Source organism: Salmo salar, chromosome 02, assembly GCF_965601325.2.
Source record: "Salmo salar chromosome 02, fSalSal1, whole genome shotgun sequence".
NCBI classification, from domain to species: domain Eukaryota; kingdom Metazoa; phylum Chordata; class Actinopteri; order Salmoniformes; family Salmonidae; genus Salmo; species Salmo salar.
This window is the reverse complement of record NC_138292.1, coordinates 683,357-807,500: the sequence shown is the minus strand read 5'-3', so window position 1 is coordinate 807,500 and position 124,144 is coordinate 683,357. Positions and strand designations below refer to the sequence as shown.

General features: G+C 44.7%; 2 protein-coding genes across 7 annotated transcripts; both read left to right on the top strand.

Moving 5' to 3' along the window:
* Positions 1-4,283: 4,283 nt before the first annotated feature.
* washc5 (WASH complex subunit 5) lies at positions 4,284-52,320 on the top strand. 2 transcript variants are annotated; one of them, XM_082958936.1, is made up of 29 exons: positions 4,284-4,384; positions 4,802-5,043; positions 5,306-5,451; positions 6,441-6,525; positions 8,577-8,677; positions 9,165-9,357; positions 10,492-10,644; positions 10,791-10,904; positions 11,110-11,281; positions 12,285-12,412; positions 12,553-12,682; positions 15,326-15,438; positions 16,796-16,962; positions 18,002-18,077; positions 18,200-18,310; positions 23,880-24,020; positions 30,608-30,688; positions 35,989-36,090; positions 36,548-36,727; positions 39,162-39,286; positions 39,696-39,858; positions 40,251-40,353; positions 41,461-41,540; positions 43,486-43,589; positions 44,168-44,297; positions 44,952-45,048; positions 50,304-50,457; positions 51,308-51,395; positions 51,711-52,320. In XM_082958936.1, exons 2-29 carry the CDS (start codon positions 4,858-4,860, stop codon positions 51,765-51,767), a joined length of 3,480 nt encoding a protein of 1,159 aa, XP_082815062.1. In that variant the 5' UTR covers positions 4,284-4,384; positions 4,802-4,857; the 3' UTR covers positions 51,768-52,320. The 2 variants fall into 2 exon arrangements, with proteins under 2 accessions (XP_082815062.1, XP_082815055.1); XM_082958929.1 differs by lacking the exon at positions 4,284-4,384 and adding an exon at positions 4,491-4,549.
* Positions 52,321-56,021: 3,701 nt separating this feature from the next.
* Positions 56,022-68,030, top strand: nse2 (E3 SUMO-protein ligase NSE2). Of its 5 annotated transcripts, XM_082958502.1 has the most exons (8): positions 56,050-56,324; positions 57,958-58,073; positions 58,159-58,298; positions 59,889-60,006; positions 63,022-63,170; positions 63,297-63,391; positions 66,447-66,553; positions 67,682-68,030. In XM_082958502.1, exons 2-8 carry the CDS (start codon positions 58,051-58,053, stop codon positions 67,770-67,772), a joined length of 723 nt encoding a protein of 240 aa, XP_082814628.1. In that variant the 5' UTR covers positions 56,050-56,324; positions 57,958-58,050; the 3' UTR covers positions 67,773-68,030.
* The last annotated feature ends 56,114 nt before the right edge of the window (positions 68,031-124,144 follow it).

Below are 124,144 nucleotides of genomic sequence, written 5' to 3'. Positions count from 1 at the left end.
ACGGACAGCCCAAGGGTGAGTGATTTGACTGGGAGCTCCCCCCCACTGAGTAGGCCTGAAGTAAGGTTGGATTTCTTGCGTTTGTTGCCATGATGATCCACTGTACTGCGCTGATGGAGCAGAAACCATAGAAGATGGATGAGGGAGTTGCAGCAGCAGAGAAATATTTGTGTGTGAGAGATTTTAGTGTCGAAGATCTGCAAGAAGTTTAGAGAAGAGAGTTTACATCCTCCCAGGCTGATGTTCAGGGCCAAAGAAGTGGGAGTGTATAGGTACAGGGTTAGATAGTAGATAGGTACAGGGTTAGATAGTAGATAGTGTATAGGTACAGGGTTAGATAGTAGATAGTGTATAGGTACAGGGTTAGATAGTGTATAGGTACAGGGTTAGATAGTAGATAGTGTATAGGTACAGGGTTAGATAGTAGATAGTGATAGGTACAGGGTTAGATAGTAGATAGTGTATAGGTACAGGGTTAGATAGTAGATAGTGTATAGGTACAGGGTTAGATAGTAGATAGTGTATAGGTACAGGGTTAGATAGTGTATAGGTACAGGGTTAGATGGTAGATAGTGTATAGGTACAGGGTTAGATAGTAGATAGTGTATAGGTACAGGGTTAGATAGTAGATAGTGTATAGGTACAGGGTTAGAAGTGTAGGGGGTAGATAGTGTATAGGTACAGGGTTAGATAGTATATAGGTACAGGGTTAGAGTGGGTTAGGATAGTGTATAGGTACAGGGTTAGATAGTAGATAGTGTATAGGTACAGGGTTAGATAGTAGATAGTGTATAGGTACAGGGTTAGATAGTGTATAGGTACAGGGTTAGATGGTAGACAGTGTATAGGTACAGGGTTAGATAGTAGATAGTGTATAGGTACAGGGTTAGATAGTAGATAGTGTATAGGTACAGGGTTAGATAGTAGATAGTGTATAGGTACAGGGTTAGATAGGCTAGATAGTGTATAGGTACAGGGTTAGATAGTAGATAGTGTATAGGTACAGGGTTAGATAGTAGATAGTGTATAGGTACAGGGTTAGATAGTAGATAGTGTGTAGGTACAGGGTTAGATAGTAGATAGTGTATAGGTACAGGGTTAGATAGTAGATAGTGTATAGGTACAGGGTTAGATAGTAGATAGTGTATAGGTACAGGGTTAGATAGTAGATAGTGTATAGGTACAGGGTTAGATAGTAGATAGTGTATAGGTACAGGGTTAGATAGTAGATAGTGTATAGGTACAGGGTTAGATAGTAGATAGTGTATAGGTACAGGGTTAGATAGTAGATAGTGTATAGGTACAGGGTTAGATAGTAGATAGTGTATAGGTACAGGGTTAGATAGTAGATAGTGTATAGGTACAGGGTTAGATAGTAGATAGTGTATAGGTACAGGGTTAGATGGTAGATAGTGTATAGGTACAGGGTTAGATAGTAGATAGTGTATAGGTACAGGGTTAGATAGTAGATAGTGTATAGGTACAGGGTTAGATAGTGTATAGGTACAGGGTTAGATGGTAGATAGTGTATAGGTACAGGGTTAGATAGTAGATAGTGTATAGGTACAGGGTTAGATAGCAGATAGTGTATAGGTACAGGGTTAGATAGTAGATAGTGTATAGGTACAGGGTTAGATAGTAGATAGTGTATAGGTACAGGGTTAGATAGTAGATAGTGTGTAGGTACAGGGTTAGATAGTAGATAGTGTAAAGGTACAGGGTTAGATAGTAGATAGTGTATAGGTACAGGGTTAGATAGTAGATAGTGTATAGGTACAGGGTTAGATAGTAGATAGTGTGTAGGTACAGGGTTAGATAGTAGATAGTGTATAGGTACAGGGTTAGATAGTGTATAGGTACAGGGTTAGATAGTAGATAGTGTATAGGTACAGGGTTAGATAGTAGATAGTGTATAGGTACAGGGTTAGATAGTAGATAGTGTATAGGTACAGGGTTAGATAGTGTATAGGTACAGGGTTAGATAGTAGATAGTGTATAGGTACAGGGTTAGATAGTGTATAGGTACAGGGTTAGATAGTAGATAGTGTATAGGTACAGGGTTAGATAGTAGATAGTGTATAGGTACAGGGTTAGATAGTGTATAGGTACAGGGTTAGATAGTGTATAGGTACAGGGTTAGATAGTAGATAGTGTATAGGTACAGGGTTAGATAGTAGATAGTGTATAGGTACAGGGTTAGATAGTGTATAGGTACAGGGTTAGATAGTGTATAGGTACAGGGTTAGATAGTAGATAGTGTATAGGTACAGGGTTAGATAGTGTATAGGTACAGGGTTAGATAGTGTATAGGTACAGGGTTAGATAGTAGATAGTGTATAGGTACAGGGTTAGATAGTGTATAGGTACAGGGTTCGATAGTGGTGCTGTTCAAGATTTTGTCCTTCCCCATTTCCCTTTATTTTGTTACCGAAATTTGCAAGTCCGCGTTCTGACCTGCTAAAGGTAGCAAACCATACTGACACCGTGCCTAGATGGGAGATTCTAGATGTCTGTAGGGGGGAGATTCTAGATGTCTGTAGGAGGGAGATTCTAGATGTCTGTAGGGGGGAGATTCTAGATGTCTGTAGGGGGGAGATTCTAGATGTCTGTAGGGGGGAGATTCTAGATGTCTGTAGGGGGGAGATTCTAGATGTCTGTAGGGGGGAGATTCTAGATGTCTGTAGGAGGGAGATTCTAGATGTCTGTAGGGGGAGATTCTAGATGTCTGTAGGGGGGAGATTCTAGATGTCTGTAGGGGGGAGATTCTAGATGTCTGTAGGAGGGAGATTCTAGATGTCTGTAGGAGGGAGATTCTAGATGTCTGTAGGGGGGAGATTCTAGATGTCTGTAGGGGGGAGATTCTAGATGTCTGTAGGGGGGAGATTCTAGATGTCTGTAGGGGGGAGATTCTAGATGTCTGTAGGGGGGAGATTCTAGATGTCTGTAGGAGGGAGATTCTAGATGTCTGTAGGAGGGAGATTCTAGATGTCTGTAGGGGGGAGATTCTAGATGTCTGTAGGGGGGAGATTCTAGATGTCTGTAGGAGGGAGATTCTAGATGTCTGTAGGGGGGAGATTCTAGATGTCTGTAGGGGGGAGATTCTAGATGTCTGTAGGGGGGAGATTCTAGATGTCTGTAGGAGGGAGATTCTAGATGTCTGTAGGGGGGAGATTCTAGATGTCTGTAGGAGGGAGATTCTAGATGTCTGTAGGGGGGAGATTCTAGATGTCTGTAGGAGGGTGATTCTAGATGTCTGTAGGTGGGAGATTCTAGATGTCTGTAGGAGGGAGATTCTAGATGTCTGTAGGGGGGAGATTCTAGATGTCTGTAGGAGGGTGATTCTAGATGTCTGTAGGAGGGAGATTCCTAGATGAGTTAGAGTTAGTTAGTATAGTGGTGATGTTTTAATGGGTGCAGGGTTAGTTGGTATAGTGGTGAGATTTTAATGGGTGCAGGGTTAGTTGGTATAGTGGTGAGGTTTTAATGGGTGTAGGGTTAGTTAGTATAGTGGTGAGGTTTTAATGGGTGCAGGGTTAGTTGCTATAGTGGTGAGGTTTTAATGGGTGTAGGGTTAGTTGGTATAGTGGTGAGGTTTTAATGGGTGCAGGGTTAGTTGGTATAGTGGTGAGGTTTTAATGGGTGTAGGGTTAGTTGGTATAGTGGTGAGGTTTTAATGGGTGCAGGGTTAGTTGGTATAGTGGTGAGGTTTTAATGGGTGCAGGGTTAGTTGGTATAGTGGTGAGGTTTTAATGGGTGCAGGGTTAGTTGGTATAGTGGTGAGGTTTTAATGGGTGTAGGGTTAGTTGGTATAGTGGTGAGGTTTTAATGGGTGCAGGGTTAGTTGGTATAGTGGTGAGGTTTTAATGGGTGTAGGGTTAGTTGGTATAGTGGTGAGGTTTTAATGGGTGCAGGGTTAGTTGGTATAGTGGTGAGGTTTTAATGGGTGCAGGGTTAGTTGGTATAGTGGTGAGGTTTTAATGGGTGCAGGGTTAGTTGGTATAGTGGTGAGGTTTTAATGGGTGCAGGGTTAGTTGGTATAGTGGTGAGGTTTTAATGGGTGTAGGGTTAGTTAGTATAGTGGTGAGGTTTTAATGGGTGCAGGGTTAGTTAGTTAGTAGGCCAATTTTTTTCACAAAGTAATGAATTCATACCACAGAATCGTAGGCTGATACATAGCCAATACAGTAGGTGGCGGCATGCACCTATAATATTTGTTTGCGGGCGGCCATAATAGCAACGAAGAAGAAGAAGCGTCTCCCAGCCGGCAGAACATTCACACGAAGAAGAAGCCCCCTGCTCTTAGTCTTGACTTCGTCGCCATCTTGTGGTCCACTAACACTCTGCCGGGAGGCAGCGGGGGAATCATGTGGTTTGTCATGTGACGGTAAACAGGAATTGAATTGAAAAACCTGAAACGGTCAACATTTAGCTAGCAACTACACTATACTATAGGTGTATACCTTATAAACGGTCAACATTTAGCTAGCAGCATAAACGGTCAACATTTAGCTAGCAGCTACACTATACTATAGGTGTATACCTTAATAATGTGAGTTACTGTTGTGAAATGATGCATGTAAAATATATAGAAACTCGCTCGGCTCGGTAGAATAAACCGCTTGTTGCAAAATATCTTACCGGCCACTAGCTTCAACTAGCCTGCCGGTGATAACTAACGTTAAATGTACAATTGTTTCACGTAGTTAGCTGAACTCGTTAACGTTATACAAATGAATACTATTTAGAGATGCAGTTTTAGTCCCTGGTTTAACCTGTGGCAGCTGTGTCTCTCTTTGTGTAGAAGTGGGGGGCCAGAGCCCGATTTGCAGCGGTGCCTTGTAGACCCAGACCGCCGCCATGGTGGATTTCCTGGCGGAGAACAACCTGTGTGGTCAGGCGGTGCTGAGGATCGTGTCCCGGGGTAACGCTATCATAGCCGAGCTCCTCCGCCTCTCGGACTTCATCCCTGCTGTCTTCAGGCTCAAAGACAAGAGCGACCAGCAGAAATATGGAGACATCATCTGTGATTTCAGCTACTTCAAGGTGAGATGGGGGGGGGGGGATTGTCTTGTTAAATAGGTATGAGATGAGATCACAGTGAAAGGACATCATTTGCGGTGCACCTCCTTAGATAATGGACAGACACCGCCAGGGTCATGGTTAGGTCTTTCAAGTTATTTGATTTCCATCCGTCATCCATGAACTCAATTATTTACAATGTGTTATGGCATGATGATGATGAAGAAGTACAGGGATAACGTTATGTCCATAAGTAACCTTTTTATATTCTCCCGCTGCCTTCCAGGGTCCAGAGTACTACGACAGTAAGCTAGAAGCCAAACCAGATCTGCAGGATTTGGACGATGAGTTCCGGGAGAACAACATAGAGATACTTTCACGATTCTACCTGGCGTTTGAAAGTGTCCACAAGTACATCGTTGATCTGATCAGGTGATCTAGAATTACTTCCTTCCGATATCAACCAGGGTGTCTGTTTTGGATTGAGATATTTTGGTTTGTTCACTCATTGAGCCTGAAGCCTTAATGTGTGGTGTGTCAAGTAGTCTGTCTGTCTCACCATTTCATTGAGCCTGAAGCCTTAATGTGTGGTGTGTCAAGTAGTCTGTCTGTCTCACCATTTCATTGAGCCTGAAGCCTTAATGTGTGGTGTGTCAAGTAGTCTGTCTGTCTCACCATTTCATTGAGCCTGAAGCCTTAATGTGTGGTGTGTCAAGTAGTCTGTCTGTCTCACCATTTCATTGAGCCTGAAGCCTTAATGTGTGGTGTGTCAAGTAGTCTGTCTGTCTCACCATTTCATTGAGCCTGAAGCCTTAATGTGTGGTGTGTCAAGTAGTCTGTCTGTCTCACCATTTCATTGAGCCTGAAGCCTTAATGTGTGGTGTGTCAAGTAGTCTGTCTGTCTCACCATTTCATTGAGCCTGAAGCCTTAATGTGTGGTGTGTCAAGTAGTCTGTCTGTCTCACCATTTCATTGAGCCTGAAGCCTTAATGTGTGGTGTGTCAAGTAGTCTGTCTGTCTCACCATTTCATTGAGCCTGAAGCCTTAATGTGTGGTGTGTCAAGTAGTCTGTCTGTCTCACCATTTCATTGAGCCTGAAGCCTTAATGTGTGGTGTGTCAAGTAGTCTGTCTGTCTCACCATTTCATTGAGCCTGAAGCCTTAATGTGTGGTGTGTCAAGTAGTCTGTCTGTCTCACCATTTCATTGAGCCTGAAGCCTTAATGTGTGGTGTGTCAAGTAGTCTGTCTGTCTCACCATTTCATTGAGCCTGAAGCCTTAATGTGTGGTGTGGTCAAGTAGTCTGTCTGTCTCACCATTTCATTGAGCCTGAAGCCTTAATGTGTGGGCCTGTGTCAAGTAGTCTGTCTGTCCATAACATTTCCTCACCATGCTTTATTTAATCAGCCGTTCTTCTCTCCAGGTACCTGGATGACCTGTATGAAGGAGTTTACATTCAACAGACCCTGGAGACTGTGCTGCTGAATGAGGATGGAAAACAACTCCTGGTAAAAAAAAATATTTATTTAATTTTTATTTTACTAGGCAAGTCAGTTAAGAACAAATTCTTATTTTCAATGACGGTTAACCTCTTGGGGCTAGGTGGGACGCTAGCGTGCCACCTGTGGTGCACTCCATCAACAGCAGGTGCATTTCAAGAGCGGCAAATTTGAATCCAAATAAATGTCAAAATTCAAATTTTTCAAAAATACAACTATGTTACACCATTTGAAAGATAAACATCTCCTTAATCTAACCACGTTTTACGATTTCAAAAAGGTTTTACGGCGAAAGCATAAATTTAGAGTATGTTAGGACAGTACATTTACAAGAGTTGTGTGTAATGTTTTGTCAAGTCAAAGACAGGGTCACCAAAACCATAAAACCAGCTAAAATGATACACTAACCTTTTACAATCTCCATCAGATGACACTCCTAGGACATTATGTTAGACAATGCATGCATTTTTAGTTCTATCAAGTTCATATTTATATACAAAAACAGCGTTTTACTATGGCATTGATGTTGAGGAAATCGTTTCCCTCCAATAACCGGCAGTCAAGTCAGCGTCACAAATTAAATAATTAAAATTAGAAAAACATTGGTAAAATATTATATTGTCATTTAAAGAATTATAGATTTACATCTTTTGAACGCAATCAACTTGCCAGATTTAAAAATAACCTTACTGGGAAATCACACTTTGCAATAATCTGAGCACTGTGCCCAGAAAAATACGCGTTGCGATACAGACTAGACGTCATGTTGGGGAGATCTAAAATCGAAAATACTATGTAAATAATCCATTACCTTTGATTCTCTTCATCAGATGTCACTTCCAGGTATCACAGGTCCATAACGAATGTAGTTTTGTTCAAAAAAGCTCATCATTTATGTCCAAAAATCTCCGTCTCGTTAGCACATGATGTAAGCCAGCCGGACTTCTCGTCATGAACGAGGGGAAAAAATATATTTCCGTTCGTTCAAACATGTCAAACGTTGTATAGCATAAATCATTAGGGCCTTTTTTAACCAGAACATGAATAATATTCAAGGTGGACGAATGCATAGCCTTTTATAACGTATTGGAACGAGGGTACCCAACATGAAGTAGCGCGCCAGGTGTCTAATGGGACATCACCGTTCCATGGCTCTTGTTCGGTCAGATCTCCCTCCAGAAGACTCAAAACACTTTGTAAAGGCTGGTGACATCTAGTGGAAGCAATAGGAAGTGCCAAAATATTCCTAAACCCCTGTGTTTTTCAATGGGATAGGTTTAAAATCAATACAACACATCAGGTATCCACTTCCTGTCAGAAAATGTCTCAGGGTTTTGCCTGCCAAATGAGTTCTGTTATACTCACAGACACCATTCAAACAGTTTTGGAAACTTTAGAGTGTTTTCTATCCATATATAATAAGTATATGCATATTCTAGTTACTGGGTAGGATTAGTAACCAGATTAAATCGGGTACATTTTTTTTATCCAGACGTGCAAATGCTGCCCCCTAGACCCAACAGGTTAACTGCCTTTTTCATGGGGGCAGAGCGACAGATTTTCTTACCTTGTCAGCTCGGGGGGGATTCGATCTAGCAACCTTTCGGGTTACTAGTCCAACGCTCTAACCACTAGGCTACCCTGCCGCCCCAATCTCTTGTAATGACTTATATTTTGTAGAGGGGCCCTGGGGGTCGGGTTCCCTGGAAGCTTTGTAGCTCTAAGATCAACTTTTATACATTTCATGAAAATCGTCCCTGTATGTTTGGCGATGTCCAGAAGGTATGTAACAGTCCTATGATGTGGTGTTTGTCCTTGTTAACCAGTGTGATGCCCTGTATGTTTGGTGATGTCCAGAAGGTATGTAACAGTCCTATGATGTGGTGTTTGTCCTTGTTAACCAGTGTGATGCCCTGTATGTTTGGTGATGTCCAGAAGGTATGTAACAGTCCTATGATGTGGTGTTTGTCCTTGTTAACCAGTGTGATGCCCTGTATGTTTGGTGATGTCCAGAAGGTATGTAACAGTCCTATGATGTGGTGTTTCTCCTTGTTAACCAGTGTGAAGCGCTGTATCTCTATGGAGTCATGCTGTTGGTTATTGACCAGAAGATGGAGGGAGAGGTCAGAGAGAGGATGCTGGTGTCCTACTATAGATACAGGTCAGACTTTTGCTGCTCTTTTTGGGGGGAAATGGCTTCTACATCCTTTATACAGTTCAACCCTTTTAAGAATCAATCTTCTTTGTTATTTTGTCAGGGACTGTTTAATGCTGTCAATAATATCTATAATACTATAATAATATCTATAATATTATAATACTATAATATCTATAATACTATAATAATGTCTATAATACCATAATACTATCTATAGTACTAGGACAGTAAGATAGCGCTGACAGACATGGAAGCTCTGCTTTTAGCTCCTAAGCAATTTTGCACAAGCATTTCACTTCACACACACAATAACATCTGCTAAATATATGTATGTGACCAATAACATTTTGATTTGAAAACATTTCACAGGCTGAAATCTAATGCGTAGTACAAGAGAGAGCTAAAAAGTTATTTTAATGAAAGAAAACAAAACATCTTGAGTTAAAATGGACCGTGTTCCTAACAATACATGTCCTGTTTGTCTATCCAGTGCTGCCCGCTCCTCAGCAGACTCTAACCTGGATGACATCTGTAAGCTGCTGCGTAGTACAGGCTACTCCAGCCAGTCAGGGGCCAAACGGCCAGCTAACTACCCTGAGAGCTACTTCCAGAGAGTGCCTATCAGTTCTACCTTCATCAGCATGGTGATCGGCAGGCTGCGTTCTGATGACATCTATAACCAGGTAAGACTCAAACGGATCATTTCCTGCATTTTTTTAAATTGTTTTTTATAACCATTTTGTTTTCTTACCTTTTTTTTTAAAAGGAGTTTGTCGTGTCACTGTTTTTCCTAGTTGGTAACGTAAACACTCCATTGGTTCCCTTTAGGTGGTTAGTATCCTAGAGCTGAATGACAGTTCTTACACCCCGACTAATGCTACAATATTACGTTGTCTTGAATGTTTTATTATTATCTATTTGTATGTTATTTATCATGTAATCGTCTGATTCTCAGATCCATGTTTAGTCCTGTCTCTAAAGATGTCCTCTGTCTCCCACCCAGGTGTCTGAGCATCGCAGCACAGCGTTAGCATAACCAGTCTCAGATCCATGTTTAGTCCTGTCTCTAAAGATGTCCTCTGTCTCCCCCCAGGTGTCTGAGCATCGCAGCACAGCGTTAGCATAACCAGTCTCAGATCCATGTTTAGTCCTGTCTCTAAAGATGTCCTCTGTCTCCCCCCAGGTGTCTGAGCATCGCAGCACAGCGTTAGCATAACCAGTCTCAGATCCATGTTTAGTCCTGTCTCTAAAGATGTCCTCTGTCTCCCACCCAGGTGTCTGAGCATCGCAGCACAGCGTTAGCATAACCAGTCTCAGATCCATGTTTAGTCCTGTCTCTAAAGATGTCCTCTGTCTCCCACCCAGGTGTCTGAGCATCGCAGCACAGCGTTAGCATAACCAGTCTCAGATCCATGTTTAGTCCTGTCTCTAAAGATGTCCTCTGTCTCCCCCCAGGTGTCTGAGCATCGCAGCACAGCGTTAGCATAACCAGTCTCAGATCCATGTTTAGTCCTGTCTCTAAAGATGTCCTCTGTCTCCCCCCCAGGTGTCTGAGCATCGCAGCACAGCGTTAGCATAACCAGTCTCAGATCCATGTTTAGTCCTGTCTCTAAAGATGTCCTCTGTCTCCCACCCAGGTGTCTGAGCATCGCAGCACAGCGTTAGCATAACCAGTCTCAGATCCATGTTTAGTCCTGTCTCTAAAGATGTCCTCTGTCTCCCCCCAGGTGTCTGAGCATCGCAGCACAGCGTTAGCATAACCAGTCTCAGATCCATGTTTAGTCCTGTCTCTAAAGATGTCCTCTGTCTCCCCCCAGGTGTCTGCGTACCCTCTGCCTGAGCATCGCAGCACAGCCTTAGCTAACCAGGCTGCCATGCTGTATGTCTGTCTCTACTTCATTCCCTCCATACTTCAGACTCAACAGGCCAAGATGAGGGAGATAGTGGACAAGTACTTCCCTGATAACTGGGTGAGAGACACCATCTAAACTGTACTTCCCTGAATACTAGGGGGAAAAAAAACATTTAGTGTACTTGTTTATCTTGATGCAGTATATTTCCCTCGGCCACCAGCCATTACGCTGGTTTAAAGTATTTACAATTTCTCCTGCTGCAGGTCATCAGTGTCTACATGGGAATCACTGTGAATCTGGTGGAGGCTTGGGAACCGTATAAAGCTGCCAAGATCGCACTCAACTACACCCTGGACTCGGCCAATATCAGAGAGCAGGTATAGAGGCTAACAGGCTTACTGACAAAACGTCTACTAACATGAAATGGTTTTCACTTGTTATAGACGTGAGTCTCCCATCATATCCTTCACAAGTTGTTGTGAAAATGTGGAAGGTTAGAGGACTGCTTATGACCCCCCCCCCCCCCCCCCCACTGCCATGTTATAACACCCTGTAACTAACCATACATTAACCCTCCTCTAGGCCAGTCGTTATTCAGTCAGTATGGAGGGCCTGAGGCCACAGATTCAGCAGCTGCTGAAGGAAGGGTTTCTGAGGGAGGAGATCGTCCTGGATAACATCCCCAAGCTGCTCAACTGTCTACGGGACTGTAACGTTTCTATACGCTGGCTGATGCTACACACTGCAGACTCAGGTAGGTCTTTCTATAGACCTCTAGGTCCATGCATGAAATGGGCTTACAACTGATTTATGAAGCATCCATAAAGGGTTCATGAAGCGTCCATAAAGGCCTTATAAAGGGTTCATGAAGCATCCATAAAGGCCTTATAAAGGGTTCATGAAGCATCCATAAAGGCCTTATAAAGGGTTCATGAAGCATCCATAAAGGCCTTATAAAGGGTTCATGAAGCATCCATAAAGGCCTTATAAAGGGTTCATGAAGCATCCATAAAGGCCTTATAAAGGGTTCATGAAGCGTCCATAAAGGCCTTATAAAGGGTTCATGAATCATCCATAAAGGCCTTATAAAGGATTCATGAAGCATCCATAAAGGCCTTATAAAGGGTTCATGAAGCATTTTGTATTGATTTATTTTTAAGGTCCCGTGTGGCTCAGTTGGTAGAGCATGGTGTTTGCAACGCCAGGGTTGTGGGTTCAATTCCCACGGGGGACCAGTACGGAGAAAAAAAGGGAAAAAAATGTATGAAATGTATGCATTCACTACTGTAAGTCGCTCTGGATAAGAGCGTCTGCTAAATGACTAAAATGTAAAATGATTAAAGTGGGAATGAGAACTAGTATCAAAACCAGGTAGAGCAGAACCTCAGGTATAGTCATATCAGACAGAACCTCGGGTGTAATCGTGCTGGGCTGCACTGTGTCGTGCCAGGTTAACTATGTCATGCCAGGTGGCACTATGTCATGCTATGCCAGGTGATACTATGTCATGCCATGCCAGGTGACACTGTGTCGTGATACTATGTCATGCCAGGTCATACTGTCATGTCATGCGATACTATGTCATGCCATGCCAGGTGTAATGCCAGGTGATACTATGCCATGCCAGGTGATACTGTGTCATGCCATGCCAGGTGATACTATGTCATGCCATGCCAGGTGATACTCTGTGTCATGTCAGGTGATACTGTGTCATGCCAGGTGATACTATATTCCTAAACTGTGTTGTCTTCTTGCAGCCTATGATCCCAACAACAAGCGTCTGCGCCAGATCAAAGATCAGGTGATCAACGACTCCAAGTACAACCCCAAGATCCTCTTCCAGTTACTCCTCGACACCGCCCAGTTCGAGTTCACTCTCAAAGAGGTCAGTCTCAACAATATCATATATGATTTGATGCCAAGTTGTAATTACACAATTAAAAAAAAACGTGTCGGGTCTCTGAATATAAATGGTGAATTCACCATCTGTGTTCCCCCTGGGTTTTTTTTCTCTTCCTCTCTCAGATGTTCAAGCAGATGCTGTCAGAGAAGCAGCTGAAATGGGAGAGTTATAGAACAGAGGGATCAGAGAGGATGACCGAGCTGGCTGAGGTCTTCTCTGGGGTCAAGCCTCTAACCAGAGTGGAGAAGAATGGTGAGATGGATAACAGAACTAGCTACAACATAAAAACACACATCATTACCACAACTGGTAGTTCACAATCTGGACTCCCTACTCTTATTGTAGTTCACAATCTGGACTCCCTGCTCTTATTGTAGTTCACAATCTGGACACTCTTATTGTAGTTCACAATCTGGACTCCCTGCTCTTATTGTAGTTCACAATCTGGACTCCCTGCTCTTATTGTAGTTCACAATCTGGACTCCCTGCTCTTATTGTAGTTCACAATCTGGACTCCCTGCTCTTATTGTAGTTGTTCACAATCTGGACTCCCTGCTCTTATTGTAGTTCACAATCTGGACTCCCTGCTCTTATTGTAGTTCACAATCTGGACTCCCTGCTCTTATTGTGACTGCTTGTAAAATCCTTTTAGTTGGAGTCAATCACTGAAACTGTTTGAATGGCACAAAAATACACAATCCATGTCTCAAGGCTTTAAAAAAAATCCTTCTTTAACCTGTCTCTTCCCCTTCGTCTTCACTGATTGAAGTGGATTTAACAAGTGACATCAATAAGGGATCATATCCTTCACCTGGATTCACCTGGTCAGTCTCTGTCATGGAAAGAGCAGGTGTCCAGTCAGTGTATACCCCACACATATATAGAGGGTGAAATGGACAAGGGGGTGAAATGGACAAGGGGGTGAAATGGACAAGGGGGTAAAATGGACAAGGGGGTGAAATGGACAAGGGGGTGAATGGACAAGACAGAAGATGTAAGTATCTTTGAACAGGATATGGTAGTAGGTTCCAGACAGAAGATGTAAGTATCTTTGAACAGGATATGGTAGTAGGTTCCAGACAGAAGATGTAAGTATCTTTGAACAGGATATGGTAGTAGGTTCCAGGCTCACCGCTTTCTGTCACACTCAAAAGTCCCCCTTCTGTATGAAGAATGGTCCCCCACCCAGCCAACACCCAGCCAACACCCAGCCAACACCCAGCCAACACCCAGCCAACACCCAGCCAACACCCAGCCAACTTAACACACCTGTGGGAAGCATTGGAGTGCTTTGGACACCTTGTAGAGTCCATGTCCCAACAACCTGAGGCAGTTCAGGGGGCAGAATACCTTCCTCAATATTAGGAAGGCATTCCTAATGTTTTTCTGTTAAAAGCATGTGGCTCACTGTACCATACCTATTCCTGTTGCAGGCTCACTGTACCATACCTATTCCTGTTGCGGGCTCACTGTGCCATACTTATTCCTGTTGCGGGCTCACTGTACCATACTTATTCCTGTTGCGGGCTCACTGTGCCATACTTATTCCTGTTGCAGGCTCACTGTACCATACCTATTCCTGTTGCAGGCTCACTGTACCATACCTATTCCTGTTGCAGGCTCACTACCATACCTATTCCTGTTGCAGGCTCACTGTACCATACTTATTCCTGTTGCGGGCTCACTGTACCATACCTACTCCTGTTGCAGTCTCACTGTACCATACCTATTCCTGTTGCGGGCTCACTGTACCATACCTATTCCTGTTGCGGGCTCACTGTACCATACTTATTCCTGTTGCGGGCTCACTGTACCATACCTATTCCTGTTGCCGGCTCACTGTACCATACCTATTCCTGTTGGGGGCTCATTGTACCATACCTATTCCTGTTGCGGGCTCACTGTACCATACTTATTCCTGTTGCCGGCTCACTGTACCATACTTATTCCTGTTGCGGGCTCACTGTACCATACTTATTCCTGTTGCAGGCTCACTGTACCATACTTATTCCTGTTGCCGGCTCACTGTACCATACTTATTCCTGTTGCCGGCTCACTGTACCATACCTATTCCTGTTGCGGGCTCACTGTACCATACCTATTCCTGTTGGGGGCTCACTGTACCATACTTATTCCTGTTGCGGGCTCACTGTACCATACTTATTCCTGTTGCGGGCTCACTGTACCATACTTATTCCTGTTGCAGGCTCACTGTACCATACCTATTCCTGTTGCAGGCTCACTGTACCATACCTATTCCTGTTGCAGGCTCACTGTACCATACCTATTCCTGTTGCAGGCTCACTGTACCATACCTATTCCTGTTGCGGGCTCACTGTACCATACTTATTCCTGTTGCGGGCTCACTGTACCATACTTATTCCTGTTGCGGGCTCACTGTACCATACCTACTCCTGTTGCAGGCTCACTGTACCATACCTATTCCTGTTGCGGGCTCACTGTACCATACTTATTCCTGTTGCAGGCTCACTGTACCATACTTATTCCTGTTGCGGGCTCACTGTACCATACCTATTCCTGTTGCGGGCTCACTAGTGCCATACTTAGTCCTGTTGCAGGCTCACTGTACCATACTTATTCCTGTTGCAGGCTCACTGTACCATACTTATTCCTGTTGCGGGCTCACTGCACCATACCTATTCCTGTGGTGGACTCACTGTACCATACCTATTCCTGTTGCGGGCTCACTGTACCATACCTATTCCTGTTGGGGGCTCACTGTACCATACTTATTCCTGTGGCAATAAGCTGATCTCACTGTACCATACTTATTCCTGTGGCAATAAGCTGATCTCACTGTGCCATACTTCCTCCCATTCTAAACGTGTTAGATGTTGATGTGTTGTTGACATGGTTGTTGTTGTTGTTGGACAGAGAACCTGCAGGCATGGTTCAGGGAGATCTCTAAGCAGATAGAGTCTCTGAACTACGAGGACTCCACCGCTGCAGGCAGGAAGACCGTTCAGCTGATACAGGCCCTCGTAGAGGTGAGGCTTGGAAATTCACCACAAACGACAACGACTAGAAAGTGAACAAGAGTACATTCACTTAGTGACCGTTACATGATCATTTTATTACACGGTAACACACTTAGTGACCGTTACATGATCATTATATTACATGGTAACACACTTAGTGACCGTTACATGATCATTATATTACATGGTAACACACTTAGTGACCGTTACATGATCATTATATTACATGGTAACACACTTAGTGACCGTTACATGATCATTATATTACATGGTGACACACTTAGTGACCGTTACATGATCATTATATTACATGGTAACACACTTAGTGACCGTTACATGATCATTATATTACATGGTAACACACTTAGTGACCGTTACATGATCATTATATTACATGGTAACACACTTAGTGACCGTTACATGATCATTATATTACATGGTAACACACTTAGTGACCGTTACATGATCATTATATTACATGGTAACACACTTAGTGACCGTTACATGATCATTATATTACATGGTAACACACTTAGTGACCGTTACATGATCATTATATTACATGGTAACACACTTAGTGACCGTTACATGATCATTATATTACACGGTTACACACTTAGTGACCGTTACATGATCATTATATTACACGGTGAGTACATGGTAACACACTTAGTGACCGTTACATGATCATTATATTACATGGTGGTTACATTTGTATTCCTTCGATTTAATATACAATGGTGTTGCTTTGTCCAAAAATATGTTGTAACTTTTCAGTGAAAAGCTCAACTTTTCTCATGTTCATTCTAACAGCCAATTGGATAAGAGACTTGGAAGTGTGGAAACAGGAGACTATATAACCCTGTCTTCCTGTCCTCTCCTTACCAATAAACCCTGATTTTCTTGTCCTCTCCTTACCTATATAGCCTGACTTCCTCACCTTACCTGTAAACCCCGACTTCCTGTCCCCTCCTTACTAATAAACCCTGACTTCCTCTCCTTACCAATAAACCACGACTTCCTGTCCTCTCCTTACCAATAAAACCTGACTTCCTGTCCTCTCCTTACCAATAAACCCTGACTTCCTGTCCTCTCCTTACGTATAAACCCTGACTTGCTGTCCTCTCCTTACCTATAAACCCTGACTTGCTGTCCTCTCCTTACCTATAAACCCTGACTTCCTGTCCTCTCCTTACCTATAAACCCTGACTTCCTGTCCTCTCCTTACCTATAAACCCTGACTTCCTGTCCTCTCCTTACCTATAAACCCTGACTTCCTGTCCTCTCCTTACCTATAAACCCTGACTTCCTGTCCTCTCCTTACCTATAAACCCTGACTTCCTGTCCTCTCCTTACCTGTGCTCAGGTTCAAGAGTTCCACCAGTTGGAGTCCAACCTGCAGGTGTGTCAGTTCCTGGCTGACACCAGGAAGTTCCTTCACCAGATGATCAGGACGATCAACATCAAGGAGGAGGTCCTGATCACCATGCAGATAGTAGGAGACCTGTCCTACGCTTGGCAGATCATAGACAGGTAGGGGTTATAAATGTCTTATGAATGGGTGGGTTATGTATGGGTTATGAATGGTCCTGATCACCATGCAGATAGTAGGAGACCTGTCCTACGCTTGGCAGATCATAGACAGGTAGGGGTTATAAATGTCTTATGAATGGGTGGGTTATGTATGGGTTATGAATGGTCCTGATCACCATGCAGATAGTAGGAGACCTCTCCTACGCTTGGCAGATCATAGACAGGTAGGGGTTATAAATGTCTTATGAATGGGTGGGTTATGTATGGGTTATGAATGGTCCTGATCACCATGCAGATAGTAGGAGACCTCTCCTACGCTTGGCAGATCATAGACAGGTAGGGGTTATAAATGTCTTATGAATGGGTTATTTATGGGTTAATAATGGGTTATGAATGGTCCTGATCACCATGCAGATAGTAGTAGACCTGTCCTATGCATGGCAGATCATAGACAGGTACACACTGACCAACTACATATTACCAGTTTCATGATGACATAGTCAGGTCTCTCTTGCAAATAAGATCCCAGTGAGACTAACCTGGTCAACCCAGTGAGACTAACCTGGTCAACCCAGTGAGACTAACCTGGTCAACCCAGTGAGACTAACCTGGTCAACCCAGTGAGACTAACCTGGTCAACCCAGTGAGACTAACCTGGTCAACCCAGTGAGACTAACCTGGTCAACCCAGTGAGACTAACCTGGTCAACCCAGTGAGACTAACCTGGTCAAATAAGATCTCAGTGAGACTAACCTGGTCAACCCAGTGAGACTAACCTGGTCAACCCAGTGAGACTAACCTGGTCAACCCAGTGAGACTAACCTGGTCAAATAAGATCTCAGTGAGACTAACCTGGTCAACCCAGTGAGACTAACCTGGTCAACCCAGTGAGACTAACCTGGTCAACCCAGTGAGACTAACCTGGTCAAATAAGATCTCAGTGAGACTAACCTGGTCAACCCAGTGAGACTAACCTGGTCAAATAAAAAAAAAAATCTAAATTTGCCATTTTGAATGTTTTTCTCTGGTTGTTTCCCAGCTTCACGTCCATCATGCAGGAGAGTATCAGAGTGAATCCATCCATGGTGACCAAACTACGAGCAACCTTCCTAAAGGTCAACCGTTCACCTCTCAGAAAAACACTTCATTTAGTAGAGGACACAGGTTCAAAAGGTCTTTTACTGTTTTGAAAACATGCAGTCTGTAACGCGTGTTTTTTATTGATGTATGTTTCCAGTTGGCGTCTGCGTTGGATCTGCCTCTGCTGCGAATCAACCAGGCTAACAGTCCAGATCTGCTTAGTGTTTCTCAGTTCTACTCCGGGGAACTGGTGACCTACGTCAGGAAGGTACGGTCCCGGGGGACGAGGAATGCTGAATCTCAAATCAACCCCCGGTCCCCACTCCCTACGCCTAGTCTCTACTCTCTACCCCCAGCCCCTAGTCTCTACTCTCTACCCCCAGCCCCTAGTCTCTACTCTCTACCCCCAGCCCCTAGTCTCTACTCTCTACCCCCAGACCCTAGTCTCTACTCCCTACCCCCAGCCCCTAGTCTCTACTCTCTACCCCCAGTCCCTAGTCTCTACTCTCTACCCCCAGCCCCTAGTCTCTACTCTCTACCCTTAGCCTCTACTCTCTACCCCTAGCCTCTACTCTCTACCCTCAGCCCCTAGCCTCTACTCTCTACCCCTAGACTCTACTCTCTACTCCCAGCCCCTAGTCTCTACTCCCTACCCCCAGCCCCTAGTCTCTACTCCCTACCCCCAGCCCCTAGTGTCTACTCTCTACCCCCAGACCCTAGTCTCTACTCCCTACCCCCAGCCCCTAGTCTCTACTCTCTACCCCCAGCCCCTAGTCTCTACTCTCTACCCCCAGCCCCTAGTCTCTACTCTCTACCCTCAGCCTCTACTCTCTACCCCCAGCCCCTAGCCTCTACTCTCTACCCTCAGCCCCTAGCCTCTACTCTCTACCCCTAGCCTCTACTCTCTACCCCCAGCCCCTAGCCTCTACTCTCTACCCCCAGCCCCTAGCCTCTACTCCCTACCCCCAGCCCCTAGTCTCTACTCTCTACCCCCAGCCCCTAGTCTCTACTCTCTACCCCCAGCCCCTAGTCTCTACTGTCTACCCCCAGCCCCTAGTCTCTACTCTCTACCCCCAGCCCCTAGTCTCTACCCCCAGCCCCTAGTCTCTACTCTCTACCCCCAGCCCCTAGTCTCTACTCTCTACCCCCAGCCCCTAGTCTCTACTCTCTACCCCCAGCCCCTAGTCTCTACTCCCTACCCCTAGTCTCTACCCCCTGCCCCTAGTCTCTACTCTCTACCCCCAGCCCCTAGTCTCTACTCTCTACCCCCAGCCCCTAGTCTCTACTCTCTACCCCCAGCCCCTAGTCTCTACCCCCAGTCCCTAGTCTCTACTCTCTACCCCCAGCCCCTAGTATCTACTCTCTACCCCCAGCCCCTAGTATCTACTCTCTACCCCCAGCCCCTAGTCTCTAGTCTCTACTCTCTACCCTCAGCCCCTAGTCTCTACTCTCTACCCCCAGCCCCTAGTCTCTACCGCCAGCCCCTAGTCTCTATTCTCTACCCCAAGCCCCTAGTCTCTACTCTCTACCCCCAGCCCCTAGTCTCTACCCCCAGCCCCTAGCCTCTACCCCCAGCCCCTAGCCTCTACCCCCAGCCCCTAGTCTCTACCCCCAGCCCCTAGTCTCTACTCTCTACCCCCAGCCCCTAGTCTCTACTCTCTACCCCCAGCCCCTAGTCTCTACTCTCTACCCCCAGCCCCTAGCCTCTACTCTCTACCCCCAGCCCCTAGTCTCTACTCTCTACCCCCAGCCCCTAGTCTCTACTCTCTACCCCTAGTCTCTACTCTCTACCCCCAGCCCCTAGTCTCTACTCTCTACCCCTAGTCTCTACTCTCTTCCCCCAGCCCCTAGCCTCTACTCTCTGCCCCTAGCCTCTCCCCTCTACCCCCAGCCCCTAGTCTCTACTCTCTACCCCCAGCCCCTAGTCTCTACTCTCTACCCCCAGCCCCTAGTCTCTACTCCCTACCCCCAGCCCCTAGTCTCTACTCTCTACCCCCAGCCCCTAGTCTCTACTCCCAGCCCCTAGCCTCTACTCTCTGCCCCTAGCCTCTCCCCTCTACCCCAAGCCCCTAGTCTCTACTCTCTACCCCTAGTCTCTACTCTCTACCCCCAGCCCCTAGTCTCTACTCTCTACCCTAGTCTCTATTCTCTACCCCCAGCCCCTAGTCTCTACCCCCAGCCCCTAGTCTCTACTCTCTACCCCCAGCCCCTAGTCTCTACTCTCTACCCTAGTCTCTATTCTCTACCCCCAGCCCCTAGTCTCTACCCCCAGCCCCTAGTCTCTACTCTCTGCCCCTAGCCTCTACTCTCTGCCCCTAGCCTCTCCCCTCTACCCCCAGCCCCTAGTCTCTACTCTCTACCCCTAGTCTCTACTCTCTACCCCCAGCCCCTAGTCTCTACTCTCTACCCTAGTCTCTATTCTCTACCCCCAGCCCCTAGTCTCTACCCCCAGCCCCTAGTCTCTACTCTCTACCCCTAGCCTCTACTCTCTACCCCCAGCCCCTAGGCTCTACTCTCTACCCCCAGCCCCTAGTCTCTACTCTCTACCCCTAGCCTCTACTCTCTACCCCTAGTCTCTACTCTCTACCCCAGCCCCTAGTCTCTACTCTCTACCCCCAGCCCCTAGTCTCTGCTCTCTACCCCCAGCCCCTAGTCTCTGGTCTCTACCCCCAGCCCCTAGTCTCTACTCTCTACCCCCAGCCCCTAGTCTCTACTCTCTGCCCCTAGTCTCTACCCCCAGCCCCTAGTCTCTACTCTCTACCCCCAGCCCCTAGTCTCTACTCCCTACCCCCAGCCCCTAGTCTCTACTCCCAGCCCCTAGTCTCTACTCTCTACCCCCAGCCCCTAGTCTCTACTCTCTACCCCCAGCCCCTAGTCTCTACTCTCTACCCCCAGCCCCTAGCCTCTACTCTCTACCCCCAGCCCCTAGTCTCTACTCTCTACCCCCAGCCCCTATTCTCTACTCTCTACCCCCAGCCCCTAGTCTCTACCCCCAGCCCCTAGTCTCTACCCCCAGCCCCTAGTCTCTACCCCAGCCCCTAGCCTCTACTCTCTACCTCCAGCCCCTAGTCTCTACTCCCTATCCCCAGCCCCTAGTCTCTACTCCCTACCCCCAGCCCCTAGTCTCTACCCCCAGCCCCTAGTCTCTACTCTCTACCCCCAGCCCCTAGTCTCTACTCCCTACCCCAACAGATCATCGTCCCTGAGAGCATGTTTCCTCTACTCTCCACTAGGTGTTACAGATCATACCTGAGAGCATGTTTCCTCTACTCTCCACTAGGTGTTACAGATCATCCCTGAGAGCATGTTTCCTATACTCTCCACTAGGTGTTACAGATCATCATCCCTGAGAGCATGTTTCCTCTACTCTCCACTAGGTGTTACAGATCATCGTCCCTGAGAGCATGTTTCCTCTACTCTCCACTAGGTGTTACAGATCATCCCTGAGAGCATGTTTCCTCTACTCTCCACTAGGTGTTACAGATCATCCCTGAGAGCATGTTTCCTCTACTCTCCACTAGGTGTTACAGTTCATCCCTGAGAGCATGTTTCCTCTACTCTCCACTAGGTGTTACAGATCATCATCCCTGAGAGCATGTTTCCTCTACTCTCCACTAGGTGTTACAGATCATCTCCTGAGAGCATGTTTCCTCTACTCTCCACTAGGTGTTACAGATCATCCCTGAGAGCATGTTTCCTCTACTCTCCACTAGGTGTTACAGATCATCCCTGAGAGCATGTTTCCTCTACTCTCCACTAGGTGTTACAGATCATCATCCCTGAGAGCATGTTTCCTCTACTCTCCACTAGGTGTTACAGATCATCCCTGAGAGCATGTTTCCTCTACTCTCCACTAGGTGTTACAGATCATCCCTGAGAGCATGTTTCCTCTACTCTCCACTAGGTGTTACAGATCATCCCTGAGAGCATGTTTCCTCTACTCTCCACTAGGTGTTACAGATCATCCCTGAGAGCATGTTTCCTCTACTCTCCACTAGGTGTTACAGATCATCCCTGAGAGCATGTTTCCTCTACTCTCCACTAGGTGTTACAGATCATCCCTGAGAGCATGTTTCCTCTACTCTCCACTAGGTGTTACAGATCATCCCTGAGAGCATGTTTCCTCTACTCTCCACTAGGTGTTACAGATCATCCCTGAGAGCATGTTTCCTCTACTCTCCACTAGGTGTTACAGATCATCATCCCTGAGAGCATGTTTCCTCTACTCTCCACTAGGTGTTACAGATCATCATCCCTGAGAGCATGTTTCCTCTCCTCTCCACTAGGTGTTACAGATCATCCCTGAGAGCATGTTTCCTCTACTCTCCACTAGGTGTTACAGATCATCCCTGAGAGCATGTTTCCTCTACTCTCCACTAGGTGTTACAGATCATCCCTGAGAGCATGTTTCCTCTACTCTCCACTAGGTGTTAGAGATCATCCCTGAGAGCATGTTTCCTCTACTCTCCACTAGGTGTTACAGATCATCATCCCTGAGAGCATGTTTCCTCTACTCTCCACTAGGTGTTACAGATCATCCCTGAGAGCATGTTTCCTCTACTCTCCACTAGGTGTTACAGATCATCCCTGAGAGCATGTTTCCTCTACTCTCCACTAGGTGTTACAGATCATCCCTGAGAGCATGTTTCCTCTACTCTCCACTAGGTGTTACAGATCATCCCTGAGAGCATGTTTCCTCTACTCTCCACTAGGTGTTACAGATCATCATCCCTGAGAGCATGTTTCCTCTACTCTCCACTAGGTGTTACAGATCATCCCTGAGAGCATGTTTCCTCTACTCTCCACTAGGTGTTACAGATCATCCCTGAGAGCATGTTTCCTCTACTCTCCACTAGGTGTTACAGATCATCCCTGAGAGCATGTTTCCTCTACTCTCCACTAGGTGTTACAGATCATCCCTGAGAGCATGTTTCCTCTACTCTCCACATCCCTGAGAGCATGTTTCCTCTACTCTCCACTAGGTGTTACAGATCATCCCTGAGAGCATGTTTCCTCTACTCTCCACTAGGTGTTACAGATCATCCCTGAGAGCATGTTTCCTCTACTCTCCACTAGGTGTTACAGATCATCCCTGAGAGCATGTTTCCTCTACTCTCCACTAGGTGTTACAGATCATACCTGAGAGCATGTTTCCTCTACTCTCCACTAGGTGTTACAGATCATCCCTGAGAGCATGTTTCCTCTACTCTCCACTAGGTGTTACAGATCATCCCTGAGAGCATGTTTCCTCTACTCTCCACTAGGTGTTACAGATCATCCCTGAGAGCATGTTTCCTCTACTCTCCACTAGGTGTTAGAGATCATCCCTGAGAGCATGTTTCCTCTACTCTCCACTAGGTGTTACAGATCATCATCCCTGAGAGCATGTTTCCTCTACTCTCCACTAGGTGTTACAGATCATCCCTGAGAGCATGTTTCCTCTACTCTCCACTAGGTGTTACAGATCATCCCTGAGAGCATGTTTCCTCTACTCTCCACTAGGTGTTACAGATCATCCCTGAGAGCATGTTTCCTCTACTCTCCACTAGGTGTTACAGATCATCATCCCTGAGAGCATGTTTCCTCTACTCTCCACTAGGTGTTACAGATCATCCCTGAGAGCATGTTTCCTCTACTCTCCACTAGGTGTTACAGATCATCCCTGAGAGCATGTTTCCTCTACTCTCCACTAGGTGTTACAGATCATCCCTGAGAGCATGTTTCCTCTACTCTCCACTAGGTGTTACAGATCATCATCCCTGAGAGCATGTTTCCTCTACTCTCCACTAGGTGTTACAGATCATCCCTGAGAGCATGTTTCCTCTCCTCTCCACTAGGTGTTACAGATCATCCCTGAGAGCATGTTCACCTCCCTGGCTAAGATCATCAAGCTGCAGATCCATGCCATCATGGAGGTTCCCACCAGACTGGACAAGGACAAGCTGAAGGACTACGCCCAGCTGGGGGCTCGCTACGAGGTCAGAGGTCGTTTTAGAAACAGCTTTATGGTCCTGTGTGAATCAGTCGGATGAGCATGGGCGCTTGCGATGACAAAAGGTTGTGGGTTCGATTCCCGCTGGGGCCACCCATATGAAAAATATAATCACACATGACTGTTAGTGTCTTTGTTAAAAAGTGTCTCCGAAATGGCAGATATAGAGGTCAGTACTACACCAGACACACACTGCTAGTGTTAGACTGGTGCAGGGAACAAGATGGGGGGTCTCTCAGAGGACCTATACTATAACTAGGACCTATAGTAGTGACTATAACTAGGACCTATAGTAGTGACTATAACTAGGACCTATACTATAACTAGGACCTATAGTAGTGTCTATAACGAGGACCTATAGTAGTGACTATAACTAGGACCTATACTATAACTAGGACCTATAGTAGTGACTATAACTAGGACCTATAGTAGTGACTATAACTAGGACCTATAGTAGTGACTATAACTAGGACCTATACTATAACTAGGACCTATAGTAGTGACTATAACTAGGACCTATAGTAGTGACTATAACTAGGACCTATAGTAGTGACTATAACTAGGACCTATAGTAGTGACTATAACTAGGACCTATAGTAGTGACTATAACTAGGACCTATAGTAGTGACTATAACTAGGACCTATAGTAGTGACTATAACTAGGACCTATAGTAGTGACTATAACTAGGACCTATAGTAGTGACTATAACTAGGACCTATAGTAGTGACTATAACTAGGACCTATAGTAGTGACTATAACTAGGACCTATACTATAACTAGGACCTATAGTAGTGACTATAACTAGGACCTATAGTAGTGACTATAACTAGGACCTATAGTAGTGACTATAACTAGGACCTATAGTAGTGACTATAACTAGGACCTATAGTAGTGACTATAACTAGGACCTATAGTAGTGACTATAACTAGGACCTATAGTAGTGACTATAACTAGGACCTATACTATAACTAGGACCTATAGTAGTGACTATAACTAGGACCTATAGTAGTGACTATAACTAGGACCTATACTATAACTAGGACCTATAGTAGTGACTATAACTAGGACCTATAGTAGTGTCTATAACTAGGACCTATAGTAGTGACTATAACTAGGACCTATAGTAGTGACTATAACTAGGACCTATAGTAGTGACTATAACTAGGACCTATACTATAACTAGGACCTATAGTAGTGACTATAACTAGGACCTATAGTAGTGACTATAACTAGGACCTATACTATAACTAGGACCTATAGTAGTGACTATAACTAGGACCTATAGTAGTGACTATAACTAGGACCTATAGTAGTGTCTATAACTAGGACCTATAGTAGTGACTATAACTAGGACCTATACTATAACTAGGACCTATAGTAGTGACTATAACTAGGACCTATAGTAGTGACTATAACTAGGACCTATACTATAACTAGGACCTATAGTAGTGACTATAACTAGGACCTATAGTAGTGACTATAACTAGGACCTATAGTAGTGTCTATAACTAGGACCTATAGTAGTGACTATAACTAGGACCTATAGTAGTGACTATAACTAGGACCTATACTATAACTAGGACCTATAGTAGTGACTATAACTAGGACCTATAGTAGTGACTATAACTAGGACCTATAGTAGTGACTATAACTAGGACCTATAGTAGTGACTATAACTAGGACCTATAGTAGTGACTATAACTAGGACCTATAGTAGTGACTATAACTAGGACCTATAGTAGTGACTATAACTAGGACCTATAGTAGTGACTATAACTAGGACCTATAGTAGTGACTATAACTAGGACCTATAGTAGTGTCTATAACTAGGACCTATAGTAGTGACTATAACTAGGACCTATAGTAGTGACTATAACTAGGACCTATACTATAACTAGGACCTATAGTAGTGGCTATAACTAGGACCTATACTATAACTAGGACCTATAGTAGTGACTATAACTAGGACCTATAGTAGTGACTATAACTAGGACCTATACTATAACTAGGACCTATAGTAGTGACTATAACTAGGACCTATACTATAACTAGGACCTATAGTAGTGACTATAACTAGGACCTATACTATAACTAGGACCTATAGTAGTGACTATAACTAGGACCTATACTATAACTAGGACCTATAGTAGTGACTATAACTAGGACCTATACTATAACTAGGACCTATAGTAGTGACTATAACTAGGACCTATACTATAACTAGGACCTATAGTAGTGACTATAACTAGGACCTATAGTAGTGACTATAACTAGGACCTATAGTAGTGACTATAACTAGGACCTATAGTAGTGACTATAACTAGGACCTATAGGGCTATAAGCTAGGACCTATAGTAGTGTCTATAACTAGGACCTATAGTAGTGACTATAACTAGGACCTATACTATAACTAGGACCTATAGTAGTGACTATAACTAGGACCTATAGTAGTGTCTATAACTAGGACCTATAGTAGTGACTATAACTAGGACCTATACTATAACTAGGACCTATAGTAGTGACTATAACTAGGACCTATACTATAACTAGGACCTATAGTAGTGACTATAACTAGGACCTATACTATAACTAGGACCTATAGTAGTGACTATAACTAGGACCTATAGTAGTGACTATAACTAGGACCTATATTATAACTAGGACCTATAGTAGTGTCTATAACTAGGACCTATAGTAGTGACTATAACTAGGACCTATACTATAACTAGGACCTATAGTAGTGACTATAACTAGGACCTATACTATAACTAGGACCTATAGTAGTGACTATAACTAGGACCTATAGTAGTGACTATAACTAGGACCTATAGTAGTGACTATAACTAGGACCTATAGTAGTGACTATAACTAGGACCTATAGTAGTGACTATAACTAGGACCTATAGTAGTGACTATAACTAGGACCTATACTATAACTAGGACCTATAGTAGTGTCTATAGCGAGGACCTATAGTAGTGACTATAACTAGGACCTATAGTAGTGACTATAAGCTAGGACCTATAGTAGTGACTATAACTAGGACCTATAGTAGTGACTATAACTAGGACCATAGTAGTGCTATAACTAGGACCTATAGTAGTGACTATAACTAGGACCTATAGTAGTGACTATAACTAGGACCTATAGTAGTGACTATAACTAGGACCTATAGTAGTGACTATAACTAGGACCTATAGTAGTGACTATAACTAGGACCTATAGTAGTGCTATAACTAGGACCTATAGTAGTGTCTATAACTAGGACCTATAGTAGTGACTATAACTAGGACCTATAGTAGTGACTATAACTAGGACCTATAGTAGTGACTATAACTAGGACCTATAGTAGTGACTATAACTAGGACCTATAGTAGTGACTATAACTAGGACCTATACTATAACTAGGACCTATAGTAGTGTCTATAGCGAGGACCTATAGTAGTGACTATAACTAGGACCTATACTATAACTAGGACCTATAGTAGTGTCTATAACTAGGACCTATAGTAGTGACTATAACTAGGACCTATACTAGTGCAAGCTAGGACCTATAGTAGTGACTATAACTAGGACCTATAGTAGTGACTATAACTAGGACCAATAGTAGTGTCTATAGCGAGGACCTATAGTAGTGACTATAACTAGGACCTATAGTAGTGACTATAACTAGGACCTATAGTAGTGACTATAACTAGGACCTATAGTAGTGACTATAACTAGGACCTATAGTAGTGACTATAACTAGGACCTATAGTAGTGTCTATAACTAGGACCTATAGTAGTGACTATAACTAGGACCTATACTATAACTAGGACCTATAGTAGTGACTATAACTAGGACCTATAGTAGTGACTATAACTAGGACCTATAGTAGTGACTATAACTAGGACCTATAGTAGTGACTATAACTAGGACCTATAGTAGTGACTATAACTAGGACCTATAGTAGTGACTATAACTAGGACCTATAGTAGTGACTATAACTAGGACCTATAGTAGTGTCTATAACTAGGACCTATAGTAGTGACTATAACTAGGACCTATAGTAGTGACTATAACTAGGACCTATAGTAGTGACTATAACTAGGACCTATAGTAGTGTCTATAACTAGGACCTATAGTAGTGACTATAACTAGGACCTATACTATAACTAGGACCTATAGTAGTGACTATAACTAGGACCTATAGTAGTGACTATAACTAGGACCTATAGTAGTGACTATAACTAGGACCTATAGTAGTGACTATAACTAGGACCTATAGTAGTGACTATAACTAGGACCTATAGTAGTGACTATAACTAGGACCTATAGTAGTGACTATAACTAGGACCTATAGTAGTGACTATAACTAGGACCTATAGTAGTGCTATAACTAGGACCTATAGTAGTGTCTATAACTAGGACCTATAGTAGTGACTATAACTAGGACCTATAGTAGTGACTATAACTAGGACCTATAGTAGTGACTATAACTAGGACCTATAGTAGTGACTATAACTAGGACCTATAGTAGTGACTATAACTAGGACCTATACTATAACTAGGACCTATAGTAGTGACTATAACTAGGACCTATAGTAGTGACTATAACTAGGACCTATAGTAGTGACTATAACTAGGACCTATAGTAGTGACTATAACTAGGACCTATAGTAGTGACTATAACTAGGACCTATAGTAGTGACTATAACTAGGACCTATAGTAGTGACTATAACTAGGACCTATAGTAGTGTCTATAACTAGGACCTATAGTAGTGACTATAACTAGGACCTATACTATAACTAGGACCTATAGTAGTGACTATAACTAGGACCTATAGTAGTGACTATAACTAGGACCTATAGTAGTGACTATAACTAGGACCTATAGTAGTGACTATAACTAGGACCTATACTATAACTAGGACCTATAGTAGTGACTATAACTAGGACCTATAGTAGTGACTATAACTAGGACCTATAGTAGTGACTATAACTAGGACCTATAGTAGTGACTATAACTAGGACCTATAGTAGTGACTATAACTAGGACCTATAGTAGTGACTATAACTAGGACCTATAGTAGTGTCTATAACTAGGACCTATAGTAGTGACTATAACTAGGACCTATACTATAACTAGGACCTATAGTAGTGACTATAACTAGGACCTATAGTAGTGACTATAACTAGGACCTATAGTAGTGACTATAACTAGGACCTATAGTAGTGACTATAACTAGGACCTATACTATAACTAGGACCTATAGTAGTGACTATAACTAGGACCTATAGTAGTGACTATAACTAGGACCTATAGTAGTGACTATAACTAGGACCTATAGTAGTGACTATAACTAGGACCTATAGTAGTGACTATAACTAGGACCTATAGTAGTGACTATAACTAGGACCTATAGTAGTGTCTATAACTAGGACCTATAGTAGTGACTATAACTAGGACCTATACTATAACTAGGACCTATAGTAGTGACTATAACTAGGACCTATAGTAGTGACTATAACTAGGACCTATAGTAGTGACTATAACTAGGACCTATAGTAGTGACTATAACTAGGACCTATAGTAGTGACTATAACTAGGACCTATACTATAACTAGGACCTATAGTAGTGACTATAACTAGGACCTATACTATAACTAGGACCTATAGTAGTGACTATAACTAGGACCTATAGTAGTGACTATAACTAGGACCTATAGTAGTGACTATAACTAGGACCTATAGTAGTGACTATAACTAGGACCTATAGTAGCTATAACTAGGACCTAAGTAGTGCTATAACTAGGACCTATAGTAGTGACTATAACTAGGACCTATACTATAACTAGGACCTATAGTAGTGACTATAACTAGGACCTATAGTAGTGACTATAACTAGGACCTATACTATAACTAGGACCTATAGTAGTGACTATAACTAGGACCTATACTATAACTAGGACCTATAGTAGTGTCTATAACTAGGACCTATAGTAGTGACTATAACTAGGACCTATAGTAGTGACTATAACTAGGACCTATAGTAGTGACTATAACGAGGACCTATAGTAGTGACTATAACGAGGACCTATTAGTAGTGTCTATAACTAGGACCTATAGTAGTGACTATAACTAGGACCTATAGTAGTGACTATAACTAGGACCTATAGTAGTGACTATAACTAGGACCTATACTATAACTAGGACCTATAGTAGTGTCTATAGCGAGGACCTATAGTAGTGACTATAACTAGGACCTATAGTAGTGACTATAACTAGGACCTATAGTAGTGACTATAACTAGGACCTATAGTAGTGACTATAACTAGAACCTATAGTAGTGACTATAACTAGGACCTATAGTAGTGACTATAACTAGGACCTATAGTAGTGACTATAACTAGGAGCCAGAGTGTCCCTGACTAGGTTCCTGGCCCCTAACTGTGCAGAGGGAACAGATGCTCACTGAGTCTCCCCAAACCGTTCCTCTCTGGCTGAATGGAGCAGTGTTGGTGAGAGGCAGTGGGTTTTCTACAGCTGAACATCCTCGACTTGTTATTTCGTTCTTGATTTTTCTCCCAGGTTGCCAAACTCACCCACGCCATCTCCATCTTTACTGAAGGGATTCTGATGATGAAGACTACGCTGGTTGGAATCATCAAGGTCAGTTTTTAAATTAAAACGGCTTTAGATATGATGACTGCAGGTAGCCTAGTGGTTAGAGGGGAGGGACGGCAGGTAGTCTAGTGGTTAGAGTGGAGGGACGGCAGGTAGCCTAGTGGTTAGAGGGGAGGGACGGCAGGTAGCCTAGTGGTTAGAGTGGAGGGACGGCAGGTAGACTAGTGGTTAGAGTGGAGGGTCGGCAGGTAGCCTAGTGGTTAGAGTGGAGGGACGGCAGGTAGCCTAGTGGTTAGAGTGGAGGGTCGGCAGGTAGCCTAGTGGTTAGAGTGGAGGGACGGCAGGTAGCCTAGTGGTTAGAGTGGAGGGACGGCAGGTAGCCTAGTGGTTAGAGTGGAGGGAGGCAGGTAGCCTAGTGGTTAGAGTGGAGGGACGGCAGGTAGTCTAGTGGTTAGAGTGGAGGGGCGGCAGGTAGCCTAGTGGTTAGAGGGGAGGGACGGCAGGTAGCCTAGTGGTTAGAGGGGAGGGACGGCAGGTAGCCTAGTGGTTAGAGGGGAGGGACGGCAGGTAGTCTAGTGGTTAGAGTGGAGGGACGGCAGGTAGCCTAGTGGTTAGAGTGGAGGGGCGGCAGGTAGCCTAGTGGTTAGAGTGGAGGGACGGCAGGTAGCCTAGTGGTTAGAGGGGAGGGACGGCAGGTAGCCTAGTGGTTAGAGGGGAGGGACGGCAGGTAGTCTAGTGGTTAGAGTGGAGGGACGGCAGGTAGCCTAGTGGTTAGAGTGGAGGGACGGCAGGTAGACTAGTGGTTAGAGTGGAGGGGCGGCAGGTAGTCTAGTGGTTAGAGTGGAGGGGCGGCAGGTAGCCTAGTGGTTAGAGTGGAGGGGCGGCAGGTAGCCTAGTGGTTAGAGTGGAGGGACGGCAGGTAGCCTAGTGGTTAGAGTGGAGGGACGGCAGGTAGCCTAGTGGTTAGAGTGGAGGGACGGCAGGTAGCCTAGTGGTTAGAGTGGAGGGACGGCAGGTAGCCTAGTGGTTAGAGTGGAGGGACGGCAGGTAGCCTAGTGGTTAGAGTGGAGGGACGGCAGGTAGCCTAGTGGTTAGAGTGGAGGGACGGCAGGTAGCCTAGTGGTTAGAGTGGAGGGACGGCAGGTAGCCTAGTGGTTAGAGTGGAGGGACGGCAGGTAGCCTAGTGGTTAGAGTGGAGGGACGGCAGGTAGCCTAGTGGTTAGAGTGGAGGGGCGGCAGGTAGCCTAGTGGTTAGAGTGGAGGGACGGCAGGTAGCCTAGTGGTTAGAGTGGAGGGGCGGCAGGTAGCCTAGTGGTTAGAGTGGAGGGACGGCAGGTAGCCTAGTGGTTAGAGTGGAGGGACGGCAGGTAGTCTAGTGGTTAGAGTGGAGGGGCGGCAGGTAGCCTAGTGGTTAGAGAGGGGGGAGGCAGGTAGCCTAGTGGTTAGAGTGGAGGGGCGGCAGGTAGGCTAGTGGTTAGAGTGGAGGGACGGCAGGTAGCCTAGTGGTTAGAGAGGGGGGAGGCAGGTAGCCTAGTGGTTAGAGTGGAGGGACGGCAGGTAGTCTAGTGGTTAGAGTGGAGGGGCGGCAGGTAGCCTAGTGGTTAGAGGGGAGGGACGGCAGGTAGCCTAGTGGTTAGAGTGGAGGGACGGCAGGTAGCCTAGTGGTTAGAGTGGAGGGGCGGCAGGGTAGCCTAGTGGTTAGAGGGTTGGGCCAGTAACCCAAAGGTTGCTAGATGGAATCCCCCGAGCTGACAAGGTATAACAATCTGTCGTTCTGTCCCTGAACAAGGTAAAACAATCTGTCGTTCTGCCCCTGAACAAGGTATAACAATCTGTCGTTCTGCCCCTGAACAAGGTAAAACAATCTGTCGTTCTGCCCCTGAACAAGGTAAAACAATCTGTCGTTCTGCCCCTGAACAAGGTAAAACAATCTGTCGTTCTGCCCCTGAACAAGGTAAAACAATCTGTCGTTCTGCCCCTGAACAAGGTATAACAATCTGTCGTTCTGCCCCTGAACAAGGTATAACAATCAGTTGTTCTGCCCCTGAACAAGGTATAACAATCTGTCGTTCTGCCCCTGAACAAGGTAAAACAATCTGTCGTTCTGCCCCTGAACAAGGTAAAACAATCTGTCGTTCTGCCCCTGAACAAGGTATAACAATCTGTCGTTCTGCCCCTGAACAAGGTATAACAATCTGTCGTTCTGCCCCTGAACAAGGTAAAACAATCTGTCGTTCTGCCCCTGAACAAGGTATAACAATCTGTCGTTCTGCCCCTGAACAAGGTAAAACAATCTGTCGTTCTGCCCCTGAACAAGGTAAAACAATCTGTCGTTCTGCCCCTGAACAAGGTATAACAATCAGTCGTTCTGCCCCTGAACAAGGTAAAACAATCTGTCGTTCTGCCCCTGAACAAGGTAAAACAATCTGTCGTTCTGCCCCTGAACAAGGTAAAACAATCTGTCGTTCTGCCCCTGAACAAGGTAAAACAATCTGTCGTTCTGCCCCTGAACAAGGTAAAACAATCTGTCGTTCTGCCCCTGAACAAGGTAAAACAATCTGTCGTTCTGCCCCTGAACAAGGTAAAACAATCTGTCGTTCTGCCCCTGAACAAGGTAAAACAATCTGTCGTTCTGCCCCTGAACAAGGTATAACAATCTGTCGTTCTGCCCCTGAACAAGGTATAACAATCTGTCGTTCTGCCCCTGAACAAGGTAAAACAATCTGTCGTTCTGCCCCTGAACAAGGTATAACAATCTGTCGTTCTGCCCCTGAACAAGGTAAAACAATCTGTCGTTCTGCCCCTGAACAAGGTATAACAATCTGTCGTTCTGCCCCTGAACAAGGTAAAACAATCTGTCGTTCTGCCCCTGAACAAGGTAAAACAATCTGTCGTTCTGCCCCTGAACAAGGTAAAACAATCTGTCGTTCTGCCCCTGAACAAGGTAAAACAATCTGTCGTTCTGCCCCTGAACAAGGTATAACAATCTGTCGTTCTGCCCCTGAACAAGGTATAACAATCTGTCGTTCTGCCCCTGAACAAGGTAAAACAATCTGTCGTTCTGCCCCTGAACAAGGTATAACAATCTGTCGTTCTGCCCCTGAACAAGGTAAAACAATCTGTCGTTCTGCCCCTGAACAAGGTAAAACAATCTGTCGTTCTGCCCCTGAACAAGGTATAACAATCTGTCGTTCTGCCCCTGAACAAGGTAAAACAATCTGTCGTTCTGCCCCTGAACAAGATAAAACAATCTGTCGTTCTGCCCCTGAACAAGATAAAACAATCTGTCGTTCTGCCCCTGAACAAGGTAAAACAATCTGTCGTTCTGCCCCTGAACAAGGTATAACAATCTGTCGTTCTGCCCCTGAACAAGGTATAACAATCTGTCGTTCTGCCCCTGAACAAGGTATAACAATCTGTCGTTCTGCCCCTGAACAAGGTATAACAATCTGTCGTTCTGCCCCTGAACAAGGTAAAACAATCTGTCGTTCTGCCCCTGAACAAGGTAAAACAATCTGTCGTTCTGCCCCTGAACAAGGTAAAACAATCTGTCGTTCTGCCCCTGAACAAGGTATAACAATCTGTCGTTCTGCCCCTGAACAAGGTAAAACAATCTGTCGTTCTGCCCCTGAACAAGGTAAAACAATCTGTCGTTCTGCCCCTGAACAAGGTAAAACAATCTGTCGTTCTGCCCCTGAACAAGATAAAACAATCTGTCGTTCTGCCCCTGAACAAGGTATAACAATCTGTCGTTCTGCCCCTGAACAAGGTAAAACAATCTGTCGTTCTGCCCCTGAACAAGGTAAAACAATCTGTCGTTCTGCCCCTGAACAAGGTAAAACAATCTGTCGTTCTGCCCCTGAACAAGGTAAAACAATCTGTCGTTCTGCCCCTGAACAAGGTATAACAATCAGTCGTTCTGCCCCTGAACAAGGTAAAACAATCTGTCGTTCTGCCCCTGAACAAGGTAAACAATCTGTCGTTCTGCCCCTGAACAAGGTAAAACAATCTGTCGTTCTGCCCCTGAACAAGGTAAAACAATCTGTCGTTCTGCCCCTGAACAAGGTAAAACAATCTGTCGTTCTGCCCCTGAACAAGGTAAAACAATCTGTCGTTCTGCCCCTGAACAAGGTATAACAATCTGTCGTTCTGCCCCTGAACAAGGTATAACAATCTGTCGTTCTGCCCCTGAACAAGGCATAAACAATCAGTCGTTCTGCCCCTGAACAAGGTAAAACAATCTGTCGTTCTGCCCCTGAACAAGGTAAAACAATCTGTCGTTCTGCCCCTGAACAAGGTATAACAATCTGTCGTTCTGCCCCTGAACAAGGTAAAACAATCTGTCGTTCTGCCCCTGAACAAGGTAAAACAATCTGTCGTTCTGCCCCTGAACAAGGTAAAACAATCTGTCGTTCTGCCCCTGAACAAGGTAAAACAATCTGTCGTTCTGCCCCTGAACAAGATAAAACAATCTGTCGTTCTGCCCCTGAACAAGGTATAACAATCTGTCGTTCTGCCCCTGAACAAGGTAAAACAATCTGTCGTTCTGCCCCTGAACAAGGTAAAACAATCTGTCGTTCTGCCCCTAAACAAGGTATAACAATCTGTCGTTCTGCCCCTGAACAAGGTATAACAATCTGTCGTTCTGCCCCTGAACAAGTGTCAGGAGAATGTTCAATCCCAGTGACGATAACTAAACAGTAATTTAAGCTTTGACCAATCCCCCGAGGTTTATAAGACCCTGGGATTTAATAATAATTAGGCTAAGTCTCAGATTCTCCAAATGGTTCATTGTTCTTTATTCACGAGAGCTCTGAAGTCAAAAAATGCAAACACAGTCATTTTATAACTCCCACCTACACACACACACACACACACACAGTTTATCACTTTTGTACCAGCCTGGCAGTTTCTAGCCGTTTCTCTCCTCCCTAGATTAGAGGGGCCTTGGAAAGGCCCTCCTTCCTGTTGTCAGTTTTCAGAGTTACAACCAGGTCATGTGTAGTTCAGTTGTCCTTTGTTTTCTCAACCATACCTTTCTCACCCTTAACTTGTCTCACACACATTATTGGATTATAGTCTTATAATTCTAATACATTTCACACCGTTAAATACGTTTCAGGGTGGAATTCTTTAGTCATTACTTTAAACATATAAATTCCTTTATCAACAAGGCAGTTAACCCACTGTTCGTCATGGTGGTCGTCATTGTAAAATAAGAATTTGTTCTTAACTGACTTGCCTCGTTTTAAATAAAAGTTAAATAAAATAAAAATATATATTTTTATAATTGAGAAAATGTGTCTAAATGCATAAGTCTTACCTTTTTCATGGCGTCTCTTCAGGTGGATCCCAAGCAGCTCCTGGAAGATGGTATCAGGAAGGAGTTGGTGAGAAGAGTAGCCTACGCTCTACACAAAGGACTTATCTTTAACCCCAAGGCTAAGGTGAGATATCTGACCATGACACAGCACAATATCAACCGTTCCGTGGGGCTCCCGAGTGGCGCAGCGGTCTAAGGCACTGCATCTCAGTGCTAGAGGAGTCACTACAGTCCCTGGTTCGATTCCAGGCTGTATCACATCCCGGCCGTGATTGGGAGTCCCATAGGGTGGCGCACAATTGACCCAGCGTCGTCCGGGTTTGGCCGGGGGTAGGCCGTCCATTGTAAATAAGAATTGTTTCTTAACTGACTTGCCTAGTTAAATAAGTTACATTTATAAATATATCCTCAGTACCATTCAGCACAATGTTAACCGTCACTTTCAAAACTTTCTAAGTTTGTTCAGGTTTTATTCATGACAGAATACAAAACAAACTTGTCTGCTAACTTGAAAATGTAAAAAAGAAATGAAGTGTTACAGAATATGAATCGTGGTAAATTTCAATCTCACACCTGGTCAGACCAGTGAGTTGATGCTGAAGCTGAAGGAGATGGCAGCCACCATGGATGGCTTCTACCGGTCCTTTGAGTACATCCAGGATTACGTCTCCATCTACGGCCTGAAGATCTGGCAGGAGGAAGTCTCTCGTATCATCAACTACAACGTGGAGCAGGAATGCAACAGTTTCCTGCGCACCAAGGTTGGACCTTTTATTTATATATATATATATAGTCACATGGCTCTTTCTCAGTTGGTCTGGTTGATTCCTTTAAACATTAAAACATCATCCAAAACGAACGAGGAAACATTACATTCCTCGCCTCGTTCTCAATCGTATTGGAGGAGAAGGTCCAAGCCTCCCGTCTACTAATTAAATCAAAGTTTATTTGTCACGTGCGCCGAATACAGTGAAATGTTTACTTACAGGCTCTAACCAACAGTGCAAAAAAGGTATTAGGTGAACAATAGGTAGGTAAAGAAATAAAACAACAGTAAAAAGACAGGATATACACAGTAGAGAGGATATATACAGTAGAGGTTATATACAGTAGAGAGGCTATACACAGTAGAGAGGCTATATACAGTAGAGAGGATATATACAGTAGAGGTTATATACAGTAGAGAGGCTATACACAGTAGAGAGGATATATACAGTAGAGAGGTTATATACAGTAGAGAGGTTATATACAGTAGAGAGGTTATATACAGTAGAGAGGTTATATACAGTAGAGAGGCTATATACAGTAGAGAGGATATATACAGTAGAGGTTATATACAGTAGAGAGGCTATACACAGTAGAGAGGATATATACAGTAGAGGTTATATACAGTAGAGAGGCTATATACAGTAGAGAGGCTATATACAGTAGAGAGGTTATATACAGTAGAGAGGCTATACACAGTAGAGAGGATATATACAGTAGAGGTTATATACAGTAGAGAGGCTATATACAGTAGAGAGGCTATATACAGTAGAGAGGCTATATACAGTAGAGAGGCTATATACAGTAGAGGGGCTATATACAGTAGAGGGGTTATATACAGTAGAGAGGCTATATACAGTAGAGAGGCTATATGCAGTAGAGAGGCTATATACAGTAGAGAGGCTATATACAGTAGAGGGGCTATATACAGTAGAGAGGATATATACAGTAGAGAGGCTTTACACAGTAGAGAGGTTATATACAGTAGAGGCTATATACAGTAGAGAGGCTATATACAGTAGAGAGGTTATATACAGTAGAGAGGTTATATACAGTAGAGAGGTTATATACAGTAGAGAGGCTATATACAGTAGAGGGGCTATATACAGTAGAGAGGTTATATACAGTAGAGAGGTTATATACAGTAGAGAGGCTATATACAGTAGAGGTTATATACAGTAGAGAGGTTATATACAGTAGAGAGGCTATATACAGTAGAGAGGCTATATACAGTAGAGAGGCTATATACAGTAGAGGCTATATACAGTAGAGAGGCTATATACAGTAGAGAGGCTATATACAGTAGCGAGGCTATATACAGTAGAGAGGCTATAAACAGTAGAGAGGCTATATACAGTAGAGAGGCTATATGCAGTAGAGAGGCTATACGCAGTAGAGAGGCTACACGCAGTAGAGAGGCTACACGCAGTAGAGAGGCTATGGACAGTAGAGAGGCTATATACAGTAGAGAGGCTATATACAGTAGAGAGGCTACATACAGTAGAGAGGCTACATACAGTAGAGAGGCTACATACAGTAGAGAGGCTATATAGAGTAGAGAGGCTATATAGAGTAGAGAGACTATATACAGTAGAGAGGCTATAAACAGTAGAGAGGCTACATACAGTAGAGAGGCTACATACAGTAGAGAGGCTACATACAGTAGAGAGGTTATATACAGTAGAGAGGATATATACAGTAGAGAGGTTATATACAGTAGAGAGGCTATATACAGTAGAGAGGCTATATACAGTAGAGAGACTATATACAGTAGAGAGGCTATAAACAGTAGAGAGGCTATATACAGTAGAGAGGCTATATACAGTAGAGAGGCTACATACAGGAGAGGCTATATACAGTAGAGAGGCTATATACAGTAGAGAGGCTGCATACATTAGAGAGGCTATACACAGTAGAGAGGCTATGGACAGTAGAGAGGCTATATAGAGTAGAGAGGCTATAAACAGTAGAGAGGTTATATACAGTAGAGAGGTTATATACAGTAGAGAGGTTATATACAGTAGAGAGGCTGCATACATTAGAGAGGCTATATACATTAGAGAGGCTATATACAGTAGAGAGGCTATATAGAGTAGAGAGGCTATATACAGTAGAGAGGCTGTATACAGTAGAGAGGCTATATACAGTAGAGAGGCTATATACAGTAGAGAGGCTGCATACATTAGAGAGGCTATACGCAGTAGAGAGGCTATACACAGTAGAGAGGCTACACGCAGTAGAGAGGCTATATAGAGTAGAGAGGCTATAAACAGTATATATTAGCTGGTTGAATCAGGTTAGTTACAACTGGGCGTTGGATTGAAAACCATACAGGAGAGTAGCTCTCCAGAAACGGGGTTGGGAAAGCCCTGGTTTAAATGATATACGTACTATTTAAACGGCTAATGTTTAGCTCTTTGTGTTTCTTAGATCCAGGATTGGCAGAGTGTCTACCAGTCGACTCATATCCCCATCCCCAAGTTCCCCTCGGTCGATGAGTCGGCCACCTTCATAGGACGACTCTGTAGAGAGATCCTCCGCATCACAGACCCCAAGTAGGTATCTCTCTCCATGTCATCTTGGTGGCATCAGTCTGTGAGCTTATAGGTACACTGCCTTCTCATTCAAGGGTATTTATTTGTACTATTTTCTACATTGTAGAATATATATATATATTTTTTAAACAATGAAATTACACATATGGAGTCATGTAGTAACCAAACAAGTTAATAGCCACCCTTTGCCTTGATGACAGCTTTGCACACTCTTGGCATTTTCTCAACCAGCTTCACCTGGAATGCTTTTCCAACAGTCATCAAGGCGAAAGGGTGGCTATTTGAAGATTAGTTATGGAAGGTAGCGTTGGTGTTCTTTTAACACGTCTGTTTTGGGTTTACTCTCTTCTCAGTGCTTTGAAAATATGTCTTAATAATGCTACGGTTGACCTGTTACCTGTGTTCCCAGAGTGACGTGTTACATGGACCAGTTGAACACCTGGTACGACCTGAAGACCCACCAGGAAGTGACCAACAACCGTCTGTTCTCTGAGATACAGGACACCTTGGGGACCTTCGGCCTCAACGGGCTCGACAGGCTACTCTGCTTCATGATCGTCAAGGAACTGCAGGTCACATGATATTATGAAACCCAGCCTGCCAGCCTATGAATACAACTCTCCTATCTATTAGGATGCTATGGAACCTTACTACCTCAGTCCTAACAACTATTTAACCTTTTTATTTAACCAGCTTGTACCCATTTTTTTTGTACTTCAAACAATCATGATATTGAGGTCAATATGAGTTTGCTGTTATGTTTTAATACAGATACTGTCATTCGTAGCTTTACTTTTCTGTAGAGACAACGCCAGTCATTATCATTCAACAAGCACATATTGCAGTGTGAGTCGGCTCACCTGTTTTTAAATCTTGAATACATTTAGAGTCATTCAAGTGTTTCCGGGTTTGTTATTGCTTCCCCTCAAGGTTCCGTAACATGACAGGTTTTTTGTTCCGTTAGAACTTCCTGTCGGTGTTTCAGAAGACCATCCTGAGAGACAAGGCTATGGTGGATGTCTTTAAAGCCATGCTGAGCGCTGTCAATCCCGTCAAAGGTATTGTGGGTAGGTATCAACAGCTCAGGAAGGATTCTTACCAGGGTTGTGTACAACTTTTTGCAGTGGAAACCAAAAAAAATTGTCATTTTCTTCCATTTGGTGCCAAGTGAACAGGACCCAGAGATTATGACCAGGGAACATTATCCTCCCACTGAACAGGAGATTATGACCAGGGAACATTATCCTCCCACTGAACAGGAGATTATGACCAGGGAACATTATCCTCCCACTGAACAGGAGATTATGACCAGGGAACATTATCCTCCCAGTGAACAGGGGATTATGACCAGGGAACATTATCCTCCCAGTGAACAGGAGATTATGACCAGGGAACATTATCCTCCCAGTGAACAGGAGATTATGACCAGGGAACATTATCCTCCCACTGAACAGGGGATTATGACCAGGGAACATTATCCTCCCACTGAACAGGAGATTATGACCAGGGAACATTATCCTCCCAGTGAACAGGAGATTATGACCAGGGAACATTATCCTCCCACTGAACAGGAGATTATGACCAGGGAACATTATCCTCCCAGTGAACAGGAGATTATGACCAGGGAACATTATCCTCCCAGTGAACAGGAGATTATGACCAGGGAACAATATCCTCCCACTGAACAGGAGATTATGACCAGGGAACATTATCCTCCCAGTGAACAGGAGATTATGACCAGGGAACATTATCCTCCCACTGAACAGGAGATTATGACCAGGGAACATTATCCTCCCAGTGAACCGGGGATTATGACCAGGGAACATTATCCTCCCACTGAACAGGAGATTCTGAACAGGTAACATTATCCTCCCACTGAACAGGACCCAGAGATTATGACCAGGGAACATTATCCTCCCAGTGAACAGGAGATTATGACCAGGGAACATTATCCTCCCACTGAACAGGAGATTATGACCAGGGAACATTATCCTCCCAGTGAACAGGAGATTATGACCAGGGAACATTATCCTCCCAGTGAACAGGAGATTATGACCAGGGAACATTATCCTCCCAGTGAACAGGAGATTATGACCAGGGAACATTATCCTCTGGTTATGACTGTCCAGGCCGTCATCACTCACTGTTGCATTTCTTTGTCTTCTTTCTGTCAGCAAATGCCAGTAAAGTCTACGCCAACGCTGTCGCCAAAACGCAGAAGATCTGGGGTCCGTACTTGGAATCCATCATGAAGGTGCTGTGTTTCGTTGACCTGTTTTAGCAATACCAACTTAATGTTATGAACTACACAACCTCTTCGTTCAGTGATCGTTCTCTAGATTACTATAATCTAAGATGGGTGACGGTGCAGAACCTGCTGTAGGGTTAACACACTGGCCACAATAACATGTACAGTTGAAGTCGGAAGTTTACATACACTTAGGTTGGAGTCATTAAAACTCGTTTTTCAACCACTCCACAAACTTCTTGTTAACAAACTATAGTTTTGGCAAGTCTGTTAGGACATCTACTTTGTGCATGACACAAGTAATTTTTCCAACAATTGTTTACAGACAGATGATTTCACTTATAATTCACTGTAACACAATGTGGGTCAGAAGTTTACATGCACTAAGTTGACTGTGCCTTTAAACAGCTTGGAAAATTCCAGAAAATGATGTCATGGCTTTAGAAGCTTCTGATAGGCTAATTGACATCATTTGAGTCAATTGGAGGTGTACCTTTTTTATTTTTTATTTTACCGTTATTTTACCAGGTAAGTTGACTGAGAACATGTTCTCATTTACAGCAGCGACCTGGGGAATAGTTACAGGGGAGAGGAGGGGGATGAATGAGCCAATTGTATGCTGGGGATGATTAGGTGGGCGTGATGGTATGAAGGCCAGATTGGGAATTTAGCCAGGACACCAGGGGTTAACACCCCTACTCTTACAATAAGTGTCATGGGATCTTTAATGACCTCAGAGAGTCAGGACACTCTATCTATATCCACAGTAAAACGAGTCCTATATCAACATAACCTGAAAGATCGCTCAGCAAGGAAGAAGCCACTGCTCCAAAACCGCCATAAAAAAGCCAGACTACGGTTTGCAACTGCACATGGGGACAAAGATCGTACTTTTTGGAGAAATGTCTCTGGTCTGATGAAACAAAAATAGAACTGTTTGGCCATAATGACCATCGTTATGTTTGGAGGAAAAGAGGGGAGGCTTGCAAGCCGAAGAACACCATCCCAACCGTGAAGCACGGGGGTGGCAGCATCATGTTGTGGGGGTGCTTTGCTGCAGGAGGGACTGGTGCACTTCACAAAATAGATGGCATCATGAGATCATGAGGAAGGAGAATTATGTGGCTATATTGAAGCAAAATCTCAAGACTTCAGTCAGGAAGTTAAAGCTTGGTCGCAAATGGGTCTTCCAAATGGACAATGACCCCAAGCATACTTACAAAGTTGTGGCAAAATGGCTTAAGGACAACAAAGTCAAGGTATTGGAGTGGCCATCACAAAGCCCTGACCTCAATCCCATAGAACATTTGTGGGCAGAACTGAAAAAGTGTTTGCGAGCAAGGAGGCCTACAAACCTGACTCAGTTACACCAGCTCTGTCAGGAAGAACTTTTTGTGGGACGCTTGTGGAAGGCTACCCGAAACGTTTGACCCCAGTTAAACAATTTAAAGGCAATGCTACCAAATACTAATTGATTGTATGTAAACTTCTAACCCACTGGGAATGTGATGAAAGAAATAAAAGCTGAAATAAATCATTCTCTCTACTATTATTCTGACATTTCACATTCTTAAAATAAAGTGGTTATCCTAACTGACCTAAGACAGGGAATTTTTACTAGGATTAAATGTCAGGGACTGTGTGAAACTGAGTTTAAATGTATTTGGCTAAGGTGTATGTAAACTTCCCACTTCAACTGTACCTCCAAGGTTTATTACAAGTTGAGCTGTCTTCTACACACTCACAGTCTAAACGCTGAATTGCGGTATACAGACAAAAAGGGAGATCAAAGTGACTTGAAGAAGAAGAAGGAAAAAACAATTCTAATCTTGTAGAAGTCTCTGGAGGTCTCAAGTCTTGACGTAGAGACGCGTGTGTATATACCCTTCCCCACCGGGGAGAGCGGGGTTCAATCCCTGTATGGAAGTGACACGGGGTTGTTTTCCCTCAGGTTGGTCAGATGCAGATCCTGAGGCAACAGATCGCCAACGAGCTGAACTACTCCTGCAAGTTTGACTCCAAACACCTGGCCGCTGCGCTGGAGAACCTCAACAAGTCAGTGCCCATCTGAGATGATGCGTTAGAGAGACATGACATTTTGTTATAAGTCTTTTGTTATAAGACGTTATGAAGGCTCGTACATGTTTTAATTATTAATAAAAGATGGTATACCTTGCAGGCTTTAAAAGTAAAGGGTTTTACTGTTCATTTGAAACGGGGAAGAGTGATTGTTGCTTGTCATGAAAGGGATGGCCGTTGTCATGGAGTTTCTTATCACTAGACATGGAAAAGTCAGAACATATTTAATTTTAACATGCATGTTTCTACTAATTGGTCTTTTGACCAATCGGATCAGCTCTTTTACAACTAATTGGTATTTTGACCAATCGGATCAGCTCTTTTACCACTAATTGATCTTTTGACCAATCAGATCAGCTCTTTTACCACTAATAGGTCTTTTGACCAATCGGATCAGCTCTTTTACCAGTAATCGGGCAAAAGTTCAGAATTTGTCTGCGTGTGTAAACTCGGCCTAAGAGTGTGAACCCGGTAAAGTAATGTTGCTATAATAGTTTTTATCTGTCATTTAAAGGCTGTGTTGAATAGTCAGGTGTCTGCTGTTTCTACCGTAGGTCTCTACTGGCTGATATAGAAGCCCACTACCAGGACCCCAGCCTTCCATACCCCAAGGAGGACAACAACCTGCTGTATGAGATCACAGCCTCTCTGGAGGCAGCAGGCATTCACAACCCACTCAACAAGGTCTGGCTTCTAATTATTATTACTATTATTACTGCTACTATTATTAATACTACTACTATTATTATTTCTACTACTGCTACTGCTGCTACTATTATTAATACTACTACTATTACTACTGCTATTACTACTGCTACTACTACTGTTAATACTGCTACTACTATTATTAATACTGCTACTACTACTATTAATACTACTACTACTACTGCTACTACTACTGTTAATACTACTACTACTAATTCTACTACTACTACTAATACTACTACTACTACTGTTAATACTACTACTACTACTGTTAATACTACTACTACTACTACTGTTAATACTACTACTACTACTGTTAATACTACTACTACTACTACTGTTAATACTACTACTACTACTACTACTACTGTTAATACTACTACTACCACTACTACTACTACTACTACTGTCAATACTGCTATTAATACTGCTGCTACTACTGTTAATACTACTGCTACTACTACTATTAATACTACTACTACTACTGTTAATACTACTACCACTACTATTAATACTATATGTTGTAGATCTACATTACAACCCAGCACCTCCCTTACATCAGCTGTTCTATATGTTGTAGATCTACATTACAACCCAGCACCTCCCTTACTTCACCTGTTCTATATGTTGTAGATCTACATTACAACCAAGCGCCTGCCTTACTTTCCTATCGTCAACTTCCTCTTCATCATCGCTCAGCTGCCTAAACTGCAGTACAGCAAAAACCAAGGTGAGTTTCAGTCAACATTATTCATACTGACAGGGGAAATCAAGGTGAGTTTGAATCAACTTTATTGATACCGTAATTTCCGGACTATTAAGCGCACCTGAATATAAGCCGCACCCACTGAATTTTTTGAAAATTATTATTTTGAACATAAATAAGCCGCACATGTCTATAAGCCGCAGGTGCCTACCGGTACATTGAAACAAATGAACTTTACACAGGCTTTAACGAAACACGGCTTGTAACAAAAAATACAAAATTAGCAGTAAACTTTAGTTGTCTTTTTGCACTGAGTCAATTCCTCACGATGCTGTTTCAAATGTCTTATCATCGACTCATTAAGACCAAGCTCCCGTGCAGCAGCTCTATTTCCTTTTCCAACAGCCAGAGCAATCGCCTTCAACTTGAAAGCGGCATCATATGCATTTCTCCGTGTCTTTGCCATGATGAGGGTGACAAAATGACTACCGTAATCAGAATGATGGGAAGTTTGAGAGCGCTCGATTTAATCTAAACAAAGTTGTTTGACCTTAACCCGTTCGGCAATTTCATTGGTCTAATGAAAGCTTCATGCCGCCAAAAAACTGAGCACGTCACAGAATGTGTTTTTTTTGGAGAGAAAAAAAATTGAAAGCGGGAAAAATCCATATATTAGCCGCGTCATTGTTCAAAGCATGGGAAAAAAAGTTGCGGCTTATAGTCCGGAAATTACGGTACTCACGGGAAATCAAGGTGAGTTTCAAGCAACTTTATTGATACTCACAGGGGAAATTCAATTTTTCACCATCATATGACATATACACTGAGTATACAAAACATTAAGGACACCTGCTCTTTCCATGTGAAAGGTATGATCCCTTATTGATGTCACTTGTTAAATTCACTTCAATCAGTGTAGATGAAGGGGAGGAGACAGGTTAAAGAAGGATTTTTAAGCCTTGAAACAATTGAGACATGGATTGTGTATGTCTGCCATTCAGAGGGTGAACGGGCAAGACAAAAGATTTAAGAACCTTTGAACATGGTATGGTAGTAGGTACCAGGTAGAGGGCTGGGTTCCCCTGGGTCCTGATGGTAGTAGGTACCAGGTAGAGGGCTGGGTTCCCCTGGGTCCTGATGGTAGTAGGTACCAGGTAGAGGGCTGGGTTCCCTGGGTCCTGATGGTATGGTAGTAGGTACCAGGTAGAGGGCTGGGTTCCCCTGGGTCCTGATGGTAGTAGGTACCAGGTAGAGGGCTGGGTTCCCCTGGGTCCTGATGGTAGTAGGTACCAGGTAGAGGGCTGGGTTCCCCTGGGTCCTGATGGTAGTAGGTACCAGGTAGAGGGCTGGGTTCCCCTGGGTCCTGATGGTAGTAGGTACCAGGTAGAGGGCTGGGTTCCCCTGGGTCCTGATGGTAGTAGGTACCAGGTAGAGGGCTGGGTTCCCCTGGGTCCTGATGGTAGTAGGTACCAGGTAGAGGGCTGGGTTCCCCTGGGTCCTGATGGTAGTAGGTACCAGGTAGAGGGCTGGGTTCCCCTGGGTCCTGATGGTAGTAGGTACCAGGTAGAGGGCTGGGTTCCCCTGGGTCCTGATGGTAGTAGGTACCAGGTAGAGGGCTGGGTTCCCCTGGGTCCTGATGGTATGGTACCAGGTAGAGGGCTGGGTTCCCCTGGGTCCTGATGATAGTAGGTACCAGGTAGAGGGCTGGGTTCCCCTGGGTCCTGATGGTAGTAGGTACCAGGTAGAGGGCTGGGTTCCCCTGGGTCCTGATGGTAGTAGGTACCAGGTAGAGGGCTGGGTTCCCCTGGGTCCTGATGGTAGTAGGTACCAGGTAGAGGGCTGGGTTCCCCTGGGTCCTGATGGTAGTAGGTACCAGGTAGAGGGCTGGGTTCCCCTGGGTCCTGATTGTATGGTAGTAGGTACCAGGTAGAGGGCTGGGTTCCCCTGGGTCCTGATGGTAGTAGGTACCAGGTAGAGGGCTGGGTTCCCCTGGGTCCTGATGGTAGTAGGTACCAGGTAGAGGGCTGGGTTCCCCTGGGTCCTGATGGTAGTTGGTACCAGGTAGAGGGCTGGGTTCCCTGGGTCCTGATGGTATGGTAGTAGGTACCAGGTAGAGGGCTGGGTTCCCCTGGGTCCTGATGGTAGTAGGTACCAGGTAGAGGGCTGGGTTCCTCTGGGTCCTGATGGTAGTAGGTACCAGGTAGAGGGCTGGGTTCCCCTGGGTCCTGATGGTAGTAGGTACCAGGTAGAGGGCTGGGTTCCCCTGGGTCCTGATGGTAGTAGGTACCAGGTAGAGGGCTGGGTTCCCCTGGGTCCTGATGGTAGTAGGTACCAGGTAGAGGGCTGGGTTCCCCTGGGTCCTGATGGTAGTAGGTACCAGGTAGAGGGCTGGGTTCCCCTGGGTCCTGATGGTAGTAGGTACCAGGTAGAGGGCTGGGTTCCCCTGGGTCCTGATGGTAGTAGGTACCAGGTAGAGGGCTGGGTTCCCCTGGGTCCTGATGGTAGTAGGTACCAGGTAGAGGGCTGGGTTCCCCTGGGTCCTGATGGTAGTAGGTACCAGGTAGAGGGCTGGGTTCCCCTGGGTCCTGATGGTAGTAGGTACCAGGTAGAGGGCTGGGTTCCCCTGGGTCCTGATTGTATGGTAGTAGGTACCAGGTAGAGGGCTGGGTTCCCCTGGGTCCTGATGGTAGTAGGTACCAGGTAGAGGGCTGGGTTCCCCTGGGTCCTGATGGTAGTAGGTACCAGGTAGAGGGCTGGGTTCCCCTGGGTCCTGATGGTAGTAGGTACCAGGTAGAGGGCTGGGTTCCCCTGGGTCCTGATGGTAGTAGGTACCAGGTAGAGGGCTGGGTTCCCCTGGGTCCTGATGGTAGTAGGTACCAGGTAGAGAGCTGGGTTCCTCTGGGTCCTGATGGTAGTAGGTACCAGGTAGAGGGCTGGGTTCCCCTGGGTCCTGATGGTAGTAGGTACCAGGTAGAGGGCTGGGTTCCCCTGGGTCCTGATGGTAGTAGGTACCAGGTAGAGGGCTGGGTTCCCCTGGGTCCTGATGGTAGTAGGTACCAGGTAGAGGGCTGGGTTCCCCTGGGTCCTGATGGTAGTTGGTACCAGGTAGAGGGCTGGGTTCCCTGGGTCCTGATGGTATGGTAGTAGGTACCAGGTAGAGGGCTGGGTTCCCCTGGGTCCTGATGGTAGTAGGTACCAGGTAGAGGGCTGGGTTCCCCTGGGTCCTGATGGTAGTAGGTACCAGGTAGAGGGCTGGGTTCCCCTGGGTCCTGATGGTAGTAGGTACCAGGTAGAGGGCTGGGTTCCCCTGGGTCCTGATGGTAGTAGGTACCAGGTAGAGGGCTGGGTTCCCCTGGGTCCTGATGGTAGTTGGTACCAGGTAGAGGGCTGGGTTCCCCTGGGTCCTGATGGTAGTAGGTACCAGGTAGAGGGCTGGGTTCCCCTGGGTCCTGATGGTAGTAGGTACCAGGTAGAGGGCTGGGTTCCCCTGGGTCCTGATGGTAGTAGGTACCAGGTAGAGGGCTGGGTTCCCTGGGTCCTGATGGTAGTAGGTACCAGGTAGAGGGCTGGGTTCCCTGGGTCCTGATGGTATGGTAGTAGGTACCAGGTAGAGGGCTGGGTTCCCCTGGGTCCTGATGGTAGTAGGTACCAGGTAGAGGGCTGGGTTCCCCTGGGTCCTGATGGTAGTAGGTACCAGGTAGAGGGCTGGGTTCCCCTGGGTCCTGATGGTAGTAGGTACCAGGTAGAGGGCTGGGTTCCCCTGGGTCCTGATGGTAGTAGGTACCAGGTAGAGGGCTGGGTTCCCCTGGGTCCTGATGGTAGTAGGTACCAGGTAGAGGGCTGGGTTCCCCTGGGTCCTGATGGTAGTAGGTACCAGGTAGAGGGCTGGGTTCCCCTGGGTCCTGATGGTAGTAGGTACCAGGTAGAGGGCTGGGTTCCTCTGGGTCCTGATGGTAGTAGGTACCAGGTAGAGGGCTGGGTTCCCCTGGGTCCTGATGGTAGTAGGTACCAGGTAGAGGGCTGGGTTCCCCTGGGTCCTGATGGTAGTAGGTACCAGGTAGAGGGCTGGGTTCCCCTGGGTCCTGATGGTAGTAGGTACCAGGTAGAGGGCTGGGTTCCCCTGGGTCCTGATGGTAGTAGGTACCAGGTAGAGGGCTGGGTTCCCCTGGGTCCTGATGGTAGTAGGTACCAGGTAGAGGGCTGGGTTCCCCTGGGTCCTGATGGTAGTAGGTACCAGGTAGAGGGCTGGGTTCCCCTGGGTCCTGATGGTAGTAGGTACCAGGTAGAGGGCTGGGTTCCCCTGGGTCCTGATGGTAGTAGGTACCAGGTAGAGGGCTGGGTTCCTCTGGGTCCTGATGGTAGTAGGTACCAGGTAGAGGGCTGGGTTCCCCTGGGTCCTGATGGTAGTAGGTACCAGGTAGAGGGCTGGGTTCCCCTGGGTCCTGATGGTAGTAGGTACCAGGTAGAGGGCTGGGTTCCCCTGGGTCCTGATGGTAGTAGGTACCAGGTAGAGGGCTGGGTTCCCCTGGGTCCTGATGGTATGGTGGTAGGGTAGTAGGGATGAAGAAGTCAGTCCTGCGCAGACCTCTAGTGCCAGGAACACCGGTTTGTCAAGAACTGCAACGCTACTGGGTGCCTGTGTAAAGGCGACCAATGAGTGCCTGTGTAAAGGCGACCAATGAGACACATCCTCTCCAGAACAACCAGGGGGAACGGTTACCATGGTGATGTGTTTTCATTCATCTTCCTGTCTGAATTGTCCATGTAGGACCACATTGGGGATAAGTGTTGCGTAATGCTTTCATATGTTCTGCTCTCTTGATTTGATTTTATCCGTCAGTAAAAAAATATATAAATAAGTAATCCCCCAAAAAATGTAATTAACAAAAAAAAGTAATATCTGGTCCTGACCCCATGTTGAGTGTGTCCACCATGTGATTGGCTGGTCCTGACCCCATGTTGAGTGCGTCCACCATGTGATTGGCTGGTCCTGACCCCATGTGGAATGTGTCCACCATGTGATTGGCTGGTCCTGACCCCATGTTGAGTGTGTCCACCATGTGAATGGCTGGTCCTGACCCCATGTTGAATGTGTCCACCATGTGATTGGCTGGTCCTGACCCCATGTTGAGTGCGTCCACCATGTGATTGGCTGGTCCTGACCCCATGTGATTGGCTGGTCCTGACCCCATGTTGAGTGCGTCCACCATGTGATTGGCTGGTCCTGACCCATGTTGAGTGCGTCCACCACGTGATTGGCTGTTCTCCTATTTGTCCAGGGATGACGTGCAGGAAAGCCACCGACCCGGTCGACTGGTCTCCTCTGGTTCTGGGCCTGCTCACTCTGCTCAAGCAGTTCCACTCCAGATACACAGAGCAGTTCCTGGCTCTCATTGGGCAATTCATACGCTCTGTCATGGAACAGTGCACCAGGTACATGTCCATCCATCCATCCATCCATCCATCCATCCCTCCATCCATCCATCCATCCATCCCTCCATCCATCCATCCCTTCATCCATCCCTCCATCATCCATCCATCCATCCACTCATCCATCCCTCCATCCATCCATCCATCCACTCATCCATCCCTCCATCCATCCCTCTATCCATCCATCCATCCATCCACTCATCCATCCCTCCATCCATCCACTCATCCATCCCTCCCTCCCTCCCTCCCTCCCTCCATCCCTCCATCCATCCCTCCCTCCCTCCATCCCTCTATCCCTCCCTCTATCCCTCCCTCCATCCCTCCATCCCTCCCTCCATCCATCCCTCCATCCATCCCTCCCTCCATCCCTCTATCCCTCCCTCCATCCCTCCATCCCTCCCTCCATCCATCCCTCCATCCATCCCTCCATCCCTCCATCCATCCCTCCCTCCCTCCATCCCTCCATCCCTCTATCCCTCCCTCCCTCCCTCCCTCCCTCCATCCATCCTTTGATTGATTGATTGATTGATTGATTTTTTTATTTGCCAGTTTAAAAACCTCACATATACACATTAATTTTAAGAACGTGACAGTGATATCACAGTAAAGTCAGATGTATTTATATATAATACATTTAGTGCTAGTGTTGTAATGTTGCCCAAGGCTGCTATTTCAAACAGCTCTTTCTTGCAAAAAACCCCCCCAAATGTTATCTCCATAGATCTAATCTGTATAAATACAATTTGAAATGTAAAATTAAGTACATTTGTGGATCACTGTGCTATTATATGTGGATTATATTTTGCTTCAAATTCAATGAAATTGAGATTTTGGGTAAATCATTATTTTACAGTCAGAAGATCCCGGACATGCCGTCTGATGTGGTGGGAGCTCTGATGTTTCTGGAGGATTATGTACGCTACACCAAACTGCCTCGCAAGGTAGGATTAGGATTGGATTATGATTGGATTAGGATTGGATTAGGATTAGATTAGGATTAGATTAGGATTGGATTAGATTAGGATTAGATTAGGATTGGATTAGGATTGGATTAGGATTGGATTAGGATTGGATTAGATTAGGATTAGATTAGGATTGGATTAGATTAGGATTGGATTAGGATTGGATTAGGATTAGATTAGGATCAGGATTAGCAACAACACCCATGGGGGAAAGAAAATACTATAGATATTTATCTGGAATATTACATTTTACATACATATAATAATCTGTTGTTGTTTTTCTGTTTTTTAAAGGTGGCCGAGGCCCATGTGCCAAGTTTCATCTTCGACGAGTTCAGGACAGTCCTGTGAAGATCTGGATAAAGGACTCGAGTTCAGGATGGTCCTGTGAAGATCTGGATAAAGGACTCGAGTTCAGGACAGTCCTGTGAAGATCTGGATAAAGGCCTCGAGTTCAGGACAGTCCTGTGAAGATCTGGATAAAGGACTCGAGTTCAGGATGGTCCTGTGAAGATCTGGATAAAGGACTCGAGTTCAGGATGGTCCTGTGAAGATCTGGATAAAGGACTCGAGTTCAGGACAGTCCTGTGAAGATCTGGATAAAGGACTCGAGTTCAGGACAGTCCTGTGAAGATCTGGATAAAGGCCTCGAGTTCAGGACAGTCCTGTGAAGATCTGGATAAAGGCCTCTTCCTTTAACTTTCTGTTGATTCATTCATTTTGACTTTAATTAAAGCTCTTCCTTACGTAATGACCTTTAATGTGCTAATTCTTTAGTAACACTGTAAATAGCTTAATGGTTTTTAATAACATCATTTGTTGCCAACCTTGGTATAATGTCACTGTGGTAATATGTCATAAATTAAATACAAAAGAGGCTTTGAATAAATCTAATGATATATCATTTTCTTGATTTTTAATTTCTTTTTTATTTCATATAACAGAACTTTTTAAAAACATTTTAAAATCCAAGCAATTTACAGTAGTTTGGGTGTCTTTTATTTTGAAGGAATGTCTGGCTGGACTTCCTCCTTCCTCAATGAGACTGGATTCATTGGTCCAGATCCTGCCGGACGACATGAGCAGGTGTTGCATTGACCAATGGTTGCGTGCCACGTCATAGACTGAGCCGCCGGGCACAAGATGACTATATCAGATGATGTGGTTAGCTGATATGTTAACTACCTATCCAGGTATCAGATGATGTGGTTAGCTGATATGTTAACTACCTATCCAGGTATCAGATGATATGTTAACTACCTATCCAGGTATCAGATGATGTGGTTAGCTGCTACGTTAACTACCTATCCAGGTATCAGATGATGTGGTTAACTACCTATCTAGGTATCAGATGATGTGGTTAGCTGATATGTTAACTACCTATCCAGGTATCAGCTGATGTGGTTAGCTGATACGTTAACTACCTATCCAGGTATCAGATGATATGGTTAACTACCTATCCAGGTATCAGATGATGTGGGTTAGCTGCTACGTTAACTACCTATCCAGGTATCAGATGATGTGGTTAACTACCTATCTAGGTATCAGATGATGTGGTTAGCTGATATGTTAACTACCTATCCAGGTATCAGATGATATGGTTAACTACCTATCCAGGTATCAGATGATGTGGGTTAGCTGCTACGTTAACTACCTATCCAGGTATCAGATGATGTGGTTAGCTGATATGTTAACTACCTATCCAGGTATCAGATGATGTGGTTAGCTGATATGTTAACTACCTATCCAGGTATCAGATGATGTGGTTAGCTGATATGTTAACTACCTATCCAGGTATCAGATGATGTGGTTAGCTGATAGGTTAACTACCTATCCAGGCGTTGTAAGATCTGGCGTGCGTCTGCAACGTCTAAGCAGAGGAACACGACCAATGGTTGCGTGCCACATCATAAACTGTGCCGCCGGGCACCACATTGCTACATCATATAATGTGGATCCTAATAGATTCCTAATCATACTATAGCTGGTGTGATACTCTGTATAATCTGTCTGACTGAACAGCGACTGTCTGACTGCACAGCGACTGTCTGACTGAACAGCGACTGCTTCAGGTATAATAGCTTCCTCCCCTTAATATGTACTGACAGCAGAGATAGTTTAGAATGACCTGCCAGCCAGAGCTGTGTTTCTCTGCACCTGCACACACTGATCTCTCTCTCTGCCTCTCTCACGCTCCCGTCCTCTCTCTGCCTCTCTCATGCTCCCATCCTCTCTCTGCCTCTCTCATGCTCCTAACCTCTCTCATGCTCCCATCCTCTCTCCTGCTCCCATCCTCTCTCTGCCTCTCATGCTCCCATCCTCTCTCATGCTCCCATCCTCTCTGCCTCTCATGCTCCCATCCTCTCTCTGCCTCTCATGCTCCCATCCTCTCTCTGCCTCTCATGCTCTCTCTGCCTCTCATGCTCCCATCCTCTCTCATGCTCCCATCCTCTCTCTGCCTCTCATGCTCCCATCCTCACTCTGACTCTCATGCTCCCATCCTCTCTCATGCTCCCATCCTCTCTCTGCCTCTCATGCTCCCATCCTCTCTCATGCTCCCATCCTCTCTCTGCCTCTCATGCTCCCATCCTCTCTCATGCTCCCATCCTCTCTCTGCCTCTCATGCTCCCATCCTCTCTCATGCTCCCATCCTCTCTCTCTCCTCTCATGCTCCTATCCTCTCTCTGCCTCTCTCATGCTCCCATCCTCTCTCATGCTCCCATCCTCTCTCATGCTCCCATCCTCTCTCATGCTCCCATCCTCTCTGCCTATCATGCTCCCATCCTCTCTCTCATCTCATGCTCCCGTCCTTTCTTGCTCTCCTCTCACATGCTCCCATCCTCCCTCTCTCTCTCTCTCTCTCTCTCTCTCTCTCTCTCTCTCAATTTGCTTTATTGGCATGACGTAGCAATGTGAGAATCAAAAATGAGAATCAAAATTGTCAACGGGACAACAGTAACAACAGTAACCAAGGGTTAAAATAACCATACATTCAACAATAACAATAAGCATACAGTAGAGGACATGTGCAGGTTGATTGGTCTGTCTACAGGGAGCCAGGTTTTCCTGTGTCTACCCTTCTCAATGGCAAGGCTGTGCTCACTGAGCCTGTACTTTGTCAAGGTTCTCTCTCTCTCTCTCTCTCTGCTTCTCTCTCTCTCTGCTTCTCTCTCTCTCTCTCTGCTTCTGTCTCTCTCTCTCTGCTTCTCTCTCACTCTCTGCTTCTCTCTCTCTGCTTCTCTCTCTCTCTCTCTGCTTCTCTCTCTCTCTCTGCTTCTCTCTCTCCTCCGACAGAGAGCTTACACTAAGTCCAGGCTGATAGCAATGAACCTGCTGCTACACATTCTGTGACATGGCTGATTGCTAACCATGGTGCAGCGGTGTGTAGAGAAAGAGTGGGAGGGCTTGCCTGACACTTTCTGGATATCACTGCACCCCTTAATTCCAGCAACATTGATGAATATTGCTCTTTATTGTTATGAATCATTTTAGAATGTGCATCATGTATGGAGTTTGCGCTCTCTTTCTTTAAATCAATCCATTGCCAGCCACATCACAGCAAAATGTATGTTATATTTAGATACATTCTGGGGTGGCAGGTAACCTAGTGGTTAGAGCGTTGGGCCAGTAACCGAAAGGTCAGCTCGGGGATTCGATCCAGCAACAAGGTAAAAATCTGTCGTTCTGCCCCTGAACAAGGCAGTTAACCCACTGTTCCCCGGTAGGCCGTCATTGTAAATAAGAATTTGTTCGTAACTGACTTGCCTAGTTAAATAAAGGTTAAATAAATAAATAAATATATAATAATAAAAAATCGAATGCAACAGTAACGACACATTATGTATAGATATACCATTTCTAGAAGTTATATTCCTCATTTTAACGATACATTATGTATAGATATACGATTTCTAGAAGTTATATTCCTCATCGTAATGATACATTATGTATAGATATACAATTTCTAGAAGTTATATTCCTCATCATTATGTATAGATATACCATTTCAAGAAGTTATATCCCTCATCTTAATGATACATTATGTATAGATATACAATTTCTAGAAGTCATATTCCTCATCTTAATTACACATTATGTATAGATATACAATTTCTAGAAGTTATATTCCTCATTATGTATAGATATACCATTTCTAGAAGTTATATCCCTCATCTTAATGATACATTATGTATAGATATACCATTTCTAGAAGTCATATTCCTCATCTTAATTACACATTATGTATAGATATACAATTTCTAGAAGTTATATTCCTCATCTTAATGACACATTATGAGTTGAGAATTGGAAGGATGGCCTTGAGATTAGATCACATCGGTTAATGTAGCCCATCACAGGCCCCTGAGCCTGTCCAGGGAAGTATTTTGGAGTGGACTGTGATTGAATAAGTATAATTAATAAATATATATGTTTTTTTTAGTTGACGTTTTTTATTTTGTATGATATCGTTTTCCCCGCTTTCCTGAAACGTTTTTGTCTGTTTGTTTGTTATTCAGTACCCCGTCCAGCTGGTGGCGGTAATGCACCATTAACATTAGATGCCAACCGCCGTTAAACCCCGTCGAAGAAGAAGAAGGTCAGCCCGCCTCAAGAGAAACCGGAAAAGGTAGCAACAACAAACTTTTTCCCGGTAATTTTATGCAGCTACTGTAGGTAGCTAAAGTTGTTTAGCGTTTTCTCTTATTTAGGCACCAACACATTAAAGAACACTTCTACAACTAGTTTATCCCATCCCAGTGGGGAAAGTCGTGAGGTTAGCAAGCTATTTATTGGCATGCTTGCTTAGCCATAGTTAGTGATTTTAACGTAACGTTAGCCGGCTAGCCAGATATCAACATACATAGCTAGTCAGTGCACTTGTTGGTGATACGTGGATTCAACTTGAAGGTAGCTACAGATAACTTGTTTTGTGACCGTATGCAGGTTATTATTACAACCTTGCTCTAACGTTAACTCAACTAATCAAGGTCTCGATGAGCAACTGAATCAGGTGTTTTTTGAGCAGGGCTGGAACAAAAACCTGCACACCAGTTCTCCTGGGGTTAGGGTTTGACATCCTGGCATCTGCTCCAATATACCGAGGGTGGCTTGATCCATTATAATTAGGACCCTGTGTTTTGGTTAATCATGTTGATTCATTATAACTAGGTCCCTGTGTTTTGGTTGATCCATTATAACTAGGTCCCTGTGTTTTGGTTAATCATGTTGATTCATTATAACCAGGTCCCTGTGTTTTGGTTGATTCATTATAACTAGGTCCCTGTGTTTTGGTTAATCATGTTGATTCATTATAACCAGGTCCCTGTGTTTTGGTTAATCATGTTGATTCATTATAACCAGGTCCCTGTGTTTTGGTTGATTCATTATAACTAGGTCCCTGTGTTTTGGTTAATCATGTTGATTCATTATAACTAGGACCCTGTGTTTTGGTTAATCATGTTGATTCATTATAACTAGGTCCCTGTGTTTTGGTTAATCATGTTGATTCATTATAACTAGGACCCTGTGTTTTGGTTAATCATGTTGATTCATTATAACTAGGTCCCTGTGTTTTGGTTGATTCATTATAACTAGGTCCCTGTGTTTTGGTTGATCCATTATAACTAGGTCCCTGTGTTTTGGTTAATCATGTTGATTCATTATAACTAGGTCCCTGTGTTTTGGTTAATCATGTTGATTCATTATAACTAGGACCCTGTGTTTTGGTTGATTCATTATAACTAGGTCCCTGTGTTTTGGTTAATCATGTTGATTCATTATAACTAGGACCCTGTGTTTTGGTTAATTCATTATAACTAGGTCCCTGTGTTTTGGTTAATCATGTTGATTCATTATAACTAGGTCCCTGTGTTTTGGTTAATTCATTATAACTAGGACCCTGTGTTTTGGTTAATCATGTTGATCCATTATAACTAGTTCCCTGTGTTTTGGTTAATCATGTTGATTCATTATAACTAGGACCCTGTGTTTTGGTTAATTCATTATAACTAGGTCCCTGTGTTTTGGTTAATCATGTTGATTCATTATAACTAGGTCCCTGTGTTTTGGTTAATCATGTTGATCCATTATAACTAGGTCCCTGTGTTTTGGTTAATCATGTTGATTCATTATAACTAGGTCCCTGTGTTTTGGTTGATTCATTATAACCAGGACCCTGTGTTTTGGTTGATTCATTATAACTAGGTCCCTGTGTTTTGGTTAATCATGTTGATTCATTATAACTAGGTCCCTGTGTTTTGGTTAATCATGTTGATCCATTATAACTAGGTCCCTGTGTTTTGGTTGATTCATTATAACCAGGACCCTGTGTTTTGGTTGATTCATTATAACTAGGTCCCTGTGTTTTGGTTAATCATGTTGATTCATTATAACTAGGTCCCTGTGTTTTGGTTAATCATGTTGATCCATTATAACTAGGTCCCTGTGTTTTGGTTAATCATGTTGATTCATTATAACTAGGTCCCTGTGTTTTGGTTAATCATGTCACATGACCTGGAATTTAACATTTTTTTATTTCAAGCCTTTTCTAGGAATTTGAATTAGAACAAAAATGAAAGCAGTTATCTGAGGATGTTGTTGGACCATCTGACATGAAAAGAAAGAAGGCCGTTTGATGAAAAATCTTTTAAATAAAAGGTTAAAACCCATGTCATGTGACAAAACACGATTAACCAAAAACACAGGGCCCTAATATTATAACAACTTGCATGTCTTGTTTCAGATACTTTCATGTTTTAGATGTCAACATGTCCTTGAGTACAGTCCACTCCACACTGTCTAGTCTGAAAACATGCCAGACAGATATTGGAACAGGGATGGACATTGTGACAGACGTTGCTCTGGACGTGGCAGAAACAGCAGGTAAGTTAATAGCACATCTCTATCAGAGAGACACTTTACTGTGCTGATAATATCTTTGTCGAATCCTTCTCACTGGACAGGCTCTTTGTATATATAGTCAATGGGACTGGCTGGCTGGCTGGCTGAGACTGACTGACGTAACTAGGAAGTGGAACGGTACACACAAGGATGTAACTAGGAAGTGGAACGGTACACACAAGGATGTAACTAGGAAGTGGAACGGTACACACAAGGATGTAACTAGGAAGTGGAACGGTACACACAAGGATGTAACTAGGAAGTGGAACGGTACACACAAGGATGTAACTAGGAAGTGGAACGGTACACACAAGGATGTAACTAGGAAGTGGAACGGTACACACAAGGATGTAACTAGGAAGTGGAACGGTACACACAAGGATGTAACTTCAGGATTTTGGGAACTGGTCAGCCGTGCAAGTATATTGATATTTTTACTAATCCAGGTCAAAAATCTGTGTCATGTGGTATTTGAAAATATTAAATCTCGCTAGCCAGCGGGCTAGTTGGACACATTTTCTACAAGCTCGGTCTGAAAAGCACTAGCCAGCGGGCTAGTTGGACATATTTTCTACTAGCTCGGTCTGAAAAGCACTAGCCAGCGGGCTAGTTGGATGCATGTTCTACTAGCTCGGTCTGAAAAGCACTAGCCAGCGGGCTAGTTGGATGCATGTTCTACTAGCTCGGTCTGAAAAGCACTAGCCAGCGGGCTAGTTGGATGCATTTTCTACTAGCTCGGTCTGAAAAGCACTAGCCAGCGGGCTAGTTGGATGCATTTTCTACTAGCTCGGTCTGAAAAGCACTAGCCAGCAGCCTAGTTGTATGCATTTTCTACTTGCTCGGTCTGAAAAGCACTAGCCATTGGCCTAGTTGGATGCATTTTCTACTAGCTCGGTCTGAAAAGCACTAGCCAGCGGCCTAGTTGGATGCATTTTCTACTAGCTCGGTCTGAAAAGCACTAGCCAGTGGGCTAGTTGGATGCATTTTCTACTAGCTCGGTCTGAAAAGCACTAGCCAGCGGGCTAGTTGGATGCATTTTCTACTAGCTCGGTCTGAAAAGCACTAGCCAGCGGGCTAGTTGGATGCATTTTCTACTAGCTCGGTCTGAAAAGCACTAGCCAGCGGGCTAGTTGGATGCATTTTCTACTAGCTCGGTCTGAAAAGCACTAGCCAGCGGGCTAGTTGGATGCATTTTCTACTAGCTCGGTCTGAAAAGCACTAGCCAGCGGGCTAGTTGGATGCATTTTCTACTAGCTCGGTCTGAAAAGCACTAGCCAGCGGGCTAGTTGGATGCATTTTCTACTAGCTCGGTCTGAAAAGCACTAGCCAGCGGGATACCTTAATTTTCATCCCTGGGTACACAGCTGTCCATCTCCCATACAATTGTCCAGTTCAAGTACTTTAACAATAATTGAGTTGTGAGTATAGCATTCCAGTTTGGGGTTTTCTAATTTCTACAAAGAACAGAGAAGACGGAGAGCTATGGCATTCCATCATTTGGAAGCTTGTGTCCCCATAACCAACAGTATACAAGATATGAATTATTTTGTATTATTATTATTATTGTTCCAGGAAGTGAGAATGATGCAGTCCTGAAGAAGCTGGAGTTGATGATGCTGGAGTGTGCCAAACTGGACCAGGAGATCAACTGCTTCGTCGATGTGGTGAACTGTGTCACTGCGGAGGTGAGGTGGTGAACTGTGTCACTGCGGAGATGAGGTGGTGAACTGTGTCACTGCGGAGGTGAGGTGGTGAACTGTGTCACTGCGGAGGTGAGGTGGTGAACTGTGTCACTGCGGAGGTGAGGTGGTGAACTGTGTCACTGCGGAGGTGAGGTGGTGAACTGTGTCACTGCGGAGGTGAGGTGGTGAACTGTGTCACTGCGGAGGTGAGGTGGTGAACTGTGTCACTGCGGAGGTGAGGTGGTGAACTGTGTCACTGCGGAGGTGAGGTGGTGAACTGTGTCACTGCGGAGGTGAGGTGGTGAACTGTGTCACTGCGGAGGTGAGGTGGTGAACTGTGTCACTGCGGAGGTGAGGTGGTGAACTGTGTCACTGCGGAGGTGAGGTGGTGAACTGTGTCACTGCGGAGGTGAGGTGGTGAACTGTGTCACTGCGGAGGTGAGGTGGTGAACTGTGTCACTGCGGAGGTGAGGTGGTGAACTGTGTCACTGCGGAGGTGAGGTGGTGAACTGTGTCACTGCGGAGGTGAGGTGGTGAACTGTGTCACTGCGGAGGTGAGGTGGTGAACTGTGTCACTGCGGAGATGAGGTGGTGAACTGTGTCACTGCGGAGGTGAGGTGGTGAACTGTGTCACTGCGGAGGTGAGGTGGTGAACTGTGTCACTGCGGAGGTGAGGTGGTGAACTGTGTCACTGCGGAGGTGAGGTGGTGAACTGTGTCACTGCGGAGGTGAGGTGGTGAACTGTGTCACTGCGGAGGTGAGGTGGTGAACTGTGTCACTGCGGAGGTGAGGTGGTGAACTGTGTCACTGCGGAGGTGAGGTGGTGAACTGTGTCACTGCGGAGGTGAGGTGGTGAACTGTGTCACTGCGGAGGTGAGGTGGTGAACTGTGTCACTGCGGAGGTGAGGTGGTGAACTGTGTCACTGCGGAGGTGAGGTGGTGAACTGTGTCACTGCGGAGGTGAGGTGGTGAACTGTGTCACTGCGGAGGTGAGGTGGTGAACTGTGTCACTGCGGAGGTGAGGTGGTGAACTGTGTCACTGCGGAGGTGAGGTGGTGAACTGTGTCACTGCGGAGATGAGGTGGTGAACTGTGTCACTGCGGAGGTGAGGTGGTGAACTGTGTCACTGCGGAGGTGAGGTGGTGAACTGTCACTGCGGAGATGAGGTGGTGAACTGTGTCACTGCGGAGGTGAGGTGGTGAACTGTGTCACTGCAGAGGTCGAAGTTGTCCTTCATCGTGACCGATTTCTCCCATCGGATGGATTCTGGAGATGTCGTTTTGGAGATCAGTGTGTAGTCTACTGTAGCTGTTGGATAAGTACATCAAATCCTCTACGTTATCACTCAGAATGTCACTTTCCAGTGATACTAGTCCTGTAATGGTGTTATTAAACTAAACCAGACATCTAACTAGTCCTGTAATGGTGTTATTAAACTAAACCAGACATCTAACTAGTCCTGTAATGGTGTTATTAAACTAAACCAGACATCTAACTAGTCCTGTAATGGTGTTATTAAACTAAACCAGACATCTAACTAGTCCTGTAATGGTGTTATTAAACTAAACCAGACATCTAACTAGTCCTGTAATGGTGTTATTAAACTAAACCAGACATCTAACTAGTCCTGTAATGGTGTTATTAAACTAAACCAGACATCTAACTAGTCCTGTAATGGTGTTATTAAACTAAACCAGACATCTAACTAGTCCTGTAATGGTGTTATTAAACTAAACCAGACATCTAACTAGTCCTGTAATGGTGTTATTATACTAAACCAGACATCTAACTAGTCCTGTAATGGTGTTATTAAACTAAACCAGACATCTAACTAGTCCTGTAATGGTGTTATTAAACTAAACCAGACATCTAACTAGTCCTGTAATGGTGTTATTATACTAAACCAGACAAGCCCATAGAACAATGTAGTAATAAATACATTTGTTACATTTCTTTAAAAAATGTCATTGCATAATACCTGTTAGCAAAGGTGTCAGCTAGAGATGCCGTGCAGGAGCATGCTGGGATTTGTAGTTTTGCATGTCTACTTTGATGCTAATTAGCATTTTCAAATCTGAGACTAAATAGAGCCAAATATATTGATAAAAGTCACCTTGTCCTAGAGAGATTTACACGGTTATCAAAACGTCACGCCGGGGTAAACCTACACCAAACACAGCCCTTATTTTAAATGTTTCTAAAACTCCCTATGGGGAAAAATGTATGGTGGGAAAACGATTGGAACCATTTCCCTGTTTGAACGCTAGGTTTTCTGGGTATTATGACACCTCCACGGTGGAGCTCTATAACACCCAGGTCGAATTCCTTTGGCACCAAACGTATCAGAGCCGTCTGAAACAGGGAGGGACTAACTGATCATGTCCAATGTGAAACTCTTAGTTTTAATTTCCATTGCTAAGCTTTTTGCTACGCTGTGCACTAATGAATATGACCCTGATTCAACTAATCAACAGCTTGATGATTATATGCTGATTGGCTCCTGCCCACCAGCTGAGGAACCAGGAGGTTAGGGTTAACTCACCTGTCTGCCCCCTGCACCTGTCTGCTGCCCCCAGAGCACCTGTCTGCTGCCCCCAGCAGCACCTGTCTGCTGCCCCCAGCAGCACCTGTCTGCTGCCCCCAGAGCACCTGTCTGCTGCCCCCAGCAGCACCTGTCTGCTGCCCCCAGAGCACCTGTCTGCTGCCCCCAGCAGCACCTGTCTGCTGCCCCCAGCAGCACCTGTCTGCTGCCCCCAGCAGCACCTGTCTGCTGCCCCCAGAGCACCTGTCTGCTGCCCCCAGCTGCCCCCAGAGCACCTGTCTGCTGCCCCCAGAGCACCTGTCTGCTGCCCCCAGAGCACCTGTCTGCTGCCCCCAGCTGCCCCCAGCAGCACCTGTCTGCTGCCCCCAGCAGCACCTGTCTGCTGCCCCCAGCAGCACCTGTCTGCTGCCCCCAGCAGCACCTGTCTGCTGCCCCCAGCAGCACCTGTCTGATGATACCTGTCTCCTGTTCTCCAGGTGAGGAACCAGGAGCCCGAGGCCATGTTCAGACTGAAGTCTCTGGTGAAGGACAAGTTCACTGAGAGACACAGCAGACTGTCTGAGGGAGAGATACAGAACCACGGCAAGATGGTCAGCTTTAAGGAGAACGTCACAAACGCACTCAAAACGGGTGAGGCACACACACACACACACACACACACACACACACACAAGTTGTATGTAGACTAGAGACTAGCAGCATGTCCCACATGGTGACTGGTAAACCTGTCTTGTGTGTATGTTCTGTCTCCATCAGTGAACCCCGACGCAGCAGAGAATATGGAGGAGGAGCTGGATGAGGACATTGCTGTGACGCAGAGTGAGGTTAACTTCACCTGTCCCCTCACTCAGGTTGGTCTCTACTCCTCCTGTCAGTAGGTAACCTGTCCCCTCATTCAGGTTGGTCTCTACTCCTCCTGTCAGTAGGTAACCTGTCCCCTCACTCAGGTTGGTCTCTACTCCTCCTGTCAGTAGGTAACCTGTCCCCTCACTCAGGTTGGTCTCTCCTCCTCCTGTCAGTAGGTAACCTGTCCCCTCACTCAGGTTGGTCTCTACTCCTCCTGTCAGTAGGTAACCTGTCCCCTCACTCAGGTTGATCTCTACTCCTCCTGTCAGTAGGTAACCTGTCCCCTCACTCAGGTTGGTCTCTACTCCTCCTGTCGGTAGGTAACCTGTCCCCTCACTCAGGTTGGTCTCTACTCCTCCTGTCAGTAGGTAACCTGTCCCCTCACTCAGGTTGATCTCTACTCCTCCTGTCAGTAGGTAACCTGTCCCCTCACTCAGGTTGGTCTCTCCTCCTGTCAGTAGGTAACCTGTCCCCTCACTCAGGTTGGTCTCTACTCCTCCTGTCAGTAGGTAACCTGTCCCCTCACTCAGGTTGGTCTCTCCTCCTCCTGTCAGTAGGTAACCTGTCCCCTCACTCAGGTTGGTCTCTACTCCTCCTGTCGGTAGGTAACCTGTCCCCTCACTCAGGTTGGTCTCTACTCCTCCTGTCAGTAGGTAACCTGTCCCCTCACTCAGGTTGATCTCTACTCCTCCTGTCAGTAGGTAACCTGTCCCCTCACTCAGGTTGGTCTCTACTCCTCCTGTCAGTAGGTAACCTGTCCCCTCACTCAGGTTGGTCTCTACTCCTCCTGTCAGTAGGTAACCTGTCCCCTCACTCAGGTTGGTCTCTACTCCTCCTGTCAGTAGGTAACCTGTCCCCTCACTCAGGTTGGTCTCTACTCCTCCTGTCAGTAGGTAACCTGTCCCCTCACTCAGGTTGGTCTCTACTCCTCCTGTCAGTAGGTAACCTGTCCCCTCACTCAGGTTGGTCTCTACTCCTCCTGTCAGTAGGTAACCTGTCCCCTCACTCAGGTTGGTCTCTACTCCTCCTGTCAGTAGGTAACCTGTCCCCTCACTCAGGTTGATCTCTACTCCTCCTGTCAGTAGGTAACCTGTCCCCTCACTCAGGTTGGTCTCTCTCCTCCTGTCAGTAGGTAACCTGTCCCCTCACTCAGGTTGGTCTCTACTCCTCCTGTCAGTAGGTAACCTGTCCCCTCACTCAGGTTGATCTCTACTCCTCCTGTCAGTAGGTAACCTGTCCCCTCACTCAGGTTGGTCTCTACTCCTCCTGTCAGTAGGTAACCTGTCCCCTCACTCAGGTTGGTCTCTACTCCTCCTGTCAGTAGGTAACCTGTCCCCTCACTCAGGTTGATCTCTACTCCTCCTGTCAGTAGGTAACCTGTCCCCTCACTCAGGTTGATCTCTACTCCTCCTGTCAGTAGGTAACCTGTCCCCTCACTCAGGTTGGTCTCTCCTCCTCCTGTCAGTAGGTAACCTGTCCCCTCACTCAGGTTGGTCTCTACTCCTCCTGTCAGTAGGTAACCTGTCCCCTCACTCAGGTTGGTCTCTACTCCTCCTGTCAGTAGGTAACCTGTCCCCTCACTCAGGTTGGTCTCTACTCCTCCTGTCAGTAGGTAACCTGTCCCCTCACTCAGGTTGGTCTCTACTCCTCCTGTCAGTAGGTAACCTGTCCCCTCACTCAGGTTGGTCTCTACTCCTCCTGTCAGTAGGTAACCTGTCCCCTCACTCAGGTTGATCTCTACTCCTCCTGTCAGTAGGTAACCTGTCCCCTCACTCAGGTTGATCTCTACTCCTCCTGTCAGTAGGTAACCTGTCCCCTCACTCAGGTTGGTCTCTACTCCTCCTGTCAGTAGGTAACCTGTCCCCTCACTCAGGTTGGTCTCTCCTCCTCCTGTCAGTAGGTAACCTGTCCCCTCACTCAGGTTGGTCTCTCCTCCTCCTGTCAGTAGGTAACCTGTCCCCTCACTCAGGTTGGTCTCTACTCCTCCTGTCAGTAGGTAACCTGTCCCCTCACTCAGGTTGGTCTCTACTCCTCCTGTCAGTAGGTAACCTGTCCCCTCACTCAGGTTGGTCTCTACTCCTCCTGTCAGTAGGTAACCTGTCCCCTCACTCAGGTTGGTCTCTACTCCTCCTGTCAGTAGGTAACCTGTCCCCTCACTCAGGTTGGTCTCTACTCCTCCTGTCAGTAGGTAACCTGTCCCCTCACTCAGGTTGGTCTCTACTCCTCCTGTCAGTAGGTAACCTGTCCCCTCATTCAGGTTGGTCTCTACTCCTCCTGTCGGTAGGTAACCTGTCCCCTCACTCAGGTTGGTCTCTACTCCTCCTGTCGGTAGGTAACCTGTCCCCTCACTCAGGTTGATCTCTACTCCTCCTGTCAGTAGGTAACCTGTCCCCTCACTCAGGTTGGTCTCTACTCCTCCTGTCAGTAGGTAACCTGTCCCCTCACTCAGGTTGGTCTCTACTCCTCCTGTCAGTAGGTAACCTGTCCCCTCACTCAGGTTGGTCTCTACTCCTCCTGTCAGTAGGTAACCTGTCCCCTCACTCAGGTTGATCTCTACTCCTCCTGTCAGTAGGTAACCTGTCCCCTCACTCAGGTTGGTCTCTACTCCTCCTGTCAGTAGGTAACCTGTCCCCTCACTCAGGTTGGTCTCTACTCCTCCTGTCAGTAGGTAACCTGTCCCCTCACTCAGGTTGATCTCTACTCCTCCTGTCAGTAGGTAACCTGTCCCCTCACTCAGGTTGGTCTCTACTCCTCCTGTCAGTAGGTAACCTGTCCCCTCACTCAGGTTGGTCTCTACTCCTCCTGTCAGTAGGTAACCTGTCCCCTCACTCAGGTTGATCTCTACTCCTCCTGTCAGTGTTGTTACTGTGTAGGTCTTGACTTGTCATCTGACAACCTCCATTTCACTTGAATGTGGTTGTTGTCTTGTGTTTTTCCCATTTCACTAATTCATAATGAGTATGTTTGGTATTTCTTTACCACTGTAAACTAAACTGCCCGGCAACAGGACCATAAAGCGTTCCAGTCTGGTTTTGTCCATGTTGTTGTGTGTCCCTGCAGGTGGAGATGGTGAACCCAATGAAGAACAAGAAGTGTAACCACCACTACGACCGGGACGCCATTATGGGGATGATCAAGGCCAGGCAAAACCAGAAGAAGAAGTTACGGTGAGACGTGACGCTCCTATTGGCTGGTTTAGTCATTTCATTTACACTACATCTGTTGTCTTGAGTCTGTCCTGCCCCTGTTGCTATAGCACCTTGTCATTCAGGATGTGATGTCGTCTCTCTGTCCTGCCCCTGTTGCTATAGCACCTTGTCAATCAGGATGTGATGTCGTCTCTCTGTCCTGCCCCTGTTGCTATAGCACCTTGTCAATCAGGATGTGATGTCGTCTCTCTGTCCTGCCCCTGTTGCTATAGCACCTTGTCAATCAGGATGTGATGTCGTCTCTCTGTCCTGCCCCTGTTGCTATAGCACCTTGTCAATCAGGATGTGATGTCATCTCTCTGTCCTCTCACCTTGTTTTACCCCTGTTGCTATAGCACCTTGTCAATCAGGATGTGATGTCATCTCTCTGTCCTACCCCTGTTGCTATAGCACCTTGTCAATCAGGATGTGATGTCATCTCTCTGTCCTCTCTACCTTGTTTTACCCCTGTTGCTATAGCACCTTGTCAATCAGGATGTGATGTCATCTCTCTGTCCTGCCCCTGTTGCTATAGCACCTTGTCAATCAGGATGTGATGTCATATCTCTGTTTCTCACCTTGTTTTACCCCTGTTGCTATAGCACCTTGTCAATCAGGATGTGATGTCATCTCTCTGTCCTACCCCTGTTGCTATAGCACCTTGTCAATCAGGATGTGATGTCGTCTCTCCGTCCTACCCCTGTTGCTATAGCACCTTGTCAATCAGGATGTGATGTCATCTCTCCGTCCTCTCACCTTGTTTTACCCCTGTTGCTATAGCACCTTGTCAATCAGGATGTGATGTCATCTCTCTGTCCTCTCACCTTGTTTTACCCCTGTTGCTATAGCACCTTGTCATTCAGGATGTGATGTCATCTCTGTCCTCTCACCTTGTTTTACCCCTGTTGCTATAGCACCTTGTCAATCAGGATGTGATGTCATCTCTCTGTTTCTCACCTTGTTTTACCCCTGTTGCTATAGCACCTTGTCAATCAGGATGTGATGTCGTCTCTCCGTCCTCTCTACCTTGTTTTACACTTAAAACAACTGTTGCAGTAAAACATCAGATTGATTGATTAGCATAATATTCCTTTCTCCGTCCCACAGCTGTCCGGTGGTTGGCTGTGGCAACACGGACGTGAAGCAGGGAGACCTGATCTTAGATCAGATTATGAAGAGACAGATACAGAAGAGGTAGACTACCAAGGCATCATTCTGGGATACGCCAACTCATCAATCCTGACAATAATAATTTGACTTTTGAATTCATTGAGGGAAAAAACATGACTTGTTGTTGTTGTTGTGACCAAATGTTATCTTGCTGCCGTGTCTGATCGTATTTGTTCATCACAGAATTGTGGTATTCTGAAGTTTTCTGTAACAAAAACCTCTCTTTATTTATACTTAAGGGATTCATCTGTTTCAGTCAGTTAAATAAAGGTTTTGATACAATTTACCTATTAATGAAGTTATTGGATGCACTTCAGAGAACAGTGGGGGCGGCAGGCAGGTAACCTAGCGGTTAGAGGGGGGAGGCAGGTAGCCTAGCGGTTAGAGGGGGGAGGCAGGTAGCCTAGCGGTTAGAGGGGGGAGGCAGGTAGCCTAGCGGTTAGAGGGGGCAGGCAGGTAACCTAGTGGTTAGAGTGGAGGGACGGCAGGTAGCCTAGTGGTTAGAGGGGGGAGGCAGGTAGCCTAGTGGTTAGAGTGGAGGGACGGCAGGTAGTCTAGTGGTTAGAGGGGAGGGACGGCAGGTAGCCTAGTGGTTAGAGTGGAGGGACGGCAGGTAGTCTAGTGGTTAGAGTGGAGGGACGGCAGGTAGCCTAGTGGTTAGAGTGGAGGGGAGGCAGGTAGCCTAGTGGTTAGAGTGGAGGGGCGGCAGGTAGCCTAGTGGTTAGAGGGGAGGGACGGCAGGTAGCCTAGTGGTTAGAGTGGAGGGACGGCAGGTAGCCTAGTGGTTAGAGTGGAGGGACGGCAGGTAGCCTAGTGGTTAGAGTGGAGGGACGGCAGGTAGCCTAGTGGTTAGAGTGGAGGGATGGCAGGTAGCCTAGTGGTTAGAGTGTAGGGACGGCAGGTAGCCTAGTGGTTAGAGGGGGGAGGCAGGTAGCCTAGTGGTTAGAGTGGAGGGGCGGCAGGTAGCCTAGTGGTTAGAGGGGAGGGACGGCAGGTAGCCTAGTGGTTAGAGTGGAGGGACGGCAGGTAGCCTAGTGGTTAGAGTGGAGGGACGGCAGGTAGCCTAGTGGTTAGAGTGGAGGGACGGCAGGTAGCCTAGTGGTTAGAGTGGAGGGATGGCAGGTAGCCTAGTGGTTAGAGTGTAGGGACGGCAGGTAGCCTAGTGGTTAGAGGGGGGAGGCAGGTAGCCTAGTGGTTAGAGTGGAGGGGCGGCAGGTAGCCTAGTGGTTAGAGGGGAGGGACGGCAGGTAGCCTAGTGGTTAGAGTGGAGGGACGGCAGGTAGCCTAGTGGTTAGAGTGGAGGGACGGCAGGTTGCCTAGTGGTTAGAGTGGAGGGACGGCAGGTTGCCTAGTGGTTAGAGTGGAGGGACGGCAGGTAGCCTAGTGGTTAGAGTGGAGGGACGGCAGGTTGCCTAGTGGTTAGAGTGGAGGGACGGCAGGTAGCCTAGTGGTTAGAGTGGAGGGACGGCAGGTAGCCTAGTGGTTAGAGGGGGGAGGCAGGTAGTCTAGTGGTTAGAGGGGGGAGGCAGGTAACCTAGCGGTTAGAGGGGGGAGGCAGGTAGCCTAGCGGTTAGAGGGGGGAGGCAGGTAGCCTAGCGGTTAGAGGGGGGAGGCAGGTAGCCTAGCGGTTAGAGGGGGGAGGCAGGTAGCCTAGCGGTTAGAGGGGGGAGGCAGGTAGCCTAGCGGTTAGAGGGGGGAGGCAGGTAGCCTAGCGGTTAGAGGGGGGAGGCAGGTAGCCTAGCGGTTAGAGGGGGGAGGCAGGTAGCCTAGCGGTTAGAGGGGGGAGGCAGGTAGCCTAGCGGTTAGAGGGGGGAGGCAGGTAGCCTAGCGGTTAGAGGGGGGAGGCAGGTAGCCTAGCGGTTAGAGGGGGGAGGCAGGTAGCCTAGCGGTTAGAGGGGGGAGGCAGGTAGCCTAGCGGTTAGAGGGGGGAGGCAGGTAGCCTAGCGGTTAGAGGGGGGAGGCAGGTAGCCTAGCGGTTAGAGGGGGGAGGCAGGTAGCTTAGCGGTTAGAGGGGGGAGGCAGGTAGCCTAGTGGTTAGAGTGTTGGACTAGTAACCGAAAGGTTGCTGGATCGAATCCCCCGAGCTGACAAGGTAAAAATCTGTCGTTCTGCCCCTGAACAAGGCAGTTAACCCACTGTTCCCTGGTAGGCCGTCATTGTAAATAAAAATTTGTTCTTAACTGACTTGCCTAGTTAAATAAAAATAATATCCTATGCCTTTGGTGTTGAGAATCTGCAGTTACTGTAATGGACCATTGGGGGGCAGTGTCGTCCCTGGAGTACACCACAAAGAGATCAGGAGAGGTGACCCAGGTCATGAAGAGAGAAGCCAGATAATCAGCCTAGTTATTCTGAGAGAGTTGGGCTAAATGAATCAGATAATGGGGTTTTTTCTTAATACTTACAAACGACAGAAAGATCATGTCTGTAACATACAAAAAGTGAAAAGATTATTGAATCAAGGATGTGGAAATGATCAAATATTTAGTTTCAGTTTCATCCTAAAAGTAGACCATTTCATTGTGTGAAATCTGTGAATCAATTCAGTTGAGTGATTTATATCTGTCTCCTCTCCTGCCTCTCCTACCTCTACCCCTGCCTCTCCTCTCCCGCCTCTACCCCTGCCTCTCCTGCCTCTACCCCTGCCTCTCCTCTCCTGCCTCTCCTCTCCTGCCTCTACCCCTGCCTCTCCTGCCTCTACCCCTGCCTCTCCTCTCCCGCCTCTACCGCTGCCTCTCCTGCCTCTCCTCTCCTGCCTCCTCTCCTGCCTCTGTGTAAACTGAAGACTCTTTGTTCACAGGACAGAAACAAACAGAGTGCTGAGATGGAACTAGGTGAAGCTAATCTTTTAATAATCTTACGTCAGGTTTTTTAATAAGATTTCAGATGCAGCTTGCTTATTGTTTCCCCCCCTGATCTATGGCTGCCTTCCAAATTGCACCCTATTCCTTGTGTAGTGCACTACTATTGACCAGGGCCCATGGGGTGTCGTTTGGGATGTAGCTTTTTAAAGGGAATGGGGTGCGGTTTGGGACGTAGCCTCTTAAAGGTTAGGGAATGCCGTACTAACCATTTGCAGACAGAAATGAGAGCGGAGAAATGATTTACAGACAAACGATACAACATTTTTTTGAGTCTTTTATTCACATTAAATCTGGGTCCGTTTTGTAATTAAAATTAAAATTATCTGCTCGTTTTCAATGTAGTTACATCACAGTTAATTTCACAGCAGTTTAGTTTTTGTAGGCAAACCAATGAACACTCGCCATTAGTGCCGGCCTGTCCAATCTCTTAGGGCTGGGTTTGACTGTGCTCCATCCACTCCACTCTGGTTGTCCCAAATGGCAGCCCATTCCCTTGAACTGCTTTGGAATTATTGGGGGAACAAATTGCTACTTTGGAGGCGATTTAAAAAAAAAAAAAACTATTTGAATACAGATTTCAGGAAGTGACTACTTCTTAAAACTATTTGAATACAGATTTCGGGAAGTGACTACTTCTTAAAACTATTTGAATACAGATTTCGGGAAGTGACTACTTCTTAAAACTATTTGAATACAGATTTCAGGAAGTGACTACTTCTTAAAACTATTTGAATACAGATTTCGGGAAGTGACTACTTCTTAAAACTATTTGAATACAGATTTCAGGAAGTGACTACTTCTTAAAACTATTTGAATACAGATTTCAGGAAGTGACTACTTCTTAAAACTATTTGAATACAGATTTCAGGAAGTGACTACTTCTTAAAACTATTTGAATACAGATTTCAGGAAGTGACTACTTCTTAAAACTATTTGAATACAGATTTCGGGAAGTGACTACTTCTTAAAACTATTTGAATACAGATTTCAGGAAGTGACTACTTCTTAAAACTATTTGAATACAGATTTCAGGAAGTGACTACTTTTTTAAAACTATTTGAATACAGATTTCAGGAAGTGACTACTTCTTAAAACTATTTGAATACAGATTTCAGGAAGTGACAACTTTTTAAAACTATTTGAATACAGATTTCAGGAAGTGACTACTTTTTTAAACTATTTGAATACAGATTTCAGGAAGTGACTTATTTTATGAAACTATTGGATTGGCTGCTTTCAATCTCTGACAGTCATATTTGATCTACACAATACATTTATATCTGAACATTTTGTTCAATGTCCATTTTCCTGACTGCCCATTGCCCCATGTGTAGATAATCAAGTCAAACCAATTATATATTTTTTACAGATAAGTATGAATAGGTTATGACTCAGCTATAGTCTGACTCTTTCAACATGCCCCTGAAAAGGGCCGAAAGCTGCACTTTTATAATGATACCTGAAAATACTGCAGAGCAATTCAAAGCCATTTTGTAAACATTATAAACATCAAGTTGGATGCTTAGTAAAACCAACGTGGAACCTCTTTGTCCATCTGAGGGTTAAGTGTTCTTATTTCAAAACACACTATACCATCTTTAAAGGAATATTTCAGGAGTTTATCTACTGACCCAGAGTCAGATGAACTCGTAGATTCCATCTTTAAAGGAATACTTCAGGATTGTATCTACTGACCCAGAGTCAGATGAACTCATGGATTCCATCTTTAATGTCTCTGTGTTCAGTATGGAAGGAAGTTGGGGGGGGAGGGGGGGGTAGTTTAGTGAGACAATGCTAACTAGCATTAGCACAATGACTGGAAGTGTATGGGTATTAGCAGGTTCCCATAGACTTCTAGTCATTGCGCTAACGCTAGTTAGCAACCTCCTTCAAACTGCACGCAGAGACATAAAAATTGTTTCCACAAGTTCATCTGATTCTGGGGAAGTAGATAAAGGACCTCGTTGCCAAAATCCCCAAGTTTCCCTTTAAAAGGGACAGTTTACTAGGAACACAAACTAACAGGTAAACTACCTCGGCTGTAGTTGATTTAAAGACGATAGTTTTTAGGGATATTTAGTTTTCTTTCGACACTTAATAGTCATATTTTGTTACTGTCCGCGTTCTCGATAACACTTAATAACACATTAAACTGTTCTGGTGCCTGTGTTATACAATTACTTTTTTTGGAGCAGCATATTGTTACATAATATTTTGGTAATTGCATTTTAATTGCATAGCAATGAGCTGAGAGGTTGTTTTCTTCTTCTTCCTACTACTGTACAGGAGGAATAAGTGACTTCCTTATTCCACTTTATGTCATGGCTCCATTATGATGTCATTATAAAGACATTTCCAACGTCCTCTTTAACAACAATGATGCCACTGTCATAATCACGGAGTTACTACACTTGTATAAGAACCAGATGTCGTGTGTTATTGCTCACTCATTGTAAATATATATATTTATATATTTGTTAGACCACTTTTTTTACAGTTTTAAAATGACTATGTTGATTCTATGTCCCTCGTGTATTTAATTATAGGTTTTCTGGTATATTAATATCTGGCGAGCACTCCAGTGTGTTTTAAAATTATCATATAATTAGACCTAATTCAAACTAACTGTTGTCGTTTTTCGGGTTCTAAATCAAATATTTGTTATTATTTAAATTTGTTAAAATAACTTCCATGTTATTTATATTGTATTTCTTTATGTCCCCGCAGGAGGCCTTTTTGCCTTTTGGTAGGTCATCAATGTAAATAACATTTTGTTCTTAACTGACTTGTCTAGTTAAATAAAGCATAATTAAATAAAATACGTATTCAAATACATTCAAATATTGTTTGGTTTTCCTAAAGGTATTCCAAATAAATTCAAATCGTTTTTCTGAGACCTGTATTTGAATAGTTGCATTTTAGTTTAAACTGTATATAAACTATATTTGACAACCTTGAGTATTTGAAAAGTTCTTATTTTCAAATAAACTACAAAATGCAACTATTTTCTGCCCGATCTGGTGTACTACTTTGACTAGTGCCCATGCCCTATGGGTCCTGGTCAAATTAGTACGCTTGTAGGGAATTAGCTGCCATTTGGGACGGAACAACTGCTCAGGCTAAAAAGCATGCAATGGAAAGTAGATAAGACTGTAGATACTGTACCTGGAACAGAACAGGTCCTGGAATCCTGTTAAAACCTGTTTTTTTAAGACAACAATAACTCTCAGCTCAGAGGTAGGTTTTTAGGGTGTTGTTCAGACAAAATCAACTTATAATAAAAGTTTACCTCGGCTGGTAATCACGACAGTTTGATGTACCGCAAAGGAAATAAAGTGATGACGTTCATTGACGATTGTTGCAAATTATGGGGAATAACCAATCGCTATAAGAGTGAATGTGGGACTGCCAATGGTAAAACCTTTCATATAATTTTCGCCTGACACGATCGCTTTGCACACTCTTAATTTTTGACTAATATATTGCCATTTCTTTTAACCAATACTGATGGTTGTTAAAAGCGGAATTTTGACAATATTACCGTTATATCAATACACTCGCGTTACTCCCGTTCAACAACTATAAATCGCTTTTTGCGCATTCGACAAAAGGGAAAGGGGGGGGGACACAGAGTCAGTTGCACAACTGAAATCATTCAACCGAAATGTGTTTTCCGCATTTAACACAACCCCTCTGAATCAGACATCTAGTCACTTTCCGATAATGTTGATTACAGGTCTATGCATACAGGTCTATGCATACAGGTCTACGCATACAGGTCTACGCATACAGGTCTATGCATACAGGTCTATACATACAGGTCTATACATACAGGTCTATACATACAGGTCTATACATACAGGTCTATATATACAGGTCTATGCATACAGGTCTATGCATACAGGTCTATACATACAGGTCTGTACATACAGGTCTGTACATACAGGTCTATACATACAGGTCTGTACATACAGGTCTATACATACAGGTCTGTGCATACAGGTCTGTGCATACAGGTCTATGCATACAGGTCTATACATACAGGTCTATACAGGTCTATACATACAGGTCTATACAGGTCTATACATACAGGTCTATGCATACAGGTCTATACATACAGGTCTACATACAGGTCTATACATACAGGTCTATACATACAGGCATACAGGTCTATACATACAGGTCTGTAGATACAGGTCTATACATAAAGGTCTATACATACAGGTCTATACATACAGGTCTATACATACAGGTCTATGCATACAGGTCTATGCATACAGGTCTATGCATACAGGTCTATACATACAGGTCTATGCATACAGGTCTATGCATACAGGTCTATACAGGTCTATACATACAGGTCTATGCATACAGGTCTATGCATACAGGTCTATGCATACAGGTCTATGCATACAGGTCTATACATACAGGTCTATGCATACAGGTCTATACATACAGGTCTATACATACAGGTCTATACATACAGGTCTGTACATACAGGTCTATACATACAGGTCTATACATACAGGTCTATACATACAGGTCTATACATACAGGCATACAGGTCTATACATACAGGTCTATACATACAGGTCTATGCATACAGGTCTATGCATACAGGTCTATGCATACAGGTCTATGCATACAGGCATACAGGTCTATACATACAGGCATACAGGTCTATACATACAGGTCTATACATCCGAGTTAACACGAGCCATAGTTGCCTTCAATAGCCTTTATAGGTTATTGTTATTGCACGGATAAACTTTCTTTATTATCCTGTTCATATTTGTATTATATAATTTTTTTATGCAGTGCGCACTGCGCAGTAAACCGGAGGACTCACTGAAGTACCGTTGTAATTTTGACCCCCTAAAGGCGGAGTCATCAACTAGAATCCGCCGCGGGCTGATTATTTTCCTCTAGCGGATTGGTAGGAGGGCAAGAACACAATTACTAATCATTGGTGGACTGCAAATTGACCCGCAAGAAGCCCAGACAGAAAGAATATTTGACTAAAAACATGTAAATATTTCAAACCTTGCTTACATTTGTATTCATCACTTGTCTCTCTATTATGTGTGAGAATACTGATTTCTTAAATTAAAATCACTTGGAGCTGATTTCCTGCTGTTTTTACAGACTTATGTCCATCCAGCTATATATATTATATTTTATGTGGTTTTATTTGGCCCACCAAATAAAAACACTTTGGCCCGCTGGCGGCCAGCTTGGGAACCTTGCCTAAAGTGTGATTTGACACGAAAATAAAATATGAATTTATTCATGTAGGCATGCCCAATTAAGTCATAGTTTTGAACAAGGTGATGTTGACGCTCCAAATGGTTAACTGGAAATAACACGAGGCAGGTAATTAAATAATAGAAAGAAAAAAACAGTTTATTTAAGTATTTCGGCATAAATTGTGAAATAGACCTTGTGAAATCATCGTCAAAAGAGATACTGTTAGATGTAGATCTAGATACTGTTAGATCTAGATACTGTTAGATCTAGATACTGTTACATGTAGATCTAGATACTGTTAGATCTAGATACTGTTAGATCTAGATACTGTTAGATGTAGATACTGTTAGATCTAGATACTGTTAGATCTAGATACTGTTAGATGTAGATACTGTTAGATCTAGATACTGTTAGATGTAGATCTAGATACTGTTAGATCTAGATACTGTTAGATCTTAGATACTGTTAGATCTAGATACTGTTAGATCTAGATACTGTTAGATGTAGATCTAGATACTGTTAGATCTAGATACTGTTAGATCTAGATACTGTTAGATGTAGATCTAGATACTGTTAGATCTAGATACTGTTAGATCTAGATACTGTTAGATGTAGATCTAGATACTGTTAGATCTAGATACTGTTAGATCTAGATACTGTTAGATGTAGATCTAGATACTGTTAGATCTAGATACTGTTAGATCTAGATACTGTTAGATGTAGATCTAGATACTGTTAGATCTAGATACTGTTAGATGTAGATCTAGATACCGTTAGATCTAGATACTGTTAGATGTAGATCTAGATACTGTTAGATCTAGATACTGTTAGATGTAGATCTAGATACCGTTAGATCTAGATACTGTTAGATGTAGATCTAGATACTGTTAGATCTAGATACTGTTAGATGTAGATCTAGATACTGTTAGATCTAGATACTGTTAGATCTTAGATACTGTTAGATCTAGATACTGTTAGATCTAGATACTGTTAGATGTAGATCTAGATACTGTTAGATCTAGATACTGTTACATGTAGATCTAGATACTGTTAGATCTAGATACTGTTAGATCTAGATACTGTTAGATGTAGATACTGTTAGATCTAGATACTGTTAGATCTAGATACTGTTAGATCTAGATACTGTTAGATCTAGATACTGTTAGATGTAGATCTAGATACTGTTAGATCTAGATACTGTTAGATCTAGATACTGTTAGATGTAGATCTAGATACTGTTAGATCTAGATACTGTTAGATCTAGATACTGTTAGATGTAGATCTAGATACTGTTAGATCTAGATACTGTTAGATCTAGATACTGTTAGATGTAGATCTAGATACTGTTAGATCTAGATACTGTTAGATCTAGATACTGTTAGATGTAGATCTAGATACTGTTAGATCTAGATACTGTTAGATCTAGATACTGTTAGATGTAGATCTAGATACTGTTAGATCTAGATACTGTTAGATGTAGATCTAGATCCTGTTAGATGTAGATCTAGATACTGTTAGATCTAGATACTGTTAGATGTAGATCTAGATCCTGTTAGATGTAGATCTAGATACTGTTAGATGTAGATACTGTTAGATCTAGATACTGTTAGATGTAGATCTAGATACTGTTAGATCTAGATACTGTTAGATCTTAGATACTGTTAGATCTAGATACTGTTAGATCTAGATACTGTTAGATGTAGATCTAGATACTGTTAGATCTAGATACTGTTAGATCTAGATACTGTTAGATGTAGATCTAGATACTGTTAGATCTAAATACTGTTAGATCTAGATACTGTTAGATGTAGATCTAGATCCTGTTAGATGTAGATCTAGATACCGTTAGATCTAGATACTGTTAGATGTAGATCTAGATACTGTTAGATCTAGATACTGTTAGATGTAGATCTAGATACTGTTAGATGTAGATCCTGTTAGATCTAGATACTGTTAGATGTAGATCTAGATCCTGTTAGATGTAGATCTAGATACTGTTAGATGTAGATCCTGTTAGATCTAGATACTGTTAGATGTAGATCTAGATACTGTTAGATCTAGATACTGTTAGATCTAGATACTGTTAGATGTAGATCTAGATACTGTTAGATGCAGATCTAGATACTGTTACATGTAGATCTAGATACTGTTAGATGTAGATCCTGTTAGATCTAGATACTGTTAGATGTAGATCTAGATACTGTTAGATATAGATCCTGTTAGATCTAGATACTGTTAGATGTAGATCCTGTTATATCTAGATACTGTTAGATGTAGATCTAGATACTGTTAGATGTAGATCCTGTTAGATCTAGATACTGTTAGATGTAGATCTAGATACTGTTAGATGTAGATCTAGATCCTGTTAGATGTAGATCTAGATACTGTTAGATGTAGATCCTGTTATATCTAGATACTGTTAGATGTAGATCTAGATACTGTTAGATGTAGATCTAGATACTGTTAGATATAGATCTTGATACTGTTACATGTAGATCTAAATCATATAGAAATATAAAAACATTCTCCAAAGCACCGGAACTCCAAAGCACCGGATCTCCAAAGCACCGGAACTCCAAAGCACTGGATCTCCAAAGCACCGGAACTCCAAAGCACCGGATCTCCAAAGCACCGGAACTCCAAAGCACCGGATCTCCAAAGCACCGGATCTCCAAAGCACCGGATCTCCAAAGCACCGGAACTCCAAAGCACCGGAACTCCAAAGCACCGGAACTCCAAAGCACCGGATCTCCAAAGCACCGGATCTCCAAAGCACCGGAACTCCAAAGCACCGGATCTCCAAAGCACCGGAACTCCAAAGCACCGGATCTCCAAAGCACCGGAACTCCAAAGCACCGGAACTCCAAAGCACCGGATCTCCAAAGCACCGGAACTCCAAAGCACCAGAACTCCAAAGCACCGGATCTCCAAAGCACCAGAACCACTGTCTAGCTGCATTTTTCTCTGATTAAGACACCTGCTTGTAACTCTTAACTGGTTAGGAAAGCTCATGAGGTGTCCTAAATATCTGTCGACTAGGTGGGACTCTTATGACTAAAGAGGCTTCATGCATAGATTTTATTTTTTTACCCGTAAGAGTAGGAGTAAAATATTTTCAGCACTTACCACCAATTTTCTGCTCTGAGACGCTTTGTGGATATGGGCCCAGAGCACCTGTATCAATCCTACAATAGAGAGGACAGGACTGTAGAGACTGTACCTGGAACAGAACAGAACACCTGTATCAATCCTACAATAGGGAGGACAGGACTGTAGAGACTGTACCTGGAACAGAACAGAACACCTGTATCAATCCTACAATAGAGAGGACAGGACTGTACCTGGAACAGAACAGAACACCTGTATCAATCCTACAATAGGGAGGACAGGACTGTAGAGACTGTACCTGGAACAGAACAGAACACCTGTATCAATCCTACAATAGAGAGGACAGGACTGTACCTGGAACAGAACAGATCACCTGTATCAATCCTACAATAGAGAGGACAGGACTGTAGATACTGTACCTGGAACAGATCAGAACACCTGTATCAATCCTACAATAGAGGGAACAGGACTGTAGAGACTGTACCTGGAACAGAACAGAACACCTGTATCAATCCTACAATAGAGAGGACAGGACTGTACCTGGAACAGAACAGATCACCTGTATCAATCCTACAATAGAGAGGACAGGACTGTAGAGACTGTACCTGGAACAGATCAGAACACCTGTATCAATCACATTAGGATGAACATGAGCAGAAAATGAGTTCTCTGGGGACGTTTGTTGTCTACAATTATAAAAGTATGTTTGATCTGAGCGTTCTCCTTTCATCCCTCTGAACACAGTATCTCTCCTCATACAGAGACTGATGTTAGGCCACAGACACAGTGAAGGACACACACACACACACACACACACACACACACACACACACACACACACACACACACACACACACACACACACACACACACACACACACACACACACACACACACACACACACACACTCTCTCCTGGTATATCTCTGAAAGACAGTGTAGGAGTGTTTATAGTGTCAGTGGGAGCCAATACTTTCCTCCTCCTCCATTTTCTTTATCAACTCTCCGTATTTAACACCATAGGAATGTCCTCTAGATAGCAGCATGGGCAGGAGGACAGCTGAGGGAGTCTATAGTCTCCAGTAGTAACCTTGACTACCAGTAGGACCTTTAGACCCCCTTAACTGTGTAGAGCTGCTACAGCATCGGGAGGAGAGCCCTTCAAACTGTCTCTCACCATAGCTGGCTGGCATAGTGACTACATTTACGGGGGAGAAATGAACAAGGGGACAGACAGCACATTTTTAAGTAGCTATAAATACATTCATAAACCATTCAGAAAGTGCTGCAAAAAAAAGTTTTTTTCCCCTCCTGCTGCATTCTCTCTCTCTCTCTCTCTCTAAGTGGTTGTGTTCTGTTCCTGTGTGACTTCAGGACATCTCACCTATGTTGTGATTGATAGCAGCAGGCACAGGAGGACAGCTGGGGGATTGTCTAGTCTTCAGTACTTACCTTGCCTATCAGAGGGGATTTTTCTAAGTGAGACCATTAGATCCGTTACCTGTGTTACAGATACAGCATCGGGAGGAAAGACCTTCAACTGTCTCAATGACTGGCTGTATTACCATATTTCAATGGGATTTCATCATACCACGTCTGTCCTGTTTATATCACATATCGACTTCATTTAAAATAAAATATATAAATATATTTAACCTTTATTTAACTAGGCAAGTCAGTTAAGGACAAATTCTTATGTACAATGACGACTTAGATCGGCCAAACCCGGACGACGCTGGGCCAATTGTGCACCGACTTGATAGAGACAGTATTAACCAGGGCAAAGCATTGGGACTGAGGCATGAATGAAACACTTGTCTTTAGAGACTCAAATCACTCATCCATTTCTTTAAGAAAACATTTCAAAAAATGGGTTTTTCCTTCACCACACCTCCATCTTCCTAAATGGTTGTTTGCTGTATGTGAGTGTGAGTGATTTTAGCACTTTTGTCCCAACAGGTTTTTAACACTGAGTCAGAGTAGTGTTCTGGGATCTTTTTAACCCTGAGTCAGAGTAGTGTTCTGAGATTTTTTTAACCCTGAGTCAGAGTAGTGTTCTGAGATCTTTTTAACACTGAGTCAGAGTAGTGTTCTGAGATCTTTTTAACAGAGTAGTGTTCTGAGATCTTTTTAACAATGAGTCAGAGTAGTGTTCTGAGATCTTTTTAACACTGAGTCAGAGTAGTGTTCTGGGATCTTTTTAACCCTGAGTCAGAGTAGTGTTCTGAGATCTTTTTAACACTGAGTCAGAGTAGTGTTCTGGGATCTTTTTAACACTGAGTCAGAGTAGTGTTCTGGGATCTTTTTAACACTGAGTCAGAGTAGTGTACTGAGATCTTTTTAACACTGAGTCAGAGTAGTGTTCTGAGATCTTTTTAACACTGAGTCAGAGTAGTGTTCTGAGATCTTTTTAACACTGAGTCAGAGTAGTGTTCTGAGATCTTTTTAACACTGAGTCAGAGTAGTGTTCTGAGATCTTTTTAACAGAGTAGTGTTCTGAGATCTTTTTAACAGAGTAGTGTTCTGAGATCTTTTTAACAGAGTAGTGTTCTGAGATCTTTTTAACACTGAGTCAGAGTAGTGTTCTGAGATCTTTTTAACACTGAGTCAGAGTAGTGTTCTGGGATCGTTTTAACACTGAATCAGAGTAGTGTTCTGGGATCTTTTTAACACTGAGTCAGAGTAGTGTTCTGAGATCTTTTTAACAGAGTAGTGTTCTGAGATCTTTTTAACACTGAGTCAGAGTAGTGTTCTGAGATCTTTTTAACACTGAGTCAGAGTAGTGTTCTGAGATCTTTTTAACACTGAGTCAGAGTAGTGTTCTGAGATCTTTTTAACACTGAGTTAGAGTAGTGTTCTGAGATCTTTTTAACACTGAGTCAGAGTAGTGTTCTGAGATCTTTTTAACACTGAGTTAGAGTAGTGTTCTGAGATCTTCATTTAGAGATGCCCCCTCATGTTCTCCCCCCTGATCATCCATCCTCTGCTTTCTGAACCCTGGCTTCAGTCGACCACTATGACTTAGTTTACACTTCTAGCAAGTGGATGTTATGGACAGACATCACGTTAGGCCACTTTCTCCCTGACATTTTCAAACAAAGGGAACTAACGACACTTGAGAATTTCAAGAGATCTTCTAGAATTCAACATTGTGTGAGGAACCCGGTGTACCAAATGCCAAATGTGTAATGCCTACAGGAGGAAGATGCAAGGTTTTAGCATGGCATGACATTATCAGGTCGGGTGTCTTCTCTAGTTCCTTTAAGTTAGGTTTCAGACACTTCCGTAAACTGAAATGGCAGTTGTTTTTCATAACTTCTTAACTCTTTCTTGGCAGGCGACCAGCAGTGGGTTGATGGTTGGTTGGGTTATTAGCAGTTCTTTCCTGGTAGCAGTGGGTTTATAGTTGGTTGGGTTATTAGCAGTTCTTTCCCGGTAGCAGTGGGTTTATAGTTGGTTGGGTTATTAGCTAGCAGTTCTTTCCTGGTAGCAGTGGGTTTATAGTTGGTTGGGTTATTAGCTAGCAGTTCTTTCCTGGTAGCAGTGGGTTTATAGTTGGTTGGGTTATTAGCAGTTCTTTCCTGGTAGCAGTGGGTTTATAGTTGGTTGGGTTATTAGCTAGCAGTTCTTTCCTGGTAGCAGTGGGTTTATAGTTGGTTGGGTTATTAGCAGTTCTTTCCTGGTAGCAGTGGGTTTATAGTTGGTTGGGTTATTAGCTAGCAGTTCTTTCCTGGTAGCAGTGGGTTTATAGTTGGTTGGGTTATTAGCTAGCAGTTCTTTCCTGGTAGCAGTGGGTTTATAGTTGGTTGGGTTATTAGCAGTTCTTTCCCGGTAGCAGTGGGTTTATAGTTGGTTGGGTTATTAGCTAGCAGTTCTTTCCTGGTAGCAGTGGGTTTATAGTTGGTCGGGTTATTAGCAGTTCTTTCCTGGTAGCAGTGGGTTTATAGTTGGTTGGGTTATTAGCTAGCAGTTCTTTCCTGGTAGCAGTGGGTTTATAGTTGGTTGGGTTATTAGCTAGCAGTTCTTTCCTGGTAGCAGTGGGTTTATAGTTGGTTGGGTTATTAGCAGTTCTTTCCCGGTAGCAGTGGGTTTATAGTTGGTTGGGTTATTAGCTAGCAGTTCTTTCCTGGTAGCAGTGGGTTTATAGTTGGTTGGGTTATTAGCAGTTCTTTCCTGGTAGCAGTGGGTTTATAGTTGGTTGGGTTATTAGCAGTTCTTTCCTGGTAGCAGTGGGTTTATAGTTGGTTGGGTTATTAGCAGTTCTTTCCTGGTAGCAGTGGGTTTATAGTTGGTTGGGTTAATAGCTAGCAGTTCTTTCCTGGTAGCAGTGGGTTTATAGTTGGTTGGGTTATTAGCTAGCAGTTCTTTCCTGGTAGCAGTGGGTTTATAGTTGGTTGGGTTATTAGCTAGCAGTTCTTTCCTGGTAGCAGTGGGTTTATAGTTGGTTGGGTTATTAGCTAGCAGTTCTTTCCCGGTAGCAGTGGGTTTATAGTTGGTTGGGTTATTAGCTAGCAGTTCTTTCCTGGTAGCAGTGGGTTTATAGTTGGTTGGGTTATTAGCTAGCAGTTCTTTCCTGGTAGCAGTGGGTTTATAGTTGGTTGGGTTATTAGCAGTTCTTTCCTGGTAGCAGTGGGTTTATAGTTGGTTGGGTTATTAACTAGCAGTTCTTTCCCGGTAGCAGTGGGTTTATAGTTGGTTGGGTTATTAGCAGTTCTTTCCTGGTAGCAGTGGGTTTATAGTTGGTTGGGTTATTAGCAGTTCTTTCCTGGTAGCAGTGGGTTTATAGTTGGTTGGGTTATTAGCTAGCAGTTCTTTCCTGGTAGCAGTGGGTTTATAGTTGGTTGGGTTATTAGCTAGCAGTTCTGTCCTGGTAGCAGTGGGTTTATAGTTGGTTGGGTTATTAGCTAGCAGTTCTTTCCTGGTAGCAGTGGGTTTATAGTTGGTTGGGTTATTAGCTAGCAGTTCTTTCCTGGTAGCAGTGGGTTTATAGTTGGTTGGGTTATTAACTAGCAGTTCTTTCCTGGTAGCAGTGGGTTTATAGTTGGTTGGGTTATTAGCAGTTCTTTCCTGGTAGCAGTGGGTTTATAGTTGGTTGGGTTATTAGCTAGCAGTTCTTTCCTGGTAGCAGTGGGTTTATAGTTGGTTGGGTTATTAGCTAGCAGTTCTTTCCTGGTAGCAGTGGGTTTATAGTTGGTTGGGTTAATAGCAGTTATTTCCTGGAACATTGCTCTCTTTTATTCTACCCTGTAATCCAGTGAATGTTTCTTCTCTCCAGGCAACAGCCAGGCTTCTGTTCCCCAGTACACTATATAGGTAGTAGGATGTCATTTGAGGCATATATAATGTTTGCGTTCTTCAATCTGTGTGTTATAGAGCACCTAGGGAGGGTGGTACAGGAGGAACCTGCCTTTTGGATGGTTGGGTCTGTGCACAACCCTTATCCACAAACATACAAATGTGTATATATACAGGGCCTTCAGAAACTATTCAGACCCCTTAACTTTTTCCACATTTTGTTAGATTACAGCCTTATTCTAAAATTGTTATTTCTCTTTTAATCCTCAGCAATCTACACACAATACCCCATAATGACGAAATTTATGCAAATGAATTACAAATTAAAAACGAATATCTTATTTACATAAGTATTCAGACCCTTTTGCTATGAGACTCGAAATTGAGCCCAGGTGCATCCTGTTTCCATTTATCATCCTTGAGATGTTTCTACAACTTGATTGGAGTCCACCTGTGGTAAATTAAATTGAATGGACATGATTTTGAAAGGCACACACCTGTCTATATAAGGTCCCACAGTTGACAGTGCATGTCAAAGTAAAAACCAAGCCATGAGGTCGAAGGAATTGTCCGTAGAGCTCTGAGACAGGATTGTGTCGAGGCACAGATCTGGGGAAGGGTAACCAACATTGTTTTGCAGCCTTGAAGGTCTCCAAGAACACAGTGGCCTCCATCATTCTTAAATGGTTTGTAGCCACCAAGACTCTTCCTAGAGCTGGCCGCCCGGCCAACCTGGTAATCTGGGGAGAAAGGCCTTGGTCAGGGAGGTGACCAAGAACCCGATGGTCACTCTGACAGAGCTCAAGAGTTCCTCTGTGGAGATGGGAGAACCTTCCAGAAGGACAACCATCTCTGCAGCACTCCACTAATCAGGCCTTTAAGGTAGAGTGGCCAGACGGAAGCCACACCTCAGTAAAAGGCACATGACAGCCCGCTTGGAGTTTGCCAAAGGCACCTAAAGACTCTCAAGATTCTTTGGTATGATGAAACCAATATTGAAATCTTTGGCCTGAATGCCAAGCGTCACATCTGGTGGAAACCTGGCACCATCCCTACGGTGAAGCATGGTGGTGGCAGCATCATGCTGTGGGGATGTTTTTCAGCGGCAGGGACTGGGAGACTAGTCAGGATCGAGGGACAGATGAAAGGAGCAAAGTACAGAGAGATCCTTGATGAAATCCTGCTCCAGAGCGCCCAGGACCTCAGACTGGGGCAAAGGTTCACCTTCCAACAGGACGACAACCCCAAGCACACAGCCAAGACAACGCAGGAATGGCTTCGGGACAAGCCTCTGAATGTTCTTGAGTGGCCCAACCACAGTCCGGACATAAACCCGATCGAACATCTCTGGAGAAACCTAAAAATAACTGTGCAGCAACGCTCCCCATCCAACCTGTCAGAGCTTGAGAGGATCTGCAGAGAAGAATGGGAGAAACTCCCCAAATACAGGTGTGCCAAGCTTGTAGCGTCCTACTCAAGAAGAATCGAGGATGTAATCGCTGCCAAAAGTGTTTCAACAAAGTACTGAGTAAAGGGTCTTTGTAATATTTCAGTTTATTATCAATAAATTAGCAAAAATATTGTGTTTAGATTCACATTTTAATGAATTTTAGAATAAGCCTGTAAGTCGAGGGGTCTGAATACTTTCTGAATGCACTGTATACACACAAACACACATATAACTAACCTTGTGGGGTACCAATCAACATCCTATTTTCACTAACCCCTAAACCTACGCCTTAACCTTAACCCGAAATCTTAACCTTAAACCTAACCCTAACTCCTAACACTGAACATAATTCTAACCTTAATTCTAACCTTAACTCTAAACCTAACCCTAACTCCTAACACTGAACATAATTCTAACCCTAATTCTAACCTTAACTCTAAACCTAACCCTAACTCCTAACACTGAACATAATTCTAACCCTAATTCTAACCTGAACTCTAAACCTAACCCTAACTCCTAACACTGAACATAATTCTAACCCTAATTCTAACCTGAACTCTAAACCTAACCCTAACTCCTAACACTGAACATAATTCTAACCTTAATTCTAACCTGAACTCTAAACCTAACCCTAACTCCTAACACTGAACATAATTCTAACCCTAATTCTAACCTGAACTCTAAACCTAACCCTAACTCCTAACACTGAACATAATTCTAACCCTAATTCTAACCTTAACTCTAAACCTAACCCTAACTCCTAACACTGAACATAATTCTAACCCTAATTCTAACCTGAACTCTAAACCTAACCCTAACTCCTAACACTGAACATAATTCTAACCCTAATTCTAACCTGATCTCTAAACCTAACCCTAACTCCTAACACTGAACATAATTCTAACCTTAATTCTAACCTTAACTCTAAACCTAACCCTAACTCCTAACACTGAACATAATTCTAACCCTAATTCTAACCTGAACTCTAAACCTAACCCTAACTCCTAACACTGAACATAATTCTAACCCTAATTCTAACCTGAACTCTAAACCTAACCCTAACTCCTAACACTGAACATAATTCTAACCCTAATTCTAACCTGAACTCTAAACCTAACCCTAACTCCTAACACTGAACATAATTCTAACCTTAATTCTAACCTGAACTCTAAACCTAACCCTAACTCCTAACACTGAACATAATTCTAACCCTAATTCTAACCTGAACTCTAAACCTAACCCTAACTCCTAACACTGAACATAATTCTAACCCTAATTCTAACCTGAACTCTAAACCTAACCCTAACTCCTAACACTGAACATAATTCTAACCCTAATTCTAACCTGAACTCTAAACCTAACCCTAACTCCTAACACTGAACATAATTCTAACCTTAATTCTAACCTGAACTCTAAACCTAACCCTAACTCCTAACACTGAACATAATTCTAACCCTAATTCTAACCTGAACTCTAAACCTAACCCTAACTCCTAACACTGAACATAATTCTAACCTTAATTCTAACCTGAACTCTAAACCTAACCCTAACTCCTAACACTGAACATAATTCTAACCCTAATTCTAACCTGAACTCTAAACCTAACCCTAACTTCTAACACTGAACATAATTCTAACCCTAATTCTAACCTGAACTCTAAACCTAACCCTAACTCCTAACACTGAACATAATTCTAACCTTAATTCTAACCTGAACTCTAAACCTAACCCTAACTCCTAACACTGAACATAATTCTAACCCTAATTCTAACCTGAACTCTAAACCTAACCCTAACTCCTAACACTGAACATAATTCTAACCCTAATTCTAACCTGAACTCTAAACCTAACCCTAACTCCTAACACTGAACATAATTCTAACCTTAATTCTAACCTGAACTCTAAACCTAACCCTAACTCCTAACACTGAACATAATTCTAACCCTAATTCTAACCTTAACTCTAAACCTAACCCTAACTCCTAACACTGAACATAATTCTAACCCTAATTCTAACCTGAACTCTAAACCTAACCCTAACTCCTAACACTGAACATAATTCTAACCCTAATTCTAACCTGAACTCTAAACCTAACCCTAACTCCTAACACTGAACATAATTCTAACCTTAATTCTAACCTGAACTCTAAACCTAACCCTAACTCCTAACACTGAACATAATTCTAACCCTAATTCTAACCTGAACTCTAAACCTAACCCTAACTCCTAACACTGAACATAATTCTAACCTTAATTCTAACCTGAACTCTAAACCTAACCCTAACTCCTAACACTGAACATAATTCTAACCCTAATTCTAACCTGAACTCTAAACCTAACCCTAACTCCTAACACTGAACATAATTCTAACCTTAATTCTAACCTGAACTCTAAACCTAACCCTAACTCCTAACACTGAACATAATTCTAACCCTAATTCTAACCTGAACTCTAAACCTAACCCTAACTCCTAACACTGAACATAATTCTAGAAATAGCATTTGACCTATTTTGTTTGTTTATTATTCTTGTGGGGACTTCCGGTCCACACACACACACACACACACACACACACACACACACACACACACACACACACACACACACACACACACACCACCACACACTCAACACACACACACACACACACACACACACACACACACACACACACACACACACACACACACACACACACACACACACACACACACACACACACACACACACACACACACACACACACACACACCACACACTCAACACACACACACACACACACACACACACACACACACACACACACACACACACACACACACACACACACACACACACACACACACACACACACACACACACACACACACACACACACACACACACACCACACACTCAACACACTAATGTAGACTAGCTACCTACAGCGCAATACAAAGAGAGGTCACCTCATAGCAGGGAAACAATATGAAGAGAAGGTCACCTCATAGCAGGGAAACAACAAGAAGAGAAGGTCACCTCATAGCAGGGAAACAACAAGAAGAGAAGGTCACCTCATAGCAGGGAAACAATATGAAGAGAAGGTCACCTCATAGCAGGGAAACAACAAGAAGAGAAGGTCACCTCATAGCAGGGAAACAACAAGAAGAGAGGTCACCTCATAGCAGGGAAACAACAAGAAGAGAAGGTCACCTCATAGCAGGGAAACAACAAGAAGAGAAGGTCACCTCATAGCAGGGAAACAACAAGAAGAGAAGGTCACCTCATAGCAGGGAAACAACAAGAAGAGAAGGTCACCTCATAGCAGGGAAACAACAAGAAGAGAAGGTCACCTCATAGCAGGGAAACAACAAGAAGAGAAGGTCACCTCATAGCAGGGAAACAACAAGAAGAGAAGGTCACCTCATAGCAGGGAAACAACAAGAAGAGAAGGTCACCTCATAGCAGGGAAACAACAAGAAGAGAAGGTCACCGCATAGCAGGGAAACAACAAGAAGAGAAGGTCACCTCATAGCAGGGAAACAACAAGAAGAGAAGGTCACCTCATAGCAGGGAAACAATATGAAGAGAAGGTCACCTCATAGCAGGGAAACAATAAGAAGAGAAGGTCACCTCATAGCAGGGAAACAACAAGAAGAGAAGGTCACCTCATAGCAGGGAAACAATATGAAGAGAAGGTCACCTCATAGCAGGGAAACAACAAGAAGAGAAGGTCACCTCATAGCAGGGAAACAACAAGAAGAGAAGGTCACCTCATAGCAGGGAAACAACAAGAAGAGAAGGTCACCTCATAGCAGGGAAACAATATGAAGAGAAGGTCACCTCATAGCAGGGAAACAACAAGAAGAGAAGGTCACCTCATAGCAGGGAAACAATAAGAAGAGAAGGTCACCTCATAGCAGGGAAACAACAAGAAGAGAAGGTCACCTCATAGCAGGGAAACAATATGAAGAGAAGGTCACCTCATAGCAGGGAAACAATATGAAGAGAAGGTCACCTCATAGCAGGGAAACAACAAGAAGAGAAGGTCACCTCATAGCAGGGAAACAACAAGAAGAGAAGGTCACCTCATAGCAGGGAAACAACATGAAGAGAAGGTCACCTCATAGCAGGGAAACAATAAGAAGAGAAGGTCACCTCATAGCAGGGAAACAACAAGAAGAGAAGGTCACCTCATAGCAGGGAAACAACAAGAAGAGAAGGTCACCTCATAGCAGGGAAACAACAAGAAGAGAAGGTCACCTCATAGCAGGGAAACAATAAGAAGAGAAGGTCACCTCATAGCAGGGAAACAACAAGAAGAGAAGGTCACCTCATAGCAGGGAAACAATAAGAAGAGAAGGTCACCTCATAGCAGGGAAACAACAAGAAGAGAAGGTCACCTCATAGCAGGGAAACAATAAGAAGAGAAGGTCACCTCATAGCAGGGAAACAATAAGAAGAGAAGGTCACCTCATAGCAGGGAAACAACAAGAAGAGAAGGTCACCTCATAGCAGGGAAACAACAAGAAGAGAAGGTCACCTCATAGCAGGGAAACAATAAGAAGAGAAGGTCACCTCATAGCAGGGAAACAACAAGAGAAGGTCACCTCATAGCAGGGAAACAACAAGAAGAGAAGGTCACCTCATAGCAGGGAAACAATATGAAGAGAAGGTCACCTCATAGCAGGGAAACAACAAGAAGAGAAGGTCACCTCATAGCAGGGAAACAACAAGAAGAGAAGGTCACCTCATAGCAGGGAAACAACAAGAAGAGAAGGTCACCTCATAGCAGGGAAACAACAAGAAGAGAAGGTCACCTCATAGCAGGGAAACAACAAGAAGAGAAGGTCACCTCATAGCAGGGAAACAACAAGAAGAGAAGGTCACCTCATAGCAGGGAAACAACAAGAAGAGAAGGTCACCTCATAGCAGGGAAACAACAAGAAGAGAAGGTCACCTCATAGCAGGGAAACAACAAGAAGAGAAGGTCACCTCATAGCAGGGAAACAACAAGAAGAGAAGGTCACCTCATAGCAGGGAAACAATATGAAGAGAAGGTCACCTCATAGCAGGGAAACAACATAACTAGGTAAAGAGCACTGTACGTCATGGTAACTCACAGTTAGATAAAAGGTTCATCCCTTGCGTGCTGAAACCATAAAGAGCTGAGTGGGAAGGCTATGTTTACAGTTGTCTGCTTATCGGCCCGGTCACAGTGAACTGATGAAGCAGAGTAGTCTCAGATTAGTAAGACGTATATCTGAAGGATGAAAGTAGAGCAGAGCCAGGAGGACTGTGATAACACTCTGATTCAGTCCCAGTCTCTGGAAGCGAAGAAGAGCCAGGAGGACTGTGAGAACACTCTGATTCAGTCCCAGTCTCTGGAAGCGAAGAAGAGCCAGGAGGACTGTGAGAACACTCTGATTCAGTCCCAGTCTCTGAAAGTAGAGCAGAGCCAGGAGGACTGTGATAACACTCTGATTCAGTCCCAGTCTCTGAAAGTAGAGCAGATCCAGGAGGACTGTGATAACACTCTGATTCAGTCCCAGTCTCTGAAAGTAGAGCAGAGCCAGGAGGACTGTGATAACACTCTGATTCAGTCCCAGTCTCTGAAAGTAGAGCAGAGCCAGGAGGACTGTGAGAACACTCTGATTCAGTCCCAGTCTCTGGAAGTAGAGCAGAGCCAGGAGGACTGTGAGAACACTCTGATTCAGTCCCAGTCTCTGGAAGTAAAGCAGAGCCAGGAGGACAGTAGGTCACATGTCAGTACAGACACACAACCAGTAGGTCACGTGTCAGTACAGACACACAACCAGTAGGTCACATGTCAGTACAGACACACAACCAGTAGGTCACGTGTCAGTACAGACACACAACCAGTAGGTCACATGTCAGTACAGACACACAACCAGTAGGTCACATGTCAGTACAGACACACAACCAGTAGGTCACATGTCAGTACACACAACCAGTAGGTCACATGTCAGTACAGACAACCAGTAGGTCACATGTCAGTACAGACACACAACCAGTAGGTCACATGTCAGTACAGACACACAACCAGTAGGTCACATGTCAGTACAGACAACCAGTAGGTCACATGTCAGTACACACAACCAGTAGGTCACATGTCAGTACAGACAACCAGTAGGTCACGTGTCAGTACAGACAACCAGTAGGTCACGTGTCAGTACAGACAACCAGTAGGTCACGTGTCAGTACAGACAACCAGTAGGTCACGTGTCAGTACAGACAACCAGTAGGTCACGTGTCAGTACAGACAACCAGTAGGTCACGTGTCAGTACAGACAACCAGTAGGTCACGTGTCAGTACAGACAACCAGTAGGTCACGTGTCAGTACAGACAACCAGTAGGTCACGTGTCAGTACAGACAACCAGTAGGTCACGTGTCAGTACAGACAACCAGTAGGTCACGTGTCAGTACAGACAACCAGTAGGTCACGTGTCAGTACAGACAACCAGTAGGTCACGTGTCAGTACAGACAACCAGTAGGTCACATGTCAGTACAGACAACCAGTAGGTCACATGTCAGTACAGACAACCAGTAGGTCACATGTCAGTACAGACAACCAGTAGGTCACATGTCAGTACAGACAACCAGTAGGTCACATGTCAGTACAGACAACCAGTAGGTCACGTGTCAGTACAGACAACCAGTAGGTCACGTGTCAGTACAGAGAACCAGTAGGTCATGTGTCAGTACACACAACCAGTAGGTCACGTGTCAGTACAGACAACCAGTAGGTCACGTGTCAGTACAGACAACCAGTAGGTCACGTGTCAGTACAGACAACCAGTAGGTCACGTGTCAGTACAGACAACCAGTAGGTCACGTGTCAGTACAGACAACCAGTAGGTCACGTGTCAGTACAGACAACCAGTAGGTCACGTGTCAGTACAGACAACCAGTAGGTCACGTGTCAGTACAGACAACCAGTAGGTCACGTGTCAGTACAGACAACCAGTAGGTCACATGTCAGTACAGACAACCAGTAGGTCACATGTCAGTACAGACAACCAGTAGGTCACGTGTCAGTACAGACAACCAGTAGGTCACGTGTCAGTACAGACAACCAGTAGGTCACATGTCAGTACAGACAACCAGTAGGTCACATGTCAGTACAGACAACCAGTAGGTCACGTGGAGGAGAGGCGTTGTGTCGTGAGGTGTTGCTTTGTTTGTTTTCTGAAACCAGGTGTGCTTTTCTCTCGCGTTGTAATAAGATGGAAGGAAGTTCCATGCACTCATAGCTCTGTATAATACTGTACGTTTTATTGAGTTTGTTCTGCACCTGGGGACTGTGAAAAGACCCCTGGTGGCATGTCTGGTGGGATAAGTGTGTGTGTGTATCAGAGCTGTGTGTAAGTTGACTATGGAAACAATATGGGATTTTTCAACACATTAATGTTTCTTATAAAAACAAGAAGTGATGCAGTCAGTCTCTCCTCAACTCTCAGCCAATAGAGAGAGAGAGACTGGCGTGGATAGTATTTATATCGGCCCTCTGATTACAATGAAGAGCAAGACGTGCAGCTCTGTTCTGGGCCAGCTGCAGCTTAACTAGGTGTTTCCTTGCAGCACTCGACCACACGACTGGACATTAATCAAGATAAGGTATCCTGGAGTGTTGAGGCAGTAGCTGAAAAAGGCTGTTTCGATGTGCCTTTGAGCATGGCACTCTCTGAAAGTGGAACAGAACCATGAGGACTTTGATAGCACCCAGCCTCTCTCTCTCTTTTCCTCTCTCTCTCTCTCCTTTTCTCTCTCTCTCTCTCTCTCTCCTTTTCTCTCTCTCTCTCTCTCTCTCCTTTTCTCTCTCTCTCTCTCACTCTCCTTTTCTCTCTCTCTCTCTCTCTCTCTCTCTCTCTCCTTTTCTCTCTCTCTCTCTCTCTCTCTCCTTTTCTCTCTCTCTCTCTCTCACTCTCCTTTTCTCTCTCTCTCTCTCTCTCTCTCTCTCTCTCTCTCCTTTTCTCTCTCTCTCTCTCTCTCTCTCTCTCTCCTTTTCTCTCTCTCTCTCTCTCTCTCCTTTTCTCTCACTCTCCTTTTCTCTCTCTCTCTCTCTCTCTCCTTTTCTCTCTCTCTCTCTCTCTCTCTCTCTCTCTCTCCTTTTCTCACTCCCTCTCATACTCTCTCTCTTTCTCTCATTTTCTGTCACTCTCTCTCTCTGTTCCTCTCTTCCTCAGCCTTTCTCTCATTTTCTCTCTCTCTCTCATTCTCTCTCTCTCTCTCTCCTTTTCTCTCTCTCCTTTTCTCTCATTCTCTCTCTCTCTCCTTCTCTCCTTTTCTCTCACTCTCTCTCATACTCTCTCTCTCTCTCCTTTTCTCTCATTCTCTCTCTCTCACTCTCTCCTTTCTCTCTCCTTTTCTCTCATTCTCTCTCTCTCTCTCTCCTTTTCTCTCATTCTCTTCTCTCACTCTCTCCTTTTCTCTCTCCTTTTCTCTCATTCTCTCTCTCCTTCTCTACTTTTCTCTCACTCTCTCTCATACTCTCTCTCTCTCACTCTCTCCTTTTCTCTCTCTGTCTCTCATTTCCTCTGTCTCGCTCTCTCTCTCTCTCTCTCTTTCTCTCTCTCTGTTCCTCTCTTCCTCAGCCTCTGTCTCTCTACCTATCTTGCTCTACGTCTCTGCGTCAGCCCAACTCTCAGAGCTGTAACAGAGCCTGCCCAATGGTTCAATGGCCTAATTGCCAGGCCTGGGTCATGTTCAGTCAGCGCGAAACAGAAGAAACCGGTCTGAAACGTATTGAAACAGGAGCTCCTGTCTGAATTTATCCAATAAGACATGCTTGTTTTCATTTTCTGCTTCTAAACCCTTTTTTTGTAACAGTGTGCCCTATGAACATGACCCTGGTGTCACATCAAAACATGCCCCCCCCCCCCCCTCCCGGAGGAGGAAGCAGCATGGACCCCGATTCAAATTAAAAACCTTGTCAGACTCCGCACCAACGAGTCTAAACACGACAGCTTCTTACCATGGGCCAGTCAGATCAATGTTCTCCATAACAAAACGGGATCCAAATTGTTGTTGTCATTAAAATGTGAAATGATATGGCTGTTAGGTTACTAACCCTCAAGGCTTATCCAAAAATACTGTTATTTTTGAAGAGATTATTAATTGGACAAGCTACATGCTCAAAGAGAATGCAGAAAAAAACAAAACATGGAGCGTGCATCCCAAATTCCACCCTATTCCCTTTACAGTGCTCTGCTTTTGGAGGGCGATCGTTTTAGGTGGTGTAGCACGACGATAGCGCCTGCCCCGAGGGTGGTCTGAACGGTTTAACGAACCACTCAAACCTCTCTGATCATTCAAGTCAGTGGAAGATGGACTTTGGAACACATTGTTTGCCGACCAGTTGTGGCACAAATACCCCTGTCAGACCTCAACACCCTCCCCACCCCAACGATAATCCTTCTCAGTGTCGCAAAGAAATTAGAGCAGAGAGAGAGAGAAGTGAAGTAGTGTTTCTCTGTTGATCCTGGCTTGTGGGGGGTAGAGCAGAGAGAGAGAGAAGTGAAGTAGTGTTTCTCTGTTGATCCTGGGTTGTGGGGGGTAGAGCAGAGAGAGAGAGAGAGAAGTGAAGTAGTGTTTCTCTGTTGATCCTGGGTTGTGGGGGGTAGAGCAGAGAGAGAGAGAAGTGAAGTAGTGTTTCTCTGTTGATCCTGGGTTGTGGGGGGTAGAGCAGAGAGAGAGAGAGAAGTGAAGTAGTGTTTCTCTGTTGATCCTGGGTTGTGGGGGGTAGAGCAGAGAGAGAGAGAGAAGTGAAGTAGTGTATCTCTGTTGATCCTGGGTTGTGGGGGGTAGAGCAGAGAGAGAGAAGTGAAGTAGTGTTTCTCTGTTGATCCTGGGTTGTGGGGGGTAGAGCAGAGAGAGAGAGAGAAGTGAAGTAGTGTTTCTCTGTTGATCCTGGGTTGTGGGGGGTAGAGCAGAGAGAGAGAGAAGTGAAGTAGTGTTTCTCTGTTGATCCTGGGTTGTGGGGGGTAGAGCAGAGAGAGAGAGAGAAGTGAAGTAGTGTTTCTCTGTTGATCCTGGGTTGTGGGGGGTAGAGCAGAGAGAGAGAAGTGAAGTAGTGTTTCTCTGTTGATCCTGGGTTGTGGGGGGTAGAGCAGAGAGAGAGAGAAGTGAAGTAGTGTTTCTCTGTTGATCCTGGGTTGTGGGGGGTAGAGCAGAGAGAGAGAGAAGTGAAGTAGTGTTTCTCTGTTGATCCTGGGTTGTGGGGGGTAGAGCAGAGAGAGAGAAGTGAAGTAGTGTTTCTCTGTTGATCCTGGGTTGTGGGGGGTAGAGCAGAGAGAGAGAGAAGTGAAGTAGTGTTTCTCTGTTGATCCTGGGTTGTGGGGGGTAGAGCAGAGAGAGAGAGAAGTGAAGTAGTGTTTCTCTGTTGATCCTGGGTTGTGGGGGGTAGAGCAGAGAGAGAGAGAAGTGAAGTAGTGTTTCTCTGTTGATCCTGGGTTGTGGGGGGTAGAGCAGAGAGAGAGAGAAGTGAAGTAGTGTTTCTCTGTTGATCCTGGGTTGTGGGGGGTAGAGCAGAGAGAGAGAGAGAAGTGAAGTAGTGTTTCTCTGTTGATCCTGCTATCTCTGTGTATCTCTGTTGGTCCTGCTATCTCTGTGTACCTCTGTCGGTCCTGCTATCTCTGTGTACCTCTGTTGGTCCTGCTATCTTTGTTGGTCCTGCTATCTCTGTGTACCTCTGTTGGTCCTGCTATCTTTGTTGGTCCTGCTATCTCTGTGTATCTCTGTTGGTCCTGCTATCTGTGCATCTCTGTTGGTCCTGCTATCTCTGTGTGTATTTGTTGGTCCTGCTATCTCTGTGTATCTCTGTTGGTCCTGCTATCTCTGTGTATCTCTGTTGGTCATGCTATCTCTGTTGGTCCTGCTATCTCTGTGTAACTCAGTTGGTCCTGCTATCTCTGTGTATCTCCAATGGTCCTGCTATCTCTGTTCGTCCTGCTATCTCTGTGTATCTTTATTGGTCCTGCTATCTCTGTGTATCTCTGTTGGTCCTGCTATCTCTGTTGGTCCTGCTCCCTCTGTCTATGACCTTCCTGCTATCCCTGTGTATCTCTGTTGGTCCTGCTATCTCTGTGTAGTGCTGTGTGTCTCTGTGTAGCAGTGATTGGGAGTGGCAGTAGAGGAGTGGACTGTAGGAGTGGAGGCCTTTAGACTACGATGTGATGGTAATGCACGTCACATTGATGAGAGGAGAGGAGGAGAGGAGAAGCTAGGATCTAACGGGGTCAGCTCCTCATCCTCTCTCTCTCTCTCTCTCTCTCTCTCCCTCTCTCCCTCTCTCCCTCTCTCTCTCTCTCTCTCTCTCTCTCTCTCTCTCTCTCTCTGTCTCTTTCTCTCTCCCTCTTTCTCTTTCTCTCTCCCTCTTTCTCTTTCTCTCTCCCTCTCTCTCTCTCTCCCTCTCTCTCTATCCCTCTCTCTCCCTCTCTCTCTATCCCTCTCTCCCTCTGTCTCTCTCTCTCTATTTCTCCACTACTTCCTGTCTCTCTCTCTATTTCTCCACTACTTCCTGTCTCTCTCTCTATTTCTCCTCTACTCCCTGTCTCTCTCTCTCTATTTCTCCTCTACTCCCTGTCTCTCTCTATATTTCTCCTCTACTCCCTGTCTCTCTCTCTCTATTTCTCCTCTACTCCCTGTCTCTCTCTCTATTTCTCCTCTACTCCCTGTCTCCCTCTCTCTATTTCTCCTCTACTCCCTGTCTCTCTCTCTCTATTTCTCCTCTACTCCCTGTCTCCCTCTCTCTATTTCTCCTCTACTCCCTGTCTCTCTCTCTCTATTTCTCCTCTACTCCCTGTCTCTCTCTCTCTATTTCTCCTCTACTCCCTGTCTCTCTCTCTCTATTTCTCCTCTACTCCCTGTCTCTCTCTCTCTATTTCTCCTCTACTCCCTGTCCCTCTCTCTATTTCTCCTCTACTCCCTGTCTCCCTCTCTCTATTTCTCCTCTACTCCCTGTCTCTCTCTCTCTATTTCTCCACTACTCCCTGTCTCTCTCTCTCTATTTCTCCTCTACTCCCTGTCTCTCTCTCTCTATTTCTCCTCTACTCCCTGTCTCTCTCTCTCTCTATTTCTCCTCTACTCCCTGTCTCTCTCTCTCTATTTCTCCTCTACTCCCTGTCTCTCTCTCTCTCTATTTCTCCACTACTCCCTGTCTCTCTCTCTCTATTTCTCCTCTACTCCCTGTCTCTCTCTCTATTTCTCCTCTACTCCCTGTCTCTCTCTCTATTTCTCCACTACTCCCTGTCTCTCTCTCTATTTCTCCTCTACTCCCTGTCTCTCTCTCTATTTCTCCTCTTCTCCCTGTCTCTCTCTCTCTATTTCTCTACTACTTCCTGTCTCTCTCTCTATTTCTCCACTACTTCCTGTCTCTCTCTATTTCTCCACTACTCCCTGTCTCTCTCTCTATTTCTCCTCTACTCCCTGTCTCTCTCTCTCTATTTCTCCACTACTCCCTGTCTCTCTCTCAATTTCTCCACTACTTCCTGTCTCTCTTTCTATTTCTCCACTACTTCCTGTCTCTCTCTCTATTTCTCCACTACTTCCTGTCTCTCTCTCTCTATGTCTCCTCTACACCCTGTCTCTCTCTCTATTTCTCCACTACTCTGTCTGTCTGTCTGTCTGTCTGTCTGTCTGTCTGTCTGTCTGTCTGTCTGTCTGTCTGTCTGTCTGTCTGTCTGTCTGTCTGTCTGTCTGTCTGTCTGTCTGTCTGTCTCTCCCTCTCCCTCTTGCTGTCACTCTTTATCTCTCTCTCAATACAATTCAAGGGCTTTATCTCTCTCTCTCTCTCCAGTTCTCTCCTTGTTTTGTTCTCTTGTCCTCTCACAGATACCATTTAAATCTTATTTTACTTACACTGCTCTCTTAACTCTGTCTGGAGTGGAGGGCTGTGGTTACTGGATTTAACCATTTGTCCTGATCTACTTTATACTGAATGTCATTGACCGCTACTTCTATATGTAGACAGCAGTAAACTACCTCTATATGTAGACAGCAGTAAACTACCTCTATATGTAGACAGCAGTAAACTACCTCTATATGTAGACAGCAGTAAACTACCTCTACATGAAGCAGTAAACTACCTCTATATGAAGACAGCAGTAAACTACCTCTATATGTAGACAGCAGTAAACTACCTCTATATGAAGCAGTAAACTACCTCTATATGTAGACAGCAGTAAACTACCTCTATATGTAGACAGCAGTAAACGACCTCTATATGAAGACAGCAGTAAACTACCTCTATATGAAGACAGCAGTAAACTACCTCTATATGAAGCAGTAAACTACCTCTATATGTAGACAGCAGTAAACTACCTCTATATGTAGACAGCAGTAAACTACCTCTATATGAAGACAGCAGTAAACTACCTCTATATGTAGACAGCAGTAAACTACCTCTATATGAAGACAGCAGTAAACGACCTCTATATGAAGACAGCAGTAAACTACCTCTATATGAAGACAGCAGTAAACTACCTCTATATGAAGCAGTAAACTACCTCTATATGTAGACAGCAGTAAACTACCTCTATATGTAGACAGCAGTAAACTACCTCTATATGAAGACAGCAGTAAACTACCTCTATATGTAGACAGCAGTAAACTACCTCTATATGAAGACAGCAGTAAACTACCTCTATATGTAGACAGCAGTAAACTACCTCTATATGAAGCAGTAAACTACCTCTATATGTAGACAGCAGTAAACTACCTCTATATGTAGACAGCAGTAAACTACCTCTATATGAAGACAGCAGTAAACTACCTCTATATGTAGACAGCAGTAAACTACCTCTATATGAAGCAGTAAACTACCTCTATATGAAGACAGCAGTAAACTACTTCTATATGAAGACAGCAGTAAACTACCTCTATATGAAGACAGCAGTAAACTACCTCTATATGAAGACAGCAGTAAACTACCTCTATATGTAGACAGCAGTAAACTACCTCTATATGAAGACAGCAGTAAACTACCTCTATATGTAGACAGCAGTAAACTACCTCTATATGAAGCAGTAAACTACCTCTATATGAAGACAGCAGTAAACTACCTCTATATGTAGACAGCAGTAAACTACCTCTATATGAAGCAGTAAACTACCTCTAAATGAAGACAGCAGTAAACTACCTCTATATGTAGACAGCAGTAAACTACCTCTATATGTAGACAGCAGTAAACTACCTCTATATGTAGACAGCAGTAAACTACCTCTATATGTAGACAGCAGTAAACTACCTCTATATGTAGACAGCAGTAAACTACCTCTATATGTAGACAGCAGTAAACTACCTCTATATGAAGCAGTAAACTACCTCTATATGAAGACAGCAGCAAACTACCTCTATATATAGACAGCAGTAAACTACCTCTATATGTAGACAGCAGTAAACTACCTCTATATGAAGCAGTAAACTACCTGTATATGTAGACAGCAGTAAACTACCTCTATATGAAGCAGTAAACTACCTCTATATGAAGACAGCAGTAAACTACCTCTATATGTAGACAGCAGTAAACTACCTCTATATGAAGCAGTAAACTACCTCTATATGTAGACAGCAGTAAACTACTTCTATATGAAGACAGCAGTAAACTACCTCTATATGAAGACAGCAGTAAACTACCTCTATATGAAGACAGCAGTAAACTACCTCTATATGTAGACAGCAGTAAACTACCTCTATATGAAGACAGCAGTAAACTACCTCTATATGTAGACAGCAGTAAACTACCTCTATATGAAGCAGTAAACTACCTCTATATGAAGACAGCAGTAAACTACCTCTATATGTAGACAGCAGTAAACTACCTCTATATGAAGCAGTAAACTACCTCTAAATGAAGACAGCAGTAAACTACCTCTATATGTAGACAGCAGTAAACTACCTCTATATGTAGACAGCAGTAAACTACCTCTATATGTAGACAGCAGTAAACTACCTCTATATGTAGACAGCAGTAAACTACCTCTATATGTAGACAGCAGTAAACTACCTCTATATGAAGCAGTAAACTACCTCTATATGTAGACAGCAGTAAACTACCTCTATATGAAGCAGTAAACTACCTCTATATGAAGACAGCAGTAAACTACCTCTATATGTAGACAGCAGTAAACTACCTCTATATGAAGCAGTAAACTACCTCTATATGTAGACAGCAGTAAACTACCTCTATATGTAGACAGCAGTAAACTACCTCTATATGTAGACAGCTGTAAACTACCTCTATATGAAGCAGTAAACTACCTCTATATGTAGACAGCAGTAAACTACCTCTATATGAAGCAGTAAACTACCTCTATATGAAGCAGTAAACTACCTCTATATGTAGACAGCAGTAAACTACCTCTATATGAAGCAGTAAACTACCTCTATATGTAGACAGCAGTAAACTACCTCTATATGTAGACAGCAGTAAACTACCTCTATGTGAAGACAGCAGTAAACTACCTCTATATGTAGACAGCAGTAAATAACCTCTATATGTAGACAGCAGTAAACTACCTCTATATGTAGACAGCAGTAAACTACCTCTATATGTAGACAGCAGTAAACTACCTCTATATGTAGACAGCAGTAAACTACCTCTATATGAAGACAGCAGTAAACTACCTCTATATGAAGCAGTAAACTACCTCTATATGTAGACAGCAGTAAACTACCTCGACCTGAAGCAGTAAACTACCTCTATATGAAGACAGCAGTAAACTACCTCTATATGAAGCAGTAAACTACCTCTATATGCAGACAGCAGTAAACTACCTCTATATGTAGACAGCAGTAAACTACCTCTATATGAAGACAGCAGTAAACTATCTCTATATGAAGCAGTAAACTACCTCTATATATAGACAGCAGTAAACTACCTCTATATGTAGACAGCAGTAAACTACCTCTATATGAAGACAGCAGTAAACTACCTCTATATGAAGCAGTAAACTACCTCTATATGTAGACAGCAGTAAACTACCTCGACCTGAAGCAGTAAACTACCTCTATATGAAGACAGCAGTAAACTACCTCTATATGAAGCAGTAAACTACCTCTATATGCAGACAGCAGTAAACTACCTCTATATGTAGACAGCAGTAAACTACCTCGACCTGAAGCAGTAAACTACCTCTATATGAAGACAGCAGTAAACTACCTCTATATGAAGCAGTAAACTACCTCTATATGCAGACAGCAGTAAACTACCTCTATATGAAGACAGCAGTAAACTACCTCTATATGAAGCAGTAAACTACCTCTATATGTAGACAGCAGTAAACTACCTCGACCTGAAGCAGTAAACTACCTCTATATGAAGACAGCAGTAAACTACCTCTATATGAAGCAGTAAACTACCTCTATATGCAGACAGCAGTAAACTACCTCTATATGTAGACAGCAGTAAACTACCTCTATATGAAGACAGCAGTAAACTATCTCTATATGAAGCAGTAAACTACCTCTATATATAGACAGCAGTAAACTACCTCTATATGTAGACAGCAGTAAACTACCTCTATATGAAGCAGTAAACTACCTCTATATGTAGACAGCAGTAAACTACCTCTACATGAAGCAGTAAACTACCTCTATATGAAGACAGCAGTAAACTACCTCTATATGTAGACAGCAGTAAACTACCTCTATATGAAGCAGTACACTACCTCTATATGTAGACAGCAGTAAACTACCTCTATATGTAGACAGCAGTAAACTACCTCTATGTGTAGACAGCAGTAAACTACCTCTATATGTAGACAGCAGTAAACTACCTCTATATGAAGACAGCAGTAAACTACCTCTATATGAAGCAGTAAACTACCTCTATATGTAGACAGCAGTAAACTACCTCGACATGAAGCAGTAAACTACCTCTATATGAAGACAGCAGTTAACTACCTCTATATGTAGACAGCAGTAAACTACCTCTATATGAAGACAGCAGTAAACTACCTCTATATGTAGACAGCAGTAAACTACCTCTATATGAAGACAGCAGTAAACTACCTCTATATGAAGCAGTAAACTACCTCTATATGAAGACAGCAGTAAACTACCTCTATATGTAGACAGCAGTAAACTACCTCTATATGAAGACAGCAGTAAACTACCTCTATGTGAAGACAGCAGTAAACTACCTCTATATGTAGACAGCAGTAAACTACCTCTATATGTAGACAGCAGTAAACTACCTCTATATGTAGACAGCAGTAAACTACCTCTATATGTAGACAGCAGTAAACTACCTCGACATGAAGCAGTAAACTACCTCTATATGAAGACAGCAGTTAACTACCTCTATATGTAGACAGCAGTAAACTACCTCTATATGAAGACAGCAGTAAACTACCTCTATATGTAGACAGCAGTAAACTACCTCTATATGAAGACAGCAGTAAACTACCTCTATATGAAGCAGTAAACTACCTCTATATGTAGACAGCAGTAAACTACCTCTATATGTAGACAGCAGTAAACTACCTCTATATGTAGACAGCAGTAAACTACCTCTATATGTAGACAGCAGTAAACTACCTCTATATGTAGACAGCAGTAATCTACCTCTATGTGAAGACAGCTGTAAACTACCTCTATATGTAGACAGCAGTAAACTACCTCTATATGAAGCAGTAAACTACCTCTATATGAAGACAGCAGTAAACTACCTCTATATGTAGACAGCAGTAAACTACCTCTATATGAAGACAGCAGTAAACTACCTCTATATGAAGACAGCAGTAAATGGGGTGGTAATGGGACTACCATGGGGTGGTAATGGGACTACCATGGGGTTGTAATGGGACTACGTAATGGGACTGCCATGGGGTGGTAATGGGACTACCATGGGGTGGTAATTGGACTGCCATGGGGTGGTAATGGGACTACCATGGGGTGGTAATGGGACTACCATGGGGTGGTAATGGGACTACCATGGGGTGGTAATGGGACTACCATGGGGTGGTAATGGGACTGCCATGGGGTGGTAATGGGACTACCATGGGGTGGTAATGGGACTACCTAAGCTGTTTTATACCTCTTCCCCATTATCCCCTGTGTATTTATACCTGTGTTCTCTGTTTGTCTGTTGCCAGTTCGTCGTGTTTGTCAAGTCAACCAGCGCTTTTCTCAGCTCCTGCTTTTCCCCGGTCTCTCTTTTTTTCGCCCTCCTGGTTTTGACCCTTGCCTGACGGACTCTGAGCCCGCCTGCCTGACCACTCTGCCTGCCCCTGCCCCTGAGCCTGCCTGCCGTCCTGTACCTTTGACCCACTACTCTGGATTATAAACCCCTGCCTGCTTTGACCTGTCGTTTGCCTGCTCCTGTTGCTGTAATAAACATTGTTACTTCAACACAGTCTGCACTGGGGTCTTACCTGAAACGTGATATAGGTATAAAAGCAGCTTGTCAGTCTTGGTAGCATCCATCGTTTCCTAATCATCAGGGCATATCAATAGCGTCCCATGCAGGGCTGGATATGCATCCCAAATGGCACCCTATTCCCTATGTAGTGCACTACTTTATACCAGGGCCCAATGGCACCCTATTCCCTATATATAGTGCACTACTATAGACCAGAACCCAATGGTACCCTATTCCCTATATAGTGCACTACTTTAGACCAGGACCCACCCTACTCCCTATATAGTGCACTACTTTAGACCAGGCCCAAATGGCACCCTATTCCCTATATAGTGCACTACTTTTCACAGGAGCCCTCTGGACTAGGATGCCATTTGGGATGCAGAGCTGGGTAGATGAGTCTGGTGAGATGCTGACTCTGCCTGCGTTACATGGGACCAGACAGCTGGGACTCTGTTGGGCTGTTGGCCTTCTATACTGAGAGTTATGGATCCTATCACCACTACCTTTACCTGACACCCTGGACCCAGACAGCTGGGACTCTGTTGGGCTGTTGGCCTTCTATACTGAGAGTTATGGATCCTATCACCACTACCTTTACCTGACACCCTGGACCCAGACAGCTGGGACTCTGTTGGGCTGTTGGCCTTCTATACTGAGAGTTATGGATCCTATCACCACTACCTTTACCTGACACCCTGGACCCAGACAGCTGGGACTCTGTTGGGCTGTTGGCCTTCTATACTGAGAGTTATGGATCCTATCACCACTACCTTACCAGACACCCTGGACCCACTGCAAATTTGCTTACCGCCCCAATAGATCCACAGACAATGCAGTCGCACTGCACACTGCCCTATCCAATCTGGACAAGAGGAATACCTCTGTAAGAATGCTGTTGCATTGACTATAGCTCAGCATTCAACACCATAGTACCTTCCAAGCTCATCATTAAGCTCGGGACTCTGGCACTGAACCCCGCCCTGTGCAACTGGGTCCTGAACTTCCTGACGGGCTGACTCCAGGTGGTGAAGGTAGGAAACAACACCTCCATTTCGCTGATCCTCAACACAGGGGCCCCACAAGGGTGCGTGCTCAGCCCCGTCCTGTACTCCCTGTTCACCGATGACTGCGTGGCCACGAACGCCTCCAACTCAATCATCAAGTTTGCAGACGACACAACAGTAGTAGGACTGATTATCAATAATGATGAGACAGCCTACAGGGAGGAGGTGAGGCCCCTGGCAGAAAATAACTTCTCACTCAACGTCAACAAAACAAAGGAGCTGATCGTGGACTTCAGGAAACAGCAGAGGGAGCACGCCCCTATCCACATCGACGGGACCGCAGTGGAGAAGGTGGAAAGCTTTAAGTTCCTCGGCGTACACATCACTGACGATCTGAAATGGTTCACCCACACAAACAGTGTGGTGAAGAAGGTGCAGCCTCATGAGGCTGAAGAAATTTGGCTTGGCACCTAAAAGCCTCACAAAGTTTTACAGATGCACAATTGAGAGCATCCTGTCTGACTGTATCACCGACTGGTATGCCAACAGCACCGCCCTCAACTGCAGGGCTCTCCAGAGGGTGGTGCGGTCTGCCCAACGCATCACCAGGGGCAAACTACCTGCCCTCCAGGACACCTACAGCACCTGATGTCACAGGAAGGCCAAAAAGATCATCAAGGACAACAACCACCTGAGCCACAACCTGTTCACCCCGCTAACATCCAGAAGGTGAGGTCAGTACAGGTGCATCAAAGCTGGGACCGAGAGACTGAAAAACAGCTTCTATCTCAAGGCCATCAGCCTGTTAAATAGCCATCACTAGCCGGCTTCCACCAGGTTACTCAACCCTGCACCTTACAGGCTGCTGCCCCATATACGTAGACATGGAATCAGTGGCCACTTTAATAATGGTTTTATACTGCTTAGTAGAGGGTCTGTTGGGGGCGGTGGTCTGTTAGTAGAGGGTCTGTTGGGGGCGGTGGTCTGTTAGTAGAGGGTCTGTTGGGGCGGTGGTCTGTTGGGGCGGTGGTCTGTTGGGGCGGTGGTCTGTTAGTAGAGGGTCTGTTGGGGTGGTGGTCTGTTAGTAGAGGGTCTGTTGGGGCGGTGGTCTGTTAGTAGAGGGTCTGTTGGGGCGGTGGTCTGTTAGTAGAGGGTCTGTTGGGGCGGTGGTCTGTTAGTAGAGGGTCTGTTGGGGCGGTGGTTTGTTAGTAGAGGGTCTGTTGGGGCGGTGGTCTGCTAGTAGAGGGTCTGTTGGGGCGGTGGTCTGTTGGGGCGGTGGTCTGTTAGTAGAGGGTCTGTTGGGGCGGTGGTCTGTTAGTAGAGGGTCTGTTGGGGCGGTGGTCTGTTAGTAGAGGGTCTGTTGGGGCGGTGGTCTGTTAGTAGAGGGTCTGTTAGTAGAGGGTCTGTTGGGGTGGTGGTCTGTTGGGGCGGTGGTCTGTTAGTAGAGGGTCTGTTGGGGCGGTGGTCTGTTAGTAGAGGGTCTGTTGGGGCGGTGGTCTGTTAGTAGAGGGTCTGTTGGGGCGGTGGTCTGTTAGTAGAGGGTCTGTTGGGGCGGTGGTCTGTTGGGGCGGTGGTCTGTTGGGGTGGTGGTCTGTTAGTAGAGGGTCTGTTGGGGTGGTGGTCTGTTAGTAGAGGGTCTGTTGGGGTGGTGGTCTGTTAGTAGAGGGTCTGTTGGGGCGGTGGTCTGTTAGTAGAGGGTCTGTTGGGGCGGTGGTCTGTTAGTAGAGGGTCTGTTGGGGCGGTGGTCTGCTAGTAGAGGGTCTGTTGGGGCGGTGGTCTGTTGGGGCGGTGGTCTGCTAGTAGAGGGTCTGTTGGGGCGGTGGTCTGTTAGTAGAGGGTCTGTTGGGGCGGTGGTCTGTTAGTAGAGGGTCTGTTGGGGCGGTGGTCTGTTAGTAGAGGGTCTGTTGGGGCGGTGGTCTGCTAGTAGAGGGTCTGTTGGGGCGGTGGTCTGTTAGTAGAGGGTCTGTTGGGGCGGTGGTCTGTTAGTAGAGGGTCTGTTGGGGCGGTGGTCTGTTGGGGCGGTGGTCTGTTGGGGTGGTGGTCTGTTGGGGCGGTGGTCTGTTGGGGTGGTGGTCTGCTAGTAGAGGGTCTGTTGGGGCGGTGGTCTGTTGGGGCGGTGGTCTGTTAGTAGAGGGTCTGTTGGGGCGGTGGTCTGTTAGTAGAGGGTCTGTTGGGGCGGTGGTCTGTTAGTAGAGGGTCTGTTGGGGCGGTGGTCTGTTGGGGCGGTGGTCTGTTGGGGCGGTGGTCTGTTAGTAGAGGGTCTGTTGGGGGCGGTGGTCTGTTAGTAGAGGGTCTGTTGGGGGCGGTGGTCTGTTAGTAGAGGGTCTGTTGGGGTGGTGGTCTGTTGGGGCGGTGGTCTGTTAGTAGAGGGTCTGTTGGGGGCGGTGGTCTGTTGGGGCGGTGGTCTGTTAGTAGAGGGTCTGTTGGGGCGGTGGTCTGTTGGGGCGGTGGTCTGTTGGGGTGGTGGTCTGTTAGTAGAGGGTCTGTTGGGGTGGTGGTCTGTTAGTAGAGGGTCTGTTGGGGTGGTGGTCTGTTAGTAGAGGGTCTGTTGGGGCGGTGGTCTGTTAGTAGAGGGTCTGTTGGGGGCGGTGGTCTGTTAGTAGAGGGTCTGTTGGGGCGGTGGTCTGTTAGTAGAGGGTCTGTTGGGGTGGTGGTCTGTTAGTAGAGGGTCTGTTGGGGCGGTGGTCTGCTAGTAGAGGGTCTGTTGGGGCGGTGGTCTGTTGGGGCGGTGGTCTGTTGGGGTGGTGGTCTGTTGGGGCGGTGGTCTGTTAGTAGAGGGTCTGTTGGGGCGGTGGTCTGTTGGGGTGGTGGTCTGTTAGTAGAGGGTCTGTTGGGGCGGTGGTCTGCTAGTAGAGGGTCTGTTGGGGCGGTGGTCTGTTAGTAGAGGGTCTGTTGGGGCGGTGGTCTGTTGGGGCGGTGGTCTGTTGGGGTGGTGGTCTGTTGGGGCGGTGGTCTGTTGGGGTGGTGGTCTGCTAGTAGAGGGTCTGTTGGGGCGGTGGTCTGTTAGTAGAGGGTCTGTTGGGGCGGTGGTCTGTTAGTAGAAGGTCTGTTGGGGCGGTGGTCTGTTGGGGCGGTGGTCTGTTGGGGTGGTGGTCTGTTGGGGCGGTGGTCTGTTGGGGTGGTGGTCTGCTAGTAGAGGGTCTGTTGGGGTGGTGGTCTGTTAGTAGAGGGTCTGTTGGGGCGGTGGTCTGTTAGTAGAGGGTCTGTTGGGGCGGTGGTCTGTTAGTAGAGGGTCTGTTGGGGCGGTGGTCTGTTAGTAGAGGGTCTGTTGGGGTGGTGGTCTGTTAGTAGAGGGTCTGTTGGGGCGGTGGTCTGTTAGTAGAGGGTCTGTTGGGGCGGTGGTCTGTTAGTAGAGGGTCTGCTAGTAGAGGGTCTGTTGGGGCGGTGGTCTGTTGGGGCGGTGGTCTGTTGGGGCGGTGGTCTGTTGGCGCGGTGGTCTGTTGGCGCGGTGGTCTGTTGGGGCGGTGGTCTGTTAGTAGAGGGTCTGTTGGGGCGGTGGTCTGTTGGGGCGGTGGTCTGCTAGTAGAGGGTCTGTTGGGGCGATGGTCTGTTGGGGCGGTGGTCTGTTAGTAGAGGGTCTGTTGGGGCGGTGGTCTGCTAGTAGAGGGTCTGTTGGGGCGGTGGTCTGTTAGTAGAGGGTCTGTTGGGGCGGTGGTCTGTTGGGGCGGTGGTCTGTTGGGGTGGTGGTCTGTTGGGGCGGTGGTCTGTTGGGGTGGTGGTCTGCTAGTAGAGGGTCTGTTGGGGCGGTGGTCTGTTAGTAGAGGGTCTGTTGGGGCGGTGGTCTGTTAGTAGAATGTCTGTTGGGGCGGTGGTCTGTTGGGGCGGTGGTCTGTTGGGGTGGTGGTCTGTTGGGGCGGTGGTCTGTTGGGGTGGTGGTCTGCTAGTAGAGGGTCTGTTGGGGTGGTGGTCTGTTAGTAGAGGGTCTGTTGGGGCGGTGGTCTGTTAGTAGAGGGTCTGTTGGGGCGGTGGTCTGTTAGTAGAGGGTCTGTTGGGGCGGTGGTCTGTTAGTAGAGGGTCTGTTGGGGTGGTGGTCTGTTAGTAGAGGGTCTGTTGGGGCGGTGGTCTGTTAGTAGAGGGTCTGTTGGGGCGGTGGTCTGTTAGTAGAGGGTCTGCTAGTAGAGGGTCTGTTGGGGCGGTGGTCTGTTGGGGCGGTGGTCTGTTGGGGCGGTGGTCTGTTGGCGCGGTGGTCTGTTGGCGCGGTGGTCTGTTGGGGCGGTGGTCTGTTAGTAGAGGGTCTGTTGGGGCGGTGGTCTGTTGGGGCGGTGGTCTGCTAGTAGAGGGTCTGTTGGGGCGATGGTCTGTTGGGGCGGTGGTCTGCTATACTGTAGTGTGTCACTGAAGGGATGAATGTCACCGGCAGAATAAAGACCATCCTCAGAGACACTCGTTAAGGGATTAACACGGAGGAGCTTTCTTTCTTCTAATGATCACATATTTATATTCAACCAAATCCACATTAATCCCAATGAGGGGAGAGCAACATCTGTCCTCCACCAGGGGTTGGATTAAAAACAGAGAAACCCGAAGTGGTTTGTATTAGCTGTAAGCAGGATGAAGAGGTTGAAAGAGAATCTCTCTGCGGGACGTGTTTGTATTATTCATCATCGTCGGTAGTAGTAGTAGTAGTAGTAGTAGTAGTAGTAGTAGTAGTAGCAGTAGTAGCAGTGGTAGTAGTAGTAGTAGTAGTAGTAGTAGTAGTATCAGTAGTAGTAGTAGTAGTAGTATCAGTAGTAGTAGTAGTAGTAGTAGTAGTAGTAGTATCAGTAGTAGTAGTAGTAGTAGTAGTAGTAGTAGTAGTAGTAGTATCAGTAGTAGTAGTAGTAGTAGTAGTAGTAGTAGTAGTAGTAGTATCAGTAGTAGTAGTAGTAGTAGTAGTAGTAGTAGTAGTAGTAGTAGTATCAGTAGTAGTAGTAGTAGTAGTATCAGTAGTAGTAGTAGTAGTAGTAGCAGTAGTAGTAGTAGTAGTAGTAGTATCAGTAGTAGTAGTAGTAGTAGTAGTAGTAGTAGTAGTAGTAGTATCAGTAGTAGTAGTAGTAGTAGTAGTAGTAGTAGTAGTAGTAGTAGTATCAGTAGTAGTAGTAGTAGTAGTATCAGTAGTAGTAGTAGTAGTAGTAGCAGTAGTAGCAGTGGTGGTAGTAGTAGTAGTAGTAGTAGTAGTAGTATCAGTAGTAGTAGTAGTAGTAGTAGTAGTAGTAGTAGTAGTAGTAGTAGTATCAGTAGTAGTAGTAGTAGTAGTAGCAGTAGTAGTAGTAGCAGTGGTAGTAGTAGTAGTAGTAGTAGTAGTAGTAGTATCAGTAGTAGTAGTAGTAGTAGTATCAGTAGTAGTAGTAGTAGTAGTAGTAGTAGTAGTATCAGTAGTAGTAGTAGTAGTAGTAGTAGTAGTAGTAGTAGTAGTATCAGTAGTAGTAGTAGTAGTAGTAGTAGTAGTAGTAGTAGTAGTAGTAGTAGTAGTAGTAGTATCAGTAGTAGTAGTAGTAGTAGTATCAGTAGTAGTAGTAGTAGTAGTATCAGTAGTAGTAGTAGTAGTAGTAGCAGTAGTAGCAGTGGTGGTAGTAGTAGTAGTAGTAGTAGTAGTAGTAGTATCAGTAGTAGTAGTAGTATCAGTAGTAGTAGTAGTAGTAGTAGTAGTAGTAGTATCAGTAGTAGTAGTAGTAGTAGTAGTAGTAGTAGTAGTATCAGTAGTAGTAGTAGTAGTAGTAGTAGTAGTAGTAGTAGTAGTAGTATCAGTAGTAGTAGTAGTAGTAGTAGTAGTAGTAGTAGTATCAGTAGTAGTAGTAGTAGTAGTATCAGTAGTAGTAGTAGTAGTAGTAGTAGTAGTAGTAGTAGTAGTAGTATCAGTAGTAGTAGTAGTAGTAGTAGTAGTAGTAGTAGTATCAGTAGTAGTAGTGGTAGTGGTAGTAGTAGTAGTAGTAGTAGTAGTAGTAGTAGTAGTAGTAGTAGTAGTAGTAGTAGTATCAGTAGTAGTAGTAGTAGTGGTAGTAGTAGTAGTAGTAGTGGTAGTAGTAGTAGTAGTAGTAGTAGTAGTAGTAGTAGTATCAGTAGTAGTAGTAGTAGTAGTAGTAGTAGTAGTAGTAGTAGTAGTATCAGTAGTAGTAGTAGTAGTATCAGTAGTAGTAGTAGTAGTAGTAGTAGTAGTAGTAGTAGTATCAGTAGTAGTAGTAGTAGTAGTAGTATCAGTAGTAGTAGTAGTAGTAGTATCAGTAGTAGTAGTAGTAGTAGTATCAGTAGTAGTAGTGGTAGTAGTAGTAGTAGTAGTATCAGTAGTAGTAGTAGTAGTATCAGTAGTAGTAGTAGTAGTAGTAGTAGTAGTAGTAGTAGTAGTAGTATCAGTAGTAGTAGTAGTAGTAGTAGTAGTAGTAGTAGTATCAGTAGTAGTAGTAGTAGTATCAGTAGTAGTAGTAGTAGTAGTAGTAGTAGTAGTAGTAGTAGTAGTATCAGTAGTAGTAGTAGTAGTAGTAGTAGTAGTAGTAGTATCAGTAGTAGTAGTAGTAGTATCAGTAGTAGTAGTGGTAGTGGTAGTAGTAGTAGTAGTAGTAGTAGTAGTAGTAGTAGTAGTAGCAGTAGTAGTAGTAGTAGTAGTAGTGGTAGTAGTAGTAGTAGTAGTAGTAGTAGTAGTAGTATCAGTAGTAGTAGTAGTAGTGGTAGTAGTAGTAGTAGTAGTAGTAGTAGTAGTAGTAGTGGTAGTAGTAGTAGTAGTATCAGTAGTAGTAGTGGTAGTGGTAGTAGTAGTAGTAGTAGTAGTAGTAGTGGTAGTGGTAGTAGTAGTAGTAGTAGTAGTAGTAGTAGTAGTATCAGTAGTAGTAGTAGTAGTAGTAGTAGTAGTAGTAGTAGTAGTAGTAGTAGTAGTAGTATCAGTAGTAGTAGTAGTAGTAGTAGTATCAGTAGTAGTAGTAGTAGTAGTAGTAGTAGTAGTATCAGTAGTAGTAGTAGTAGTAGTAGTAGTAGTAGTAGTAGTAGTATCAGTAGTAGTAGTAGTAGTATCAGTAGTAGTAGTAGTAGTAGTAGTAGTAGTAGTAGTAGTATCAGTAGTAGTAGTGGTAGTGGTAGTAGTAGTAGTAGTAGTATCAGTAGTAGTAGTAGTAGTAGTAGTAGTATCAGTAGTAGTAGTATCAGTAGTAGTAGTAGTAGTATCAGTAGTAGTAGTAGTAGTATCAGTAGTAGTAGTAGTAGTAGTAGTAGTAGTAGTAGTAGTATCAGTAGTAGTAGTGGTAGTGGTAGTAGTAGTAGTAGTAGTATCAGTAGTAGTAGTGGTAGTGGTAGTAGTAGTAGTAGTAGTATCAGTAGTAGTAGTAGTAGTAGTAGTAGTATCAGTAGTAGTAGTATCAGCAGTAGTAGTAGTAGTAGTAGTAGTAGTAGTAGTAGTAGTATCAGTAGTAGTAGTAGTAGTAGTAGTATCAGTAGTAGTAGTGGTAGTAGTAGTAGTAGTAGTAGTAGTAGTAGTAGTATCAGTAGTAGCAGTAGTAGTAGTAGTAGTAGTAGTAGTAGTATCAGTAGTAGTAGTAGTAGTGGGTCCATGGTGGAAATGCCAAGGACATGTGATGCCTGACTGCTTCTGTGGGAGATGTGTCTCTACTATGAGAGTCTGTCATCGGTTGTGTTCATTTGGTACCAAATGGAACAAAACAAGACAGTGTAACAGGGAGGGACTGTCGTGGTCTTGTCCAATAAGGCACTTTTTTGTTTGTTGTTGTGTGTTTTAAATATTTGTGTCCTAATGAACACAGCCCGGGTTCTGTAGATGGAGGGTATGTCTGGTGATAGGGGATCCCTGGCGTGACTGCTTCAGAGACAGGAAGTGAGTTGGTCGGATTTAACAGCCTCCAGAGAACCGCAGCCCAAACCAAAGAATGTAGATAATCAGATCAGAATTAAACAACCAGTCTACGTCCCTACTGGCGCCGTATTCCCTTATGGGCCCCGGTCAAAGGTAGTGCACTATTTCTAACCAGAGGCCTATGGGTGTCCCTATAGACCCTAGTCAAATGTAGTGCACTACAAAGAGAATAGGGAGTCGTTTGGGATGCAGCCTCAGCGTAGGAGCTGTGGAGAAGCTTTATAAACCATGATCATGTTGATGCCTTGCAGCATGGAGGGATATCCTGTGAATTATACCAGCTAACTGATAATTAACATCACATTACCAGAGATCAGGGAGTTCTTCTGTTGGGCCTCTATCGTTAGAGACGGTAGAGATCAGGGAGTTCTTCTGTTGGGCCTCTATCGTTAGAGACGGTAGAGATCAGGGAGTTCTTCTGTTGGGCCTCTATTATTAGAGATGGTAGAGATCAGGAAGTTCTTCTGTTGGGCCTCTATTATTAGAGATGGTAGAGATCAGGAAGTTCTTCTGTTGGACCTCTATCATTAGAGATGGTAGAGATCAGGGAGTTCTTCTGTTGGGCCTCTATTATTAGAGACGGTAGAGATCAGGGAGTTCTTCTGTTGGGCCTCTATCGTTAGAGACGGTAGAGATCAGGGAGTTCTTCTGTTGGGCCTCTATTATTAGAGACGGTAGAGATCAGGGAGTTCTTCTGTTGGGCCTCTATCGTTAGAGACGGTAGAGATCAGGGTACCCTATTCCCTATGGGTCTAATGGTACCCTTATTCCCTATGGGCCCTGGTCAAATGGTACCCTATTCCCTACAGGCCCTGGTCAAATGGCCCCCTATTCCCTATGGGCCCTGGTCAAATGGCCCCCTATTCTCTATGGGCCCTGGTCAAATGGTACCCTATTCTCTATGGGCCCTGATCAAATGGTACCCTATTCTCTATGGGCCCTGATCAAATGGCACCCTATTCTCTATGGGCCCTGATCAAATGGCACCCTATTTCCTATGGTCCCTGGTCAGGAGTAGTGCACTACATAGGCAATAGGGCACCATTTGGGATCCATTCAGAGAGACATATCACCTGTGTTTATTTGAACTTGACGAGTTCACACAGAACGTACAGAAGGTTGGTTTCAAGATCACGGTCTTCTTAGTAAAGCTGGGACGGCAGGTAGCCTAGTGGTTAGAGTGGAGGGACGGCAGGTAGCCTAGTGGTTAGAGAGGAGGGACGGCAGGTAGCCTAGTGGTTAGAGTGGAGGGACGGCAGGTAGCCTAGTGGTTAGAGTGGAGGGACGGCAGGTAGCCTAGTGGTTAGAGTGGAGGGACGGCAGGTAGCCTAGTGGTTAGAGTGGAGGGACGGCGGGTAGCCTAGTGGTTAGAGTGGAGGGACGGCGGGTAGCCTAGTGGTTAGAGTGGAGGGACGGCAGGTAGCCTAGTGGTTAGAGTGTAGGGACGGCAGGGTAGCCTAGTGGTTAGAGTGGAGGGACGGCAGGGTAGCCTAGTGGTTAGAGTGGAGGGACGGCAGGTAGCCTAGTGGTTAGAGTGGAGGGACGGCAGGTAGCCTAGTGGTTAGAGGGGGGAGGCAGGTAGCCTAGTGGTTAGAGGGGGGAGGCAGGTAGCCTAGTGGTTAGAGTGGAGGGACGGCAGGTAGCCTAGTGGTTAGAGTGGAGGGACGGCAGGTAGCCTAGTGGTTAGAGGGGGGAGGCAGGTAGCGTAGTGATTAGAGGGGGGGAGGCAGGTAGCCTAGTGGTTAGAGGGGGGAGGCAGGTAGCCTAGTGGTTAGAGGGGGGAGGCAGGTAGCCTAGTGGTTAGAGGGGAGAGGCAGGTAGCCTAGTGGTTAGAGGGGGGAGGCAGGTAGCCTAGTGGTTAGAGGGGGGAGGCAGGTTGCCTAGTGGTTAGAGGGGGGAGGCAGGTTGCCTAGTGGTTAGAGGGGGGAGGCAGGTAGCCTAGCGGTTAGAGGGGGGATGCAGGGTAGCCTAGTGGTTAGAGTGGAGGGACGGCAGGTAGCCTAGTGGTTAGAGGGGGGGGAGGCAGGTAACCTAGTGGTTAGAGGGGGGAGGCAGGTAGCCTAGCGGTTAGAGGGGGGAGGCAGGTAGCCTAGTGGTTAGAGGGGGGGAGGCAGGTAACCTAGTGGTTAGAGTGGAGGGACGGCAGGTAGCCTAGTGGTTAGAGGGGGGGAGGCAAGTAACCTAGTGGTTAGAGGGGGGAGGCAGGTAGCCTAGCGGTTAGAGGGGGGAGGCAGGTAGCCTAGTGGTTAGAGGGGGGGAGGCAGGTAACCTAGTGGTTAGAGGGGGGAGGCAGGTAGCCTAGCGGTTAGAGGGGGGAGGCAGGTAGCCTAGTGGTTAGAGGGGGGAGGCAGGTAGCCTAGCGGTTAGAGGGGGGAGGCAGGTAGCCTAGTGGTTAGAGGGGGGAGGCAGGTAGCCTAGTGGTTAGAGGGGGGGAGGCAGGTAACCTAGTGGTTAGAGGGGGGAGGCAGGTAGCCTAGTGGTTAGAGGGGGGAGGCAGGTTGCCTAGTGGTTAGAGGGGGAGGCAGGTAGCCTAGTGGTTAGAGGGGGGGAGGCAGGTAACCTAGTGGTTAGAGGGGGGAGGCAGGTAGCCTAGTGGTTAGAGGGGGGAGGCAGGTTGCCTAGTGGTTAGAGGGGGGAGGCAGGTAGCCTAGTGGTTAGAGGGGGGATGCAGGGTAGCCTAGTGGTTAGAGGGGGGAGGCAGGTAGCCTAGTGGTTAGAGGGGGGAGGCAGGTAGCCTAGCGGTTAGAGGGGGGAGGCAGGTAGCCTAGTGGTTAGAGGGGGGGAGGCAGGTAGCCTAGTGGTTAGAGGGGGGGAGGCAGGTAACCTAGTGGTTAGAGGGGGGAGGCAGGTAGCCTAGCGGTTAGAGGGGGGAGGCAGGTAGCCTAGTGGTTAGAGCGTTGAACTAGTAACCCAAAGGTTGCAAGATCGAATCCCTGAGCTGACAAGGTAAAAGTCTGTCGTTCTGCCCCCTGAACAAGACTGTTCACCCACTGTTCCTAAGCCGTCAAGAACAAATTCTTATTTTCAATAACTGACTTGCCTAGTTAAATAACGGTAAAATAAAAAGTTATCTCACTGCCAAAGACAACAGTCCCTGAAACCTATTTCGTTAATCTGCTGTCTGAAAGTCTAAAAACGTCCGAAATAGGAGAAAGAGCCTGATCCCATTGTTGTTCTGACCTCCACAGTGTATTGCCAGGAGACCAGGGGGTGTCCACAATGGAACCCTATTCCCTAATATAGTGCCCTACTTTTGACCAGGGGACCTGATTAAAAAGTAGTGCACTAGATAGGGAATAGGGTGCCATTTTGAACGTTGATAGGGATGTCTTTGAAGAGGTTCATTCTGGCCACAGCCGGTCTCCCGCTGTGTGTAGAACTATGTCAGTCTGCGTCCAACCGTACCAGAGGGACTCATATCCCCTCATTGTCTGAGTGTTCCCAAGCGGCCAACAGGAAGGGTGGGAGGCCTCCTTTCAACCCTCTATCTGATGAATAAGGCATTCCGCCCCATATGGAACGGTACTGAGCTGAGGGGAAGAGCTGAAAATACCCAACGGTACCCTGCTTTTCTCTATCTAGTGTACTACTTTTGACGTGGACACTCTGGGGGGGGGGGGGGAATAGGGTGCTATTTGGGACGCATCCCAAGAGTGTTGAATTGAACAAGATGGCTTCTCATATAGTAGGTTGTTACTGTTCAGTTTTCTTCTTCAGAATTGACCATATGAAGGATGGTTCCCCAAGATGGAGGACATTTCAATCCAGCTGGTATTTTCCTCACCACAATTAACCTGCTTTTTTAAATTTCTTTGCAAGCGTTTCTAAAAACCTAGATTTCTTTCTCATTATGGGGTGTTGGGATGTCGTTATGGGGTGTTGTGATGTCATTATGGGGTATTGTGATGTCATTATGGGGTGTTGGGATGTCGTTATGGGGTATTGTGATGTCATTATGGGGTATTGTGATGTCATTATGGGGTGTTGTGATGCCATTATGGGATATTGTGATGTCATTATGGGGTATTGTGATGTCATTATGGGGTATTGTGATGTCATTATGGGGTGTTGTGATGTCATTATGGGGTATTGTGATGTCATTATGGGGTATTGTGATGTCATTATGGGGTATTGTGATGTCATTATGGGGTATTGTGATGTCATTATGGGGTATTGTGATGTCATTATGGGGTGTTGTGATGTCATTATGTGGTGTTGTGTGTAGATTGATGAGGGGAAAAAAATATTTAATCCACTTTAGAAAAAGGCTGCAATGCAAAAAAAATTGGAAAAAGTCTACATTTTTTAAAATATTTTCTGAATGCACTGTACGTTCCTCTAAAGTTCTTGGCTCTTTCCAGAACAGCTACCATGTCCTTAAACCTCAATAACTTTACCACTATCAGCCTGGGCCTGTCACCTGGGCTGGTAGTGGGTTTTCCAGTCCTGTGGGCGCGGTCCACCTTAATCTTCCTGTGGTCCATTTCCCTCACTTTGTCCTCAGACTCTGTCCAGGTCTCATGTGGAGATTCTGCATTTTTGTCCACAACCGTGTTGTTCTGCCTTGATTGTCCCTGGAGATAATCTGATTTCCTGGTCATTGTTATCGTTGATTCACATACAGAACTGATGTCCTCTCTCAATGACTTCCAGATCGCTTTCATCTTGCCGTTCTCCTGTTTCAACTCGTCGAGATGACCCTGGGAGAACTGCAAACTGTTCTCCAGGTCCTGGACCTCTCTGGTCAGGTCGTCCATTTTTTTAATTAGTTGACGCCACCAGCATTTGGACAAAACACTTGAAGCTACAGTATTTTGTTGTTGTTGTAACAACTGCTTGTACAACTCTTTTTGTTGGTTTAAAATATCCTTCACCTGTGATAGAGAGACAACACTGTCCTCAACGATACTCCCACCCGGCTTTGGTCTTTGTCATGGTAACGGCGTAGGTTACTCTGTTACACCTCGCTGTTCCAGACAGGGCAGGTCGCAGGGGAGAATGAAAACAACAACAGACAGCATGGATCTAAACAACCACAAGCCCGGGACAATCCGTGGTCCCGGGACAATCCGTGGTCCCGGGACAATCCGTGGTCCCGGGACAATCCGTGGTCCCGGGACAATCCGTGGTCCCAGGACACAATGGCTAACTGTGTTGCGGGCTGCATTCAAACCCTCAAGAAAACCCTGCTAGCCTGATATGCAACTAGCTAGCAGCTAGGCTAGCTGCTACTCCAAACAGTTCCTCAGACCCGGCCTTAGTCGGCAGGACCACTGGGTAGATAGTAGCGGTCCCAGCAACTGATGCCAACCACGGCGCGGGATCCAAACTCAAAAAGTTGCTAGCTAGCTAGTAATTCAACTTTTTCAATATACTTTTCAAAACTTTCCAAATCAACAAACTTTCCAAAACAACAAACCGAGCTCTCCCTCGTTCCCCGTTCAACAGGAAGTGACGACAGGAAGTTTATGGATGTATCCCCAAGATGGAGGACATTTAAATCTCGTTAATATTTTCCTCCCCTCTCTATATGTCACTTGTCTCACCAAGATGGTTTATACTGAAGAGGTGTGTGTGTGTGTGTGTGTGTGTGTGTGTGTGTGTGTGTGTGTGTGTGTGTGTGTGTGTGTGTGTGTGTGTGTGTGTGTGTGTGTGTGTGTGTGTGTGTGTGTGTGTGTGTGATGGGGTAATTAGTCTTGTAATTAAAGGCAATAAACAGCAGTGCTCATGGGAGATCCATCTCCTTTAAACTGTGATAATCACTCTGCAGTTGGGAGTTATGGGTACACACACACACACACACACACACACACACACACACACACACACACACACACACACACACACACACACACACACACACACACACACACACACACACACACACACACACACACACACACGTAGTTTCTCTGTAATACTACAGTTGGTTTAAACTAGTCCAGATAGGTTCCCAACCTCATAACCGGCTACCCAGAAGCCATTTCAGGCTGTCAATCAAGTTAGTTAGACAAGCTAGCTGCTCTATCTTAGCTGGCATGTCTGCTGGCAAGGTTGGTAGATTTGAGAAAACCAATCGATAACTACATGTACTGAATAAGACTCACATTCCTCTTAATTATTTACCCAGATTTCAGCAGAAAAGCATATTTAGTTTCTTTGAAAAAAAAGCCACCAGTCAGGATGATACAGACAGCTCAAGAGGTTTAGATATGCAGAAAAATATAATTTACATCTATATATATATATTTTTTTTAGACATAGAATTAAGTATAATGATTATGGATCTAGATTTGCAGAAAAAAAAATGTTTTAGGTATTTGAAAAAATGCTAAATTCTCCAACTTCTCGACGGGGGCATATCCCCCCCCCTTCAGACCACACCCCAGCCATCCTCACATACTTTGTGCCTCATCAGATTTATTGGGGTGTATGACACCCCTGTTCTCACACACACACACACACACACACACACACACACACACACACACACACACACACACACACACACACACACACACACACACACACACACACACACACACACACACACACACACCGCTGGTGGGCCATTGCTCTCCTCTGGATCTATAGGTCTATCATATAGCTATTGTAAAAGCATCAGCCATACAGTACAGTACAGTACAGTACAGTACAGTACAGTAGAGTACAGTACAGTACAGTAGAATACAGTACAGTAGAGTAGAGTACAGTAGAGTACAGTAGAGTACAGTACAGTAGAGTACAGTAGAATACAGTACAGTACAGTAGAGTACAGTACAGTACAGTACAGTACAGTACAGTAGAATACAGTACAGTACAGTACAGTAGAGTACAGTAGAGTAGAGTAGAGTAAAGTACAGTACAGTAGAGTACAGTAGAGTAGAGTAGAGTAGAGTAGAATACAGTACAGTAGAGTACAGTAGAGTAGAGTACAGTAGAGTAGAGTACAGTACAGTAGAGTACAGTACAGTAGAGTACAGTAGAGTAGAGTACAGTACAGTACAGTACAGTAGAGTACAGTACAGTAGAGTAGAGTAGAGTACAGTAGAGTACAGTACAGTAGAATACAGTACAGTACAGTAGAGTAGAGTACTGTAGAGTAGAGTAGAGTAGAGTACAGTAGAGTAGAGTAGAGTACAGTACAGTAGAGTAGAGTACAGTAGAGTAGAGTAGAGTACAGTAGAGTAGAGTAGAGTACAGTACAGTACAGTAGAGTACAGTAGAGTACAATACAGTACAGTACAGTACAGTAGAATACAATACAGTACAGTACAGTACAGTACAGTAAAGTACAGTACAGTACAGTAGAGTACAGTACAGTACAGTACAGTAGAGTAGAGTACAGTAGAGTACAGTACAGTACAGTAGAGTACAGTACAGTACAGTACAGTAGAGTACAGTACAGTACAGTAGAGTACAGTACAGTAGAGTACAGTACAGTACAGTACAGTACAGTACAGTAGAGTACAGTACAGTACAGTACAGTACAGTACAGTCGTGGGAAATGGTGATTCCACCTCCTATCAGCCGTTGCCCCTATACTTCCTTCCAGTTCTATGATAATAGCTATAAACATATACAACACATTTCCTGGAGAGAAAAAAAAAACCATCTCAGATATGTCCATTTGAAACTTTGGCCTTCCTAAAGCATAACCGAACACGGGACACTAAAACACTGGAATAGGGAGAGCTATGCCAATGAGTCAATATGATTTTAATGAAAATGTGGAAGAGACACACACACACACTTTGTATATGAATATTTCTCTTTAAGACAGAAATGGGAATACTGGTAATAAGCTCATTACTAAACACATAAAGGCCATGCATTAAGTTATGCCACAAAATACAGCACATACTTTCCCAGTATCATTGGTTAAAACCTCGTTAAATCCAATCCAATCCTGTCACTAATATGTAATAATGCCATTCAGCAGATGCTTTTATCCAAAGAGACTGTAACAGCATATGGCTGGTCCCAGTTGTAGAATTACTGCTATATGCAGTAGTTGTTGGGGATAGATTGGTTTCATTTGTATTTTAGCAGGCAGGCAGCTAGCTCGCTCTCTGATAGCCTGGGTACCAGACTGTAGACAGACAGACAGACAGACAGACAGACAGACAGACAGACAGACAGACAGACAGACAGACAGACAGACAGACAGACAGACAGACAGACAGACAGCTCTCTGATGGCCTGGGTACCAGACAGACAGACAGACAGACAGACAGACAGACAGACAGACAGACAGACAGACAGACAGACAGACAGACAGACAGACAGACAGCTCTCTGATAGCCTGGGTACCAGACAGACAGACAGACAGACAGACAGACAGACAGACAGACAGACAGACAGACAGACAGCTCTCTGATAGCCTGGGTACCAGACAGACAGACAGACAGACAGACAGACAGACAGACAGACAGACAGACAGACAGACAGACAGACAGACAGACAGACAGACAGCTCTCTGATAGCCTGGGTACCAGACAGACAGACAGACAGACAGACAGACAGACAGACAGACAGACAGACAGACAGACAGCTCTCTGATGGCCTGGGTACCAGACAGACAGACAGACAGACAGACAGACAGACAGACAGACAGACAGACAGCTCTCTGATAGCCTGGGTACCAGACAGACAGACAGACAGACAGACAGACAGACAGACAGACAGACAGACAGACAGACAGACAGCTCTCTGATAGCCTGGGTACCAGACAGACAGACAGACAGACAGACAGACAGACAGACAGACAGACAGACAGACAGACAGACAGACAGACAGACAGACAGACAGCTCTCTGATAGCCTGGGTAAGCAGACTGTTTCTGCTCTCTTGCCAACTCCTTGTGGAACTGTCATGCTAAACGGAGTTGCCAAGAGCACAAACAGATCTTGGACCAGGCTGTCGCTCTGATCCAGCTGGAAGGTTAACGGGGAACCTGGCTGTGTCAGAGACAGTGGTAACAACAAGTGTTTAATTACAGTTGATTCATGTTAGAGACAGTGGTAACAACAAGTGTTTATTAATTACAGTTGATTCATGTTAGAGACAGTGGTAACAACAAGTGTTTAATTACAGTTGATTCATGTTAGAGACAGTGGTAACAACAAGTGTTTAATTACAGTTGATTCATGTTAGAGACAGTGGTAACAACAAGTGTTTAATTACAGTTGATTCATGTTAGAGACAGTGGTAACAACAAGTGTTTAATTACAGTTGATTCATGTCAGAGACAGTGGTAACAACAAGTGTTTAATTACAGTTGATTCATGTTAGAGACAGTGGTAACAACAAGTGTTTAATTACAGTTGATTCATGTTAGAGACAGTGGTAACAACAAGTGTTTAATTACAGTTGATTCATGTCAGAGACAGTGGTAACAACAAGTGTTTAATTACAGTTGATTCATGTTAGAGACAGTGGTAACAACAAGTGTTTAATTACAGTTGATTCATGTTAGAGACAGTGGTAACAACAAGTGTTTAATTACAGTTGATTCATGTCAGAGACAGTGGTAACAACAAGTGTTTAATTACAGTTGATTCATGTTAGAGACAGTGGTAACAACAAGTGTTTAATTACAGTTGATTCATGTTAGAGACAGTGGTAACAACAAGTGTTTAATTACAGTTGATTCATGTCAGAGACAGTGGTAACAACAAGTGTTTAATTACAGTTGATTCATGTTAGAGACAGTGGTAACAACAAGTGTTTAATTACAGTTGATTCATGTTAGAGACAGTGGTAACAACAAGTGTTTATTAATTACAGTTGATTCATGTTAGAGACAGTGGTAACAACAAGTGTTTATTAATTACAGTTGATTCATGTTAGAGACAGTGGTAACAACAAGTGTTTATTAATTACAGTTGATTCATGTTAGAGACAGTGGTAACAACAAGTGTTTATTAATTACAGTTGATTCATGTTAGAGACAGTGTAAACAAGCGTTTAGTAATAAAAGTTGATTCATGTTTAAACACTGTGTTTTGTTGCAGAGCTCTGTGACAGCATGGCCTCCCACTCAATAATGGGTGTGTGTGTGTGTGTCACGGTGTGTGTGTCACGGTGTGTGTGTCACGGTGTGTGTGTGTGTGTGTGTGTCACGGTGTGTGTGTGTGTGTGTGTCACGGTGTGTGTGTGTGGATCTTACGGTGTGTGTGTGTGTGTGTCCGTCCCTCAAGGCTGTGCTGTGGGTGAGTCAACTCATCTGTTTACTCTGTGGTGAAACATCAACAAGCTTTCTCTCAGACCACACACACACACACACACACACACACACACACACACACCACACACACACACACACACACACACACACACACACACACACACACACACACACACACACACACACACACACACACACACACACACACACACACACACACACACACAGTAATAATAACCCCAAATATATTCATCTTTAATCAGAGTCATGAACATACAGAACTCTTCTACCATCACAGTCGACCATGCCTGCGTCCCAAATACCCCAATTCCCTATATAGTGCACTACTTTAGACCAGGACCCTATTCCCTATATAGTGCACTACTTTAGACCAGGAAAAAAAAGCAGAAGTCCTTTTTTTTTAATACGGTAAGGATTGTTTTAAAAAGGCAGCTGTGAGAGAGATCTTATTAAAACCCTCACAGTGATCTGAGAGTTGTCTCCGTGGTTACCAGGTAACATGCCCTCATCACAAATCTCCTTAAAAATTTTTTTTTTTTTAAAGAACAGGGTTCAATGCTCTCACCATAGGGCTCGTTACACCGCGAGTCTCCTTTCAACTTTTCTCAGAAAAGAGAGGCTACTTTAGCTTGGTACTGGTACTCCCTGTATATAAACTTAGCAAAAAAAGAAATGTCCCTTTTTCAGGACCCTGCCTTTCAAAGATAATTTGTAAAAATCCAAATAACTTCACAGATCTTCAATGTAAAGGGTTTAAAAACACTGTTTCCCATTCTTGTTCAACAAAACATAAACAGTTAATGAACATGCACCTGTGGAACGGTTGTTGACGCTAACAGCTTACAGACGGTAGGCAATTAAGGTCACAGCTATGAAAATTTAGGACGCTAAAGAGGCCTTTCTACTGACTCTGAAAAACACCAAAAGGAAGATGCCCAGGGTCCCTGCTCATCTGCGTGAACGTGCCTTAGGCATGCGTATAATCCAAGATGGCGTAGCAGTCAGACATCTTTGTCTTGTCCC

Coding starts and splice junctions, on each gene's coding strand:
- washc5 (XM_082958936.1), top strand. CDS start 4,858: ATGGTGGATTTCCTGGCGGAGAACAACCTGTGTGGTCAGGCGGTGCTG. Junction 8,678..9,164: donor GTGTCCTACTATAGATACAG/GTCAGACTTTTG, acceptor TTGTCTATCCAG/TGCTGCCCGCTCCTCAGCAG. Junction 18,078..18,199: donor TACGAGCAACCTTCCTAAAG/GTCAACCGTTCA, acceptor GTATGTTTCCAG/TTGGCGTCTGCGTTGGATCT.
- nse2 (XM_082958502.1), top strand. CDS start 58,051: ATGAAAAATCTTTTAAATAAAAG. Junction 60,007..63,021: donor TGTGTCACTGCGGAGGTGAG/GTGGTGAACTGT, acceptor TCTCCAGGTGAG/GAACCAGGAGCCCGAGGCCA. Junction 63,171..63,296: donor CACAAACGCACTCAAAACGG/GTGAGGCACACA, acceptor TGTCTCCATCAG/TGAACCCCGACGCAGCAGAG.